The following is a 121,896-nucleotide window of genomic DNA, read 5'->3' as shown; positions in this document are numbered from 1 at the left end:
AAGCTATGGATAAGTAGCATCCAGAGTAAAGCTACTGATATGAGCTATGGCCCCAGGCTTCAGGGGTTCCTGAAGTCCGTCCTTGGAGCCTCTAGGGATCTGTGGAGTCTGGTTGGGAGCTGCAACTGGGGCACCTGACCACAAACACAGAAGGTTAGTGTGGCACAGGCCAGACACGACAAAAAGGGCAACAGGAGGAAGGAAAGGCAGTTCTGCTCAAAAAGGAAGAGAGAAGACTGAAGGGAAGGATATGGGGGCTCTGGGAGGTTTCTGGTAGAGTGACTCAGGTGACAGGAGGCCTCCTCAGAAAGACTTAGAAAGGACCTCAGGCTGTGGCTCTAAAAGGCCCCAGGTCCCAGTGACTGACTGCTGGTTTCTGCACGTGCTTTCTCCCCCTCACACGGGCTGAGGCTTTCCTTCTTAAATGTTTACTGGGAAATAGATTTCATTCATCTGCGACCAACAACTTAATATTTGTCATCAGGGAGTCCAAATACCATCCACAGTAATAGTGTTCTATTTTTCCCTTCTTTACCATGGTGGAAAGTGCAAGTTGCTTCTTTGCCTTACAGAGAGCCCTTTCATCCTCACCCTGAGCCTGAGGTCATTTATTTTCCACACCGCACAAGAGAGATGAGGCTCCAGGCAGAGCTGGGACTTCCTGATGCACTAAGCCTGGGGCAGGTAGAGGCATGACTCCAAGCTCAGTGCTCTGTCCATCATAACCTCTACTTGGTTCTTGGTCAGACAGGTCCTACTTTTCATGCTTAGGATTTCAGTGCATCACCAAGGCTCACTTTCATCTTTGTGACAAAGACTACCAGCTACTTCCTGCTCTCTGCCTCAACCAGTTGTTCAGTGATTTTGGTGACTGTGCAAGCAGTCAGAAGGCACTCGGGTATGTGAGTACCTGAGATACAGACACTAGAAATGTATCACTCCCCCCAAATGGAGCCCTCTACTCACTCCAGAGTGGGGAGCAGGAGCTCTGTTCTGCCCTGCCTTTTGTAAGGAAAGAAAACCAATCTATCCAATGCTAGGGAACCCTGGAAACAGGCCAAGCCACCCTGAACCAAGAATTGATGAGGTCTGGAGAATAAACTCAGTTCCAAAGGAAGAAGGTGTGCATGGAGACCTAGAAAGCTCTCCTGGGGAGCTGGGGGCACACAGAAAACCAGAAGCCATAGACGAGTGGGACAGCTTTACCTTCCTGGATGTAGGACCTGAGTCAGAATCCAAAGCCTGCTCTGGAGGGACCTCTTTGTTCACACTAGAGCATCCAGGGGGAACTGAGGATACCTGTTGATGGCTGAGAGAAGGTTCTGAGCTGAGGATACGTGACTCCCTCAGCAGAGGATGCCTCCAAAAAGGATTACTAGGTGCTCATGCCAGGGGCGTTGGGAAGCAGATAGCAGGAGAGGGACGGGATCATGGAAGATGTGGGGACTGCCGCATCCATGGAGGGTGATAAAGCTGATCTCCTGAGACTGCCAGAAGTTCACATACCGCAAGGGGAACCTCAGGGCAAAAGCATCCTTCCTGAACTGACTTAACTGAAACTGGGAATCAATTCCCATTCCAGATCACCAGGTCCTTGGACTACTGGGATTTGTCCATTGCTTATTTGTGGTGATGGCTTTCCTTTTCTTTTAATCAAACCTTGTGTTTGCAAGGTTAGAATCAGTTTACAGGGGTGTCTAGTGAAGAAACCTTCCCAAGTCTCTGCCCATGATTTCGATTGAAGCAGACTGCCCAGGCACATGCTCTGCCAGTTCCAGGGTTGTGCTGTATGGTTCTTCCAGGTGAAATGCTTGCCTTATAACCCTCCTGATAGATCCATAAGTAGGCAGGATTAGTGTGTGGGTCACCTGGTAGATTGCAAAAACCCCTTATGTTCCCCAAGTCTCTGCATTTGGGGGAACTTAGTAAAGGGATGAGCTTCTGGAATTTTTGTGTTTGGTGTTGATCTTCTGCCAATGATTTACTTCCCCGTTGTTGAATTGGTTGAGGAGGTGGTGATTTATCAGAAAGCATAGCAGGAAAAATTTGTTGTCATTGCTAAGACCTCAGGTGTTGCCTTATTGCAAGTTCCTGGATTAAAGGTAATAAAATAAAGGAAATTTTTAACTTTTAATGTTTGTAGGTCCTGCTCCTGGGCTCCTAGGGAAGCTATACTTTAACATTTACTAAGGTCAAAATGACTTGGCAAAATCTCAGGGTACGGGCTTCATTTCTGCCCTGAGCTCACATTGTACATCTGATTTGTTTAAAAATAATCAAAAAGGAGCATTCCAAACATAAAGATAAGGAAAAGAAAAAAACCCCTCCCTGGTTCCCATAAGATTAAAGTCATACAGCCCTGCATATGCTAGAAGGTTAGAATATGGTCTGCAATTTTCTGAAATGTCTTTTGTCTAATGATTTGTAACTTTTTAATGTAGAAGATGTACATGATCCTGTCCCAAATGTGCCTGTGCCAGAGCACTATCTTCTTTGTGAAGATTGTATATCCTGGGCAGCTGTCCTAACTTGGGCTCAAATAAAACTCTTTCTCTTCTTTTAGAAATTCTAAAAGGTTTGTTCAATTTGCATCAACATTTTTTGGCGTAGTCAGCAGGATATCAGAGCAACTCTTGTGAGATCACCTGGAGGTCCCCTGGAACTCGGCCCTCTACCAGCACGGGCCCTTTGTTCCTCTCCAAGTTCTCAGCACCTCGCATGTGTATTGGGTGAGTTATGGTATCCGGACCTCCGCAACTGGAGTTAATGGTCCTGAATTTTATCTGAGCTGTTTGTTTGAGATGTTGAGCTAATGTTGTCCAGGCAGGAGTAACCTAGAGGGGTCACAGTCGATGGGTTGGTTATTTTAATTTGGCAGTATGCTACTTGATGTTATTAATATAAGGCTTGAGTAAATTTTTCTGGCTAGAAATATGAGAGACTGAATCACTCAGCTCCAAAGAGAAGGGAACCCTTGCTTTTTCAGGCCAAACAGTGCTTTCAGGTGGTTGCAAGCCTAGCAGAAGTGTCTGATGATCCTTCTATGTACAACATGCATGGAGCCTCTACTGGCGAGTGCTTACTTAAAATATGGAAAATTTTAACTAAGGATAACCTGAGTCTCAGATGGCCCAAATGGGATTCTTTGGACATGTCTGAATTAGTTTTCTTGGGCACACAGTTAGAGAAAGCCGGTTGGAAGACTAAACAACCAGAAGCTAGAAAGCCATTTGGTTCAATCAGTGAAGCCCCCAATTTTGTGAGGAATCAATGATCATAGAGGTACTCTGGGCTTCATTTGGTTTAGTTATTGCTGCTGCTTTGGGTATATTTGGACAAAAATGGCTGTGTTCTAATTGGCAAATGGAAAATGACTAATTAATGCCACCTTGTGATTAGATTTGTTTTATAAAAGAGGACTAAGAGACTTAGTTTTCACTGGAGACTGAAGGTTTTAAGAATTAAAATTCTGATAAATGTGATTGAGACTTGAAAATGATACAAAAGTAACTCTGAATGTAGGAAAATGGGAGATTTATAAGAAAGATATAAGGAATGAGGATACATTTTTGTTGAGGGAAAAAAAGTAATTTTGCTCTGAAATGAGGCTGGTTATTTAGAGGGAAAACTTAGGACAAATCAAAATGAAAAAAAGAAAATTATAAAAGGTTTGTGAAGGAGAATCTTCGGAAAAGAATTTTACATGTGGTCAGGACCACATGGAATGAATGAATTTTAAAAGTACACTAGCATAAACAAATAAATACATAAATAAATAAATACATACTAGTACAAGATTGGAATTTGGTTTTTCTCTCTGTTAAAAAGACTAAGTTTTCTTGGATTGGTGGCCTGCTCTTGATAAGAAATTATCAGCAAAGTTTTTTCTCTTTATCTGCCCAGAAAAAACAAAGTTCTATGTTCTGTCTTCATTAGTTTTTTTTTTAATTTTTGACTAAGAAATTTAAAGCTTCTCAATATTAAAAGAGCTAAATTTTGATAACAACTATGTAATCTGTATTTGCTTTTAGAATCTCTTATGGCCACTTATGTTAAACGGATTAATTAAGGTTTAAGTTTTGTAATGATCTCTAATCCTGTTTAAGAAAATGCTTTAGAACCTTCTGAGGTTTTTAACAAACTTTCCCCCAAATACAAATTCTAAATGAAGTCTTTTTGACTAGTTAGGCTTATTTGGTTTGTTAAGTTACATGGGAAGTATTGTCAAATGATGATAAACCTTCTTAGGTTATATTGTGTGGGTAAATGCTGTTGCATTATATAAAATTCCTAAAGTTAAAAAAAATTTTTTTTTATGTTTTTATTTTATTTTTGAGAGAGAGACAGAGTGTGAGTTGGGGAGGGGCAGAGAGAGAGGGAAATGGAATCTGAAGCAGGCTCCAGGCTCTGAGCTGTCAGTGTAGAGCCGGATGCGGGGCTTGAACTCACAGACTGAGATCATGACCTGAGCTGAAGTTGGATGCCCAACCGACTAAGCCACCTAAAATTCCTAAAGTTTTACTATGTCCTGGTATAATGTCATCATTTGATATTTTACTGATTTAAATGTTGTGTGTCACAAAAATAACCACATTTCCTTGTCAACTACATTTTAGGGGACTGTTGTCAGGCTTTTAACCATGGCCATTTTTTGAGTCTTTTGTCATTGCAGTTATTATCCTGATGCTCTTGCAACTGTGTTTTAGCTTCAAGGAGATTCACAAAAAGGACTTTTGATGAGCACAGGATTCCGATATCTTTAAGATCATAAAACTAAACTGGGTAAGAATTTTCAGAACTAATGGAAAAACTGCATTCAGACAACAAGAATTAATAACATGAGACAAAGTGAATTGAAAAAGATGATTATAGTTCTTATGACTCTTGTTTAAAATACTCTCTAATGTTCTCTAATGTTTGCTCTTCCAGATTTAAGAAAACCTTTTCTCTTAAGATCTATGGCTTAACAGAATTTGATAAAATATTCCTTTGTAAGCAAATAGAAACATTTGTCTTTTCTCCCTATCTGAACCCTCCAGAATTCAGAAACTCTAAATGAGAATTCTTTCTCACTTGGCAATTATAGTCATTTACATACATCCAATGAGAATCTGTTTTCCTTGTAACAGGACACCACTGAAAACATTGGCTACATTACCAAGTCTTTAACTAGAATGTCATATTTGAGAGACACCTGCATAGATTCAGATATGACCAGACAGGTTTAAGGAACTAAGATTAACTTTATGAAGCCAGTAAGGTCCCTTGGAAATGTTAGCCTGATACCTTGCTTATAGAGTTTCCAAGAGCCTTACCAGGTAAGTAAAGAATATCACTTCAGGTGCAGGAACCTCAGGATATTTTGGGGACCGCAGGAGAAGAGAAATTCACCCAAATCTACAGGTATTGCAGGTGAGTCTGATGGCAAGTATTTGGCTGGGCTTCTGGCCTTGAGAGGCTATTAAAAGTTCAAAGTGCTGCAGCCGCTCTGGAAAACAGTGTGGAAGTTCCTCAAAAAATTAAAAATAGATCCACCCTGTGACCCAGCAGTAGCACTGCTAGGAATTTACCCAAGGGATACAGGAGTGCTGATGCATAGGGGCACTTGCACCCCAATTTTATGGCAGCACTTTCAACAATAGCCAAATTATGGGAAGAGTCTAAATGTCCATCAACTGATGAATGGATAAAGAAGATGTGGTTTACATACACAATGGAATACTACTGGGCAATGAGAAAGAATGAAATCTGGCCATTTGTAGCAACGTGGATGGAATTGGAGAGTGTTATGCTAAGTGAAATAAGTCATACAGAGAAAGACAGATGCCATTTGTCTTCACTCTTATGTGGATCCTGAGAAACTTAACAGAAGACCATGGGGGAGGGGAAGGGGGAAAAAGAAGTTACAGAGAGGGAGGGAGGCAAACCATAAGAGACTTAAATACTGAGAACAAACTGAGGGTGGATGGAGGGTGGGGGAGAGGGGAAAGTGGGTGATGGGCACTGAGGAGGCACCTGTTGGGATGAGCCCTGGGTGTCGTATGGAAACCAATCTGACAGTAAATTATATTTAATATAAAAAATAAAAGTTCAATGTGAAATTCCTTATAAAAACTTTGAGCAAAGCACATTTTTAAAAACAGATGGTCAATCACTATTCTTGCTATGTTTATGTAAATAAGTAGGACAAGTTTGTTAAAAAATGGACTTTTTTTACAAATGAATTAATTTTAATTTTGCTACCTTCAACAGAAACGAGGGTGCTTTTAGGGACAAAAATTAAGTTTCAACAACACACCCTTCGTAGATGTTAGATTCTAGTTCTGAATCTGAATGTTTGTTTGCCTATAAAATCAGGCTGGATCCTGAATTCTTCTGGTTTCCTCAAATGCCTGGCTATGACTCTCCAAATGAAGGTTTCCAGTTTTCTCCCATTCTCTTGACCTGGAATCACTGAGAACTAAAACTGCCCCTTTTTCTGAAGGCCTGCAAACTGAAACTAGACAACTTGAGGTAAACTTCAGAGAAATTTCTTTCTTTCCTTTTTATTTTATACATTTTTTATTGTTTATTTATATTTGAGAGAGAGAAGGGGTAGCGGGAGCAGTAGAGAGAGACAGAGACAGAATCTGAAGCAGGCTCCAGGCTCCCAGCTGTCAGCACAGAGCCTGATGCAGGGCTTGAACCCATGAGCCGTGATATCATGACCTGAGTTGAAGTTGGATGCTTAACCAACTGAGCCACCCAGGCGCCCCCAGAGAAATTTCTACAATAGCTCATGTATAGATGCTCTTCATGCCTGTTGATCTATGGGCCACTCAAAAGAATGAATTATTATTTTCCTGTTTCTTTTTTTTCCAATATATGAAATTTATTGTCAAATTGGTTTCCATACAACATCCAGTCCTCATCCCAACAGGTGCCCTCCTCAATACCCGTCACCCACCCTCCCCTCCCTCCCACCCCCCATCAACCCTCAATTTGTTCTCATTTTTTAAGAGTCTCTTATACTTTGGCTCTCTCCCACTCTAACCTCTTTTTTTTTTCCTTCCCCTCCCCCATGGGTTTCTGTTAAGTTTCTCAGGATCCACATAAGAGTGAAAACATATGGTATCTGTCTTTCTCTGTATGACTTATTTCACTTAGCATAACACTCTCCATTTCCATCCATATTGCTACAAAGGGCCATATTTCATTCTTTCCCATTGCCACGTAGTACTCCATTGTGTATATAAACCACAATTTCTTTATCCATTCATCAGTTGATGGACATTTAGGTAATTTGGCTATTGTTGAGAGTGCTGCTATAAACATTGGTGTACAAGTGCCCCTATGCATCAGTACTCCTGTATCCCTTGGGTAAATTCCTAGCAGTGCTACTGCTGGGTCTTAGGGTACATCTATTTTTAATTTTTTGAGGAACCTCCACACTGTTTTCCAGAGCGGCTGCACCAGTTTGCATTCCCACCAACAGTGTAAGAGGGTTCCCATTTCTCCACATCCTCTCCAGCATCTATAGTCTCCTGATTTGTTCATTTTGGCCACTCTGACTGGTGTGAGGTGATATCTGAGTGTGGTTTTGATTTGTATTTCCCTGATGAGTAGTGACGTTGAGCATCTTTTCATGTGCCTGTTGGCCATCCGGATGTCTTCTTTAGAGAAGTGTCTATTCATGTTTTCTGCCCATTTCTTCACTGGATTATTTGTTTTTTGGGTGTGGAGGTTAGTGAGCTCTTTATAGATTTTGGATACTAGCCCTTTGTCCGATATGTCATTTGCAAATATCTTTTCCCATTCCATTGGTTGCCTTTTAGTTTTGTTGATTGTGTCCTTTGCTGTGCAGAAGCTTTTTATCTTCATGAGGTCCCAGTAGTTCATTTTTGCTTTTAATTCCCTTGCCTTTGGGGATGCGTGAAGTAAGAAATTGCTACGGCTGAGGTCAGAGAGGTCTTTTCCTGCTTTCTCCTCTAGGGTTTTGATGGTTTCCTGTCTCACATTCAGGTTCTTTATCCATTTTGAGTTTATTTTTGTGAATGGTGTGAGAAAGTGGTCTAGTTTCAACCTTCTGCATGTTGCTGTCCAGTTCTCCCAGCACCATTTGTTAAAGAGACTGTCTTTTTTCCATTGGATATTCTTTCCTGCTTTGTCAAAGATTAGTTGGCCATGCTTTGTGAGTCTAGTTCTGGGGTTTCTATTCTATTCCATTGGTCTATATGTCTGTTTTTGTGCCAATACCATGCTGTCTTGATGATCACAGCTTTGTAGTGGAGGCTAAAGTCTGGGATTGTGATGCCTCCTGCTTTGGTCTTCTTCTTCAAAATTACTTTGGCTATTCGGGGCCTTTTGTGGTTCCATATGAATTTTAGGATTGCTTGTTCTAGCTTCGAGAAGAATGCTGGTGCAATTTTGATTGGGATTGCATTGAATGTGTAGATAGCTTTGGGTAGTATTGACATTTTGACAATATTTATTCTTCCAATCCATGAGCATAGAATGTTTTTCCATTTCTTTATATATTCTTCAATTTCCTTCATAAGCTTTCTATAGTTTTCAGCATACAGATCTTTTACATCTTTGGTTAGATTTATCCCTAGGTATTTAATGCTTCTTGGTGCAATTGTGAATGGGATCAGTTTCTTTATTTGTCTTTCTGTTGCTTCATTATTAGTGTATAAGAATGCAACTGATTTCTGTACATTGATTTTGTATCCTGCAACTTTGCTAAATTCATGTATCAGTTGTAGCAGACTTTTGGTGGAGTCTATCGGATTTTCCATGTATAATATCATCTGCAAAAGTGTCATCTGCAAAAAGTGAAAGCTTAACTTCATCTTTGCCGATTTTGATGCCTTTGATTTCCTTTTGTTGTCTGATTGTTGATGCTAGAACTTCCAACACTATGTTAAACAACAGCGGTGAGAGTGGACATCCCTGTCGTGTTCCTGATCTCAGGGAGAAAGCTCTCAGTTTTTCCCCATTGAGGATGATGTTAGCTGTGGGCTTTTCATAAATGGCTTTTATGGTGTTTAAGTATGTTCCTTCTATCCTGACTTTCTCGAGGGTTTTTATTAAGAAAGGATGCTGAATTTTGTCAAATGCTTTTTCTGCATCGATTGACAGGATCATATGGTTCTTATCTTTTCTTTTATTAATGTGATGTATCACATTGATGGATTTGTGAATGTTGAACCAGCCCTGCAGCCCAGGAATGAATCCCACTTGATCATGGTGAATCATTCTTTTTGTATGCTCTTGAATTCGATTTGCTAGTATCTTATTGAGAATTTTTGCATCCATATTCATCAGGGATATTGGCCTGTAGTTCTCTTTTTTTAATGGGTCTCTGTCTGGTTTAGGAATCAAAGTAATACTGGCTTCATAGAATGAGTCTGGAAGTTTTCCTTCCCTTTCTATTTTTTGGAATAGCTTGAGAAGGATAGGTATTATCTCTGCTTTAAACGTCTGGTAGAACTCCCCTGGGAAGCCATCTGGTCCTGGACTCTTATTTGTTGGGAGATTTTTGATAACTGACTCAATTTCTTCGCTGGTTATGGGTCTGTTCAAGCTTCCTATTTCCTCCTGATTGAGTTTTGGATGTGTGTGGGTGTTTAGGAATTTGTCCATTTCTTCCAGGTTGTCCAGTTTGTTGGCATATAATTTTTCATAGTATTCCCTGATAATTGCTTGTGTTTCTGAGGGATTGGTTGTAATAATTCCATTTTCATTCATGATTTTATTTATTTGGGTCATCTCCCTTTTCTTTTTGAGAAGCATGGCTAGAGGTTTATCAATTTTGTTTATTTTTTCAAAAAACCAACTCTTGGTTTCATTGATCTGCTCTACAGTTTTTTTAGATTCTATATTGTTTATTTCTGCTCTGATCTTTATTATTTCTCTTCTTCTGCTGGGTTTAGGCTGTCTTTGCTGTTCTGCTTCTATTTCCTTTAGGTGTGCTGTTAGATTTTGTATTTGGGATTTTTCTTGTTTCTTGAGATAGGCCTGGATTGCAATGTATTTTCCTCTCAGGACTGCCTTCGCTGCATCCCAAAGCATTTGGATTGTTGTATTTTCATTTTCGTTTGTTTCCATATATTTTTAAATTTCTTCTCTAATTGCCTGGTTGACCCATTCATTCTTTAGTAGGGTGTTCTTTAACCTCCATGCTTTTGGAGGTTTTCCAGACTTTTTCCTATGGTTGATTTCAAGCTTCATAGCACTGTGGTCTGAAAGTATGCATGGTATTATCTCAATTCTTGTATACTTATGAAGGGCTGTTTTGTGACCCAGTATGTGATCTATCTTGGAGAAGGTTCTATGTGCACTCGAGAAGAAAGAATATTCTGTTGCTTTGGGATGCAGAGTTCTAAATATATCTGTGAAGTCCATCTGATCCAATGTATCATTCAGGGCCCTTGTTTCTTTATTGACTGTGTGTCTAGATGATCTATCCATTTCTGTAAGTGGAGTGTTAAAGTTCCCTACAATTACCACATTCTTATCAATAAGGTTGCTTATGTTTGTAATTGTTTTATATATTTGGGTGCTCCCGTATTCAGCGCATAGACATTTATAATTGTTAGCTCTTCCTGATGGACAGACCCTGTAATTATTATATAATGCCCTTCTTCATCTCTTGTTGCAGCCTTTAATTTAAAGTCTAATTTGTCTGATATAAGTATGGCTACTCCAGCTTTCTTTTGGCTTCCAGTAGCATGATAAATAGTTCTCCATCCCCTCAATTTCAATCTGAAGGTGTCCTCAGGTCTAAAATGAGTCTCTTGTAGACAGCAAATAGATGGGTCTTGTGTTTTTATCCATTCTGATACCCCATGTCTTTTGGTATAATAACCAATAAACATTCAGTGTTATTATAGAAAGATACGGGTTTAGAGTCATTGTGATGTCCTTAGGTTTCATGCTTGTAGCAATGTCTCTGGTACTTTGTCTCACAGGATCCCCCTTAGGATCTCTTGTAGGGCTGGTTTAGTGGTGACGAATTCCCTCAGTTTTTGTTTGTTTGGGAAGACCTTTATCTCTCCTTCTATTCTAAATGACAGACTTGTTGGATAAAGGATTCTCGGTTGCATATTTTTTCTGTTCATCACATTGAAGATTTCCTGCCATTGCTTTCTGGCCTGCCAAGTTTCAGTACAGAGATTGGTCACGAGTCTTATCAGTCTCCCTTCATATGTTAGAGCACGTTTATCCCTAGCTGCTTGCAGAATTTTCTCTTTATCCGTGTATTTTTCCAGTTTCACTATGATATGTCATGCAGAAGATCGATTCAAGTTACGTCTGAAGGGAGTTCTCTGTGCCTCTTGGATTTCAATGCCTTTTTCCTTCCCCAGATCAGGGAATTTCTCAGCTATTATTTCTTCAAGTACACCTTCAGCACCTTTCCCTCTCTCTTCCTCCTCTGGAATACCAATTATGTGTAGATTATTTCTCTTTAGTGCATCACTTAGTTCTCTAATTTTCCCCTCATACTCCTGGATTTTTTTATCTCTCTTTTTCTCAGCTTCCTCTTTTTCCATAATTTTATCTTCTAGTTCACCTCTGTGTCTTCAATCCAAGCCATGGTTGTCTCCATTTTATTTTGCAGTTCATTTTTTTTTTTTAACTTTTAATGTTTATTTATTTTTGAGACAGAGAGAGACAGAGCATGAACGGGGGAGGGTCAGAGAGAGGGAGACACAGAATCTGAAACAGGCTCCAGGCTCTGAGCTGTCAGCACAGAGCCCGACGCGGGGCTTGAACTCACGGACCGTGAGATCATGACCTGAGCCGAAGTCAGACGCTCAACCGACTGAGCCACCCAGGCGCCCCTGCAGTTCATTTATAGCATTTTTTTTTAGCTCCTCCTGACTGTTCCTTAGTCCCTTGATCTCTGTAGCAATAGATTCTCTGCTGTCCTCTATACTGTTTTCAAGCCCAGCGATTAATTTTATGACTATTATTCTAAATTCACTTTCTGTTATATTGTTTAAATCCTTTTTGATCAGTTCGTTAGCTGTCATTATTTCCTGGAAGTTTTTTTGAGGGGAATTCTTCCGTTTCGTCATTTTGGATAGTCTCTGGAGTGGTGCGGAACTGCAAGGCACTTCCCCTGTGCTGTCTTGAATAACTTGCGTTGGTGGGCGGGGCTGCAGTCAGACCTCATGTCTGCCCCCAGCCTACCAATGGGGCCATAGTCAGACTGGTGTGTACCTTCTCTTCCCCTCTCCTAGGGGCGGGTTTCATTGTGGGGTGGCATGGCCCGTCTGGGCTACTTGCACACTGCCAGGCTCGTGGTGCTGGGATCTGGCATATTAGCTGGGGTGGATTGGCAAAGTGCACAGGGGCGGGAGGGGCAGGATCAGCTCGCTTTTCCTTCGGTGATCCACTTTGGGAGGGGCCCTGCAGCACCGGGAGGGAGTCAGACCCACCGAGGGAGGGATGGATCCGCAGAAGCACAGTGTTGGGTGTTTGCGTGGTGCAAGCAGTTCCTTGGCAGGAACTGGTTCCCTTTGGGATTTTGGCTGGGGGATGGGTGAGGAAGATGGCGCTGGTGAGCACCTTTGTTCCCTGCCAAGCTGAGCTCTGTCGTCTAGGCCTCAACAATTCTCTCTCCCGTTGCCCTCCAGCCTTCTGCTCTCCGAGCAGAGCTGTTAACTTATAACCTTCCAGATGTTAAGTCCTGCTTTCTGTCAGAACACACTCCGTCTGGCCCCTCTGCTTTTGCCAGCCAGACTCGGGGGCTCTGCTTGCCTGGCGGGCTGCCCCTCCCCCCGGCTCCCTCCCGCCGTCCGTGTAGCGCGCACCGCCTCTCCGCCCTTCCTACCCTCTTCCGTGGACCTCTCGTCTACGCTTGGCTCCAGAGAATCCGTTCTGCTAGTCTTCTGGCGGTTTTCTGGGTTATTTAGGCAGATGTAGGTGGAATGTAAGTGATCAGCAGGACGCGGTGAGCTCAGCGTCCTCCTACGCCGCCATCTTCCCACCTGTATCTACCTTATTCTCCTGTTTCGAATCGTCCTCAAATTCCTCCGATAAACTCTAGTGACTGCATTTTTCTCGTTAATATTATTGTACCTGATTTGATCATATTTCATTGAGGATTTAAACAATCAAATCTTAGAAGTGATATTCATGCATCATTTTCTTATGTGCTCTCTTGATCAGGTTTGGAGAATGTATTTTTGTAATTAGCCGTGTTGATTTAAAGGAGCAGGCGGGAGAGAGGAGTAGACATGCTGAAGGAGCTCCAGTTCTTCCTGTCGGCCATCCTGCTGCTTGCCTGTGTCTTCTTCTACCAGCTCAGCCTGAAGTCCAGCTGTCTCTTCTCTTGCCTTCCTCCCCAAAAGGCCCAGCAAGACCCGGAAGCCCTCCTGGGCCATGGGCATGGCATTGTGTTCATAGAGACCTCAGAGAGAATGGAGCCAACGCCTCTGGTCTCTTGTGCTGTGGAATCTGCTGCCAAGACTTACCCAGAGAAGCCCGTGGTGTTCTTCATGAAGGGTCTCAACACCACCACACGGCTGCCCTCAAACTCCACTTACCCAGCCTTTTCCCTCCTCTCAGCCATAGACAATGTTTTCCTCTTCCCTTTGGATATGAAAAGGCTGTTTGAAGACACACCATTGCGTTCATGGTACACTCACGTAAGTGTTCAGAGAATCTTAGAATGTCAGTGTTGGGAGGTACCACAAAAAATGAGTCCAATCTCCTCATATTTTGAATAGGTAAACTGAGCATAAGGACTCAGTGTCAGAGATGGGACCAGAACCCAGACCCTGGTCTTCTTTGTACAGGGTTGAGTCCTGATTCAAACAAACAGGAGAGACTTCAGTTAGGTTTATCTCTAGCCTGGTGTCTTTTGCTTCCAGCCTTATTTCTTAGGAACTATGCTTCTCTTGAGACCATTCTTTTTTTTTTTTTTTTTTTTTTAATTTTTTTTTTTTTCAACGTTTATTTATTTTTGGGACAGAGAGAGACAGAGCATGAACGGGGGAGGGGCAGAGAGAGAGGGAGACACAGAATCGGAAACAGGCTCCAGGCTCTGAGCCATCAGCCCAGAGCCCGACGCGGGGCTCGAACTCACGGACCGCGAGATCGTGACCTGGCTGAAGTCGGACGCTTAACCGACTGCGCCACCCAGGCGCCCCGAGACCATTCTTAATGAATGAGTTTCGGTAACTTTTATGGGGGTATAATCACTTATTTTTCACTTATTTAAACCCATCTGTGTTAAACTGTTTTTTTGCATTTGAATGGGAAATGAGGCAATATTTAACTTGAAGATGATGTAAATAGTGAACTCATGAAAAATCAGATGGGGTGCTGCTATATGAGATTGGGTTATATTGAGATACAACCAAGACATGCCAGGAGCTCTTGGGAATTTTGTAATCTTCATCTTAGCAACATAGTATAATAAGGAAATAACATTTCAATTAAATATTTCTCTCACAGAGGGCCCACAATCAGATAACGCTTAAGTAAATTATAGTACAACCACTCAATGATTCCACTATGCAGGCTTTAGCCATGACATCTTATGAAGACTACAACACAATATGGAATAAATACACTTGTATTAGAATGTAATTGTAATTATTTTACCTATGTACCACCCTTCCCCCCAACCACATGGAAGAAAAAATCCTGAAGAAAATACACAACACACAGTGATAATAGGTGTGTTAGTGTGGTTGGATTGGGAGTGCATTTAGTGATGAGAATAAGTTAATTTTATAAATAAAATTATTATTATTATTATTTTTTAATATATGAAATTTACTGTCAAATTGGTTTCCATACAACACCCAATGCTCATCCCAACAGGTGCCCTTCTCAATGCCCATCACCCACCCTCCCCTCCCTCCCACCCCCCCATCAGCCCTCAGTTTGTTCTCAGTTTTTAAGAGTCTCTTATGCTTTGGCTCTCTCCCGCTCTAACCTCTCTCTTTTTTTTTTTCTTCTCCTCCCCCATGGGTTCCTGTTAAGTTTCTCAGGATCCATGTAAGAGTGAACACATATGGTATCTGTCTTTCTCTGTATGGCTTTAATTATTTTAAAAACAAAAAAATAATTTAAAAATTGGCATCAAAATTATACCATTTGCTTATCCTGTAAAGTCCTTTCTAAGTTCTAATCATAGGCTAGACCAAATGTCAGATGGTAAATACTTTGTAAAGGGGCCAGACAGTGAATACTTAAGGCTTTGCAGGCCAAGAGGCAATATTGAGGCCATTATGGCGGTACTTGTGTTAGTTTCCTATGGCTGCTGTATCAAATGACCACAAACTTGGTGACCTAAACCAACAGAGATTTGTTCTTTTTTGGTGATGGAGGCCAAAAGTGCCAAATCCATTTCACCGAATGGAAATCAGGTGCTGGCAGGGCCCCAGTTCCCAAGGAAGCTCTTAGGAAAAACCCTTCCAGTGGAGATCTGCACATGTCCTTTTCCTCTGTGTGTGTGAACTTTCCCTCTACATCTTTTTTTCTTTCTTTCTTTCTTTCTTTCTTTCTTTCTTTCTTTCTTTCTTTCACCACTTTAGTGACGAATGACTGACATATGAAAAGCTGGACAACTTGGTGAGTTTAAGATGCGGCTGTTTTTTTGTTTTGTTTTGTTTTCTTAATTTTTTTTTTTTTTTTACATCTGTCTTTAAAGGATACTTGTGATAGCATTTAGGGCCCAAATCAGGACAACCCAGGATAATCTCCCCATCTCAAGATCCTTCATGTGATCACATCTGCAAAGACCCTTTTCTCAAATGCGGTAACATTTACAGGTTCTGGGATGTAGGACCTGGGGTCTTTGAGTGGCCATTATTCAGTCCACTACAGTATTTATATATAAAAAATGAAAACTCCTATCATGCCCTGCCTCATTCACCTGGGGACTGAGTGTGTGCTTTCCTGGGTGGAGGACACATTTGAGCCTACTTACTGTCATCTGGAGACATTTACTGGACTAAGCAACTGGTATGTGGGGGAAGTGGCCAGTTTTACTTTTGACTCTATGTGACTTCCATAACCAGGGTGCCCATCTCTTGTCCTGAAGAGCCTACAAGTCTCAAATTCAGACTCCTCAGGAGGCGATGAAGCAGCTCATCAGATTGAGATTTTACCGGCAGCTGCCAGCACAGGGGTCCCAACAAATAGTTGGTGACAAGCGCAGGCCCCTCGGAAGGAGCAGGACAGGCCACAGGCTGGGAAGGCAGGCCCTGGCAGCAGAGAGAGTCCCTGGAGGGGACATGCTGGCTAGGTCCCTGTCGCTCTCAGGGCTAGCCTGCTAGACGTTGTTCCAGGAGATCTAAACAAGAACAGCAGTCTGTTGGCCTACTTTCCCCACAGCTGGGCTAGACTAACGTTACCTAAACTGTGTTACGCTCCTTACACAAATAAATTTCTGCCCAAATTGTTTTGGAAGGTGAGATGTTGCATTCCACACCGTAAAAAAAATTTTCCCTCGTGGACTAATCATGTACATGAAGAGATTAAAGCCTCTGTACTTCTGAACTAAAGAAACAGTAATTTGATTCAACCAGAATCTTCCAAACTTATTTGAGCATGAACACCTCTTTCAGTAGGACATAAATGTTTTCTTAGAGCTGATGTCTCATAGAGCACAGCCTGGGTCTTCTGAGCTGTACCTCAATTTTACAAGGTTGAATTTTAGGAACAAGGTGGGCCCTGGGACACAGAACCCTTAAGTGTCTGCCCCATCTGAGCCCGCAGGGTACTGCACTAAGCTATGCATCTGCAGTGATCACACCATGATAATTTTGGGGTGCTGGTCTGTGGCATGTTCTGCTCCATTGGGGATGACCTAATGTGCCATCACTTGCTGGTTTGCTGCACTGATTTGGCAACTGTAGCCTTTAAAGATGTCTGGGGTTGCGTACTGTGGGGTAGGAAGGGGATGAGCAGTCAGAATCCTAATCCCCTTCCTGGAGCTCACCCCTGTGGGAGCTTTTGTGTTTTAGGTAGATTTAGTCCAATGCCCACAAAAAGGCAGGCTTCTTCCTCCTGTGATTTCGTGTGGCTTTTGATATCCTATGTATCTGTTCACTAACACTCACCAATTTACCAAATAATCAATTTTACTTATTTTTACCAAAACCTTATTTTTTTTTGAATGAGTGGATCTCTGGAGCCAGACTGGCTGGGTTCAAATTCAGCCTCTGCCTCTCTCACCTTGGACAAATTACTGAATTTCTTGTTTCTTTTATCTCTTAACTTGAAAAATGGGAATAATCATAATATCGGTCTTTGAGCATTTGTGTAGATTATAAAGAGGTTGGAACAGTTTTTGATAAATTTTGGCTGTTATTATTTATGAGGTTTTCAGCATTTGTATACAATTTTGTGATGTTAACAATTTGTGTAAAGATTCTTGCAAAGTATTAATTGTCTTGCCTTCATTTGGCTTTATAGCAATGATTTTTTTAATTAAAAAATTTTTTTGTTTAATGTTTATTTTTGAGAGAGAGAGAGAGAGGGAGACAGAGTGTGAGTGGGGAAGGGACAGAGAGAGAGAGGGAGACACAGAATCTGAAGTAGGCTCCAGGCTCTGAGCTGTCAGCACAGAGCTGGATGCGGGGCTCAAACTCATGAACTGTAAGATCATGACCTGAGCCAAAGTCAGATGCTTAACCAAATGAGCCACCCAGGCGCCCCTATAGCAGAGTTTTTTTTTAAGTGTTTTTTTTTTTAATGTTTATTTATTTTTGAGAGAGAGAGAGAGAGTATGAGTGGGGTGGGGCAGACACACACACACACACACACACACACACACACACACACACACAGAATCTGAAGCAGGCTCTAGGCTCTGAGCTGTCAGCACAGAGCCTGACTCGGGGCTCAAACTCACCAACTGTGAGATCATGACCTGAGTCGAAGTTGGATGCTTAACCGATGAGCAATCCAGGTGCCTCCCTTTAGCAGAGTTTTAAAGAATGTTCATTAAAAAATAAATAAGTAGATAAATAGATAAATAATAAATAAATAATGTTTATTTTGTCAGGGCACGTGGGTGACTCAGTTAAGCGTCTGACTCCTGTTTTCGGCTCAGGTCATAATCTCCTGGTTCATGCCCACGTTGGGCTCTGTCCTGACAGTGTAGTGCGAAGCCTGCTTGAGATTCTCTCTCTTTCCCTCTCTCTATGCCCCTTACCCAGGCACACTCTCTCCCTCTCTTTCTAAATAAATAAATAAACTTAAAAAAAAAATGCCAAATGTTTATGTTCAATCTTTCTTTACTTTTAATTCATTTATTGGGGTGCCTGGGTGGCTTAGTCAGTTGAGCGTCTGACTTCAGCTTAGGTCATGATCTGATGGTTCATTGGTTTGAGCCCCACATGGTCTCACTGCTGTCAGCGTGGAGCCCACTTTAGATCCTCTGTCCCCCCCCCCCGCCCTTCCCTTGCTAGTGTTTCTCTTTCTCTCTCAAAATTCATTAAAAAAAAAAATATTTATTTATTTATTTATTTATTTATTTATTTATTTATTTAAGTAGGCTCCATGCCCTGTGTGGAGCCCAGCATGGGGCTTGAACTCACAACCCTGAGATGAAGACTTGAGCTGAGATCAAGTGTTAGGGTCATCCAGTTGTCTCTATTTCAATCTTTTAATCAATATGTTTCAATCCAGAAAAATCTATTTTGTTTTCTCTATTCAAACTTTCAGCATTCCATTTGAGAAGGTTGCTGTCTATAGTGATTAGTTTTTATTGCCATTTATAAAGATTGTTTTTTATTCTTTTTAGAGTCACTTTCTGCTTTGCTCCCTTTTTTAGCATTTGCAGTCATCCTCGACTCCTCTCTCCCCCTCCACATCCAATCCATCCACACCCTGACCCTCTTCATCTTTACCGTGTGCCTAGGATCTGAACATTTCATCTGCCTTCCTAACTTGCCTCTGTGTTTCTGCCCTTGCTGCCTCCCAAGCCCTGCCCCTGTCTGTTTGCCACAGAGGACCCTTTCAAGACTGAGTCAGGTCACATCACTCCTTTCTTCTAAACCTTCAAGTAATTTCAGTCTTCAGATAACTCCAGTCTACGTGATCCATCCTCCCTCTCCACCCACCCCTCTCTGCTCTCATCTCCTACCCCTCCTTCACTGCCCTGCTTTGGCCACACTACTCTGTTCTCTGTTTCTGCACACAGTGATTGTATTCCTACCTCAGGGCCCTTGAGCTCGCTGAAACCCAAGGTAAGATAGTGTTCCACCCTGCCCCTTTCATATCCTCCTCACCCAGCTGTTTTTCCTTCATAGTCCTTGTGAACACCTGACATATTATATATTGATTTATTTATCGTCTATCTCCTCCAGGTAGGGATTTTTGTCTGTCTGTTTATTGCTCTCTCCCTAGCAGCTATAACAGAGCTTGGCACATTGAAAGTAGGCCCTCAATGGGGTGCCGGGGTGGCTCAATCGGTTAAGTGTCTGACTTCGGCCCAGGTCATGATCTCACACTTCGTGGGCCTGAGCCCCGCGTTGGGCTCTGTGCTGACAGCTCAGAGCCTGGAGCCTGCTTCCGATTTTGGCTCTCTCTCTCTCTCTCTCTGCCCCTCCCCCACTTGTGCTCTCTCTCTGGCTCTCAAAAATAACTAAATGTTAAAAAAAAATTTTTTTAAAGGAAATTAGGGCCTCAATGAATATCATTAAAGGAAATAATTAGTGAGAGAAGGCATGCATGCATTTTAAGATTCTTTTACCAATTTCTCAAGAAGCGTACATATTGATCTATTCTATAGTTTCCTAGTTTACTTTTTCTTTATTAGTTTTTAGCATTTCTAGGACTCAAAAAAATTCCTGCTTCACAGTTTCATATTTGTGGTTAAACTACACCCTGCTGAAAATGGCTCATATGGTTTATTGTGAAATCCCTTCAGGGTTTCTTCTTTACCATTCTAGTGCTTTAATTAAAAACAAACAAAAACCAAATTCATGAATTCTTTAAAAGCTTGCAAAGTCTGCCCATTGACACTGGTTGCTGTAAACTTTTCACTTACAGGCAAATTTTGGGGTGGAGGTAAGTTTGGTCAATTTGTAAAATTGGGTTTTTGTAAGCAGATTTTCGAGAAGCTGGCTTGCTTCCTTCTCCTCAGCTACCATGGGCTGGCCTCACGTTATGACACCCTTCCTTTTTCTCCTGCTGCTGTGGCTGATTTGCACGTGTTCCTGCAGATCAACGCCAGTGTGGAGAGCAACTGGCTCCACGTCAGCTCAGATGCGTCCCGCCTGGCCATCATCTGGAAATATGGCGGCATCTACATGGACACCGATGTCATCTCCATCCGGCCCATCCCTGAGGAGAACTTTCTGGCTGCACAGTCTTCTCAGTACTCTAGTAATGGGGTGTTTGGATTCCTGCCCCACCACCCCTTCCTGTGGGAGTGCATGGAAAACTTTGTAGAACACTACAATTCAGACATTTGGGGCAACCAGGGTCCCAGTTTGATGACAAGGATGTTGAGACTGTGGTGCAAACTTAGAGACTTCCAGGAGGTGAGTGATTTCAGGTGTTTGAACCTGTCCTTCCTACACCCTCAGAGATTTTACCCCATCTCCTATCCAGAGTGGAGGCGCTACTATGAAGTCTGGGACAAAGACCTGAGCTTCAATGACTCCTATGCCCTGCATCTGTGGAACTACATGAACAACGAAGGAAGGACTGTGGTTAGAGGGAGCAACACGCTGGTGGAAAATCTCTGCCGTAAGCACTGTCCCAGGACTTACAGGGACCTGATTCAAAGCCCAGAGGGGTCAGTGACTGGGGAGGTGGGTCCAGGTAACAAATAGAGCCCACACTGGCTCTATGTTATAGAACCGGTTCCTGGAGTGCCAGCGTGCAGCTCATGTCCACGTTCCCCAGGGGTGGGGGGGTTTACCCACGTATCGCTTAGGCTCAGCTTTCTCTGTCTATAATACAAAAATCCCAAAGATCATTGGTGTATAAAATATAGAAGCTTATTTCTCTCTCATGTAAAAGAAGTCTGAAGGCAGGCGATTTAGGGGAGGTGTGGTCACTGTGGTCGTTGGGGACTCAGGTTTCTTGCATTTTCTTGTTTGTTATCCTTAGCGTCCATAGCCCCTGGTCTATATGGCTGCTTGGTATCCAGCCCATTATGTCTGCATTTCAGGCAGCAGGATGAAGGAAGGAGGAACGTACCCCTCCTTTATTTTATGAAAACTTCCTATAAGTACTGTGTAACACTTGCCTTTACATCTCACTCACTCACTGCAAGAGATGCTGAAAAATTTAAGGAGGAAGAGAAGAAAATGGGTGTTAGGAGAGGCAGCTAACGGTTTCGCTACCTGTTAAATTTACTTCTGTAAGATTAATTTCAGCAGAATGGACTAGGGACAAAGAGTCTTAATTTCTGATCTTGGGACAAAGAGTCTTGATATCCTGACTTTGATATTCATTAGTGAATTCAGTCAATGAATATTAACCAAGCCCCTTCTGTGTGCCAAGCACTGATTTAGTTGCTGAAAATACTGCTGGATCAAGCAGACATGGTTCCGTCTTAGTCAGTTTGGGCTGCAGTAACAAAGTACCACGGACTGGGTGGTTTATAAGCAACAGAAATTTATTTTTCACAGTTCTGGAGGCTGGTAGTCCAAGATTAGGGTGCCAGCACGGTCAGGTTCTAGTAAGGATCCTCTTCTGGTGGCAGAGGGCACTTTTCTTGTAGAATTCTCGTAGAGGGGAAGGGGTCAAGGGAGCTCTCTGGGGTCCTTTTTATAGAGAAACTAATCCCACTCATGAGGGCTTCACCCTCATGACCTAATTACCTCCCAAAGGCCCCACTTTCTAATATCATCACATTGAGGGTTAGGATTTCAACATATGAATGTTTTTTAAACATTTATTCATTTTTGAGAGAGAGAGAGAGAGAGAGAGAGAGAAAGACAGAGAGAGAATGAGTGGGGGAGGGAGACACATAATCTGAAGCAGGCTCCAGGCGAGCTGTCAGCACGGAGCCCAACATGGGGCTCGAACCCATGAACCGTGGGATCATGACCTGAGCTGAAGTTGGATGGTTAGCCAACTGAGCCACCCAGGAACCCCAATATATTTATTTTTGAGAGAGAGAAAGGCAAGGGAGGAGCAGAGAGAGAGGGAGACACAGACTCTGAAGCAGACTCCAGGCTCTGAGCTGTCAGCCCAGAGTATGACCCAGGGCTCGAACCCACGAACTGTGAGATCATGATCTGAGCCAAAGTTGGACGCTTAACCTACTGAGCCACCCAGGCACCCCTTTCTATTTCTTATTGATTTATAACCACCCTTTGTATATTAAGGACACAAACATTTTTATTATTTTAGTGTAATTTTTTTCAGTTTCTCCCAGCTTGCCATGCCTTGGGTTTGTTTCTAGACGCACAGAGGGTCCTGGTTAGACTGATGCTGCATTTTTCATTTTGCAGGAAAGAACAATTTTTTTTCCTGAGAAAGGCGATCTCTTTTGTAAGTGCATCTATCACCTTTAAGGTGATTTTTTTCAGGGAATGTGCTAGAGTATAATTTGTGCCCAAGGAAAAGGTTTGAAGCCCAAGCTTCAGCCAGTTCTTGGCATGTCAGAGTGCAGGCCACTTATTGCAAGGTCCTCAGATTTTTCAAGAGAAATCAGCAAACCAGATTTTTATGTAAAATCTCATTTTGACTATATACCTGTCAATCCATCCATCACCACTGTGAAAACCCAACAACATACTTTTGACCTACGATTACCTCAGTCAGCATTTGCGGCCAGCATCCAGGCATTGGGAGATCTGTCCCATATACCTCAGATGCCCTTCTGGAAGCTAGAGCTGGCTCTGGAGCTGGCTTCTGAGGTGTGATGCCAACAGTTGACAGCAGAGAGCACTCCCATGGTGGGCTGCCTAGGGTCTAAAGTCCACCTTCAGTCAGCAGTCGGTCCCACTGCCTCCTGTCACATCCCTAAGTGTAGGAAGGAGACCAGTTGTGATGGTGTCTGTGCTGAGTCAGAGAGCGGGTGTCTGTCACTGGCCTGAGGAAGGGGTGAGAGGCTATGGGGCCAGATGAGAACCGCAGGTATTCAGGACCCACCCTCTTGGTATTCTTCGGAACCTAAAATAGAGCACATAGGAGGCACTCACTAACTCTTGGCTGTATCGAATGTTGAAATGTGGCCCAGTAGGGGAAGGATGTGAAGGTTCCATGCGTGGGAAGTCTTGGTCAGCCGAAGACAGAGTTTTAGCTTTTGGAATTACTGACAAGGTAGATGAGGCTGTATGTCAAGTTCACTTTCTCACAACAACCCTGCAAATGAGGGTACCCCAGTTACACAAAGGGGAATTGAGGCTGGTGTAAATGACACATACAAACACACACGGGTACCGCCAGAGCTCCTTTCTGCATACTTCAGGGATCCAGTGGGAAGAGAACTGAGAAACAAATTTTCCAAGCCCCCACAGATTTCACATTTGTATGAACTCTAGAGGGCACATCACTGACTGCAAGGCCCTGGGCTAAGCCTAGAGATGGCTTAGCTAATTTGGTTCTCATAATGACCCTGCTAGACAGAGTTTATTTTTCCCATTTTACAGAAGGGTTAAGTGACTTTTCCAGGGTTACATAGTTTGGGAATGTGGAAATGTAAATGCATCATTTAAAATGTTTAATTCCAGTATAGTTAACACACAATGTTATATTAGTTTCAGGTGTACAATATAGTGATCCAAAAATTCCATACATCACCCAGTGCTCATCACAAGTGCGTTCCCTAATCCCCATCACCTATTTCACCCATCCCCCATCCTCTCCTCTCTGGTAACCATCAGTTTGTTCTATATAGTTAACAGTCTGTTTCTTGGTTTGCCTTTCTCTCTCTCTCTCTTTTTTCCTTTGCTCATTTGTTTCTCATTTTTTACAGGGTGTCCTATGCTTATCTTTTTAATGTTTCTTTTTTTTGAGAGAGAGAGAGAGAGAGAGAGCAAGCATGAGCAGGGGGAGGGGCAGAGAGAGGGGGGGACAGAGGATCCAAAGCAGGCTCCATGCTGATAGCAGCGAGCCTGACATGGGGCTCGAACTCACGAACCATGAGATCATTACCTGAGCCGAAGTTAGAAGTATGATGCTTAACCAAGAGACACCCAGGTGCCCCAGTTTGTTTTGTTTCTTAAATTCCACATATGAGTGAAATCATATGGTATTTTTCTTTCTCTGACTTATTTTGCTTGTCATTATTCTCCCTAGCTCCATCCTTGTTGTTGTAAATGGCAAGATTTCATTCTTTTTTAATGGCTGAGTGATATTCCATTGCGTGTGTGTATTTGTGTGTATTTGCGTGTGTCCATCACCTCTTCTTTATCCATTCATCTGTTGATGGCATTTGGGCTGCTTCCATAATTTGGCTATTGTAAATAATGCTGCAATAAACACAGAGGTGCATATATCCCTTTGAATTAGTGTTTTTGTAATTTTTTTTGGGTAAATACCCAGTAGTGTGATTACTGGATCATAGGGTAGTTCTACTTTTAACTTTTTGAAGAAACTCCATACGGTTTTCCAGAGTGGCTGTACCAGTTTGCATTCCCACCAACAGTGCACAAGGGTTCCTTTTTTCTCCATATCCTCACCAACACTTGTTTCTTGTGTGTTTGATTTTAGCCATTTAGACAGGTGTGAAATGGTATCTCTTTGTAGTTTTGCTTTGCATTTCCCTGATGGTAAGTGACATTGAGCATCTTTTGATGTGTCTGTTGGCTATCTGTATGTCTTCTTTGGAGAAATGTCTGTTGATGTTTTCTGCCCATTTTTTAAAAGAATTGTTATGCCACCTGTTGGTTTTTATATTTTTATGATTTTTTAAAAATCTTTAAACGTTTATTTATTTTTGAGAGAGAGAGACAACGCGGGCAAGGGGCAGAGAGAGAGGGAGACAGAGGATCTAAAGTGGGCTGTGCACTGGCAGTGGAGAGCTGGATGCAGGGCTTGAACTCCCGAACCGTGAGATCATGACCTGAGCCAAAGCTGGACACTCAACAGACTGAGCCACCCAGTTTTCCCCTGCCCATTTTTTAATTGGTTGATTTATTTGTCTGTGTGTTGAGTTTTATCAGCTCTTTATATATTGTGGATACTAACTCTTTATTGAATACATCATTTGCAAATATCTTCTATTCGGTAGGTTGCCTTTTAGTTTTGTTGATTGTTTCTCTCACTGTGAAGATTTTTATTTTGACATAGTCCCAATAGTTTATTTTTTCTTTTGTTTCCCTTGCCACAGGAGACATACCTAGAAAATGCTGCTACAGCTGATGTCAGAGAAATTATTGCCTGTGCTTTCTTCTAGGATGTTGTTGTGTCTTTGACCCTAAAGCCTGTGTCTTTGTCTCCCCTCTAGTAGGTGGCAGGAACTCCTGGAGTGGAAAGTGTGCCCTGGCCAAGAGGAAGAGGAGGAACAAGATTCCCCATCAGAGTAGATGGCTTACAGACATCCCTACTGGATCCTGGTCCTGGCCGGCCAGTTCTTTTTTTCCATTTAAAAAATTGTGGTAAAATATATAGATGCCATAAAATCTACCCTTTTAACCATTTTCAAATGTACAATTCAGTGGCATTAAGTACATTCAACCCACCCCACCATCCATCTCTAGAACTTATCCATCATTCCAAATTGAAACTGTACCCGTTGAACAACAACTCCCTGTTCCCTACAACCCCCGCCCCAGCCCCTGGTAACCACTATTCTACTTTCTGGAATAGCTCTATGAATTTGACTCTTCTAGTTATCTTGCATAAGTGGAATTATATAACATTTCTCCTTTTGCATCTGGTTTATCTCACCTAGCGTAGTATTTCCAAGGTTTATTCATAGTGGGGCATGTATCAGTCCTTCATTATGTCTTAAGACTGAATAACAATTCATCGTATGTATGTACTACATTTTGTTCATCCATTTATATGTTAACAGACACGAGTTGTTTACACCTTTCGGCTGTTGTGAGTAATGCTGTTATGAACAGGAGCGTACAAGTATCTGTTTTAGTCCCTGTTTTAATTCTTTTGAGTATTTATTTATTTTTTTTAATTTTTTTTTCAACGTTTTATTTATTTTTGGGACAGAGAGAGACACAGCATGAACGGGGGAGGGGCAGAGAGAGAGGGAGACACAGAATCGGAAACAGGCTCCAGGCTCTGAGCCATCAGCCGAGAGCCTGACGCGGGGCTCGAACTCACGGACCGCGAGATCGTGACCTGGCTGAAGTCGGACGCTTAAACGACTGCGCCACCCAGGCGCCCCATAAAAATAAATTTTTTTCAACGTTTATTTATTTTTGGGACAGAGAGAGACAGAGCATGAACGGGGGAAGGGCAGAGAGAGAGGGAGACACAGAATCAGAAACAGGCTCCAGGCTCTGAGCCATCAGCCCAGAGCCCTACGCGGGGCTCGAACTCGCGGACCGCGAGATCGTAACCTGAGCTGAAGTCAGAGGCTTAACTGACTGAGCCACCCAGGTGCCCCTACAATGACCTTATTTTTTTTTTTAATTTTTTTTTTCAACGTTTATTTTTGGGACAGAGAGAGACAGAGCATGAACGGGGGAGGGGCAGAGAGAGAGGGAGACACAGAATCGGAAACAGGCTCGGGGCTCCGAGCCACCAGCCCAGAGCCTGATGCGGGGCTCGAACTCACGGACCGCGAGATCGTGACCTGGCTGAAGCCGGATGCTTAACCGACTGCGCCACCCAGGCGCCCCTCTTTTGAGTATTTACCCAGAAATGGAATCGTCAGATCCTATGCTAATTTTATTTTCAATTCTTTGAGGACTCACCGTTCTCTTTTTCACAGCAGCGGTACCATTTTATGTTCCCACCAGCAATAAAGGAGGGGGGGGGCTCCAATTTCTCACATCCTTGCCAACACTTGTTGCCATACACGTGTGCAGATTGAGACTGGAACGGGAGGAAGACCTTTAAAAAAAAAAAAAGCCAGAAATCTGAGTCTCAGTAAAGCGATGACTGGCTAGGGACCGGGGACCATATCAGGGGAGAAAGCGTTCTTGGGTCCTGGGTTTCAGAGGCAGAGCCACAGGACAAGCTAGAAGGTTGGGGGTTGTGGGTTGCTCGCCATATGGACTAGCTCTGCAACTGCTCTGGCTTTTCAGCAGAACAGCTTTTGTTGTTGTTGGGGGTGGTGGCGGTGGTGGTGGTGGGTGGGTGGCTGTGTGGACCGGAACACGTCCAGCCTCCCTGGGCTCCACGCGGCCGCCCTCTCAGTAGGGCCTGGGAGCCATTCTCTTGGATCCTGGATTTTCGCAACGGATTAAACGTGGCATTCCCTCCCCTTCTCCGTAACAACCTAAAAATAGCTCGTCCCGGGGGGGAGGGGGAAGGGAGAAGCTCCACCCCTGTCTGGGTGGGGTGGGGAGGCAGTCTCGAGAGCGCGAGGCGTCGGAGACCCGGGGGCCTCCGGCTGCTGGTGCGGAAGGCTCTGTCGCCCGCGGGCCCGCAGGTCGGCTGCACGGGGGTGGGCGGCCGGTTCGGTGCCCGCCGGGGAGGGCGTCCGGGCTCCACGACGCTGGGGGAGCATCCCCGGCCGCGCGGCGGCGAGCGTTCCGGGAACGGCCCCCGGGAGGTCGGGGCGGTGGAGCGAGCCGGGAGGCGGGGCCGGGGCCGAGCTGGGGAGCCCGCACCTCCGGACCTCTGCCCGCTCCGCCGGCTCCGGCGGCCCCCAGGAGAGCGGGGCTGCGTGGGAAAACTATGGCAGGAATTCGGCTCGGGAGGGGTGCGGATGGGGAGCGCCCTCGCCGTCCGAGCTGTGGATGCCGCGGGCTGCCGGAGGTTAAACATTAGCGACGCCCCGCAGGGGACCAGCCGGCGGAGCTGGGGCTGTGGACCGCCGCTTCCTGCGCCCCGCGTGGGCCCCCAAATCCAGCTCTCTCGGCCTACCCTAGACCGAGGTACCCCAGGAGGGAAGCAGGATTGGGCTTCCCTGGGTGGACAGACTTGGATGCTTACTTTTTGAAAAAAGTAAAATGGTTTGGGGGGCTTGATGCTCTGAGTTCTGCAGGTAAAAGGGGATCTTTTGATAATGAGGTGATTTAAAAACAAACACATTGGCATCTTGGTTTGTCCCTCTTGCGCTCTGGGGCTGGAGTTTAGCAGGAGGCAGCACAATGGTATTTTCCTTTTGAAGTCGATGCAGATGAAGTCCAGGGGAGACTTGCTTTGTACAGGATGGAATGAGGATCCAGAAGGGGGTCTGGAGGGCTTGGACAAGGGCTGGCCTTCAGCCAGCACCCTAAGGGCCCGGCCCCTACCTGCCCCTCCATTGTTCACGGAATTTGATTTCTAACAGCACAGCACTTGGAAGAGAAGCCTGGTGAGTGAGGTGCTTTCACTGTGGCCTCACACTTTTCATCTGCAGACAGAGTGGGTGGTCTCCCTCCTCTGTCAGGGTCCCTCATCACTTCCTTCTGTCTCCCTGGAGCTGAGGACTGGCCAGTGAGAACAACCCCACTTACAGAAGGCCAGTCCTACAGTCAAGTGGTTGATAAACAGTCTTTTTTTTTTCCTGTCTCTGTCAGCACCAGGGGTCTAGAGACATCTTCCTCATGTGGAGATACTTTTGGATACTGTCCAACTTGATAAAATGGTCCCACAGAGATATATGCTTCAGGTTGGGAACAGAAGCCTGAATTCCTTTGTGGAATATAACTGGCTTCTGACACAGAGCTGGGGTTTGGTCAAAAGGCCTGTGGCTCAGTGGACACTGACAGGAACAGGGAAGGGGGCAACTTGGTGGGCTGTTCCGAAACCCCTGGCAGGCCCCTTTCATAAACGGCCAGTCCTGGTTAGCAGGGTTGACTACCTGCAATGTCAGCTGTACCTAGGCCTTGCGCCTCTAGGGGGGTTTCTGTGGGGGTTCCATGGGAAAGAAAGCGTCAGTATATTCTACACTGGTATTCTTTTAGATGTGAAAAGCAGTAGTGAGTTTTGACAATTCTGTACCTAGGAAGATAGGTCATGTCGGTTTGTAGTCTTCCTCCCTAAAATACTCCTAAGCAAGGCCAGTCAAAGCCCTTCCCCCAATTTTTATCTTATTAAAATTTTTTTCATGTTTATTTATTTGAGAGAGAGAGAGAGAGAGAGAGCGGGGTAGAGGCAGAGAGAAAGGGAGACACGGAATCCAAAGCAGGCTCCAGGCTCTGAGCTGTCAGCAGAGAGCCTGATGCGGGTCTGGAACTCATGAACCTCGAGATCATGACCTGAGCCTAAGTCCGACAGTTAAGTGACTGAGCCACCCATATTTTTGACAAAACTATTGGTGCCGTTTTTTAAAAATGCCTCCTTAGAGGGAAATACAGGCTTCCAGTTATGGAGTAAGTCAACAGAATAAAAAGCAGAGCATAAGGGATACAGTCAGTGATACTGTAGTAGATGGAATGGGACAGGTAGTAGCTACTATGTTTGTATGTAGCTACTATGTATGCTATGTTTGTGAACATAGCATAATGGATAAACTTGTCAAATCACTAGGTTGTACACCTGAAACTAATGTAACATTGTATGTCAACTACACTAAAGAATAAAGATAGAAAACTACCTCCTTAAAGTTCCTGGGAATGGAAGCCAGCTGTAAGGGAGAGAGCGGTTCGCTACTTGTTGGTTCTGGGAGTGGGTGCAGACCCCAGGAAGGGCAAGAGGGAGTGGGAAAGGTACACCTTTCTTTAGAACACAACAGAATCAGGGAATAAGGCTAAGATCTGTAATGATAGTGTTCCAGAAGAGCTCTTGAGTCACTCTCATCTCCTTTGGGATCCCCAGGGCTCCCTTGTCTTTGGTGTGAGCATAGCTTGTTTGCAAACTGTGTGAGGGTTTCCTTGGCAGCCATAACAGTGAGCACTAATGACATGCCTGGGCTTCCCAGGGCGTGTACTGCTGAAGGTGGCTCAGGAGCCAGGGCACCTTGACTCTAACAGCTGCTCTTGGCTGCGTTCTTGAAGGAGCAGAAGAGACAGTAAGGTGGCAGAGGCAGTGGTATAGTCTAGCTGTCAATTTGTATTAGAATCAGCCATTTGATTGATTTTGTGCAAGTTATCTTTGACAGATTATAGGTGGGCAGGTTTCAGAAGAACCGTAAAGTCTTCAGGAGTTGTTCCTCCATGGGATGGCTGCCTCGTGAGGTGGTGAGCACCTCATCATGGTGGGTGTGCAAGGCAAGAAAGCTTTCTTTCTTGGCTGTCGGATTGCCCCAGGTAGAAACCATCTCTTCAGTAGTGAAACAACCTTGGAATGTTAGCATTAATAGCATTCTTTGGGGTCCACTAATGCATGGCATTGATCTAGGATTGGAAGTTTCTTGGGACCCCATCAAAACATCTAGAGACGGTTAACATGGCTTCAGATTTCATAATGACAGCAAGTCATTTCTGCCTTGTGTTTCTATTTCCAGATGTGGGGAAAGCTGTCTGCTGATAACTCAGTCTGGAGAAAGCACTGTGTTCCTGCCTGTGGGGGGTGTGTGGTTTCCAGGTAACCCGCAGCACTCTTATTTGGCTTTGTCTCCTGCTATCCCAATCTGGACGCAAGCTGTGGAGTTGAGTCGTGTTCAGCTACGCTCTGTGGAGATACAGAGAAAATTTCGAGTCTCCGGCACTGGTCCTCTTGTGATTTCCTGTAAAATCTTTCCGTTCTCGGAGATTGGACAAGAGATCTCAGGTACTGTCATTTCCATGATGGGAAGTAATCTATGTGCCATCATCATCATCGTCATTGGGAGGTAGTTTGGCATAACTCCAAAGCCTTGGAGTCAGAATCTGATTCGAATTTTGGCTTCAGATTTTAGCAGTTGAGTGAGTTGGGGCAGGTCTCTTAGCTTTTCTGAGCCTCAGTTTCTACATTTGTCAGATGAGGCAGATCAGAGCTACGTACAAGGTTGTATGATGGGTAGAAATAGCAAGGCTGGCACAGTGCCTGGTACACAGAAACTTTGACAGTTCTGTTCAGGTGAATAGCAAGCTGGAGTACAAGTAATATGCTAGGGGTTAGAATACAACAGATATGAATAAGCCCTGGGGGACCTTATAGCCGGGGGAGAAGGGGGGGGGAGAAGGGAGACAGGAATGTCCTGGTATGGCCTCTCCTTGGTACACCCACTGCACCCTGTCCTAGCTCCTACCCTGGCACTTACCAGTCTGTAGGGTAATTTTTGTGTATTTTTCTGTCATTCTAGAGAACTCTGGAGCCAGACACCGTCATTTACTAGTTGTATGAGTGTGGGAAAGTCGTTTGCCCTCTTGGGTCACCTCTGAGTTTCTTCATTTGTACCCTGGGTTGTAGTGAGAACTAAGTGGGATAGTGCATGGCGAGCCTTATAACTGTGTGGAGCACACACTTCCAGAACTGCTAACTGGTTTCATTAACAACGGAGGGACTGTTGCCTGGGTCGCCATCAATTCTGAATGCCAGTCATGGTGCCTGGCACTTAATAGGGGCTCAGGAGTCATTTGTTGATGACAGATTTGCACAGCCACACCAGTACAGACCGGAGCGTGGCCAGGTGCCCAAAGGAGTGTACACCCTGCTCTGGGAGCCCAGGGGAGGGGCAGGGAGTTCTGACTGTGAGCCTGGGAGGGATTTATGGTGGCTGTCAGGTGTGAAGAAAGCCTTGAAGCGTGCGTTCATTCACGGGCAGTGGGAGCAGGAGGATGTGGTGCAGGTCCATCTCTACCAATAGGCAGCATGATAGTGGCTAAGAGGTCAGACTCCATAACCAGGCTGTGTAGGTCTGGATCTTGCCTCTTGCGTCTGGGGCAAACTTCTTTACTTCTTTGTGGTTTGGATAATATTAGTACCCCCTTGAGGGCTTGTCCTGAGGATTACAAGGGTTATTCTTTTTTAAATGCTTGTTTATTTATTTTGAGAGAGAGAGAGAGAGTGCACATATGCAAGCACAGGCGGGGGAGAGGCAGGGAGAGAGGGAGAGAGAATCCCAAGCAGGCTCTGCGTTGTTAGCACAGAGCCTGTCATGGGGCTCGATCTCACGAACTGTGAAATCATGACCTGAGCCAAAATTAAGAGCCGGATGCTTAACCAACTGAGCCACCCAGGCACCCCTACATGAGTTATTCTTTATAAAGCACTTAAAAACAGGGCCTATAAATAGATATGCCAGAGATATGAATGTGTGGACAGTAAGTAATATTGTAAGTGGGAGATGCAGCTAGAAAGCTGGTTTGAAAACAGTTCATAAAGGTCTTTGAATATCTTTTTAGGTACTAGAATTTAGAATTAGCCAATGAGGGACACATAAATCCATTCCCATATGGCTGAAGCCCAGTGATGGCTGCCCATTTTAAGATTTTACTTTATTATTATTTTTTATTTTAGAGAGAGAGAGAGCACAAGTGGGGATGGGGGGTGGAGAGACAGAGACAGAGAGAGAGAGAGAGAGAGAGATAGAGAGAGAGAGAATCTCAAGCAGGCTCCATGCTCAGCATAGAGCTTGATGTGGGGCTCAATCTGATGACCTTGGGATCATGGCCTGAGCTGAAATCAAGAGTTGCTCACCCCACTGAACTGCTGCCCCTTTTAAACAGGGTGTGCACTCCCCACTTTGCCACAATCCCCAACACTTCCTAGTACAGTCGTTCTGAATCAATAAATCTGGGGGTTTGCATTTCTAACGAGTTCCCAGCTGCTGCTGCTGCTAGTAGGGACCAGTTTGAGAACCACTGCCTAATTGTATCTTGGACACTCGAGTAGGGAATCATTTGTCATATTTCCTGCATTTAATGCTACCTTCCTGGCCCTAGGGGAGTTTGGATTTGCAATTTCTGGTATATCAGTATTAGCAGGCTGGATCTAAAGGTCCCAAGAGAGAGATGGGCCAGCGAGAAAGAGATTTGGGAGTGGCTGAGGCTCAGCCTGAAGCAGGCCTTCGGTAGCTGATGCTGTGGGTATGTGTGAGCTCATCTTCTGGGAGAGTGTGCAAGGAGGGATGGGTTGTGAATGAACAACTGAGTATCACGAGGGCATTGCCCACCCACAACTCTTCCCCACGTTAAAGGAAGGGGAAAAAGATAGTAACTGTTTCAGGAAGAGGCTGGAAGAAACATTCGAAAAGGTGGGAGAAGTGAGAGAGTTGCTGGTGGAGCATTCTTGGCCTTAATCTTAGAGAGAGGACTGTGGGCAAACCTCTGAGGCTAAAGCTTAAATAGTTAAATGGTGAGCTCTAGGTGAGCTCCCAGTCTGGGGAAGGATAGGAAGCAGGTGTCCAGTTACCCCACGGCATGCCTGGTAACCTGCTGTTGCTCTGAGGCATAGCTTGTTGTGGCAATTGTCTCTGGGGCTGCAGTGACACAGCGGCAGCTTGGACTGAGCATGGTAAGTATCATGTCTCCTGTCTCCTTTTTTTTTTTTTTAATTTTAAGTAGTGCAACATGTTAAGTAGAAATGGGCTGATCTTCTTCTCATGGCCATGATGGGGGTGCACGTGGCTGGATAGTTTTGGTTTTGGAGTATATTTGGGGGAGGGGTATCTGAGAAAGGGAAGCATGGGAGTTAAAGTGGAAAAGGTGGGTGAGTGGCAGCCTGTGAGCAGTCTTCAAGGCTGGGCTGAGGGGTTTGGACATTGTACTGTGGCAACATGGGGCCACGCTGAGATCCTGTGTGGAGGGCGGATGTGTAGTTAATATACCTCGGTAACCCCAGTGCTGGGCACCAGGCCTGGCACCACTAGGCATGCTGTGAATGAGGGAGGGTGGTGAGTGAATGAATGAAGGAGTTTGAGGCATAAGGGGTCATGATCTGATCAAAGCAAAGTTTTAGGACAAACAGCTTTAAGAATCAGTGTTCAGAGTCCACTTTGGAGCCAGATGCACCTCCAACCGTACTTCAGCTCTGGCCCCCTAACCTGGGACAACACTCGTAACTTCTCCAGACATCAGTTTCCTGTCTGTAAAATGGGAACAGTGATACCTGTTTGTAAATTTGTATGTAGAGGTTGTGTGTGGCACAGAGGCTGGCACTCGATACTCCGGGGCCGGAACATTACTGAGTGCCTTCGCCTTGCACCTCCTCCAGTTCTCAAGGACCTTATGGGGAGGTAGGGCAGGCCATCACACCTGTCCCTGTCTTTCTCAGGTGAAGGCTCAGGAGGTCAGGGGTCTTTCCTGGAGGCCTTCCCCACCTTGCAAGCCTAGCCCCACCATTCCTTCAAGGCCTTTCTCCTTCGTGAGGTCAGTGACCTCCCTTCTGACTTTCTCTTGTGCTGAAAAGTCTCATCTAGAAAGAACTTGATTAAATAGGGTCACCTGTACTTCTTGTTGCCCCTGTCAGATTCAAAGTTCAAGGGCAGAAATTGTATTTTTTTTTTAAGTTTTTTTTTTTTAAGGTTTATTTATTTTTGAGGAAGAGAGAGAGAGACAAAATGTGAGCAGGGGAGGGGCAGAGAGAGAGGGAGACACAGAATCTGAAGCAGGCTCCGGGCTCTGAGCTGTCAGCACAGAGCCCGATGCGGGGCTTGAACTCACAAATGGTGAGATCCTGACCTGAGCCGAAGTCGGACGCCCAACCAACTGAGCCACCCAGGCGCCCCAGAAATTGTATTTTTTAAATAAAAATTATAAAAGTAATAGATGATGATAGTAAATAACTTTGAATAGTATGGAAAGGTGGAAAGTGGAAAATCAGTCTTCAGCTTCCATTCCCACTCCCAGAGGCAACCATTGCTCACAGATTGTTTATTTTTACAGAAATACCATAGTCTATGCTTACAAAATGTTGGAGATAATGAATCATATATAGGAATTATAAATTAGTATATTTTATTTAATTATTATTATATATGAGTAACAACTTTGAATCATTCATATATGTGTATGTACATGCATATATATTATTTATGTACCATTACCATTATTGGTCTGTATAAGGCTTCCCTGTCTATCCATTTCCTATTGATGCATTTTCCATCTATTTATTTATTTATCCCGGTTTCACACCCCATTTCCTTCCTCCTTTATAGGCAACCATTCTAATGTGGGATATATCTATACATCTGTATAGAATATACAGGTATAGATATATCGAATAGATATAGGTAGATACAGATGTGAGATATACATATATTTATTTTTGCATATTATTATTAGATATGATTATATTAATTATCATTCAAGCAGATAGGGATATATCTCTGTGTGTGTATATACATACACACTCATTCTGTATCAGTGCATGAATAGTAGCCTTATTCTTTTTTTTTAAATGTTTATTTATTTATTTTGAGAGAGAGAATGTGCATGTGAGCAGGGGAGGGGCAGAAAGAGAGGGAGGCAGAATTCCAAACAGGCTCTGCACTGTCAGTGCAGAGCCCAACATGGGCCTCGATTTTACGAGCTGTGAGATCACAATCTGAGCCGACATCAAGAGTCCGATGCTTAACCGACTGAGCCACCCAATAGTTGCCTTATTCTTATCAATACCTGCATAGTATTTCATTGTATAGAGATACCATTTGTATCCCCTCTTGTACTTTGTGCTTCACTTTCTTATATTTTTTCTTGTACTTTGCTGTTACAAACAACACAACAATGACGGTTTTTGCACAGGCACCATTGCACACTTGTATAAGTTTATCTTATACAAGTATAATTCTTAGTAGTGGAATTTTCCTTTTAAAACCCTATTGCTACTGTCAGTTTACTCTTTAAAGAGAGAGAACAGTTTCTGTGACTACCTAGAGAGTTCAGAGGAGAATCTGAGTCTTTTGACGACAAATTGGGCCTCTTTTCTCAACCAGTAGGTTTGAAAAAAAGACCATGGTGGATTGAGCACAGTCTGTGTGCAGAGACATGGCTGCCACATCAAGCGTCCCCATCATTTTGCTCATATCCCACCAGAGAGCATAGTTGTAGGGTCACCCTTTGCAGCTGGGGCCACTGGGAGACGTAGCCCACTCCTGTTCCGCTACAATCTTGCAGTTACAGGAGGGAGGATGGGATGTGGGGGAAGTTAGGCGGCTCTGTCGCCCACGGCAAGTTATTGGACTTTATCCTGAAATCACTTTGGGTTGCAGAAGGACCACTTAGACATTTGATGGCTCCCTTTGACGAAGACCTCCGGCAGGCACTCTTGCAGTGGACTTGGGTATGAGGCACGGTGGAGGGGGCACTCCATGCCTCATTCCTAACCACAAACCTGCAAAGTAGGCCCCCTGCTCTCCCCAGTGGACACAGAAGGCTTCAGGATGTGAACCTGCGATCTGAATCCACATCTGTGTGATTATAAGGCCCACACCCTGGCCTTACACCTCTCTCGCCATGCCCGAGCATGCAGGCATACTACAGCTGTTGCACATGTCCCTCACCTCACCCCACTTAGGCTCTTGCTGGCCACGTGTGTAGCACGCGCGGCCACATGCATCTTGCCTAACTTGGACTCTTTTCTCATTTTCCAGGCCCTCTCTCAGCTCCTCTGCCTGCTGCCGTGGCCTTGGTGGCACCCTCCCTCAGTGGTCAGCCCGGGGCTTCCTCAGCCCATGCAGTCCCCTGCTACCACTGCTGAGGGTCTCAGTGGCCCTCCCTTTGGGGCCTACCCACTCCCTACCTTCAAGTTCCAGCCTCGCTCTGAGAGTGTGGACTGGAGGCGCATCAGCGCCCTGGATGTGGACCGCGTGGCACGGGAGCTGGATGTGGCCACCCTGCAGGAGAACATCACGGGTGTCACCTTCTGCAATTTGGACCGGGAGGCGTGCAGCCGCTGCGGGCAGCCCGTGGACCCAGTGCTGCTCAAGGTGCTGCGCTTGGCTCAGCTCACCATTGAGTACCTGCTGCACTGCCAGGATTGCCTGAGCGCTGGCGTTGCCCAGCTCGAGGCCCGGCTGCAGGCCAGCCTGGGGCAGCAGCAGCGAGGCCAGCAGGAGCTGGGTCGCCAGGCCGACGAGCTCAAGGGCGTGCGGGAGGAGAGCCGCCGGCGTCGCAAGATGATCGGCACCTTGCAGCAGCTGCTCCTGCAGACGGGGGTCCATGGCTACCACACGGTGAGGAGTCTTTGCAGGGTGGGAGATAGGAGGTCGCCAGGCCACTTGGGCAGTACCGCCGCCCTGGGCCCCGGGGTTGCTGGGGGCCATGCTTACTGAGGTTAGAAGCAGATGTTAGAGATGTCTCATCAAGTTCTACACAGTGTGTGTGTGTGTGTGTGTGTGTGTGTGTGTGTGTGTGTGTGTAGATTGCATATGTGTGGCAGGTGTGTATATGAAGGATGTGTGTGCATATGTATGCTTGTGGAGAGGGTGCATGTGCAGGATGTGCATGTGTGAATGTATATGGAGGATGTGTGAGTGAATATGTGTGTCTTAACGTGTGAATGTTTGGAGCATACATCTGTGCATGAATATGTGTGTGTATGTATATAGAGTATGTGGTGTGTAACGTGCTTGTGTGTGAAAATGTGTATATAAAGATGTATTTATGGTGTGTGTGAATGAATGAAAGATGTATATGTGTGTAAAGGTGTATGTATTTATGGAGGGCAGGAGCGTATGTTTGAAGGGTTTGTGTGTGCATGTAGCAGTGTGATATGAAAAGGTGTGTGTAAGAGGTGCGTGTGTGTGTGTGTGTGTGTGTGTGTGTGTGTGTGTAGAATTGGTGTGTAGCAAGGGACTGGTATTGCCAGGCCCATTCCGACATGTTCAGCCAAGTGACAGTTCATTATCCAGAGTGGCATTTGAACATTTGCAGCTGAATGGAAAGTGTGGACTGGGGACAGTTGCAGTTTGGTGAATTGTCATGGTGGCCAGGCCCTGTGCCGAGTTCTGAGGGTGCAGGCACAAGTCATGTTCATTCAGGTTTTCAAGAAACTCATAGTTTAGGGGTGGGTGGTGGGACGGAAGGAATATATGGTACAATATTAATTGATTGAATAGTAATTGATATAACTGATATAATGTCAATTTTGATAAAGAGGGTCAGAATCTTTTAGTAGTAAGTGACAAAACAGCAGTCTAACTTGGCTTAGGCCAATAAGGAATTTATTGCTTAATTTAACTGAAAAATCCAGAGCCATAGTGGGATGGCTTGTCCTTGGAATCAGACAGTGGCACTAGAATTTAGTTTGTCTGCGGCTCTTGGCGACTCTTCCTCAGTGTGGGTTCCGTTCTTAGAAAGCTGCTGTCTGTGTGGTAGCAAGTTGGGCCACTGCAATGCTAGCATCTGATTTTCCCAGATTCAAGGCTGGCATGATAGAGGGCCTACTTTGGGCCCAGAAACCTGGCTAGTATTTCACTGTCTCCTGTATTTGGCTGTGTTTGGGTCTCCTACCCATCTCGGTTGGTGAGCTCAGGGTTGGGAATTCAGGGCTGTAACTGGCTTTGGTCTAAGTCACATGTCCCACCATGGAGCTGGGGATTGACCAAAGTCCATGGCTGGAGAGTGAAGGACAGGGTAATTTCCCAGAAGAAAACGGGGGTTCTGTTGTCAGAGGAAGAAGGAGTGGCTACTGTCCTATCATGACTCTTTGACGACACCTTCTAGAAGTTGCATCTGTCACTTCTGCTTACATGTCATTGGCCAGAATGTAGTCACATGGCCATACCTGGTTGCAAGGGAGGCTGGAACTTATAGTGTTTATTCTCATTAACCTCATGACCAGCTAAAAATCAGGGTTTCTAAAACTAAGAAAAAAGGGGCAATAGGTATCAGGGGACAGCTAACAGTTTCCGTCACATTTGTGTAAAGATAGACCCTCTTAGTCTGATTGAGTAGGATTGGCCGCCTGCAAAGTTGTGTTGGAAAAATTTTGAAGTTTTACAGTGAAAAGATGATGTGAAAGATTGGCAGGGTCTGAAATGCTTGAGGAGAGTGAAGCAGAATTAGAGATACTATTATTTGCTGTCCTTTGCTCTGGTGGTTCTCAGCCCTGGGGTGGGACCTGGATATTGTTTTTGTTTTTTCTTAACTTTTTACTGTGAAAAAATGTAAACATATACAAAAGAGGGAGTATGGTAATGAGCCTTTATTTGTGCACTACCCAGCCCACTCATTATCAACCCTGGCCAATGCTTTTTCGTATGTTCCCCTACCCACTTCCCCCAGTCCTGCATTACATTCGGCTGTATTAGGGCATATGGTGTTATCTCTAACCATTTCAGTATGGATCTCTAAAAGGTGATGGCTCCCCCTTTTAAACATAGACATAAGACCGTCATCACGCCTTTGAAAAACCAACAAAAACTCCTCAGTATCATCAAATACCTAGTCAGCACTCACAGCTCCCCAGGGTACTGGTCATGTTCAAATCGAATCCTTCATTTCTGAAGCAGCCCACGGGTCCCAAAGAGATGGGAATTTTGATCTCGGGAGAGCCCCAGGCTGAGCTAGGTGATCTGATACCACACTTCCCACTCTTTGCCTTCCGTGCAGTGCCACCTGTGTGACAAGACGTTCATGAACGCCACCTTTCTCCGGGGCCATATCCAGCGCAGGCATGCGGGCGTGGCAGAAGGTGGTGAGTCCAGGTGGCCCTCCTGGGACCATGGAAGGGCCTGGGCTGGTCTTCAGTGGGTGTGGGGCACATACACCACCACAGCTGCCCTCAGGCCTCATCATCCAGTAGAGGAGGAGGTGATCCCATCGTCCACACTGGGGAGATCCATCCCACATGGGCCTGGGAGGGTTTCTGACAATGTGTGTAGAGAAAAAGGGAGTCAGACGGTGGGTTCCAGTGTTAGCTTTATCCCTTTCTACCATGTGACCACGGTCATTGCCCCTCCCTCTGAGTCTCAGTGGCCTTTGCTGTGAATTGGGCAGTCAAATGGGGTGACTTGGAAGGGTCCTTACCTCCCAACCTTCTGTGAATCTGCTCTTCTCTGATGCTAACTGTGAATGAGCTTAAAAGGGGTTAATAAGCAGTTAGACTGGTTCTTTAACTCTGTATGTACATGAGCTTATTATGACTTAATCACTTTAATTTTATCATTTCAAATTCCAAAAGGAGTAGCAAGGCTGTATGTTTCTCCATAGAGAGATTTGCATACTTTATATCCATTTTTAATGGATGTTAATATGTTAATATGTGACATAACAAATAGCTGCTAACAAATAAAATAAATACAGATATGAAAATATAAATCATACAATATAAATCTAAAAATTCCATTAAGTAAAACCTTTTTCTTATTTTTCTTCATTTTAATTTCCTCTCCAAAAAGCAGACTTAGAGTTTTTATTTTATTTTTTTAACATTTATTTATTTTTTGAGAGACAGAGAGTGAGTGGGGGAGGGGCAGAAAGAGAGGGAGACACAGAATCCGAGCAGGCTCCAGCCTCTGAGCTGTCAGCACAGAGCCCGACACGGGGCTTGAACTCACAAACCATGAGATCATGACCTGTGCCGAAGTCGGACGCTTAACCAACTGAGCCGCCCAGGCGCCCCATAGAGTTTTAAAACAGTACCATTTATCTAGTTGTGATGCATTTATTAGATATCTAATTATTTTTGATTCTACTTTGGAGGCTGCTAAAGGAAAACAGATTTTCTACTTCTTAAATGAATTTTTCTGATGAAAAGATAGGTCTTTGAAGAGATATCTGTATACTGAGGTACATGGCAGCATTATTCACAGTAGCTAAGATGTGGAAGCACCTAACTGTCCACAGACAGATGAATAGAGAAGGAAAGTGTGGTCTATGCAAGCAAGGGAATATTATTCAGCCTTGAGAGGAAAGGAAATTCTGTAACATGTTACAACAGGAATGAACCTTGAGGATATTATGCTAAGTGAAGTAAGTCAGCCACAAAAGGACAAATACTGTATGATTCTACTTATGTGATATCTAGAGTAGTCAAATTTGTACAAACAGACAGTAGAATTGTGGTTGCCAGGGGCTGGGGGGAGGGGGACCATGGCAAGTTATTTAAAGCATACAGAGTTTTTGTTTTACAAGAAGAAAAGAGTTATGGAAGTGGATGGTCGTGATGGTTACACAACATTATGAATGTACTAATACCTCTGAGCTGTACCTTTAAAAAGGGTTAAGATGTGGGGCTCCTGGGTGGCTCAGCTGTTGAGTTTCCAACTCTTGATTTCAGCTCAGGTCGTGATCCCAGGGCCATGTGCTGAGCATGGAGCCTGCTTGAGATTCTGTCTCTCTGTCCTTCTGCCTCTCTCCCCTGCTCATGCACGTTCTCTCTCTCTCTCTCTCTCTCTAAATAAATTTTAAAAAATGGCTAAGATGCTACATTTTATGTTATGTGTATTTTACCACAATAAAAAAATTGGAAAAAATGCCTTTGACCTGGAAAATTTAAATACAGAAAAGTAGAAAAAATAAAAACCATCGACAATATCACCTACTTAATATTTTGGTGTGTTTTCTGTTATTATTTTCCTGTGTACATATGTAATCATACAGTATGTGGTTGTGACTATTGCTTTAAAAAAAAATTTTTTTTTAACGTTTATTTATTTTTGAGAAGAGAGAGAGCATGAGCGGGGGAGGAGAGAGAAAGAGAGAGACACAGAATCTGAAACAGGCTCCAGGCTCTGAGCTGTCAGCACAGAGCCTGACTCGGGGCTCGAACTCACAGACCACAAGATCATGACCTGAGATGAAGTCAGATGCTTAACCGACTGAGCCACCCCGGCTCCCCTATTGCTTATTTTTAATTAAAAATATATCACATTTTGCAGTGTCATTCAGGCATCTTGGAAAACATGATTTTTAATGGCTGAATAATATCCCATCATGCAGCTATCATAATTTATTTCACGATTAAATTATTACATACTTTATAGGGGTTACTCATAAATTTCTTTGTTATAAATCACTTGATCAACATTCTTATATGCAAGTCTTTGGGCATATTCCTTATTATTTTCTTAAGGTTAAGCGCTGAAGGAGAGGGAAAATATGTTCTTAAGGCAACTTTTGCTAAATTAATACTCATGACCTTTTTATTCTCAGGCAGATATGGCTCTTCAGATATCTCCACTCTCCTATTTCATATCATCCTAAATCATTTTGTTAACCGAAATTAATTTCTACTGTGTCTAAAATTGCTTCTTTCCAAAAAGTACAGTCTGAGAAAGACCATCTCTCTTTTCAAAGAAAGACTTAGAGTTTTAGTAACAGTACCATCTATCTAATAGTCACTAAAGGTACTTTGAAAAGTAACAAATGTGGGTGCCTGGGTGCCTCAGTCCCTTAGGCATCTGACTTCAGCTCAGGTCATGATCTCATGGTTGGTGAGCTCAAGCCCACATCCTGTGAACACGAGCCCTGCTTCTCTGTCTCCCTCTCTCTCTCTCTCTCTCTCTCTCTCTTTTTCCCCATCCTTGCTCACTTGTGCCCTCTCTCTGTCAAAAAAAAAATAAATAAATTATAACAATTGTGCAAGTACAATTGTCTTTTTCATTGGTTTATCTGTATGTGGTTTAGTTAGAATGTTCTTTTATAATTCATTCTTTTTAAAAAATTTTTTTTTAATGTTTATTTCTGAGACAGAGAGAGACAGAGCATGAGTGGGGGAGGGGCAAAGAGAGAGGGGGACACAGAATCCGAAGCAGGCTCCAGGCCCCGACATGGGGCTTGAACTCACAGACCGCAAGATCATGACTTGAGCCAAAGCCGGACGCTCAACCGACTGAGCCACCCAGGTGCCCCAATAATTCATTCTTTTATTGTTTAATCTTAGAAAGTTTGAAGTATATACTTAAAAAACTTTCGCTGAAAGTTTCCTTCATAATGCATGCTTTTTTTTTTTTCACTTGAAACTTACTACTATACGTATTTCTGAAAAAAAGGGAACTTAAAACTACAATTATTTTCACTACTTTAAACTCCTCTCTGATGGCTGTGAGGATGCATAGATATGTTCTTTGTATTGATAATCACCGTGTACATGCTATTTGGTATTCTGCTTCTGTTACTCTCTCAATTTTGCTTTTACATTTGCATGTGTTAGTACTGTCAAAATAGTTATTTTAAATGACAGTAATAGTTCACATTTATTGAGCGGTCATGCCAAGCACTATGCTAAGCACTTTGCACCGTCACATTTCATCCTCATGACAACCCTCTGAGTTAGGTGCTGTTACTATCTCCTCTTTCCAATTTGGGGAAACTGAGGGTCAGGGAGGTTATGTCATTTGCCTGTGGTCAGTATCCAATGGGAGTGGCAAACTGGTCTCAGACTGAGGTGTGACTGATTGCATAGGCGACGAACTGCACTCCACTAACTTTTTGACTTAACCCGGTCACCCTGTCTTTGCATGGAGCCCACAGGGAAGCAGAAGCAGCAGGAACAGCCAGTGGAGGAGATACTGGAGGAGCTTCGGGCCAAACTAAAATGGACCCAAGGGGAGCTGGAAGCCCAGAGGGAGGCCGAGAGGCACCGGCAGCTCCAGGTGGGCACGGAGTGGAAACACCAGGGAGACTTGCTCGAGTCTCATGCAGGAGACCCATGATGCACGGGTGTCTCACAGGACCAGAAGTCTCGCTGATTTCCTGGAGCTGGGAGTCAGAGCTAGGATGGCATCTTCTTGGTTGTGGCAAATGATCTTAGGTTATCTGCAAAGGAAAATCCAGTTGTTTTCCCAGATCTGTATGGCCAAAAGTAGGAGAGAGAATTGCTGTTTTCTGCCCTATTCAGCATCCTCTGAAGGCATTTGAACCTGAATGTTAACTTCTTACACTACAATGCTACTTGGCTTTTTGAAAGCCAAGACTGGATAAACTCCAAAGTCCAGTCTCGAGGACTTACTTAGTAGATAATTGTAGAATGAAAATATGTATTCTTGTCTTACTCATTCCTTCATTTCTTTATTCTTCATTCATTTCTTCAGCATCCATTTATTGAGCACCAACTATGCCAGGAACATAAAGAGAGAGAAAAAGATCTCTATTGTCAAGGGACTTTACAGTTCAGAGAAGACTTGTCTCACTCCATGTCCAAACAATAGGAACAGTAGGACGAATCTTCTTTGGTCTCTAGAGTGACTTGCACAGACAAGGGGCCCTAGCAGTTTCTCAGTAAATATTTGCCATGATGTAGAATTAGTGATTCTATTGTTCCTGTTTTTCTTTCCAGGAAGCAGAGATTGCTCGTCAGAAGGAGATAGAAGCTAAGAAAGAATTTGATGAATGGAAAGAAAAAGAGCGGGCCACGCTATATGAGGAAATAGACAAGCTAAAAAAACTATTTTGGGATGAATTTAAAAGTGTTGCCAACCATAACTCAACTCTAGAAGAGGTACCCAACACAAAGTCTTTCAGTGTTCTTTTGCCGAAAATATGTTAATTTGTTCTCAAAATTCATTTCTTCGTTTTTACTCGTTTTATTTCATCTGCCATTGGGAGCTAATATACTGTGAGGCTGGATATCAGAGGCCAGTGCCAGGGATTGAATCCCTGCTCTATCACATATTGGCTGTGTGACCTTAGGCGAGTTACTTAACTTTCCTGTGCCTCAGTTTCTCTTCTGTACGACAGGTTGCTGAGATGGTTAAATTAACACGTAGACAGCACTTAACATTGTCTGGTATATAGTAGAAACTCCCTAGACATTATCTTTATTTTTGCAAAGGGCTTTCTTTTGTCACTGGATGAGCTATGAGGCAAAGTTTGAATGAATGCATTTTTCTCTTAACGGGTATTTGCTGAGCACTGGCTATGTGCTAGGCACCCTGTTGGGGTCTGTGGAGATCATGCATAATAGTAAGATTTACTGAGTGTATTAACTGGTTTCTAGCCCCTGTGCAGAACACTTTATATATATTAACTTTTAATTCTCACAACAACAAAACAACCATAACATTCTCAAAATAGGCACATGATTAGTTTATAATTTCTTTTCTATTTTCTTTTAATGTTTATTTCTTTTTGAGAGACAGAGACAGAGTGCGAGTGGTGGAGGGGCAGGGAGAGAGGGAGACGCAGAATCCGAAGCAGGCTCCAGGCTCTGAGCTGTCCGCACAGAGCCCGACGTGGGGCTCGAACCCACGAAGCGTGAGATCATGATCTGAGCCAAAGTTGGATGATCAACCGACTGAGCCACCCGGGTGCCCCTGGTTTATAATTTATTTTTAAAAGTTTTTTTTTTTTTTAAAACAACACTATTATCATTCCTCCTTTACAGGTGAAGACACTGGGGTTCACATAACGTGCTCAAGGTCACACAGCTACTAAGAGGTAGACCTGGGATTTGAACTTAACTTTTTAAACTTGTAAGCCTCTGCTCTTCTAATGGATATACTGTTAAGTTCATTCAGGAAAACATTATTAAAGATTATCCCTAGACTGTATCTTCCTATATAAACCCGTATGACTAAAACCATATCAGGGAAAAAATTTTGAGGAGAAATATTTTCAGAACGTATCGAGCTCTTATTGGTCCTTCTAACATCAAGGAGAATCATTTCTTGTTTTTGAAAATTAACTGTCTGCATTTCTCACAGTCATTCCACGTTTTGCTAAAGGAATACCTTGACAACTTTTCCAGAATGGGCTTGTCATAGGATATGCTTGGAGTCTTGGGTGGTCCATCATCTCAATCTGAGATGGGAAGCCAAGGATAGGGATGGCTGTGGGGTTGAGATGAGAGCTGTGTGTGTGTGTGTCTGTAGTGACTTAAGCCCTCCCTGCAGTGTGGTCAGGAAAGATTTGTGGGAGATAAGATGCTCCCCCACCATATGGACCTCACGGTCCTACCCCCCCAGCTCCACACCCATCTTCCCTGAGCTGGCGTGCGCCCTGCTGACTCTCATCCCCTGACACGGCACTAGCTGACTGGATGTTTGATAGATAGGTATTGATTTGAATTTGGAGTTACTGTTCAGAAACCACCCCATCAAAGGTCAGAGGGTTACTTTTGGCTAGGAAATTCTAAGTTTTGGTGAGTGAGAACATAATTACCATCCATGGTTTCTTTTTAACTTGGATCACCTTTCCCTAAACTGGAACATCATTTTTCTGTTTTTTATTTTTGATTTGTCTTTTCTCTGTAGGATTGCATATGCTGTGTTTTTGTGTTTGTGTGTCTCTCCCTGTCCCCTCTCATGTGACATTTCATTATTTTACTTTTATTATGGGAACCAAACTGGAGACCCAAATTCTCAGTGTATTTGGATAATTACTTTGTTATTTTTTTTTTCTAATTCTGGGGAGAAAAAGAGAAGATTTCGGTTAGAGTGAGTGTGAATAACACTGTAAGACAGTCTACCTCATAAAACAACAAAAGATTTCCCTTGCTGTCAGGAGGGCCAATGAGAGGGAAATACTTAAAAAAAAATTTTTTTTTTAATCTTTATTTATTTTTGAGAGTGAGACAGAGTGTGAGCAGGGGAGGAGCAGAGAGAGAGGGAGACACAGAATCCGAAGCAGGCTCCAGGCCCTGAGCTGTCAGCACAGAGCCTGATGTGGGGCTCGAACCCACGAACCGTGAGATAATGACCTGAGCTGAAGTCGGACGCTCAGCTGACTGAGCCACCCAGGAGCCCCATTGGGTAGAGGGAAATACTTTTTGAAGATGTTTCTCCTCAAAATTTACCCCCTGGTACAGAAGTCTATGAGCTTACTTTGGCTGAGTTACCTGACTGAAGAGAGATAAGATGTAGGGTAAATCCAGTGGCCAAAGGAGTACCCATTTGAATGGAAATCACCATGCCGGTTTGTCATATGCCGAGAGAGCCAGCTCTCTGGGCATCATAAATATTGGGGTGAAGGCAGAAATGACACATGAGAAGCCGAGGGTTGTGCATACACTTGATAAAGCATTTGACTCTATGAAAATACTCAAGGGGTTTAGAAATGGTTAACATTTGGACCGGATATTGCTTTAGCAATAGAGAAGAGTTAAAGATTAGCAAGAATGGTATCAGGTTAAACTCAGGGACTTGCAGTTCTTGAAAGCTTTAATGGGTCTTATGAGTTTTGTATATAATAATAGAGATGGAGATAATTTAATTTTGTGAATACAGCAGTGATATATTTAAAAATATAGCCTATCATAGGTGGAAAGGCCTCTTCTCTCGGATCCACTTTCCTGTGTCTTTTCCTTCAGATTACACGCAGCTAGCTGAGGAATCATTAGGTATGGGTGATACCACTCCAAGCCACACAAAGCCAGGTCTGGTTGGTGACAACCAGAATTTTTTTGTGGGAGGAGGGACAGGAGTCCTCAGGGAATGGTCCAGAGTACCTGAGACCCTCCCAAAGGCCATAGGAGTCTGATTCTCTTCAGCCTATTTGAGACTGAAGAGGAAAGGGGAAGCTGTCTAGTGAGCTCCGGATTTTGAATGCAGCAGAATGTTAGTGCTATTGAAATTATGTTCTCAAATTCTGTTCTTCCACGGGAACTTGCTTCTCCTGTGTAAGCACTGAGCTCTCAACCCTGGGGAAGGGGTGGGCAAACACACTTGTGGGTGTGTTTGCAGGCATGTAGATATCTGGTGAGGACAGCTTGGACTTTGTGGTTGGGTAAGGTGTGCCTTTTTGACATTGCTCAAGGTGTAAAAGACAACATCAAGACTAGATCTTCATCTAAATAAAACTGTGTCCCGGCCTTTTCAGAAACTGCAGGCATTGCAGTCCTACAGTATGATGGAGTCTAACCTCGGGTCACTACGGGACGAGGAGTCTGAGGAGCGACTCAGGCAGACTCAGGAACTCCGGGCCCTGAAGGAGATGATGGAAATGCAGGTGAGCTAACGTCTCATGCTTTTCCTCCGCCGCCAGCCAGGTTGTCTTCCAACAAAGTTTCTTAGTTTCGCCCTATGGTGTTACGGAAGCTGAAAGACATCAAATTCTACATTTTCAGACCTTCTACCAATACATGGAATCATGGAATAGGATTCTTAGGCTTGGGGCTGGGGCTTGAGGTGGGGCTGGTGATACATATGGTACAGTATCAGGTTTGCTTGGGATCTTTCCAGAACACATACAGTTATGTCTCTTATTGGGTGCCTTTACTCTCATTTTGATTCCAACCCAGTTGGAAACAAATCTTCTGGATTTGAAGGTATTTGGGATGGATCTATGATGTGATGGTAAATATTTAACAACGGCTCTCTGCTTTGATAGGTAGCAGTTGACATTTTCCTTGGTGTAGAATTTCCCGCCATCTCTGATTTCGTGCTACCACCGTGAGGTCCCTGGGTGTGGCATTGGACAGGCTGGTGCACAGTCTGCTCTCATGAGCCGGCAGGAGGCGGCTCTGGCCACCCCTGGATGAATCGTGCAATGATGCAGCGAGATAGGGTCTAAATCACTGATAATCCCACGGCAAGGAAGGGCAATGGGGATCGTTACTAAATCAGGTTGTGCTTCTGTTTCTGCTTCTCTAAGATTGTGAAGAAAGAGCTTAAAGTCTAACTAACAGCAGTAAAATATTTCTACTGCTTGATGTTTCCTTTCACAAGTTTCCCGGTAAGGGAAGCTAATTTTTTTCTATGACCTCTGTTCACATCCTTTTGCCTAATTTTCCTTCCCGGTTTGCGAGTTTGTATAACATATGGAAGTGAACCCAGCCCTCTGTTATTCTTATACTTATTTTTCCCATAACACTGGTCTTTCAATTTTCTTTATCGTGGTTCGGGTCATACAAAATTAATAATGTTTATGTGGTCAAAATGATCAAATCATCAATTTGTTTATGGCCACTCTGACGTTTAAAAAGAAAATATTTTTGTGTTTTCTTGTAGTGCTTTTATGGCCTTATTTATTCATTCATACATACCACTTTACTGAGATATGATTGGCATGTGAAAAGTTGTACATGCTTGATATATACAACTCAGTGAGTTTGGGGTTAAGAACTCACCCTTGAAACCCTCACCACCATTAGGCCACAGTCATATCCATCACCTCCCAAAGTTTCCTTCCACTCTTTATTTTATTTTCTTTGTGTGTATGGCAGTAACCCTTAACATCAGATCTACTTTCTTAGCAAAGTATACAATACCATTGAGTAGATATTTATGATATGATATTAGAAATTTGCTTTAAAACAACCTAGTCTTGGGGGTGGGAGTAGATGGGATATAAATAAGACAAGATTTGCCATAACTGCTAATCACTGAAGCTGGGTGGTGGTATATGGGACTCCATTATTCTATATTCTCTATACTTTTGTTTATATGAGAAATCTCCGTAATAAACACTTTTCGAAAAAGATTATCCCAGCGTTTCTCACACACAGAGATATTCTTAGGAAATTGAAAACTGCTCTTTAGGGCTTTTAAAAATTTTCCTACAACTTAAAAGTTATATATACTCAAAAAAAAAAAAAAAAAAAACCAACCACACATTACACATACTCATAAAAATCTAAAGAAAGAACAAAAAGAGGCCAAAAGAGAAAAATTTATCCACAGTCCTGACATTCAAAAATATATTCAATTTTAACATTTTGGTGTCTTTCCAAGTATAAGTTTTAGTGATACATTGTGGTGATACTGTATATGAATGAGCAATTTTTTAGCATGCATGTTTAGGTTATAAGGTTTTTAATTCTACACACGCATACATTCAACAGATACCATGCATGTATTATGTACCAGGCATATATATCTTGCATAACGAACTTTGTACTCTTTGACCATAACTTCCCCATTTTCTCCCTGTTTTAACTTCTAGTGATCACCATTCTCTCTCTGTTTCTGTAAGTTTGACTATTTTGGATTCCACACGTAACTGAGATCATACAGTATTTGTCTTTCTTGCCTGACTTATTTCACTTAGCATGATACCTTCTAGGTTCATTCATGTTGATGCAGGATTTCCTTCTTTTTTAAGGATGAATAGTATTCCACTGTATGTATGTTCCACGTTTGCTTTATCCATTCATCTACCAATGGATTATTAGGTTTCCCTATTTTGGCTACTGTTCATAATGCTGCAGTGAACATGGGAGTGTATCTCTTTGAGATCCTGATTTCAGTTTTTTTGGATCAATATCAAGAAGTGGGATTGTTGGATTATATGGTAGTCCTATTTTTAATTTTTTTCTTTTAACAACAGGAAAAGCAATCAAGTTTATTAACAAGTATACCTCATGTACACCTGGAGATACCCCGGGGGAAATGAGTAACTCTATTTTTATTTTTTTGAGGCACTTCCAATCTGTTTTTCATAATAACTGTGTCAATATACATTCCCACCAACAGTGTATGAGGGTTCCCTTTTCTTCACATCCTCACCAACGCTTATCTTTTTTTTTTTTTTTTAATAACAGCCATCTTGACAGGTGTGAGGTGATATCTCATTGTGGTTTTATTTATATTTCTCTGCTGATTAATGATGTTAGAGGCCTTTTGGGGGGAAATGTCTATTCGGGTCTTTTGTCCATTTAATTTTTTTCCCTGCTGTCGAGTTAAGTTCCTTGTATTTTGGATATTAACCCCTTATCAGATAATATGGTTTGCAAAATATTTTATCCCATTCCATAGGTTGTTCTCCTTTTGGGTAGAATGTTCTGTATATGTCTGTTTGGTCCATTTGGTCTGGCGTGCAGTTCAAGTCTAGTGTTCCCTTATTGATTTTCTGTCTGGGTCTCTCCATCGTTGAAAGTGGGCTATTGAGGCCCAGTGCTCTTGCTGTACTGCCATTTTTCCCTTTGGTTGTATTAACATTCACTTTATATATTTAGGTGCTCTGACGTTGGATGCATATATGTTTACATTGTTATAGTCTGTTGATGAATGGACCCCTTTATCATTATGTGGTGATCTTCTTTGTCTCTTGTAACCGTTTTTTACTTAAAGTCTTTTTTGCCTGACAGCAGTGAAGCTACCCCTATTCTCTTGGTTACCATTTGTGTGAAATATCTTTTTCCATCCATTCAGTTGCAAGTGTGCCCTTAACGTAAGTCTCTTGTAGGCAGCACACAGCTGGATCTTATTTTTTTAGTCCATTCAGTCACTCTTTGTCTTTTGACTGGTGAATTTAATCCATTTAAATTTAAAGTAATTATTCATAAGTAAGGACTAACTATTGCCATTTTATTAATTGTTTTCAGATTTTTGTAGTTACTTTGTTCCTTTCCTCCTCTCTTGCTGCCATTCTTTTTTTTTTTTTTTTTTTGAATTTTTTTTAACACTTATTTTTGAGACAGAGAGAGACAGAGCACGAAGAGGCAGAGAGAGAGGGGAAGAGGCAGAGAGAGAGGGAGACACAGAATCTGAAGCAGGCTTCAGGCTCTGAACTGGCAGCACAGAGCTCGACGTGGGGCTCGAACTCACGAACTGCGAGATTGGGACCTGAGCCAAAGTCGGACACTCAACCCACTGAACCACCCAGAGGCCCCAGCTGCCATCCTTTTTGATTTGATGGTTTTATTTTGTAGTGGTATGCTCTGATTGCTTTATCTTTTGCATATCTGCTGTAGGTTTTTTGTGATTAGTGTGAAACTTACATAAAACATCTTCTAGGACAGCGGTCTGTTTTAAGCTGATAACAACTTAATATCAATTGCATATAACTACTCTGTACATTTACTTCTTACTTACACCAGCTGGTGTCCAGTTGGATCTGTGGCTGGTTGTTGAGCTCTGTGTGCCAGCGCCACAAGCTGAGTCAGCTGTGCTCTTTCCCTCAGTTCTGAGAGGGGTGGGACAGAAGCGGGCCTCCCGGGCAGCATCCTTCAAGGCTGAGGCAGTGGGTGCTCACTCTCTGTCCCCTTCCCCCGTGGGAAAAATTGTGGGCTGAGGAGGTCTCCCTTGGCACTGAGCTGTGCCACCTTGAGGGAGAGCTGATGCAGGAAAAGTGAAACTTCTCTGGAATGCATCTATTCTCAGGTGTTTTTGCTCCATTGAGGTGCTGGAAGCTCTCAGCCGGGTTCGTGGGCTCCCATAAAGGAATTCTCATCTGTGGAGGGTTTGAGAGCTGGAACTTCTTATTGTACGGTCTTGCTGATGTAACTTCCATTTTTTAAGTTTAAATCTTTGACCCACCTAAAATTTATTTTGGTTTAAGATATGAAATAGAGATTCAAGTTCATTTTTTTTTTTCTAGGCAGTTTAACTACCTCTTGAACTCCATTTGTCAATAATCTATCTTTCTCCAGACTAAGCTTCCATTTTTCTCCCCCATCTTTGTCTGGGCTTTCTTTCTTCTCACTACTCTGCCTAATTATGGGCCAGTACTTTTTAATTCCTGTTGCTTTATACTATATTTTATTTAATTAATTTATTTTTTAAAGTTTATTTATTTGAGAGAGAGTGAGCACGAGCAGGATAGGGGCAGAGACAGAGGGAGAGAGAGAATCCCAAGCAGGCTCAGCACTGTCAGCATGGAGCCCGATGCAGGGCTCGAACCCACGAACCGTGAGATCATGACCTGAGCTGAAGTCAGATGCTTAACTAACTGAGCCACCCAGGTGCCCCCCGTACTATATTTTAACATCTAGGGGTAGTTTTGACAAAAGTTTTGACAAACTTTTATCTTTTCCAGAAAACAGAATGGAAGAGAAAAATGAAGGAACTGCAGGGAGAGCACGCAGCTCAGAAGCGAGAGGTAGCCCTCGTTGGGTGGTCTGGGGGAGCTTGGTTTCCTGTGACCTCCTCTCATCCTATGGCACCCCCATCCTTCACCCCTACTCCTCTTGAACTGGTTGGCAGGTATTTTGTTGCTGACACAGTTCCTGGCGGCTGACTCCCCTCCATACAGAGAAGGCCTTGGTCCGTTGCTTAGACAGCAGCCTCCCAGGCCAGGAGGAGGGCCCCCTGGCCTTTTCTTCTGAACCCAACACCTGCTTTACACTGCGGTCCTCTCTGCAGGGACCCCTTCAGGCTCTGCGAGGAGGGTTGTGCTGATAACCTCTGATGAATTGCCTGGTCCTTTCATGTTTAGGCCCTTCTTTGAAACCCCACCCAGGAGAGAAGCAGGTGGCTGTGGACCTCAGCTGTAGTTCAGAGGGAGCCCAAATGGAAGGGCTCAGATACTGAGACCAGGGAACAGAGAGCAGCAGGCCTTAGGCCGAGAAAACAGCTTCTATGAAAATGCCCCTGAGAAGAAAGCAAATTGAGGAGGAAGCCAATTAACAAGAGCCCTATGTTCTGCTTGTAGAAAGCTCAGAAGTTAAAAGTCTCAGATCAGAGGCTGGCACGTGATAGACACCCCCAATTCCTGTAATTTCCATCTTGGTGGTTTTATTTTATTTAAGATGTTTTAAAATGGGCAATACACTTAAATTTATTCAAAAAGCAGAAGAAATATGTTAAGGTACCCTCAGTAAAGCGTGCTGAGATATATTAAGGTTCACTTCCTCCCCATCTCCATCTACCTGCCCCCAAAACCCACCCCACAGCTGACTTTTATTGCTTTCTAGTGTAGTTTTCTAAAGTTTCTTTATGCAAACATAAGTAATATCATCTTCTCTCTGCTCTTACAACAGCATGTGACCATATTTCCTTCACCTTTTGTTTTTACCTAAAAACACAATTTGAGGACTTTTGAATGGCCTCAGGTTATCTGACTGTGCTTCAGTGGGCAGTCACACTGGACGGAGAGCCTTTTTGCCCTGATCTTAGGGGTCTGAGTTCAATTCTTATTTTCCCTTGAGTGAAGCATGGACAGTAGTCAATCTTGTTAGAAAGCCACCTGTCCAGGTCTGGCAGCCCCCTCCCTTGCTTCAGGTGAAACTCGGGCCAGTGTTTGCCTACAGGTGCAGGCCCTGCAGATCCTGGGCAGCCATAGGTCCCTGCGGACATGTGACTGACTCTCCTGTGCCCACCAGCTGCAGGAGCAGAATGAGAGGCTCCAGGCCTCCCTGTCTCAGGATCAGAGGAAAGCAGCCGCCCAGGCCCAGCGCCAGATCAGTGCTCTCCGTGCCCAGCTCCAGGAACAAGCCAGGCTCATCACCTCCCAGGAAGAGATGGTAGGTCTGTCCCTCTTCCCAGCCAGGCCTCGGTGCCCCTCGACCTCTGTGAGGATCTCCTTCCCTTCTCTGGGACTCACTACTGGCACTGGTCTCATTAGTCAGGCTCATTAAGGAGAGAGAAAGGTCCTCAGGCTTCAGGGGCACAGAATGGTGAGGATGCAGCCTGTCTTTTTCCAGGCCGAAGACGTGCCTGCTGTCCTTAGGGGCTGTGTTACTGGGTTCACACTAACATCAGAGACCATCTAAGGACAGGCACCTGGTGGATACTCGGCTTAGTACTGCATTTAAACCTCACTCTTCAAGGCAGATATTGCTGCCTCCTCATCGTCACTTGACAGATGATGCAACCGGCTGGAGAAGTCAAGTGCCTGTCTTGCATCCACATTGGACACCGTGTAAGAGCCAGGGGAGGATTCAGCCCTGGCCAGGCAGTGGAATACACAGCCTATGTTCTTTTCACTGTGTCCACAGACATAATTTCCTACCCAATACCCTTTTGATAAGTGAACACCCTCTGGTGAGATCGTCAGATAAACTGGTATGATGAGAAGTCACTTACTCACGAATGCCTCTCTCTTAAAACTGTCCCCAAGACTCTGCACCTGTTGCTCAGGCTCAGCTCCCCCTTCTGAGTTCCAGGTCAGCAGAGAAGTGTATCTGTCCTCAGAGGGGCCCCTCTGTGGCCTCAGGTCCTTGCCATGGTTCTGATACCACCCTCCACACAGATTCTCTAGGCACAGCACTTCCTGTCACTGTCTAGTTCAGTCTTCTTGTTCCTGCACGCTGGCTATTTGTGCTCTTCTGTTTTCCCAGCCATATTTCAGCCAGGTGTCTAACCCCGTCCCTTGCTGCTTTTCTTTTTACTGCACAGCCCCTCCTCCCACCTCTGCAAACACTTAGCTTCACTGCTGTGGCCACCTCAGGACCAGTCTGGACATCTCTTCCTTCTGTTATCCAGAACTCTTGTTTGCAAACATTTCACTTAGGAGCTCATTGGTTAAACATGGATTTAGAATAGGTTAATAGGGGGTTATTTTTATTGTAAAAGAGGTGACAGTTGATGGCCTTGGTTTAGCAGCAAAATTATGCCATTGGAAATCCAGGCTGTTTTTCTTTTTACCATCTTCAGTGTGTTGACCTCTGTTCTCATGCTTGACTCTCACAGTTGCAAGATGGCTGCCGTAGCTCCAACCATCACAACCATATTCAATAGAAGAAGTGGATGAAAAGGCCCCTTTATAAGACTTTTGCTTATGTTTTATCAATCAAAGCTGTATTACATGGGCAACTACAGCTGCAAAGAAGGTTAGAAAGCAAGTAATTAGTTTTACAGTCTCTAGAATAGAGGTAGACAAGGGAGGAAACATTTGGAAATGGACATTGGATGTGTCATTCATTGGTAGATAATAAAAAACAACTCAAGCTTAAGCAGAAGAGGGAATTTGTCATCAGGGTAGACAGGGTGTCTCACAGAGTTCATGGCAGGAGAGCAGCTGAGTCTGGGAATAAACTGGAACCAGATACATGAATGTGGTCAGGGGTTTTCCTTTGCTGTGTACCTCTGTTCTGTATATCTGCTGCAATTTTTTTCTTTTATTCTGAAGATCACCTTTCACTTCATATCTGTCCCATGTGGCAAAACAAACAAGCGAACAAGTAAACAAAACCCAAACCAAAACCAGTTGGCTGCCACTGGCTCTTGACTTCACATGTTATCAGTTCAGAGTTCTCCTCCCAAACCTAGACAGTCAGCTCTGTGGGGGGTGGGGGGGGTCACATACTCACAAGCAGCTGTCCCATGTGCAGCTATGTGGAAGGAGGATGAAGAGGAGGGGGGCCGTGCAGACAGTTTAGTGACCGTCCACATCACTCCTCCTTCCTCCCAGGGGGCACTCAGCTCAGATGCCCCCGTCGTGCGAGGGAGCCTACCTTGCCCTGGTTGTCCACCAATTGTACCAAAAGTATTGATTGTGTCCCTGTCCCCCTCAGCTTGCATGGGGCTCCTGCCCTTCAAATCACAGTCCCTCTCTGAAGGGGGGGGGCATTCCCACCAGGGGAAAAGGCAGCACGATGCCATGCTGGTTGCTGCCATCCAGCCTTGGTGCCACCCCCCTCCCCCCACTTATGGAGATGCTGTTGGGCAGTGTACTTTGAGCTCCTCGCTCCCAGGGGAAGGCACGGAAACAGTGGCTGTCCCTTCTTTATGGTGCTAGGCAGAGGCACTGCTCAGAGTAGAGTCCCCTGCTGGCTATAACCTGCTCTCTTCCACATCTTTGTAGATCCAGACCATGTCTCTGAGGAAGGAGGAGGGTAAGCCTGCACGGGGTGTTTTGTCCTCTTCTCTCTCCTGTTCCCCACCAGTCAATTTGGAGAATGAGGGTGGTGGTGGTGGTGACAGCAGCTCAGGGGACATGTGCTGTCAGGCTCTTCGGCTGGGTGAGGGAGGGCAAGAAGATATTTTCTTCTGGGACATATAGGGCTCCAGCCTGTGGTGGATTCTTACCTGGCCTGCTCTTCTCTGTAGGGTGGTGGAGACATGGGGAAGGGTGAGGATCCTGGGGGCAGTGATGGATGGAGCAGGGTTTGGGAAAAGGTTCTTTCTAACTCATCACGTCTGCGGTTTGGACCATCAACTTTTACCTTGCTCCCAGGGGGTAGCACGTTGTCCCCAAATCAGTGTGAATGCGGCCGGTTTAGGGAGTATGCTGTCTTCCTCTGCTGTGCTGTGTGCGGGAGTGCACGTGCTGGCCTCTAAAGGGAGACAGTAACCAGCAGGGCACTGCCCCTACCTGGACGGCCCTGGCCAGCCCCTTATGAAACCTGGCCCTTCCTGCTCCATCCCACTTCTTCTGTCCTACCTCTTCAGCCTCCCTTCTGCCTTTTCTTGCAAATCCACACGTCTCTTCCCATCCCCTGCCTCTAGGTCAGACGTTTCTTTCCCAGCTTTGCAAGCAGTTCAGAGAAGCACTGTCCCTGCAGCCCCAACCTTCCCAAGGGCTTCGCCGAGCACTTTAGATTCATGGTCTCATTACACTGTCCCCACAATTTAATGTGGGCTGGGCATTATCATCCTCATTTTCTAGATGAGGAGACTGAGGCTTGGCGAGGTTCCAGGACTCCCCGTGTTGTGCACAGCTGGTTGGGCAGGGCTGGACTGTGTGAATTCTGGTCTTTCTGGCTCCCCGTGTCAGTGTTTGTGACCATGGCTCCATCCCGGGTAAAGAAACAACTGGAGGGCTTACCCCTTCTTGCTGACACTCATGTGGTGTCCCATGCTTTCCTCTGGGTCAGGGATAGGGTCCAGGGCATTGAGGCCACACTAACTGTTCCTGCTCTTCTCAGGGATCCACAAGGGCCCGAAGGCTATGGACACAGAGGAGGACTCTTCCGAGGAAGGTGAGGTCTTAGTTTCTTTCCCTGGTGTCTAATGCAGGACACAGAATTGTCCTCTTCATTGTTTAGTTTGTGTCTACTTCACCGTGTCTGGCTACTGAAGCTGGGGGGGAGGAGAAGTAGGGACAAGGAAATAAGTATTTCTGAAGCCCTTGTGTGTGCCGGGCACGTTACACACAGGCACTAACATGCGATCTAAATGGTCCACCGATGGGTCAGCGACTTGCCCAGAGTCACAGAGCTGGCAGGTGTGTGGAGGCAGGATTTGGAATGGCATCTGACGCGTAGCCTGTCCCGTGTGCCTGTCTCACCTCCTCTCACCTTGGTCATTGTCTTGTGCTGCAGAGTTAGAGGACTCCGGAGACGGACAGCAGAAGGTGCTGGCAGCGCTGAGGCGAAACCCCACCCTGCTGATGCAGTTTAGGCCAATCCTGGAGGACACCTTGGAAGAAAAGCTGGAAAGCATGGGGATAAAGAGAGTAAGATCCCGGGCTACTGTTGTGAGGGCTGCTGTCTATCGTTTAGACACACGATGTTCTTAACCTGACAGATGCTTGATTGCTCTTTACAGTGTAGGCTTATTCGTCTTATTTGTTCCAACTGGGGTGCCTTTCATACCCAGGAACATGAGCCCACACAGCTTCCCCTCACCGCACGGCAGCAATGTGGTCTCTCTTCTCTGTTTCCAGTGGTTTCTTGGGGTGTCGCCCTGCATCCTGACCTTTCTGTGCTCTCCACTCATCTGTGTCTATTTCTGACAAAGGGAATTTAATTGGTTCAGTCTGCCTTCTGAAAGGGTCCCTTGGGTGAAGGGTCCATCATCAGTGGCACACGTGGCCACAGCACTCAGCAAGTGGCTGTGGGTGAGGCAGGCAGTGAAAGCTATGTCTGGGACCCTCATGCCCGTGTTTAACCAGAGCATGCGTTTTATCATTAAAGGCATCGATGACATATTTTATTAAATAAAAACACTAACCTTTGAATGTTTTCAGCTACTGTTCCATCTAACTTTGGCCCTATGATCAGATTTGATTAAAACATTTCTTTCTGGGGCGACTGGGTGGCTCAGTCGGTTAAGCGCCCGACTGCGGCTCAGGTCATGATCTCACGGTTCATGGGTTTGAGCCCCGCGTTGGACTCTGTGCTGACAGCTCAGAGCCTGGAGCCTGTTTCAGATTCTGTGTCTCCTTCTCTTTCTGCCCCTCCCTGCTTGCACTCTGTCTCCCTCTGTCTCAAAAATAAACAAACATTTAAAAAAATTTTTTAAAAACCCATTTATTTCTTTTTTTAAACTTTTTTTAAATGTTTACTTTTGAGAGAGAGAGAGAGTACAAGCAGGGGAAAGAGAGAGAAAGACATGGAATCCAAAGCAGGCTCTAGGCTCTGAGCTGTCAGCACAGAGCCCGATGTGGCTCTCGAACTCACGAACTGTGAGATCATGACCTGAACCGAAGTCAGATTCTTAACTGACTGAGCCACCCAGGTGCCCCCTAAAACATTTCTTTCTAACCTTGAATGAATCCTTATGGGCTCTGGGTGGATGTCAAAAGCCCAAGCAACTTCCAGTAGGTCTTGGAAGAAAAATGTTTTTTCATTTTTAAGAGAGAGAGAGAGAGAGAGAGAGAGAGAGAGAGAGAGAGAGAGAGAGAATGAGCGGGGGAGGGGCAGACAGAGAGGGAGACACAGAATCTGAAGCAGGCTCTGGGCTCTAACCTATCAACACAGAGCTTGATGCAGGGCTTGAACCCACGAACCATGAGATCCTGACCTGAGCCGAAGTCAGATGCTTAACTGACTGAGCCACCAGGCATCCCTGCAGTTCATTTTTCACACATTGTTAGGCACAGAGGACAACCCGTCTGGCATGATGGTTATGAGGTACAAATGAGGTACAAAAGGAGCAAGCTCTGGTCTCTGTCCTCACATGAGTGGGGTGGCGGAAGGGCATGTCCCACCTGAGCCCCAGAAGCTGTGATGTCGATGGAGTTGTGCGTAGCCCCATTGCGTCGTCTTGCCATGCACATTTTGATGCAGCTCCCAGACCCTAAACCATTACACTTCCTGCAGCATGTGCAACCACTGCCCACCCTGCTCTGACGCTCACCCCATCCTCTTCCAGAAAGCACTGGGTGCTGAGCACAGTGACTCCCAGGCCAGCAGCAGGTGCGAGAGGCTTAGGGGAACTTCTGTCTCCAACGGGGGAACTTCTGTCTCTTCTAGGATGCAAAGGGAATCCCCTTTCAAACTCTCAGACACCTCAAGTCCCTCCTGAGAGCCCACCGGGAGCAGAAGGCACGGAGGTTTTCTGAATTTCTGAGTCTGAGGGAAAAGCTTGTCAAGGAAGCCACCAGTAGAATGAAGCAGAGACAGAGACACATGGCCCCGGCATCCCAGTTGGACAGCGGGGCTCCAGGTGAGCTGGTCAGAGGGCTTGCTTGGGGGCTGGGGCTGAGAGGGTCCAGGCTTGTTTGCACACGAGGAGGGTGTACTTTCTGCCTCCAGCAGGGCATTGCTTGAAAGAGCGAGATGACAGCGTCTTTGCAGGTGACTGAGTCCAAAAGTCCTCTTTTGGGGGAAACAGGGTCAAGGAGTGGGCCCCAGGGTCACCCAGGGAAGCTGGAGGAGAGCTGGCGTTAGAGCCTGTGGTTAGCCCTGAGCTTGCTGCCCCTACTTTGCAGGTTTACTTGCTTTGACCGCAAGTTGAACTTTGCTCCAACAGAGAGGAACACAGTTTCTGGCCCTGAAGCCAGGGATGTCAGTGCTGGGAGAGGGCCCAAGGCCTGAGAGCACTGGGGCTGCAGGCAGGGGCAAAAGGGATCAAATGCAGTCTGCTCCAGAGCTGTGGGAGGCTGGGCGACCTCTGCCTACTGACACACCCTCAGAGCTCAGACTTGGTTCCCTGGGCCGGGTCACAGCCACTGCTTTGCCCCTGGGGGTTGTGACAAGGAAAGGCCGGGGCGGGTAGGGGGGGTGGGTTCTTGGGGAGGATTCAAGTGTGTGAGTGGTGGCCCTCCAGTCTCTGTCCTCGGGGAACTGAGGAAGCAAGGTAACTTGTGTTCCTAGGTTTGAGAGCCCCCTGTTTCTAGAGGATTTCCAGATCCACCGAGCTGCTGAAATTAGGGGCCCGGGGGAGGGCTTCAGGGGGTCTGAGGCTGTTTGTGCAGTGTGGTGCTGCAGCTCCTTTTCCTCATGAGTATATTCCAGGGAGCTATTGATTCTCTTATCGCCTTGTGTCCAGGCAGACCCAGCCTGAACTCGTCATCCTAACGAATTTCCCAGTGTGGACCACATTCTCTGGGGATGTGAGAGATGATTTTAGTTGGTACGTGGACCAATAATTCTAGAATTTACTAAGGCCGATCCGTGCCAAGCACAAATCCTCTGCTGGGAAACCGGCCCAGACTTGGTGATGATGGGGCCAAGCACAGGGGTGGTGGGTGCGCGGCAGAGAGAGGGGACCGGGAGGCACGGCAGAAGAAGGAAAGCATCCTTTGAGGACAGGCTTCCAGAAGAGGAAAGGTATCTTGCTCCTCCAGGCACCCCCTCCCCTCCAGCCCTTGCTCCTGTGGTCAGAAAACCGGAGTGAGAACCACCCCCTTGCCTGTCTCCCCTTCCCTGGTCCTGGGGCCCTGCCGTCTCCAGGGTATGTCACAGAGGTGTGACGTGAGCACTGTGTTTCCACAGCATTTTGCAGACCTCTCTTTCCAGCTGGATGCCCACGTGCTCGTTTTCTAGGTCCCACGAGTGCTGCATGAATGCTCACCTCTGATCTCCACTTAGATTGTGCCTCTTTTGTTTTGGGGCAGAGCTGTGGGATGTAGCAAGGCTGTGAGTGGCAAGAGCCCTGGATTTGGGGTGGCTGATGACCTGGGTTTGCAGGTACCACTGACTTGCATGGAGCTCTGGGCCCTGAGTCCCTGGATGTCTTGCAGCCCCGGTAAAGTAGGGAAAACGACACTCTCCTAAGGCATCTGGGGCCAGGTGGGTGCTGTGGGTAAAGTGCTTAGCTTGGTGTCTGTGTGCAGTAACTGTAGCTATTCTTGTTACTTTCCGTCAGCGAGTCTGTCTGCTTTCCCCTTCTCTCCAGTCTGTTCTTAGAAGGTCCACTTCTGTGTAAGTGCATTCTCTGAGAGTGGTGTATTTCCAGTGTTTTTGATCTTGAACTGCAGTAAGAAACAGTTTACCTGTGACAGTCCACACACGTAAGAGTTTTGTGGGAAAGTACTCTGACACTCTGTGATGCCCTTCTCTTACCTTTCCATAAAAAAAAAAAAAAAAAAAAATTGCTGATCCTGGATACCCCGCTGGGGAATTCAGAAAAGGGAGGGGCTGGGTCTGAGTGCTTACCTTTATTTTTTTTATTATTTATTTATTTTTTTTTATATTTATATTTATATTTTTAATTTTTATTTATTTTTTCAATATATGAAATTTATTGTCAAATTGGTTTCCATACAACACCCAGTGCTCATCCCAAAAGGTGCCCTCCTCAACACCCATCACTCACCCTCCCCTCCCTCCCTCCCCCCATCGACCCTCAGTTTGTTCTCAGTTTTTAAGAGTCTCTTATGCTTTGTCTCTCTCCCACTCTAACCTCTTTTTTTTTTTTCCTTCCCCTTCCCCATGGGTTTCTGTTAAGTTTCTCAGGATCCACATAAGAGTGAAAACGTATGGTATCTGTCTTTCTCTGTATGGCTTATTTCATTTAGCATCACACTCTCCAGTTCCATCCATGTTGCTACAAAGGGCCATATTTCATTCTTTCTCATTGCCACGTAGTACTCCATTGTGTATATAAACCCAGTTCATGGACATTTAGGCTCTTTCCATAATTTGGCTATTGTTGAGACTGCTGCTATAAACATTGGGGTACAAGTGCCCCTGTGCATCAGTACTCCTGTATCCCTTGGGTAAATTCCTAGCAGTGCTATTGCTGGGTCATAGGGTAGGTCTATTCTTAATTTTCTGAGGAACCTGAGTGCTTGCCTTTAAAGGACTGAGTTCCGGGAGGATTTAGTGGGTCTGGGTGGCCCATGTGGTCCTGTTGCGACCTCTGGTGGCAGCAGGGTCTCCCTGCAATGTTGTCTGCACTCCAGCGGCTGCAGCCTGGGTGGGTAGAGAGGATGGGTGCTCTTGGCGAGGTCAGCCCCTAGCACTACACGGGGAGGGTTAAGCTGCTGACAAGCTGGGCCCCTCTTCATTTTTTTGGTTAAGTTTCTTTATTTGTTTTGAGACAGAGAAAGAGAGTGCGAGAGCAGGGGAGGGGCAGAGAGAGAGAGGAGAGAGTGAGAATCCCAAGCAGGCTCTGCACTGCCAGCACTGAGCCCCATGTGGGGCTTGAACCCACGAACCATTAGATCATGACCTGACCAAAGTTGGATGCTCAACTCACTGAGCCACCCAGGTGCCCCACGGGCCCCACTTCAGACCTGCCGACTCCTGTGGGACTCCTGGAATGATGGCATGACCCTGGAAGACCAGCTGCTCTCCTGGTCTGTGCTCGAACTGTGGGTCCCAGCCCTGAGTCTGGCCAGCAGCAGGACTCCTGCGGTGGGGGCGGTGGTCATATTTGCGCTGGTTATCATAGTACGCTGCGACAGACTGACTTGTCCATTTGTAGTGTGCTGGAGCCTGTCTCTACGTCCTCTTCGGGCTTGAAGCTCCAGATGCTCATGCCTTGGAACTTATTCCCATCTGTGTTTCTAGTCAAAAGCCAGCAGAACCCACTGGCCATCAAAGAGGCCCAGCCAAAGTCCAGGACGCTGCATGTGGCATTGCCATCTAAGCCAGCAGAGCCACCCACGACAACTCTTCAGAGCCGCAGCAGCCACGGTCCTGGCCTGGCTCCCGTGCCCACCCCTACTCCGCGCCCCAGAGCACGTGGACCCTCCGGCACCTCTGCTTCCTCAGGGCCCGGGCCGAGGTGAGCCCCGGACTCCGCACTCCCCCTGGGTCTTGGCAGTGGCTCCCAGCCTCAGGCAGCCCTGATCTGGGCTTCCCGCAGGCTTCTGCAGACAGGTGAGGGGCAGAGACAGAAGTGAACAGGAGAAGCCTCAGTTGGGGTCCATCCCGAGACCTCACGAAGAGACTGGGGTCCTTTGCTCCTGGCCAGGACAAACCCACCCCTACCTTCCCCATCTCTTCCTTAAAAGCCTTAGTTGCCACGCCGGAAAGGCTGGGTCCTCATCTTCTCACAGAGTTGCTGGTGTGGCTGCTATGCTCCAGAGTGACTCCTGGCTATCATCTGGGCCCAAGGAAGGAGCAGGGCTGACTTGGGGCAAATCAGACACGTTTGCAAGTGGTGAGGTTTGGCTTCCAAAGCTTTTCTGGCCCACGTAGCCCTCATTTCTTCTTGTCCATGACAGTACACCCCCATTCAGTTCTGAAGAGGACTCAGAGGGAAATTCCGTGCAGCGGACATCTCTCCAGCCCCCACGAGGTCCTTCCAGGATGGGGCCCCGGCCAGAGGACAACTGGGACTGGTCTGACACAGAGACGTCGGAGGGGAGTGCCCAGCCCCCTGAAAAAGGCTCAGGTGGGCTGGCTTCCTCAGGTGAGTGATCTGGGACCACTGAGGTAGCCCTTCTCCAGCCCAGATTTCTCTAGTCCTGGAAACACTCTTTTTCTTTGGGTTCTCTGATTTGGCAACTCATTGTGACTTGGAGAGAATGACTGTCCCTCCCATCAGGTATTTTCCTGTGGTCGCAGAGACAGTAGAAGAAGGATAGAATCTGAGTGAGGTTTATTTTGCCCCTTGTTTTGTCATTGAATTGCCTAACTGGTGGAGTTGGAGGAGCTCACTCCTTTTGTCCTCCACATCCTTACCGTTAGAGAATGAACATGGTGGCCAGACAAATGGAGATTAAAGTGTTGTTCTATTACTGGAGATAGTGCCTAGTAATGCTAAGGCATAGGCTTCCTCTCAGAGCCTGATTGGCTCCTGAGGCCAATGTGGGGACCCCCTCCAGCCTCCCCAACCCAGATTCTCACCGTACTTGTGGCTATATGGGGTGGGGTCAGCAAAACCGCAGAGAGGGCTGAAGTATGCCGCTGTGGGGACAGTCCAGCTGGCCTCCAGACGCAGTCACAGGTGCAGGGAGCATATCAGAAAAAGAAACATGGCCCAGGGGATGTTGCAGTCCCTCTGCTTGGCTACTCCAGTGGATAGGAGAGGTAAGAAAGTGTGGGGGGCGCTGAGAGGGTGTCCATGCTCTGCTTGCCCAACCTGGTAGAGGAGGAATGCCTTCATACCACGCATGAGGTGACGTGTGCCACACACATTGTCACTGATGTCCAAACTAAGTCTCTGACACCTTATGTTACTTGTTCAAGGTCGCAGAACTAATAACGTGAAAAACAGATTCTGTATTATGTTTTTGAAGTTAATGTGTTGGTGGCATTTTTTTTTTACTTGAAAAATAAATTTTTCCCAGAAAGAACTGCCTTCAGCCATTTTCCTAATTTTGAGAATATCCACACAGTCTTTTATGCTTCTTGAGTTCATTAGTACCAGATCAAGGGGTTGTGGTTACCCAGTCAACTATCACTGCAGTAAAAGTAGCCTCCAGGGCAAACCTAGGTTACAATGAACATTTTGAGAGATATAGTTGGTTGTAACACATGCAGTCTCACACAAAGAAAGTTTTTGTAACAAAAGAGTAATGAAAAGTGTGGTTTTTCCAGCTAACCTTAAGATGGAGGGTGACAGCTTCAGAAGGTCACAGTGAACCTTCACAGCAGGCTGACTCATTGCCACCAATGGTCTTAGGGACATAGTGGCATTTTTACAGGAAAGTTCTTTGCCCTTTTCAGCAAAGAGATTTAGCAATTTCACTTGATGAAAAGACATCATAGAAATTTGAGTTAAATGTTATGATTAACTGGAATGAATATATCCATTAAACTTGTCACTTTCTTTAAGATTTTTAAAAAATATTTATTTATTTTTGAGAGAGAGAGAGAGAGAGAGACAGAGTGTGAGCAGGGGAGGGGCAGAGAGAGAGGGAGACACAGAATCTGAAGCAGACTCCAGGCTCTGAGCTGTCAGCACAGAGCCCGACATGGGGCTTGAACTCACGAACCGTGAGATCATGACCTGAGCCGAAGTCCATTGCTTTAACTGACTGAGCCACCCGGGCGTCCCTAAACCTGTCACTTTCTATCTAACAGTGTACTACAATAACTAATTGAGCATTTTTCTTCTGAAACAACTAAGTCAACTCCCATTCTTTCAAGATTTTCTTTTATTTTTTTCTTTTTATGTTTTTTAAATTTATTTTTGAGAGAGAGAGAGAGAGAGAGACAGAGGATCCGAAGTGGGCTTTGCATTGACAGCAACGAGCCCAATGTGGGGTTTGAACTCATGAATCGTGAGATCATGACCTGATCCAAAGTCGGATGTTCAACTGACTGAGCCACCAGGCACCCCTCTTTTAAGATTTTCTTATAAAACTGTTAATGGATAGGCCTGCAGCTTCTGGCTTCAGTTGAATTTTCTTTTTCTTAATTTTTTTTTAATGTTTATTCATTTTTGGGAGAGAGAGAGAGAGAGAGAGAGAGAGAGAGAGAGAGAGAGAGCAGGTGAGGGGCAGAGAGAGGGAGACACAGAATCCCGGAGCAGGCTCCAGGTTCTGAGCTGTCGGCACAGACCGTGATGTGGGGCTCGAACTTGTGAACCACGAGATCATGACCTGAGCCAAAGTCGGATGTTTAACTGACTGAGCCACCCAGGCACCCCTTCAGGTGCATTTTCTAGCCAAGGCTTAAAGAACATGGAAATGAAGAGTTTTGTCTTTTCAAAGTCATCAAGTGGAAACTTTGGAATATAAACCCATATCTGAACAACCTGTAAATTCCATGCTCTTAATGGATTCTGCAGAACTTTATCTTGTCCATAGCATATTCCAAGCCTGCCAGTCCATCAGAATCCACCAGAAGTAAATCTTTGGAGAAGTACCGATGGCCACCAGGTGGGGCAATAAGATGGAAAGGTGTTAGAAGTGGGAGTCAGGAGTCCTCTGATAGTTTGGGTGCTGTCACTTGTTACCCGCTTGTGTGAGGGGTTTTGGTTTCTTTTCTATAAAATGAGGTATCAAGACAAGACAATGAGAAGTGAGGAACACAGTGCCTGGTACATAGTGGCCCTTAACAAACATTTCTTGAGGGGCCCCTGGGTGGCTCAGTCTGTTAAGCGTCCAGCTTCAGCTCAGGTCATGATCTCACCACTTGTGGATTCGAGCCCCGCATTGGTCTCTGTCCTGATGACAGCTCAGAACCTGGAGTCTGCTTTGGATTTTGTGTCTCTCTGTCTCTGCCCCTCCCCTGCTTTTGTTCCATCTCTTTTTCTCTCTCTCAAACATAAATAAACATAAAAGAATTTAGAAAACAAACATTTCTCCAATGAGTCATTGAACCAAGGGCTGTTGGAGCCCCAGACGGCTGCTCAGAGCCTCAGACGGTTGAATCCTACAAGGCCATGGTTAGCTCCCTGCTTCCTGGCCATTCTTGAGATCTGGCCATCCGCCATGGTTTACCATGTCACCAGGAGTCTGTTGATAGTCTTTGTGCCTTGCTTAGCCCCCCTTCCTGCATGGAGTTTGCAGAAAGCCTGTCGGCCCTCAGTCCTTCTGTGATGATTTATTTTTATGATATTTCTTCTCATCTCAGTGCAGATGTTGAAGGAGGCTGTGTCTGCACGTTAGTCTTGCTTTTCATGTACCAAGTGAGCAGAGGTTCTGCCTCTGCCTCCCATTTGGAGAGAAGAACAGCTTTCTAAGCCTCTGTCTGCAGCCATGTTGTTAAGTGCAGTTATATTATTAGGATGGTCAAAGCCTTCTTTTTCTGGCACCCATTGGCCTGGGCCTTCTCTCTATCTTTGCCACTCTTCTTTGTGGTTACCCTTTCTTCTTCCTCCTGACCCTTCTCTACACTCCCTCTGTCCACTCCAGACCCTGGTCATGACCTACCAGGATGAGGCATTCATTCTCTGGAATTCTCCCTCTGGTTGCCTTCCAGGAACCCTGGTGCAGTCGCTGGTCAAAAACCTTGAGAAACAGCTGGAGGCTCCAGTGAAGAAGCCTGCTGGAGGGGTCAATCTGTTCTTAATGCCCAGCGCCGGCCCGCAGAAGGCTGCCGTGCCAGGAAGGAAGCCCCAGGTAGGGTGCAGGACTCTTGGAGGTTGCCCTGCCATTTCCCACAGAGCCAGCTCTGAGTTTGGGGGCCTGGGGTGGGGTCTAGTGTCAGCCTTGGCCCTAGTGGGACATCACAGGTGACCTCACTGTCTCCTCTGCCCCTGCCCAGGTGGAGGGGTGGACACTTTCAAATGCTTTTTTTTTTTTTTTTTTTTGTATCTCTGTTGACATTGAAAAGCCTTTTGGTCCATTATACAAGCAACTGCTTGTATAGGTCGCTTCTCCTGGTCACTCACGCTCCCATTTCCTGCCTCTGACACAGCCTGGACCTGACTCTGTGCCCAGCTGCTGGTAGTAGCTGCTCTCCTGGCTCTGGTTCACCCCACCACGGGCTTCGGCCCCTTCCTTCACTCAGCCGAGGCCCCCAACACCAGGCTGAGCGTGGAGCAGACTTCTCCTCAAGGGCAGGCATTGGAGTGGGCGACAACATATAATGGGAATCTTTAGATATTTCATTCTCAATATTCCAGGCCATTCCTCATCACTAAGAATGCCTTGGTGGCCTTGCCTCTCTGAGGCTCTAGCTGCTGTCAGACTTAGAGCTCAGATGCTCAGACTCCCCAACATTACCGTTCAGACGCCCTCCTCATTGCTTCCGGTCAGGGAGTAACTCCCATGTGCCTGTTACTTTCTGGGGCAGAAACATTTAGAGCTCTCGCTACTTCACATTCCTGTATCACCTTTTTCAGTCAAAAAGGTGCCTCCTGGGATGACCAGAGCTATTGCCCTAACGGTCTGAAGTAGTGGGCAATCACTTTCTCAGGAGACCATGTTCTTATTACATAATGTGCTTGGTTTATTATGCAGCCCATGTGCATTGGTGAGTATCTAGTCCAGGTGATTAAAATAAATTTGCCCCTTTTCCCCTGGGGAAAGAGGGTCACTATCCAACAGCAGGCTTAGCCTGCTGCCCTGGGCCCGGGGTGGTTCTGATTGCTTGGCTTTACGTTCTGGGAGAAAATGCACAGGATGTTCCTATCAAAACCCAGGTAGCCCTCAGTGCCAGGGGGTGGGGCACTGAGAGCTCTGAGGGGTGACTGTGGCTCAGGGGTACCCCCGGGCTCTTGCGTTGGCTGCAGCCCAGACCCTTTCCAGGCTGACGGTTCCTGGTCCCCAAGAGCTATCCTCCTGCTCCTTTGGTCAGGGTATTAACCAGCCCCGCAGAAGCCATCTGAGGGCAGGTGGGGAGGGACTTTAGCCCCTGCTGCATTCAGGAAAGTCAAGGCTCTGGGCGTTCAGCTCCATCTATGTGGGGGATTGAAAAATCTAGACAACGTTTAAATAAGAGCAGCCTGATTTGCTGTAAGCCTTTCCAAGGAGCTTGCCTTGGTTTGGCCAGTGGAACTTCAGGAGCGTTTGAAATCACTCTGACCCCAGGTCTCTGAAGCAGGTTTTCAGACAGGGAAACATGAAAAAGCAGGAGAAGGAATGTCTCCCAACTGCTTCTTCCAAACCTGCATTTTGTCCCTGTGTCTGTCCAGCATTTTCATCCTCCCTTGTCAGAATGCATTTTCTTCTCCCCCCTTACTTCCCTGCAGCTTTCAGATGATGAGACTGACTTGGAGATCTCTTCCTTGGAAGATCTCCCCCAGGACCTGGGCCAGAGAGAAGAACTGAAGCCCCTGTCTCGCTCAAAGCCGCCGGAGAAGTTTGGCACCAGCCCTTGGAGCCCTGGCCGACCCAGGGTCCCTGGCTGGTGATCCCACCCCAGAACCTGGCTGGGGCCAGCTCAGGGTGCCCTCCGCCCTCCCCCCCCCACCACCCAACACAAGAGGCTACTAGGCCACTCTTGTCTTCACCAGTAACTGAGAGGTCTTCTCTGGAAGAGAAGGTCTTTCTGGAGATAAACAGAGCAGAAGGGGGATATAATTTCTCCTCTCTTGCCTGTGAGGAGGGGTCCTGTTTCAGAGCTCCAGGGGCACCTGGCTGGGTGCTCCCAGTCCTATGGTTTGAGAAAGGGTTATAATGAGCCCTTTCCTCCCCCCACCTCCATGTTCACTCCAGACTGAAGGAGCCACTTGATCTTTGTGACGTATTGTCAGTCTGTGGGAATGCTGTGGAGAGGAGCCTTACTTGGTGTCCTTCTAGGGACACATATGTCTCAGTCAGTCATTCAGTGATTGATCCAAAGTCATTTACTGAGTGGTTGCTCTGGGCCAGGTCCTCCAGGCTCTCCCTACCTTGCTGGGGTGTTGGCAGAGGTGAGTGGGGCAGAAGTACTGGGTAGTAGTCTAGTGACAGAGATTAGGGTGTCATGGGAGCATAGTGAGGGCCACCCAGTGCAGGCTTGGGAGATCTTGGAGAGACTCCCAGAGCTGAAGTCTGGCTGTGCTTGTTTATGGGTGGGAGACAGGGAGGGAGAGCCGGCCGCCTGGCTGGGGCCTCATGCCCAAAGGACCACAAATTTAATCTTGGACATTGTTTCTAAAATTAGGTTATATATGTAACCACTGTTTTTTTTTTTTTATGTAAAAGGTGTTAATTTATCATATGGAAACATTTAAATATAGCACAATGGTTATAACTTGCTTGCGTTCATTATTTTTGGAGCTTCAGCAGGGGCACAGGGGGGCGAAGGCACCTGCACCTGTGTTGTGGCAGGTGAGGTCCATTGGGATGTGGTTGCCAACGTGGGGTAAGGAGGGCCAGAGCTTTGCTGGGCTGAAGTGGGAGGAAGCAGGATCGGCAGGGAGAGCCCTCCGAAAGCAATGCAGGTCCCATCACCGTGAGAGCAGAGGGAGCAGGAGGCAGGAGCAGGTGGGGAGTGGGGGGGGCCCAGACTGCCGCTTGGGGCTGACATCTCCACCAACCCATTGGGAGCTGCCGAGCAGGGAGTCCCTGTTGGGCAGAAACGGCCAGGCCCTGGAGTCCGCACCCTCTCGGCCTACTTCATTGCTCGTAGTTGAACAGCAGTGTTTTTGCCTGAAGGGAGACCCATACCTGTACCTCGCTGATAGAGGACTCCAAGTTCATCCGCCCACCTAGCAGAGACGATGATCAAGACTTCGAGCATGCAGCAAAGGAAGGGTTTAGCGAGCGGCAGCCAAACAGGGAGACGGGAGGACAAGCCAGAAACTGCTCTCTGAAGGAGGAGACTCAGGGCAATTTAAAGACAGACTATAATGGGGCGCCTGGGTGGCTCAGTCGGTTAAGCATCCGACTTCGGCTCAGGTCATGATCTTGCGGTTTGTGGGTTCGAGCCCCGTGTCGGGCTCCATGCTGACAGCTTGGAGCCTGGAACCTGCTTCGAATTCTGTGTCTGCCTCTCCCCTGCTCATGCTCTCTGTCTCTCAGTAATAAATAAGTGTTAAAAAAATAAAGACAAACTACAAGAGGGCTGGGTAAAAAGTTGCAGCTGTACTTACTAGTCTACAGCTGCGATGGGTCGCCTAGAGTTACAGGTTTCAGGAATAGTGTCCCCAAAGTTCACGTCCCCAACACCCAGCCTCGACCGCTATCAGCTCAACTCGCGGGCAGTCTTGTTCCATCCATCTCTTCCCCTGCCTTGGGTCCCTTGCCCTTCCCTGCCCTCCATCCGGTCTATGTTTAGCCTCTGGGTACAGGTGCTGCTACCTGGCCAGGCCTGAAGTTCTGGTGGGAGGAACCAGGGGAAACGAAGGAGGAAAGGCTTTGCAGAGGGCAAAGGGCATCTGGGGGCGGGGTGGGCTTGGGGGCTTGTGGTACCAGGCTGCTCAGCGAGGCCAGAGCACAGCTTGTGAAGGGCCTTATGTGGGACTTGGGGCCAGTGCAGCCCTGGCCAGCTGGAGGGTGAACTCCCTTTGTGTAACTCACACCTTTGAGCAGCTGAGGACGTGTGCAGTGGATGATCCAGTGAGTGCGTGAGGGGGAAAGGGGCAGTGATTGTGAAGTGCGGTGGGTTCACCCCCTCCCAGGATTCTCCCAACAAAGTCATGTTTTCCTAGTCACTGGGTTTGGGCAAGGGACATGTAAAATTATGGTGCTCCCCACCACCTCCTGGTTTCCCCCCACCACCTCCTGGTCTCCCCCCAACCAAGTCTTGGTCTCCTGTAGCCCCGACATATGTCTGATGCCAGCCCCTATATCACACACGCACCTTGGGGGTCTCTGCTTTTTGGCCTCAGGGTGGTCTCTGATGCTGTGGGAGGTCGCATAGTCTTTGCAGGTGCAACCCTGAAGTGAGGGAAAGCTGACACCAGGGCAGCCCACGACCAAGGTGGAAGGGTAGTTGTTGAGTAATCGTTCCAGCCTTCCCATGCAGGGGTGGGACAATTCCAAGGTTTCTTCCATGGTTTCTCAGCCCCGATGGGACTGAATCCCAGTTGCTTGTAGCCGTTACTACTTATTAGTGCACCTTTTATTGGCCTTTCTCCCTGCCGTCTCATTTTTTTCACTCTCACTTCTGCGTCTTCAGAGCACCTCTAAAGTAAATTAACCTGTTCCCAAGTCCTTGCCTCAGGCTCTGCTTTCAGGGGCAAGCCCAAGTGAAATAGATGTATGTGCATATGTGTTTGCATGTGCACATGCGCACTAGTGATAATTACCAGTGGGAATGACTCTGTTCCTGAATGTTCACTATTAAGTTCTCTGTTTCCAAATGTGTTTTTCTATCTACTTTGGAGGGTAACATATTGGTTTTGTATTTCTATGCTGTTTATTCCTCCCCACTTGCAGATACATTTTAGAATGTTTGGCAAGATTTATAAGAACTTTGGAACATATGTGTATTAACCAGTGTTCTCCAGAGAAACAGAGGCAATAGGGTATGGGTATAGATACAGATATAAAAGGGGGATTTGTGATAGTAATTGGCTCCTGTGGTTATGGAGCCCGAGGAGTCCCATGGTCTGCCATCTCAGGCTGGAGAACAACGAAAGCTGCTGGTGTCAGTCCTGGAGTCCGAAGGCCCCCAAACCAGAAGCTCTGATGTTCAAGGGCAGGAGAAGATAGATGTTCCAGCTCAAGAAGAGAGAGCTAACTCATCCTTCCTCTGCCATTTTGTTCTCTTTGAGTCCTTAGTGGTTTGGAAGATGCCCACCCATATTGGTGAGGATGGGTGCTCTTTACCCAGTCTATTGATTCAAATGCTAATCTTTTCCAGAAACATCCTGAGAGACACGCCCAGAAAGACTATTTTATCAGCTATTCGAGCATCCCTTAGCTCAGTCAAATTGACTGAGATTAACCATCACGATATGTAACATATTAAATTATTTTAAAATTATGCAAACAATAAGATTGATCTAGAAAAATTGGAAGACACAGATAATCAAAAAAAGAAAAATAAATTTGAATAACCCCCAAATCCAGAGGCAACCACCGTTGACATCTAGATATACATGCACTGATTAAAAAAATACATGTCTGCTTCCTAGGATTCCACTATATTTATTCTTCTTTAGCTTGATTTCCCTTCTCGAAAATAGATTATAAATGTCCTCACATCAGTACATACGTATCAACATAATTATAATAATGGTCACATAGTATTACAAGGTAAAGATGGCAAAAATTTATTTAACCAGCCATTTCCACTTTTGGCCTTTGATAAATCATGAAGTGATAAGCAAATGTGTATATACATCTTTGTGCACTTAATTAAGATTTTCTTAGGATAAATACTTTGAAGTGAGGTTGCTGGACCAACATAATAATGAAAGCTGTGTTATATACCAGGCACTGGTCCAAGGTGCTTATGAATATTCACTGGTCGAGCCTCACAGCAGTCAGGTGCAACTATTACAGTCATTGTACGATGAGTACATTGTAGAGCAGGTCTTCACAGAACTTTAAGTCCGGTTGCCAGCAAGGGTACGTACGCTAGGGATCTGACCCAGGCCAGCTAGCCCTGGACCCCGGCTTCTGACTGTGTGCTTTTGGGGATTTTTGTTACCAATGGTCAAATGCTCTCCAGAAAACCTGAGCCAGTGTAGCTTAATGTTTGCAGTGTTTGCTCATTTGCACATTCCCTTGCCACCAGGGGGAATCGTTCCTCTTTAAATGTTGTGGACAATGGAATGAGTGAGAAATGAAAGCTCACTTCAAAGAAATTGACATTTCTTAGTGTCCTATTAAGATTCTTTTTCATTTTCACATCAGTTATTTCTATTTCTGTTTTTACAAATTGCCTGATCCTGGGACAACTGGGTGGCTCAGTCTGTTAAACATCCTACTTCGGCTCAGGTCATGATCTCACGGTTCATGGATTCTGTGCTGACAGCTCAGAGTCTGGAGGCTGCTTCAGATTCTGTGTCTCCCTCTCTCTCCCCCTCTTCTACTTGCACTCTGTCTCTCTCTTGCTCAAAAATAAAATAAACTTAAAAAAAAAACTCCAACCCCCCCCCCCCAATTTTCTGATCCTATTCTTAGCCCTCCCCCCACTCCAGGTGATGTGATTAACTTGTTGATGTATAACCACAGAAACTACTTGGACCTTAATTGGGGTATGTTATGAATACTTCTAAGCAGAATGTCTCATTCCTCACAATTCTTCCTGTTCTGGATTCTCATCAGGCTTTTTTTTTATTTAAATAAAGTGGGAGTATAAACCCCTGGTAGTGATCCAAGGTTCCCAACTTATATTTTGCCAAGTAAGAACATGAAAGAAAGTATGCAACAGTTGGCACACACTAACACACTATTATTTTATAAAAGACATCTTAAATACTACAAGAGTCAGATTTGAGTTAATCTTAGAGTAAAAAGACAGAACTTCCCAAGAACAGATCATTGGCCTCTCACAAGGACACACCCCCCCTCATTTTTCTCATTGGACAAACGAAAACCTGGTTGTGGACTGAAACTGGTCCACAGCCTGGCACTTGGGAATCCCTGCACTGATTTGTATCTGCGGACTACACCAGCTCTTACATTCTATGATTGCATGATTCAATATGAAAAAATTAAATTTAATTACTCGTATCTTCTAAAGTAACTTCAAAAATGAGTTTAACTTAGGGGCGCCTCGCTGGCTCAGTTGGAAGAGCATGTGACTCTTGATCTCGAGGTCATGATGTGGCACCCCATGTTGGGCGTAGAGCTTACTTAAAAAAAATGAGTCCACTTAAACATATAGGGATGACATTGATGGGAAGTTAGTAATAAGTTTATGGTTACAACATGAAACCAATAAAAATATAAACCCACAGTTTAGGGAGTAGAAGACGCTTTGGTGTCATGGCTGGAACCTGGTAGTAGTATATAGCTGAGATGAAAATTAAGACCATTTTTCAGCTTTGGAAAATCTAATATGAAATAACATATCATAAGTTGATCTACAAACTATAATCAAACTCTAAGTTGTTAAGGAATTCAAATAAACCAACCTCTAAAGCCAACAGAACCTCCAGTGGGGTCCTAGCCTTCCTCCCAACCCCCACCCCTGCCCCGCCCCGCTTCTCAGCCAGTTTCTGAGGGGTATTACAAAGACGCATCAAGTGTGCTCTAGATTTAGGAGGAAAGAATATGGAAGGAATCCTCCTGCACCCACATGGCCTGCTCTCCATCTGTTTTCATGCCTGTGGCTGTTACAAATGGCTACCAGTCTGCCTTCCTGCAGGAGACAATGCTGCAGGCTCTACCTTTAGAAGAACAGGCAGAAAAGGGAGCTGCCAGGCACTAACATTGGGAGGAGGGTGCATTGCTGACCCTTGTATCACTCGAATGTGCACAGAGCAGACACTTGCCATCCCATACGCTGAACTGGGCCGGTTCCAAGTCAGTTTCTGTGCCAGGAGTGTCTTCATACATTGTTCTACCTAATGACAAGACAGTAGAGCTAACCTAAGCAAGGAACCAGAAAGAAAAATATTTCCAAGGGGTAGAGGGGACTTAAAATAAAGATGAAAGCGTGGCGAGTAGAAAGACCTGATCCAGAGCGAGGTAATGATCTGAACTGTCCTGCCACTTCCAATAGCTGGTCATCGCTAGGCTCTTGTGAAAGCTGAAGGTGCATTTCATTCTCATCAGCGGACTGGATAAAATGGGTGATCTGAAGGAGCAGAGAGCCACCGCCCACTGCTCATTGATTCCACGATTCTGATCAGTCACACCTTACAGAGGAGATGGGTGAGAACTTGAGCCCGAGAGCTGGTCACTTAGTTCTTTTGCACCCTAAGACTCAACAGCTTGTTTTCGGCATTGGTTCAGCTCAGCAGCCATACAGAGGAAAGTGCTTAGGGTTCCCTGATCAGAAGTGACAAGCTGGGTAAGGCTGCTACTCCTTTGGTTAGATTTTATGCAGGATCAGCCAACCAGCGCCCACCACACGGTGGCGCTGTGGGCCACAAAGCGGATGGCCACGCACAGACTAAGGATGTGTGGATTTTGCAAGAGATACCCAGGGTTCTTCTAGCCTGTACCACCTCTCCAGGACAGGTGGGCAGGACTTGGCAAACTGTCTCATTCAGCTAGGCAACTCCCCTGTGATTGAAACACAAAAACCAAAAAGCAAAACCTTTAAAGATAGGGTATAGAGCAGGGACTTTTCTTGCTTTCCTGCTTACCGTTATGTTGGCAAAGCTACCCGAGAGATTTGCGTGGAAAGAATAGTCAACAGATAATTAATGGGTTTCCACACTGTGTGCTCTCAAGGAGTCTCACTGTTAGGAGGCGTTGCTCGTCCTGGGAATAGCCAACGCGCATGGCGATCCCACGCTGCAAAACCCTCATGACCTTGTTGCTTCCTCAGTGGCTGTACTATTTCTCTCATTTTGTTTGTGGATACATCGAATTGATTTGTCTATACCTGCTTCATCCTGTTCCTCAGTCCATCAATTTCTTAGGTGCACCCCATTGTGACTGGATCTCAGCTTTGGCCCACATGCCCTTGGGTTGCCCTTGAACTGTCCCCTACTCCTCAGCACATATACGTACTACGAGCACCATTGGCTCCTCCACCACCATCACCTCCACTCCCACTCACAAGCAACACCACCATGTATTTGTTCATATAATTCTGGGGATTGCTGCCCCTTTGTGAACATACCTTCTACCATACACTTGAGGGGAAAGAACCTGAAGAAGGGAGTCAGGAGCCCCGATTAGAATCCCAACAGCCACAAACATGTTTGGGGGCCTTGGGAAAGTCACGTCACCTTTTGTTTTCTCACCTGTGAAGTCAGGAGGTTGGCAGAGGCGATCTCCCACACTTACAGTGTTGTAGAATTCCATGAACGCCTTAGGCTTTAGAAATTCACTTTTACCTTTAAAAAGGTTAGTCAATTTACTAATTATAACCTGAAAGTCTTTTTGATATTTAAAAAATCCTCTTGCTTTCTCTTTGTTCTTTGAAAATTTAGAGCTGCCTCATTTCATAATGCCTAAAGCCTATATTTATAATCAGCATCTATTTCATGGTTCTGAGCCGTTTTTCACATAATTGTCTTTTTTTTTTTTTTTTTGCTTTAGAATTAGTTCTCTTGTGGTTAATGTATAGCAGAAACAAAATGACTTTTGAAAAAGCCCTTTAGGAATTATGGGTTCAGGGCTGCATCACTAGGGGCCCACACAGCTCTGGGAAAGAACTGGGTCTCAGGAGGGAAGACAGCCCCGTTCTGGGGAGAAAAAGGCTGCCCAGGTCAGAGGCAGTGCTGCAGTGGTGAGACAGTTTCAGGGTAGCCTGGAGGAAGCCAGAAAATGGTAGTCTGGGCTCCATAGGGAAGGGGATGAGGCTCACCTGTGAGACTGGCAGGGATGGCAGGGCACAGGGAGGGTATGAGCTGAGGGAGGGTACAGGTAGAAGTGCTGTTTTCATGTGGGGCCTTCTGGCCACCCCAGGAAGGAGCATGACCTTACTTAGGACCCACAGGTGAGCAGATCTAGGTGCATTTGCATTTTGCATATAAATTCTGAGAGATCTGAAAAGGTTAGGGAGGGTACTGTGGCAAAAGATGGAATTTTTATTAAATTAGAAATTTTATTTATTTATTTTGAGAAAGAGAGCACAAGCAGGGGAAGAGCAGAGAGAGAGGGAGAGAGAGAACCCCAAGCAGACTCTGCACTGTCAGTGCAGAGCCCGATGTGGGGCTTGAACTCACAAACCGTGAGATCATGACCTGAGCCAAAACCAGAAGTCGGGCACTTAACTGAATGAGCCACCCAGGAGTCCCCAAAGATGGAACTTTCTATTACTCAAAGTTATAGGGGCTTGGAGCCTCAATAGTTGGAATGTGACTGTATATGAATGATCACATAATTTCTACTCATCAGCCACTACAGCCTAGGTGGCAAATATACTTGGGTTTAATACCCCATTAACTTGTATATTTTCCTCTTTCTCGAGTGTGGATTCAGGCATTCTCAATACATTCTTTACTCACATAGGTGGTTGCCTGTTTCCATATTGAAGGGGTTTCCCGGTGACAGTCTGACTAGAGGATAAGGCACGTGAAAACCTGTCTTATAGTTGCACACATTTAGGGATGCTGTATGCTTTTGCTTGAATTGCGTGCCATTAGACTAAGTGAAAATAGAAAATAAGACGATTTCACTCTCATTTTTTAAAAGATAGACTATTTAGGTATGGAATACTAGGATGATAATTGCTTTCCATCTTTACATTAAGACATGATTCCTCTGTGTTCTGGAAACGTCTGTCATTACTCCAAATGCTGTTGCTTTGTAGTCAATCTTTACCTTGATTAAGTTTAAGGTATTCTTTTTATCTCTGTAGTTCTACAAAAAACACAGTGTTTGTAGGTATGAATTGATTTTTGTCTATCCTTACTAGGATAGAGTGTGATTTTAAAATGGAGAATTCATATCCTTTTAAAAACACGTTTAAAAAATTGAAGTGTGCTAAATATAAAGATAAATGGGATAATTATCTGGATTTTATAGAAGCAGATCTGGGATATTTTTTTTTCTGTATACAGTTGACGTGTTCCCTCTACAAACAAATAATTGTAGTTTACACTGATTGAGCATTTATTGTATGAATAGTATATAACTGAGAGGTACTTATTATACAAATGGCATGTCAGTGACAGTTACTATTATTCCCCCATTTTGGAGAGCAGAGTACTGAGGCTCAGACAGGCTCAAGGTCACATGACTATAAATGATAGAGGTGGGGTTTGAATCCAGGGAAATTGGCTTTGGAAGCAACTGCTTGTTTGTTTGTTTGTTTACTAATTTTTATTTTTTTAAACTTACATCCAAATTAGCGTAGAGTGCAACAATGATTTCAAGGGTAGATTCCTTAATGCTCCTTACCCATTTAGCCCATCCCCCCTCCCACAACCCCTCAAGTAACCCTCTGTTTGTTCTCCATACTTAAGAGTTCCTTATGTTTTGTCCCCCTCCCTGTTTTTATATTATTTTTGTTTCCCTTCCCTTGTGTTCATCTGTTCTGTGTCTTAAAGTCATCCTATGAGTGAAGTCGTATGATATTTGTCTTTCTCTCACTGACTAATTTCACTTAGCATAATACCTTCCAGTTCCATCCATGTAGTTGCAAATGGCAGGATTTCATTCTTTTTGATTGCCGAGTAATACTCCATTGTGTGTATATATATATATATATATATATATATATATATATATATATATACCACATCTTTACCCATTCATCCATTGATGGACATTTGGGCTCTATTCATACTTTGGCTATTGTTGATAGTGCTGCTATAAACATGGGGGTGCATGTGTCCCTTCGAAACAGCACACCTGTATCCCTTGGATAAATGCCTAGTACTGCAATTGCTGGGTCATAGGGTAGTTCTATTTAAAATTTTTGAGGAACCTCTATACTGTTTTCCAAAGTGCCTATACCATTTTGCATTCCCACCAGCAGTGCAAAAGGGATCCTCTTTCTCCTCATCCTCACCAACATCTGTTGTTGCCTGAGTTGTTAATGTTGGCCATTCTGACAGGTGTAAGGTGGTATCTCGTGATGGTTTTGATTTGTATTTCCCTGATGATGAGTGATGTGGAGCATTTTTTCATGTGTTGATTGGCCATCTGGATGTCTTCTTTTGAGAAGTGTCTATTCATGTCTTTTGCCCATTTCTTCACTGGATTATTTGTTTTTTGGGTGTTGAGTTTGATAAGTTCTATACAGATTTTGGATACTAACCTTTTATCTGAGATGTCATTTGCAAATATCTTCTCCCATTCTGTTGGTTGCCTTTTAGTTTTGCTGACTGTTTCCTTTGCTGTGCAGAAATTTTTATTTTGATGAGGTCCCAATAGTTAATTTTTGCTTTTGTTTCCCTTGCCTCCAGAGACGTGCTGAGTAAGAAGTTGCTGTGGCCAAGATCAAAGAGGTTTTTGCCTGCTTTCTCCTGGAGGATTTTGATGGCTTCCTGTCTTACATTTAGGTCTTTCATCCATTTTGAGTTTGTTTTTGTGTGTGGTGTAAGAAAGTGGTCCAGATGCATTCTTCTGCATGTCACCGTCCAGTTTTCCCAGCGCCACTTGCTGAAGAGACTGTCTATTCCATTGGATATTCCTTTCCTGCTTTGTCAAAGATTAGTTGGCCATAGGTTTGTGGGTCCATTCCTGGGTTCTCTATTCTGTGCCATTGGTCTGAGTGTGTGTTCTTGTGCCAGTACCATAAGTCTTGATGATTACAGCTTTGTAGTATAACTTGAAGTCCGAGATTGTGATGCCTCCTGCTTTGGTTTTCTTTTTCAAGATTGCTTTGGCTATTCGGGATCTTTTCTTGTTCCATACAAATTTTAGGATTATTTGTTCTAGCTCTGTGCAGAATGCTGGTGTTATTTTGATAGGGATTGTGTTGAATATGTAGATTGCTTTGGGTAGTATCAACATTTTAACAATATTTGTTCTTCCTATCCAGGAGCATGGAATCTTTTTCCATTTTTTTTTGCGTCTTCTTCAATTTCTTTCATAAGCTTTCTATACTTTTCAGTGTATAGATTTTTCACCTCTTTGGTTAGATTTATTCCTAGGTATTTTATCGTTTTTGTGCAACCCTAAATGGGATCAATTCCTTGATTTGTCTTTCTGCTGCTTTATTGTTGGTGTATAGGAACGCAACCGATTTCTGTGCGTTGGTTTTATATCCTGCAACTTTGCTGAATTCATGAATCAGTTTTAGCAGTTTTTTGGTGGAATCTTTAGGGTTTTCCATATAGTGTATCATGTCATCTGTGAAGAGTGAAAGTTTGACCTCCTCCTGGCTGATTTGGATGCCTTTTATTCCTTTGTGTTGTCTGATTGCAGAGGCTATGACTTCCAATACTGTGTTGAATAACAGTGACGAGAGTGGACATCCCTGTCTTGTTCCTGACCTTAGGGGGAAAGCTCTCAGTTTTTCCCCATTGAGGATGATATTAGCGCTGGGTCATTCATATATGGCTTTTATGATCTCGAGGTATGATTCCTTCTATCCCTACTTTCTTGAGGTTTTTTTTTTTTTTTATCAAGAAAGGATACTGTATTTTGTCACATGCTTTCTCTGCATCTATTGAGAGGATATATGTTCTTGTCCTTTCTTTTATTGATGTGATGAATCGCACTGATTGTTTTGCGGGTATTGAACCATCCCTGCATCCCAGGTATAAATTCCACTTGGTTGTGGTGAATAATTTTTTTAATGTATTGTTGGATCTGGTTGGCTAACATCTTGTTGAGGATTTTGCATCCATGTTCATCAGGGAAATTGGTCTATAGTTCTCCTTTTTAGTGGGGTCTCTGTCTGGTTTTGGAATCAAGGTAATGTTAACTTCATAGAATGAGTTTGGAAGTTTTCCTCCATTTCTATTTTTTGGAACAGCTTCAAGAGAATAGGTATTAAGTCTTCCTTAAATGTTTGGTAGAATTCCCTTGGAAAGCCATCTGGCCCTGGACTCTTGTTCTTTGGCAGATTTTTGATTACTAATTCGATTTCCTTACTGGTTATGGGTGTGTTCAAAATTTCTGTTTCTTCCTGTTTCAGTTTTGGTAGTGTATGTATTTCTAGGAATTTGTCCATATCTTCCAGATTGTCCATTTTATTGGCATATAATTGCTCATAATATTCTCTTATTATTGTTTGTATTTCTGCTGTGTTGGTTTTGATCTCTCCTCTTTCATTCTTGATTTTATTTATTTGGGTCCTTTTCTTTTTCTTCTTGATCAAACTGCCTAGTGGTTTACCAATTTTGTTAATTCTTTCAAAGAACCAGCTTCTGGTTTCATTGATCTGTTCTACTGTTTTTTTGGTTTTGATAGCATTAATTTCTGAATTTCTGCTCTAATCTTTATTATTTCCTGTCTTCTGCTGGTGTTGGGTTTTATTTGCTGTTCTTTTTCCAGCTCCTTAAGGCATAAGGTTAGGTTGTGTATCTGAGATCTTTCTTTCCTGTTTAGGAAGGCCTGGATTGCTATATACTTTCCTCTTATGACCACCTTTGCTGCATCCCAGAGGTTTTGGGTTGTGGTGTTATCATTTTCATTGGCTTCCATATACTTTTTAATTTCCTCTTTAACTGCTTGGTTAGCTCATTCATTCTTTAGTAGGATGTTCTTCAGTCTCCAAGTATTTGTTACCTTTCCAAATTTTTTCTTGTGGTTGATTTCAAGTTTCATAGCGTTGTGGTCTGAAAATATGCACGGTAGGATCTCGATCTTTTTGTACTTGCTGAGGGCTGCTTTGTGTCCCAGTATGTGGTCTATTCTGGAGAACATTCCATGTGCACTAGAGAATGTATATTCTGCTGCTTTAGAATGAAATGTTTTGAATATATCCGTTAAGTCCATCTGGTCCAGTGTGTCATTCAAAGCCATTGTTTCCTTGTTGAGATTTTGATTAGATGACCTGTCCATTGCTGTGCGTGGGGTGTTGAAGTCTCCTACTATTATGGTATTACTATCAATGAGTTTCTTTATGTTTGTGATTAATTGATTTATATATTTGGGTGGTACCACTTTGGAGCATAAATGTTTACAATTGTTAGGTCCTCTTGGTGGATAGACCCCTTAATTATGATATAATGCCCTTCTTCATCTCTTGATACAGTCTTTATTTTAAAGTCTAGATTGTCTGACATAAGTATGGCTACTCCGGCTTTCTTTTGTTGACCATTAGCATGATAGATGGTTCTCCATCCCCTTACTTTCAATCTGAAGGTGCCTTTAGGTCTAAAGTGGGTCTCTTGGAAACAGCATATAGATGGATCTTGTTTTCTTATCCATTCTGTTACCCTAGGTCATTTGATTGGAGCATTGAGTCCATTGATGTTTAGAGTGAGTAGTGAAAGGTATGAATTTATTGCCATTATTTTGCTTGTAGAGTTGGAGATTCTGATGGTGTTCTCTGGTCCTTTCTAATCTTTGTTGATTTTGGTATTTATTTATTTATTTATTTATTCATCTTTTCTCCCCTGAGAGAGTCCTCCTTAAAATTTCTTGCAGGGCGGGTTTAATGGTCACAAACTCCTTTAAGTTTTGTTTGTCTGGAAACTTTTTATCTCTTCTTCTATTTTGAATGACAGCCTTGCTGGATAGAGAATTCTTGGCTGCATATTTTTCTGATTCAGCACACTGAATATATCCTGCCACTCTTTTCTGGCCTGCCAAGTGTCTGTGCATAGGTCTGCTGCAAACCTGATCTGTCTTTCCTTGTAGGTTAAGGACTTTTTTTTCCTTGCTACTTTCATGATTCTTTCCTTGCCTGAGTATTTTGTGAATTTGACTATGATATGCCTTGTTGATGGTTGGTTTTTATTGAATCTAATGGGAGTCCTCTGTGCTTGTTGGATTTTTTTCTTTTTTTGTATTTAATAAAGGTCTTTTTTTTCCTTTTTTTTAAATATGAAATTTATTGTCAAATTGGTTTCCATACAACACGAGTGCTCATCCCAACAGGTGCCCTCCTCAATACCCATCACCTCTCCTCCCCTCCCTCCCACCCACCATCAACCCTCAGTTTGTTATCAGTTTTTAAGAGTCTCTTATGTTTTGGCTCCCTCCTTTTCTAACCTCTTTGGTTCCCCCCCCTCCCTCCCCCATGGTCTTCTGTTAAGTTTCTCAGGATCCATATAGGAGTGAAAGCATATGGTATCTGTCTTTCTCTGAAGCCAACAGAAAGACAAATAAAGAAACTGATCCCATTCACAATGTGCTTCCTGGATTTTGATGTCTGTGTCTTTTCCCAGGTTAGGAAAGTTTTGCGCTATGATTCGCTGACATAACCCTTCTACCCCTATTTCTCTCTCTTCCTCTTCTGGGACCCCTATGATTCTGATGTTGTTCTTTTTTTCTTTTTTCTTTTTTTAGATTTTTTTAATGTTCAGTCATTTTTGAGAGAGAGAGACAGAGTGTGAGTGGGACGGAGGCAGAGAGAGATATAGACACAGAACCCGAAGCAGGCTTCAGGCTCTGAGCTGTTAGCACAGAGCCTGACGCAGGGCTCAAACTCAGGAATCATGAGATCATGACCTGAGCTGAAGTCAGAGGCTTAACTGACTGAGCCACCCAGGCACCCCTGATGTTGTTCCTTTTTAATGAGTCACTGATTTCTCTAATTCTTTTTTTTTTTTTTTCAACGTTTATTTATTTTTGGGACAGAGAGAGACAGAGCATGAACGGGGGAGGGGCAGAGAGAGAGGGAGACACAGAATCAGAAACAGGCTCCAGGCTCTGAGCCATCAGCCCAGAGCCCGACGCGGGGCTCGAACTCACGGACCGCGAGATCGTGACCTGGCTGAAGTCAGACGCTTAACCGACTGCGCCACCCAGGCGCCCCTGATTTCTCTAATTCTTAAATCATGCTCTTTTGCCTTAATCTCCCTCTTTTATTCTGCTTCATTATTCTCCATAAGTTTGTCTTCTATATCACTGATTCTCTGTTCTGCCTTATCCATCCTTACCGCCACAGCATCCATCCGTGATTGTAGCTCAGTTATAGCAATTTTTTATTTCATCCTGACTAGTTTTTACTTCTTTTATCTCCACAGAAAGGGATTCTAATCTATTTTCAACTCCAGCTAGTATTCTTATTATCATGATTCTAAGTTTTGGTTCAGACATTTTGCTTGTATCTGTGTTGGTTAAGTCCCTGGCTGTTGTTTCTTCTTGCTCTTTCTTTGGGGTGAATTCCTTCATTTCATCATTTTGAAGGGAGAAAGGAATTAATGAGGTAGAAAAAATTAAAATAAAAAATATTAAAAATAAAAAAATATTAAAATTAAAAACACACACAAACAAAATCGAATAGATGATGCTAGATCCTAGGTGAGTTTTGGTCTGGGTGTTGAAAGTGGCTTGAGAGGCGCCTGGGTAGCTTGGTCAGTTAAGCGTCTGACTTCAGCTCAGGTCATGATCTCACAGTCCATGAGTTCGAGCCCAGCGTTGGGCTCTGTGCTGACAGCTCAGAGCCTGGAGCCCGTTTCAGATTCTGTGTCTCCCTCTCTCTCTGCCCCTCCCCTGTTCATGCTCTGTCTCTCTCTGTCTCAAAAATAAATAAACGTTAAAAAAAAAAAAGAAAGTGACTTGATACATTAGAGAAAAAAAGGGAAAGAAGAAAAAAAGGGAAATCATTTGAAAATTTTAAAAAATGAAGTGAACTAAAGTACACTGAAGTAGACTGAAATGAAATGATGGAAATAAATTAGAATTTGAAAAAATTTACACAAAAGTAAAAAATATGGTAAAAAAATTAAAGAAAAATATTTTAATGGAAATTAAAAATAAATTTTTTCTCTTTCTGTATTCAAGAAAAAGAAATGAAAGAGAAAAAAAGAAGAAAGAAAGAAAGAAAGAAAGAAAGAAAGAAAATCGAATAGATGGACCTGCTAACAGACTGAAATATGACTGAAATTACTTCGTTTTCCCCTAGAAGTCAGACTATGAAGGGCTTTATAGTACATAAACTAAACAGGCTGTGAGACTTCTGTGCTTGAAGAGCAAGGTTGGCCCAGTTGGGCAGGGCTTAGTGTAATGGCTCCACTCTCCATTAGATGGCACTGCTAGCCTACTGGTGTGGGTTGTTTGGACGCTCATTGGTGCATATGCGCATGTGCAGGAGTGGTGAAAATGGCGCCACCCAGATACCCAGTCTCTAGTATGGGAACTCTGTTCTCCCCAATCAGCAGTTGCACACCCATCCTTGTCTTCAGGTTTCATCCACTCCCCACTTTTACACTGTCCGTGACCAAGCCCCAGGTAGTACCTCTCTCCCGAGTTTTGTCTCAGATGCAGATGTTTTCCCTGGCCACTTACTTCTGAGGGACTGTGGATTTGACCTGTTCTGCCCCTCTGCGGAGGGTCTACCTGAGCAATGGCTGAATGTTGGCCCTACCCAGGAATGTTCTCGGGATCATGATGTTGCCAAAGCCCAGAGACTGTGGTCAGGTGCCAGCCTGTCCCAGAAAAAGTTGAGAGATAGTGTAGCAGTAGGATTTCAGGGATTGTGGAAAATCACAACACACATCTGGCACCAAGCTCCACCCTTAACGACCTTGTTCCAGCACCAGTGAATGTGGCCATTCTCTGGGGTCTGCTGGGCCCGGGCTGCCTCACAGTCTCTACCAAATGTCCTTCCAACAGTGGAACTGCTTTTCCTCGTGTAGCCTGAGAACCTCCCGGACCCCACTCTGCTCCTGGGGATTTGCCCTTCCCACCAGAGCACCACCAGGCATTAGCTGCAGAGTTGCAGACTTTGCACTCCCCTTGTTTACCGTCTTAATGGAATTTAAACCCTCTCCTTTCTACTTTCTCCCTTTTTAGTTTACTCCCTGCGGCTGTTTCCAATTTTCCACTTTTTCTCCAGATGCTTTTGGGGAGGGGTGCTTTTCCCATATCCCCTCCCCCTTGTCTCCATCCTCTCCACCCACAAAAGCAGCTCCCTGCCCACTGCAGCTTCTTGCTTCTCAAGTTCACCTTTCTGTGCCGTGTGCCTGCTGAATTCTGTGTTTCAGGTTGTGCAGATTGTTTTGTAATCCTCAAATCAGTTTTCTAGGTGTGCAGGATGGTTTAGTGTTGATCTGCTGTTGATCTGCGTGTGTTTCATGGATGTGAGACACAAAAAACTTCCATGCTGTACCGCCATCTTGGCTCCCCTGGAAGCTACTGTTCTTTTTTTTTTTTTTTTTTTAAATTTTTTTTTTTCAACATTTATTTATTTTGGGGACAGAGAGAGACAGAGCATGAACGGGGGAGGGGCAGAGAGAGAGGGAGACACAGAATCGGAAACAGGCTCCAGGCTCTGAGCCATCAGCCCAGAGCCTGACGTGGGGCTCGAACTCACGGACCGCGAGATCGTGACCTGGCTGAAGTCGGACGCTTAACCGACTGCGCCACCCAGGCGCCCCTGGAAGCTACTGTTCTTAACCACTCTGCTATACTTCCTTCTGACATTAACCTCAAGTGTTCAAACCTTCATTTTTGCCCAATTTTATTTTTTACAATTTATTTTTTTTATATTGGGGGAGGCTTTGGGGAGGCTAATAAAGATTATTTGAAAGATACAAAACCCTCCACTCATAACCAAGTTCTCCTGTCCTCATATTTTTTCTTAAAAAAATTTTAAATGTTTTTATTTATTTTTGAGAGAGAGAGAGATACAGAGTGTGAGCGGGGGAGGGGCAGAGAGAGAGGGAGACACAGAATCCCAAATGGGCTCCAGGCTCTGAGCTGTCAGCACAGAGACTGACGTGGGGTTTGAACTCGTGGACCATGAGATCATGAGCTGAAGTTGGACACTTATCGGATTGAGCTACCCAGGTGCCCAGGTTTGAGTGCAGTTTCCCAAGCAAGCTTCTGCCCAGCTCTTCACTACAAATCCCATTCCCTTGCCTCAGAAAGACACCCCTTCCCAGGGAAACTCCAGGGTGTGCAGGGCCTTGGGCAAGTATTTTTCATGGGGCTCTCTACATAAGCAATTTTATTAAAACAAAGAATTACAAAACTCATGGGCTCATGTGTGATATAGTGATTTATCCAGGGCAACACAGACAAATCGGTGGAGAAGAGGGACTTTTGGATTTATTTATTGTTTAGTCAGTGCATGTGAAGACCCTTGGTAGTGTCCTGGCACTATCTTGTCCTGTTCAGGTCCAGGAACCATCTCTTCATGTTCTTTATTGTCAAATGCCCCATTCCCCGCTAATTTCATCTCCCTCATCATGAGGAAAAGGTAGCAACACTGTTATTACTCCCAAAGCTGTTGGCTGTGTGTATTGAAGCAATATAGATCTACTTGTCTCTGCAATTCCCTGATATCTGTTATTCAATGCTGGTTATGTCATTGCTTACAATGCCACATTTGCATCTTGCAACCTGTGAATACCTCTTCCAATGACTCTTTCAAATATTGTTGTAGTGCTTTGTTGTTGATAAGCATAAATATAAATCTTTCCCAGAGTATATGGGAAAATGAGGGTGGTAATTTTTTTGTCTTGTTAAATCTAGAATTTAACAAATTATATACTTTATAGATCATATAAATATATATGATATATTAACATATATCATATATATTGTATATATATATACATATACAAATTATATATATTGTATGTTATAACAAATTTATAAAATTTAGAATTTTATAACATATAGAATAACACATCTTCTGTTCATGTCTTCTCTTGAAATTTTTATTTAAAAATTTTCTTTCAACGTTTATTTATTTTTAAGAGACAGAGACAGACAGAGCATCAGCAGGGGAGGGGCAGAGAGAGAGGGAGACACAGAACCTCCAGCAGGCTCCAGGCTCTGAGCTGTCAGCACAGAGTCTGATGCGGGGCTTGAACCCACAGAACACGAGTCCATGACCCGAGCTGAAGCCAGATGCCCAACTGACCCACCCAGGCCCCCTTCTCTTGAAATTTTTAGACTTTAATTGCTGCATTTCTAGAATGTGATCCCTTTCCATGTTGACCATACTCTTGCTTTCCACAGAGAGATTCCTGTAGTGAGGATGGTTGGAGGGGCTGTGGGTGGGGAAGAACAAGGTATGTCCATTGAGTAAAGTATGTCCATATGTTCTTGACCATGGCTTAAGACTGACTCAGGAGAGCAAGATGCCACCACATCAATTGGAGGCAAGAGAGGACATCAGTTGGAAGAACTCATTTGTGTTGCATAATGATAGTCTCAAAACACCTCAGGGGGTATAGAAGGGACCACCCCCAGAGGACTGCTGGACACGTGGCATGGAGGGCTTGGAGGACTGCCCTGGGTGCCAGCCATGAGGGACATACAGGATAAATGATACCTGCTGCTATCCAACGGTGTCATTCTGAGGTGGCACTGAGGATGGAAGGGTGAGAGTTAATGCATGGCCCATACATGTGGCAGTGGACTTTGGGTAGCTCAGAACCCCAAACTTATTCTTAAGAAATGTGTCACTCCAAATCAGCTTGTTAATACCATTTTAGGGGCCAGCATGATCCCTCAGAGAAACAACGCACCAACTAGTAAGAGTGAAATGCTTGCCTGGCTGCCACAAGTCCCAGAATCCCTTTGGGCATCTGATTGATCACTCATTTAGGGTAGAGAATCATAGAGCACTGAGAAGGAGAGAAACAGGGGCTGAGTTCTCTGTGCCCTTCTCTGGGCTTAAGGAGCCCTATCAGATGGTACTGCTGCCCTGGCTAGTCTAGGCCCTGGAGGGGACTTTGAAAATCCCAATGGGGGCATGTGAAAGAGCAGAGGCCCTTGAGGCCTGGGCCCCTTGCCTGCCTGTGTCAAAGTGTTATATTGCTCCTGCCCTTCTCCTCATTAAGATGACCATAACACCATTAGCAGAGGCAGAGGAGAGTCCTAGGCCTGTGCACACTGGGCACAGGAGGTGAGGCTGTGGTGAGTTTCGGCTTGATGGGTGTGAGAAATAAGCCCACTGACCCAATCAAAGGAGGGATGCAGAGACTTGGAGCACAGTGAAGCAAGGCTTTAATCAATGTTCTTGCAAGAGTGGGTGTCTGATGGACAGGCACACTTGGGGCAGTTACAGCAGACAATTTATCTTCTAGAAGCAGGAAGTCCCTCCCCTGATTCCTCATTGGTTGAGTACCACAGAGGTTACAGCCTTACCCGGAAGTCACCTATGCCCACGTAAGGCAAAAAGTAGTCTGATTGGAACAAATGTACCTTCCTTGAGGTGACACAGAGACTTCACTTCTTTGGGGCATGCTCATTGCAAAGCCCGTGAAAAATAAGCTCTTGCAAAATAAGCTCAAGAAAAGGAGAGGGGAAGAAGAACCAGGAAGTGAAGTGTCTAACCGTTTGGGACTCCATTGTTGCCTGGGATGGGAGGAGGGGGGCGGTGCTGTACATATTTCTAATAGTTTGTAAACCTATTGTTAACTAGACACCACAGCTTTTATTTGGTGTTTCTGGAAATGAATCATCTCACTTCTTACAATGGGCGATGATGTATGTGAGTCCTCCAAGTTTAGTCTCCTGTTTGATACTCTTTTACCAATTGATCTCTTAAAGTGAGTACTGTCCTGAAGACATTCATTTTGTTCTTAACCATACAGTCAGAACCCATAATGAGGAAAAGACATTTCTTCCATCTGCAGAAGTCTGTCCTAACCTTGGCCTTAAGGAATCTCTATGACTGGGGGGAGGAGCTTTTCTTTCTGGCTTCATCTGGAAACCTTTCATGAAATGTTTGTGGGTTTTTGTTTATTTTCTTGTTTGCTTGTTTGTTCTTTGCTTCCCTCAGGTCTTCAGCCTTGGACAAGCTCTTTCACATCGGGAAATAACCCCTAGTGAGTAAGAATGTCTGTGTATGTGGTGTTTGGGAACTGCTGTAGTTATTGTTTTGTGTTTTTGCCAATTATTCCTGTGAAATAAAGCACATTTTTGTTTGAGTATGCCTCATATTGCAGTAGGTACTGGATTCCTGATTTAACAGAGGACGAAGTGGATTCTCTTAGTGGTCTGAGCGTACCACGGTCTCACAGCAAGGGTCCGTACCCTGGCACTCACACCCTGGGGTTCACACGCTGGGATCACCCTATTGAATCTTCACCCTGTCACTCACACCCTGGGATACCATACTGAGACCACACCTTGGGACTCATACCTTGAGATTACACTGAAGAGGTGCAGGATGAGACACCCCAAAATGTGCCACTTTGGCATAAAGATTATTTAGAGTTAGAAGTAATAAAAACCCAGCAGATGCATGAAAGATGCTCTGCCTCCCCCATAACCGCCTAAATTTACATTGGAAAGGAGAGCCTGCAACAGGAAAAGTATTCACAGAAGCCCCCTTTACAGAAGGAACTCATCTGCATAATAGAACAACCTTGTTTTTCCAAACATCCTCTTTCACCTTCTTGCTAATGAGTTTTCTCCCCTTTTTGTCTTCAGGCCTTACCCTTCTCCTTAGCTCACGTAAACTTCTTGTTGCTTCATTGTCTTGAGATTTTATGTCTGTGTGGATTCTCCCTCTGTACACTATTAAAGTTGATTTTCTCCTGTTAATTAGTCTCATGTCAATTTGATTCTAAGTCCAGCTAGGAATATAGGGCAGAGGAAGGTCTTCATCCCTGACAATACTATGGTATCACACCAAGGGATCCACACCTTCGGATCATACCTTGGGATCACATCCTGGGACCCATGCCTTGGGATCATACCCTGGGATCACACCCCGGTAAGCCTGGTTCTCCTTTCATGCTTCTCCAGCCCACAAGTGAGTGGTGCTGCCACGAGGTTCTGAAACCTCCAGGAAATTAAGGCGCATCTTCCTGGGGTTTCAATTTTATTTGAAAATGAGGGGATGAAAGGTAAACATTTTATTTGGCAAATAACTTTAAAAGAAGCCCAAATTGCAGTCGTTTGCCCCCCACAACAGCAAACCAAGACTTAATTACAGTTTCAACCTATCCCAGGAATGTGATCTTTTAAAAGTCAATCTGAAATATCCTGATTAGCACTAGTGAGATAACCTATATGATAAAAACCCTGCAGCCCCGCCTTCCCCACCAAAAAAAGAAAAAGTCCTGGCCCAAAACAATCCTTTCTTTTCTTTTGTTTATTACTTTTGCCCCATCCCCCTTCCGTTTTGTATAGCTCTTAGGGAGCATTTCTCTACTTTCAACTCATGAATCGCTTAATAAAACCAATTAGGTTTTCACATTTACTTGCTTGAATTTTGTTTTTTAACACCCTTCAAATACCAAAGCACGCAGAGGTATTCTATGGTGCAGAATGCAACAAGCACAAGAGAGTCCCTACTTGAGTCCAGGCCCTTCAGGCCTCACAAGGACAAGTTTCCCAAGGCTATTTCCCTTGCTTTTGTTTTGTTTTAATGTGTTTTTTTAATTCATGTAGTATAAATGTTACCACTTTAAAATGCACAATTCAGTAGTTTATAGTATGTTCACAATGTTGTACAGCCACCCCCACCCTTACTCTGTTTTTAAGGGTTTTTTTGGTGAAAAAGTTTGGGAAGTGCTCTCTGCCACTTCTCCAAAGTAGAATTTGCAGCATGAGTGACAGGAGGTAGGAAAACAATTTTATTCGGTGGTGGTTGGGGGGTGCTTTGGGTATCATGGGGATGCATCTTCAGTTCCTCTCAAGTCCTTCCGCTCAGGCAACTGCCTTCTCTATTTGGGAGGCAGCCTGTTCCTTGAGTGTTCATGCTGCATTATGGATGGATTATCTCTAGAAGAAACAAGGATGAATTCTTCCTGCCGTAGAAATTACTGAATCACAAAGGACTAAGCAGCTTAGAACCTGTGGAGACTCCTGAGAGAATCGAAGAGGTTGGATTTGCTTCCGATCAGGTTTCAATGCAGAGACAGGTGTCCTGTCAATTCCCTCATTCAAGGACACATTTGTCGTGGCATTAACAAACAAAGTCAGCCTCCCCCGACAGACTATCAAAAGCCTGATGCAGTGTGAATTTGTGCCTTTCTATAATGATTTGCCTGGGATTCCAGACAGTTTAGATAATGGCCTTCCTCTTGCTGTGGATGCCTTAGCTATTCCAGGGGGCCACACTTGGTGGTTATGTTGCTTATCACTTGTCATGCAAATTCACAGGCAGACTCAACAATGGTGAGTCCCCTTGTCATTCCTGGCTGGTAGTTCAGCTGAAGGAGGACTTGGGAGTAGGAAAGCAGTCTTTGAACTTGCCTCTGATTTGGGATTTTCTCTTCTTGCCGACTCTCCTGAGATTCTTGAGTCAACTATATACTTTCTAAAAGTCATATAACAAAATCTTGTTAACTTTGATCCTAGATTTCATGATTTGTACCCACTGCAAACTCTGAGAATTCAGTGTGTAGGAAAATGGCTCCTGCCTCTTTGAGAAATGGTAATTTACAAGGATAGGAATAACAGTAGCTATTCTTTATAGACTGCCATGTGGTAGGTGTTTTACACATGTCATCTTTATTCCTTGCAACTACCTTGCAAGGTAGGAATTACCCCATGTTGACTGGGCTGCTGAGGCTAGGGGTGGTTAGTAACTGGCCCACTTTCACACATTTCGCTAGGAAGTGCTCTGACTCCAAATTTCCCAGGATCCCTCCTTCCACTTTCCCATGAACCATACTTCTAATTTGGTCTTTGTCATTGTGCAGTGAAACACCATGGACTTTGAGTTAGACAGACAGGATTCAAATCTCAGCTCCAGTAATCACTCAATGCATGAGTCTGCAAGTCAGGTAACCTCCATGAGCCTCAGTTTCCTCAGCTGTGTTTGTGATAATGATGCTTTAGGAGGTTGTTATGGAAATGAAATGAGCTGGAACACTTCAACCTCCCCAACGTGGTATTGGTACATTGCGTAGCACAGCAGGGTCTCAACAAATGATACTTTATCTTTCTTCTTTATTCATCTGTGTACCTGCCATGGCCCCTGGTACAGAGTAGGTACTCAAGACATATTTATGAAAGTAAATTCAAAGGATTTTGCATGGCCTTGCTTCACAGGGACATTATGAAGTTGGACCCTCTCCAAAAGCTCCCTGAAAGAACAAAAGAAGTTTTGAAGCATGTCAAATGTACGCATGTTTAAAATCTTTAGCACGAAGCAGGAAGACAAGAATAATCCTAAAAATAACAATAGTACTACGATTCTGAAGTGAAATTCACTAGGTGGAGTGCTGTTGCTTTTTAAGAAATAGCAATAGTTGAGGATTGTTAAGTGCTCTGAAGCATAAGGGACAATAAATGTGATGAGAATGGCTCTTGGGTTTGTCGGATTGTTCAACAATGACTAGATTGGTTGGAGACAGTGCACTTTTATAAGTATATCCTTGCTTAAGAGTAGATAAAAAATAAATACAAGATTTTTGAACGCATAACATGGGATGTTGAAAGAAGCACATCCTCAGTGTGATACGGGGAATGGTTGGGTGACTTCCATCTTGGAGGGATTCAGGGGGGTGAGTGTGTGGCAAGTGTACTACCATTCCCCAGCCGGTTCCATGACAGACATTGCTCATTGATCACGACATTCTCTCATACCTGAGTCCTAACAACAGTTAATTGGAATCTGTCCGAGTTGGCATTTAAGATCCAGCCATTTGTTGTCCCTGGCTCCAAACAAGGAGACTTTATGTCAGTTTAGTACCCAAGATTCGAAGACCACTCCTCCTCCCCGGGAAATGTCAGTCGCATCTGCTCATCAGCCGGGTTGTGGTACTAAAGCTACTAGTACCTCTCAAAGTACGTCATGGAGATCTTAGTGAAGTAGTTGTTAATATTTTTCACTTCTTTTTGTAGTGAGCTTGCCCTAGAATTCAGATACAAGTCAATCTGCAGTAGATTAGAGGACAATCAAAATGAAACCATGACTCTGTATCCAGAATCATCCCTGCTCATCCTTGAAGTAAACTTGTTCTTTCCCACTTTTCTTCTCTTGGGATGGGATGTCCCAGGACATTCAGTTTTCATGTTTATCATGTTCACCAAACCCATGTAGCACAGTGGAAATTTCTGGAAGAGCTGTATTCATCCATGGTCCTTGATGAAAACCTGGTATGGTTGTCCAAGTTTGTTTTGATTAGCTATTCTCATGCATTGGTTTTAACTAACAGTAAAATTGAGAGAGAGAGAGAGAAAGAGAGAGAGAGAGAGAGAGAGAGAGAGAGAGAGAGACTCCCAAGCAGGCTCCATGTTGTCAGCACAGATCCCAGTGCAGAGATATATCTCACAAACTGTGAGATTGTGACCTTAGCTGAAATTAACAGTTGGACACTCAAACGACTGAGCCACCCAGGCACCCCAAATGTTGTATTTTAATAGCAAATTATCTTTACGTTGCTGTAAAATAGACATTAAAAACATACTTATTCAGTAAGTGAATGCAGTGAGTCTTGAAAATATATTATGTGCATGAAACTCAATTTGGAAAACAGTGAAGTAAGTGCCAATCTTCGTGTTCAGAAAAAGGAAAGCCAGCCTCCATGTAAGAAAGAGGATGTGAAAGGATTGCACATAAGTGGAGGAGCCTCACATTCAGCCTCTTTTTAGGGTTTCCACTCTATTGCAGCATGAATCGGAGCAGAGGAAGGGAACTGGAGGGAAGGCAGCTGTGGGGTTCACAGTTGCATCTTTACTCCTTGTTGGTGCTGCCCTACTCTGCAAACCACACTCCTCAGCAGCTCTCTGAAGTTAAGCTGTCCATTGCAGAAGCCATGATCATTCCCTTGAGAGTCTGGCCCAAAGACTGCTGCTTTGGAAAGGCTTTTCCTCCACATCCAGGAGGGGAAATATGCTTAAAGAGAGGGGAGAGTTGAACTATTTGCCATTAACAATAATGACTAATTGACACTATGTAATCCTTCTGTGAATAGTTTCCAGCACTATTGATTAAAAAGCAGAGTGGACTTAGTTTTATTTCTTTTAAAACCGTATCTTCCCTACAGCTTTCATACATACACACAATCCCCCCACTATCACCCTAATGTGGAGAAGTTATTTTAGCAAGTAGTTTCAATCAATTCAGTGTGCTAGGCATAAATTCCCTTTGTTTGTTTGTTTGTTTTTCTGCTGTTATTCTTTCAGAAGCTGAGAAATCTTCCTTTCTAGAGAGGTCTAACAAATTGATAGCTTGGTGAGAAATATGAAATGAAAAAAGATTTTTTTTTAAAGCTGACACTACTTCCTACTGTGAGCCAAGGCACGCAGAGAATGACCATTGATTCTTTTGTTGTCTTTTGTACTGGCTTTGCTGATCATATTAAGACCTATTAGGAGATGCCTTTGAGATATGAGGCTCATGAGGAAATTTGCCTCCTGGAAACTTCACTTCTATATCAAGTGTCTGCAGAGTAACATTTGCACAATTGTTCTTTCAGTTCAGTTGGTTCCCAAAGTTAAGAATTTCCTGGTTTAGTATTGTGTTTAGAGACTGCCAAGATTTGCCCATTACTATTATTCACAAACAGTTATTTGCTTCTTAATGTGGCTCAGTTGATACTCCCAGTTATGTGGGGGAGTGTGGAATATTGACAGCTGCCCAGAATTGCTGTGGTGGTTGTGGTGGAAGGCTAGATACTGTGACTGACTCTCAGATTCTCAGGCTTTGAACCTTGCATTGTACCTAGTGACATACAATGTTCTATTTAATAAGATCTTCATTTCTCCTTGAAGATCCTTGTTTCCATGCAGCATCATTTCCCTTCAGTTTGAAGAACTTTCTTTAGCATTTTTTTTTTTTTTTGTAGTCAGATCTGCTGGAAATAAATACATGGTTTCCTTTTCTTGGAAAACTATATTTTGCCTTCATTTTTGAAGGGTATTTGAGCTGGGTATAGACTTTTAGGTTGAGAGTTTTTCTTTCAGACCTTAACAGTATCATACCAATGTCTTCTGGTCTCCCTTGTTTCTTTTCTTTTTTTTTTAATTTTTTAAAAAAATGTTTATTATAATTTTTTTTTGAGAGAGAGAGAGAGACAGACAGACAGACAGAGTGTGAGTGGGGGAAGGGCAGAGAGAGAGAGGGACACACAGAATCTGAAGCAGGCTCCAGGCTCTGAGCTGTCAGCACAGAGCCCAATGCAGGGCTTGAACTCATGAACTGAGAGATCATAACCCGAGCCTAAGTCGGACACTTAACCGACTGAGCCACCCAGGTGCCACCCAGGTTTCCCTTGCTTCTTTTTGATATTATACTATAAGTCTCTGAGGTTTTGTTTTTGCTCAAACTTCTTTTTCTCTGTTCTTGGATAATTTCTATTGATCTGTCTTCAAGTTAACTGAGGATTTCCTGTCCTCTCCATTTTGCTTTTAAGTTCATATAATACATTTTTATAAATTTCAGAAATCATATTTTCAGTTCTAGAGTTTCTGTTCTAAAAAAATAGTTTCTACTTCTCTGCTGAGATTTCTTATCTTTTCATTTATTATAAGCACATTTTCTTTTGTGTGTTTGACCATAGTTACAATAGCTGCTTTAAAATCCTTATCTGTGGCACAAAAACAGACACATAGACCAATGGAATAGAATAGAAACCCCAGAACTAGACCCACAAACGTATGGCCAACTAATCTTTGACAAAGCAGGAAAGAACATCCAATGGAAAAAAGACAGTCTCTTTAACAAATGGTGCTGGGAGAACTGGACAGCAACATGCAGAAGGTTGAAACTAGACCACTTTCTCACACCATTCACAAAAATAAACTCAAAATGGATAAAGGACCTGAATGTGAGACAGGAAACCATCAAAACCTTAGAGGAGAAAGCAGGAAAAGACCTCTCTGACCTCAGCCGTAGCAATCTCTTACTCGACACATCCCCAAAGGCAAGGGAATTAAAAGCAAAAGTGAATTACTGGGACCTTATGAAGATAAAAAGCTTCTGCACAGCAAAGGAAACAACCAACAAAACTAAAAGGCAACCAACGGAATGGGAAAAGATATTTGCAAATGACATATCGGACAAAGGGCTAGTATCCAAAATCTATAAAGAGCTCACCAAACTCCACACCCGAAAAGCAAATAACCCAGTGAAGAAATGGGCAGAAAACATGAATAGACACTTCTCTAAAGAAGACATCCGGATGGCCAACAGGCACATGAAAAGATGTTCAGCGTCGCTCCTTATCAGGGAAATACAAATCAAAACCACACTCAGATATCACCTCACGCCAGTCAGAGTGGCCAAAATGAACAAATCAGGAGACTATAGATGCTGGAGAGGATGTGGAGAAACGGGAACCCTCTTGCACTGTTGGTGGGAATGCAAATTGGTGCAACCGCTCTGGAAAACAGTGTGGAGGTTCCTCAGAAAATTAAAAATAGACCTACCCTATGACCCAGCAAGAGCACTGCTAGGAATTTATCCAAGGGACACAGGAGTACTGATGCATAGGGGCACTTGTACCCCAATGTTCATAGCAGCACTCTCAACAATAGCCAAATTATGGAAAGAGCCTAAATGTCCATCAACTGATGAATGGATAAAGAAATTGTGGTTTATATACACAATGGAATACTACGTGGCAATGAGAAAAAATGAAATATGGCCTTTTGTAGCAACGTGGATGGAACTGAAGAGTGTGATGCTAAGTGAAATAAGCCATACAGAGAAAGACAGATACCATATGGTTTCACTCTTATGTGGATCCTGAGAAACTTAACAGGAACCCATGGGGGAGGGGAAGAAAAAAAAAAAAAAAGAGGTTAGAGTGGGAGAGAGCCAAAGCCTAAGAGACTGTTGAGAACTGAGAACAAACTAAGGGTTGATGGGGGGTGGGAGGGAGGAGAGGGTGGGTGATGGGTATTGAGGAGGCACCTTTTGGGATGAGCACTGGGTGTTGTATGGAAACCAATTTGACAATAAATTTCATATATAAATAAAAAAAATAAAAAAAAATAAATAAATAAAATCCTTATCTGCTATTCTATTGCTGGAGTTATTTTGAAGTTAGTCTCCCTGATTACCTTCTCTATGAATAATGGGTCATGTCCTCTACATGTTAAATAATTTTTATTCTATCCTGTGTGTTGTGAATGTTATATTTTAGAGACGGGATTCTATTATGTTCTTCCAAATAGTGTTGATTTTGTTTGTTTGTGTAAACAATTAACTTGCTTGTACTCTTACCACAAACTCTGTGTCTTGAGGGCATCTCAAATCTCCATTTACTTTTTTATCCTAAGCCAGATGTTTACAAGTCAGTCCTGTACTTGTATAGTTCAGGGTTGAATCAGAGAGTTAAGGAAAAGTTTACATACAAAATTTGGACATTACTCCTCTCAGTCTGTTTATTCCAAGATTCCCTTCTCATTTTATGGTGGCTCTGGTTTCCCTAAACTCTGTTCTTTCATTCTTCAGGCCATAAAGAATGCAGTTTTCTCACTGAGTTTTAGCTGCTCCATGCTGCTTGACTTTGACCTTCATTTGGGCCAGAAGCCACTAGAATGGCTTTATGCCTTTCCTTTCTTCCAAGTGTCATCTATCCTCAGAATATCCCTCTCTTTTTTTGCTCTCCAGTGGCTTCAGGTGGCTGTTTTTTATAGTTTTTTAGAGTTTATATTTGTTATCTGTGGGAGGGTTAGTCTGGCAGGAACTTTCTAAGTCATACTAGAAGTTGAGTTCCTCCAGACTAGTTTTGGTAATAATTTCTGTGCTATGCAAGAGCTCCAAGCCAGAAAAAACTGGTAGAAGCACTGCTTGTAGACCATGAAGTCTTATATACAGCATGGAACGTGGGTTCATTTTCCTCACAAGTGATTTCTTTCCCATCCCTGGTGCACAATCAGTAGCACATTTCTGTTCAATGTTTGTCGGCTAGTGAAGGCAGTGTTTCCATTTTTCTTTATGTAGTGAGCTCAGTTCAAATATCTACATGCATGGGGTCTGATGCTTCTCAAAGGGGGTTAAAATATAAACCCATGATGCATGTCTAGTGGAAATCCCCTGTGGGCCATGGCATCAACTTCCACTCATTGCTCTGGCTTTAAGTTCTTTCTTCATTTCCAGCACTTGTGGTTGCCATGCTCTAGTTTGGCTAAAGATTTTTTTTTTTAAAGTTTATTCAGCTTTATCCAGCATTCCTATGTGTTTGAACTGACCATGGGGTGGGGGTAGGGTTCCCGTGTCAGCTCATCCTGCTGCCTTGATTGGGAGGCAACTCTTAAGCTCCTGATGATTCAGGGTCCCATTTGCCTAGCTGTCTTCTCTCTGAGGCTGAGAGGAGGGGAGGCTCTCATCCAAGAGGAATACCACCCATCCAGTTCCAGACTCTGCCCCAAATCTTGTCATATGCTTCCAGGGGCTGAGACGGGGTAGCTGAGAAATGCCACCCTGTGTTTGATTTTAAAATGTTCTAGGGGCACCTGGGTGGCTCAGTCGGTTGAGCGTCCGACTTCGGCTCAGGTCACGATCTCACAGTTCGTGAGTTCGAGCCCCGTGTCAGGCTCTGGGCTGATGGCTCGGAGCCTGGAGACTGCTTCCGATTCTGTGTCTCCCTCTCTCTCTGCCCCTCCCCCATTCATGCTCTGTCTCTCTCTGTCTCAAAAATAAAAATGAACATTAAAAAAAAAAAATGTTCTATGGGGCGCCTGGGTGGCGCAGTCGGTTAAGCGTCCGACTTCAGCCAGGTCACGATCTCGCGGTCCGTGAGTTTGAGCCCCGCGTCGGGCTCTGGGCTGATGGCTCAGAGCCTGGAGCCTGTTTCCGATTCTGTGTCTCCCTCTCTCTCTGCCCCTCCCCCGTTCATGCTCTGTCTTTCTCTGTCCCAAAAATAAATAAACGTTGAAAAAAAAAATTAAAAAAAAAAAATGTTCTATACCAGTTCTGCCGAACCAGTGTCCTAGGACCACACTGGGGCACCTTGCTTCTCTCCTGCTTCAGAGTGACTTTCTTCTCTCCAAGTATAGACCTCCCCCTTCTAATTTTGGAAGCAGACTTTGTTCTCTCTTATTGCTAAAGCCTTAATCTGTGTGTCATGATCCAAGCGTCAGTTGCACAGACATCTGCAATCTTTCTTCCAGATCTTCCTGCAAACAGATCTCCCTCATGGTGGTGTGCTCTGCTGTGTGACAATTCCCAAGGAGGGCATACAGTCTCCACTTCTCCCACCCTCTCCTCCCCGCTCCCTGTTCCTTCATTTCCCCCAAGGTCCTATTTTTTTCTCTATACACACAAAATGTGGTAATTAATTTTTTCCCTTCAAAGCTGTCTGAAATTTTCTTCCCTAAAGAGATTGCTGTGGGATCGGCACATTTGCTGTAGCAAGAAGGTTAACAGAAGGAATTTAATTTGCTCCTTTTCCCATGTCTTCTGGCTGGTGGGTGGAGTCATCACCTGGGATAGGCGTGCCAATGAGAAGAGAGCTGAGAGCGGTCCCAGCCCTGGCCTGGGAAGAGTAGAGGTGGGGAGAAAAAGCCAGCTGGTTACATAGCCAGGGCATCCTGCTGGCTGTTCACCACAGCCTTAGTACAACCTTGCCTCTCTGCTCTGTCTTCCTCAACAGTCCCACTTTTTTTTTTTTTAAATATAATTTATTGTCAAGTTAGCTAACATACAGTGAATACAGTGTGCTCTTGGTTTTGGGGGTAGATTCCCATAATTCATTGCTTACATACAACCCCCAGTGTTCATCCCAACAAGTGCCACTTGTTTTTTTTGTTTTTTGTTTTTTATTGTTTTTTGTTTTTTGACCAGCAAAAGAGAAACCAAAAGAGTGAGAGAGAGAGAGAGAACTGCTTTAAACACTTAACTCCAGCTATTTCTTGCAGACAGGGCTTCTCAAATTTCAATGAGCACACAAATTACTTGAGGATCTTGTTAAAATTCAGATTCTGGGGGCGCCTGGGTGGCGCAGTCGGTTAGGCGTCCGACTTCAGCCAGGTCACGATCTCGCGGTCCGTGAGTTCGAGCCCCGCGTCAGGCTCTGGGCTGATGGCTCAGAGCCTGGAGCCTGTTTCCGATTCTGTGTCTCCCTCTCTCTCTGCCCCTCCCCCGTTCATGCTCTGTCTCTCTCTGTCCCAAAAATAAATAAACGTTGAAAAAAAAAATTAAAAAAAAAAATTCAGATTCTGATTCAATAGGTCTGGGATGGCATTTCTAAAAAGCTCCCTGGTAATACCAAACATGCTGGTCCTTCCTTTGTCCCCGTCTGTCAGTACCAAAGTCCTACAGTTTAGAGGTATAGCCAGGAACTAACATCAAGGGGAGGGAGTCTGGGCCCTGGGGCAGAATGCCATCTGAGATTTTTCCAATACTTCATGGTCTCTGCCACAGTGGGACAATACCAGTGGAGGCAAAGAAGGAATGAGAGGGCATGACATCTTAAATTTGGGGTCTCTATCTTGGCAACAAAACTGTACTTTTATATACTTCATAAATCTGGTTTTTGCTCGGGTCTGATTTCAAAAGGGGGAGAAGTCCACACTGAGAAACAGAAATCTCTATGTGACCAGCATGTGCTATGGAACTTTACCAGTTTTAAACTCCTGTATGTACACACTTAGGCCAGTCTTAAGAAACAATTGCATCAGTTGGGAATACATCCAACTTCCAGTTACAGAAAATCCAGTGACAGTGGGGTTGACTGGTTCCACATAATGGGAAGTCTGAATCATTGGGGATTGGGGTGTCATCTCTGACCTCTTTTTCTGTATGCCTCCAGAAGTTGGTTCTCAACCCCGGCCAGACCACTTGGGGAGCTTTTAAAAATCCCCATGTCCAGGTGACCGCCTAGACCAATTAAGTCAGAATTTCCAGGATTAGCACCTGGGCATCAATATTTACAAAACCTGCCCACGTGATTGTAATGGTTGAGAACCTCTTCTCTTGGCCTTACTGCCACACAGCTTCCTCCAATGCTTTTCATCAGGATCTTAACAACCTCAACTGCTACCATTGGCTCAGTGCCTGACGGTGTTACCATCAGCATCTCCGTGATTCTCTTGGCCTTTTCAGCTTTGGTTCCCAGATGGCTGCCACGGCCTCACTCGCTCACTGCGTCTGCGTTCTAGGCAGGAAGAGGGAGAAAGGGCAGAGACAGGGCTCAGACTTCCACTCACATCTCACAGCTGGAACTGTGCCATGTGGCTTCTGCTAGGACAAATGTGGCTGGATAAGTGACTATTCCAGCCTCTACAGCAGAAACAGGCAAGAGCAAAGAGAGCTGGGAATGCTACGAGGTAAGAGAACATGTGTAGGTCTTTAAAAATGAGTGCTGTTATTGCAAACATAAAAACTACATGCTCCATACAGAAAATTTAGAAAAACAGAATAGAAGAAAATAAACTTACCCAAGTCTCGGTACTTAAACTTGAGAACTGTTAAATAGTGTGATGCATTTCCTTTCAGATTGTCTGTTTTCCCCCATGATTCGGGTCATAGTATATTTACAATGATGAATTTTTCCCTTTCTTATAACATGAAAGGATGAGAATTTCTCCACTGGTGTGATGATTTTCTTTTTTTTTTTTTTTTAATTTTTAAATGTTTATTGTTGAGAGAGAGACAGAGCATGAGCAGGGGAGGGGCAGAGAGAGGAGGAGACACAGAATCTGAAGCAGGCTCCAGGCTCTGAGCTGTCAGCACAGAGTTTGATGCGGGGCTTGAACTCACAAACCATGAGATCATGACCTGAATCGAAGTCGGCCGCTTAACCGCTTAACCGACAGAGCCACCCAGGTGCCCCTGCTGTGACGATTTCTTAAACACAATTTTATCTTCTGCATTGTATTTCATTATGCTACTGTGCTATAGTTTAACTTCTTTCCTGTTGTTAGGATTAAGAAGGGTTTTTCCCCCCTTTTTCTGATTTTACAGAATTAAAAACAACCCTGCATGGAACTTCTTTGTGCCTTCCGTCTTTTGCGCCTTTGTTCTATGTATTTCTTTTCTTTCTTGGGGAGGAGGGAGGGGAGAAGGTAAAAAAAAAAAAAGTTTGGTGTTTGCTTCAAAGAGCTTTTCCAAAGAGTGGTGATCCATTTGTATTACATATCATCATGGATGACCACTGTGCTCTGGGCTTTCATGACAGTTTGAATTCAAGGTAACGTGTGTAATATGTTTTTCTGAAATCTGTGTTCATTTGCACCTATGCGGGGTGTTCTGCGTGCTCTTGTTCTCAGATGAAAGGTATTGGCGTTTTGGTTCCAAGAAATACAGTCTGTTCGATTTGGGTCCAGACTAATTACTAAGGACCCATTCAGCAATAATAGTCTCAAGTATTTAAATACTTAGTGAAACTGCAATGAATTGAGGGACTATTGGTTCTAAGAGCTAGGCAACCAACAGGGACTGAGAGAAGAATTTTAAGTTGGACACCAAGTTCAGAGCCAAATGTCAATAATCTCACTTGTGCAATACTTATAAAGTAGAGGATAATAAGAATGATCTGAATAAGTTTAAGTAAGAAGTACATACAGAACAGGGACATGTTATTTTCCATTAAATTTGCCACCTATTCCACTTCAATAAAATGCTTGTAAGGAAAATAACAATTCAAGGCAGAAGACTGTATTGCTGTTGTTCAGAAACTTCCTGAGAGTGAAAGAATGAACACTGATCAACTTCCCTGGTTTAAACTTAACTATTTGTTTTACAACATGCTATTTTGTAACTTGAACATCTATGTTATGCCTTCAAAAGTCCAAGAAGAAAGTAAAAACTTATAGAAAGACAGAAACTTCACCAGTATATCTAGACAGACGTTTTCTGGTAGTTTTTGGTGTCTAAAACCTATTTTCCCCACATCATACGGATGCCCTTTTTGTAGGCACAGCCCTGCCAGGAATGGGAACCTGGGTAGTGCAGAGAACTTTTACAAATTCTCCAAGTGGAGAACTCATTCTTTCTATGTGACTGATTTCTTGCTTTTTTGAAGTCAAGGCTTTATTTTTGTTCAGCTTCTTTTTACCACTTTCTGTAGTATGTGGATGTGCTTGTGTATTTGGATGTGCAAAGACACGTGTCTGGAGTGATAGCAGTATCAAGTTTCTTTTCACATTTTCTGTACACCATTCTTCTGTCGAGGACTCCCTTAGCTGCAGGACCGTGGTCAGGACAATTTCCTTTGAGCAGATTCCCAGGAATGGAACTACTGGGTCTCAGAGAACGAGCCAGGTAGAGTCTTGCTGTATGTTGCCAGGGAGGCTGTCAGGGTCATTGTGATGCCAACTCTCTATGAACCTTTATCGGGTTCTCTGTGTTCTGTCAGCTGTGCCTCTCTGCAGGTGGATGGGATGGTCTGTCTGCAGGAAAGCCACTGGAGGGAGGGCTCTGCCAGTCCTTGTGGCAAGACAGTCACATGCACTCACTGCTGCTGTTCAAAATATCTCCATCCATATTCTGACCTCCCACCCCTCAAAATGTTTGTTTACAACTGGACGTTGTTGTTTCTCTCTCTCTCTCTCTCTGTCTCTCTCTCTCTGTCTCAATTATGACTTAACTCCTAAGACTTGGGCAAACACTCCCAGTATCATAAGAGGCTGGCTGGCTGGGCAGCCTGTGCCCCATGATGGTATTTTATTCACCCTCCAGTCTCACTCCATCATTCTTATCAGAGCCATTGCTATGGCAACTGTCCTCCTTCGACCATTAAGTATAGGTAGCAAAGTCCTACGTGCCTAATATGTTTGATATTTCACCTTTCAAAAAATACTTTGGGGAAATTCAAGTTGGCTTGTCAAGTAAAACAAATAACCTTTTTTATCGTCAACAAGGACTAAGGGTGGCAGCTTTGATAAGAGGGGAAGACTGGACTGGTCACAAACCTAAGACCAGTCATATCCAGCTCCACTTGAGACAAGAAAGGAATGGGAAGCCTCTCAAAGGTTGGTGGAGACTGACTCAGACCCCAGTGTTGGGGGCCCCAACCTAAGATTAGTGCTAAGTTGACATGGGCCTTGGCCCAAACCCAATCTTGGGGACCTTCAGCTGCTACCACTGGAGGATTTTTACCTGCAGACAGCACTTTGGGGGCCCTGGGGTTTTCCCTGCCTTTCAGGTGGCATCACACCACAGTCCTCTCTGGCCCTAGAACCCTTAAAATTTTGTGCACACATGTTGCCTAGCACCCTGAGAGCTTAGCTGAGGTGAATGCGACAGCTCAGAAGGGACCTAATGTTCTCTTCCATTCCTACCATCTGTCCACCATTTACAATAGATTTGCTCTTGTTTGACATTTTTTTTAACTTGAGAATTAAAAATTGAATTTGCAGGAGTGCCTTGGGTGGCTCAGTTGGTTAAGTGTCCAATTCATGATTTCAGCTCAGGTCATGATCTCACAGTTGGTGAGATTTTGCCCCCGTGTCAGGCTCTGTGCTGACAGCACAGAACCTGCTTGGGATTCTCTCTTTCTCTCTTTCTGCCTCTCTCTCATGCTCACTCTTTCTCAAATAAATAAATTAATTAATTAAAAAATAGAATTTGCTATGTGCTGTTTTAAGCATTATGCTTGTTGGATTCATAGGCAAATATTTTTTTCTTTAAAGTTGATTTGCTCTTCCCTCCTGCCCCTTCCTTCCTTCCTTCCTTCCTTCCTTCCTTCCTTCCTTCCTTCCTTCCTTCCTTCCTTTTTTCTTTCTTTCCTTTGTATGTATTTTACCTGTTTAGTGAGATTCACTCCAGCATAGAAAGAGAGTGAGGTGTGGAGCCATGCTTTTCTGTTAGCTATGTAGCCTTGACATAGGGTGACCAGCTGTACTGGTTTGCTGGGAGCTGAGGTGTTCCTGGAAATGCAGGACTTTCAGTCTAAACCGAGGACAATCTTGGACAAACCAGGACAGCTGATCATCACTTGGGCAAGATTCAGCCTCACTGAGCTTTGATTTCTTTATCTGTGAAACAAGCATAATAATACTTGTCTCATGGATTATTTTGAGGATTGGAGCCAGTGTACAGAAAGTGCCTGAACCTATCTCTGAGATCTGCTAGATCTAAACAGATGATAATGATAGTAATATTAACATTTATAATTATCTGTATTTTTTTTAAAGGTTCAAAATGGTGTTTCTCTAGCAGTCATTTCTGCCATCAATGCTTTCTTCTTCATTCTTAATGTCTGCTCAGGAAATGGTAGTTTATTCTGGGTATAAAATGAAAATATTGTTGAAAAATTTTGAAAAGTCTGAAAAATATAAAGAAAAAGTATTATTATATCCCTAACCAGAAGCAACCACTTTAAAAAAATTCTTTGGATCCAGGTTTACTATTCTAAACAAATGATACATATTTTTAGGCATAAATATTTATGATCATTTCCTTAGGGGAAATTTGAGAAAGGGAGATTGCTGGATTAAAGGACAAATACTTTTAGCCTTATTTTATATTAGGTATAACATTATCTTTATATTCCTCCAAAAATATAGGTTGACAGAACAAAATATGTTATTTTCTATGGAAGGGACCTGTATGTTCCTTGTTTCCACACAGGACCCAGTTTTCCTTGCAAGGCTCTCTAAGGAAGAAGTCTGGTTTCTTTTAGCAACCCCTATGGTAGGGGTGGCTAAGAGATTTCATTTTATTTGGTCATTAGATAGTAGTTGCTTTTACTATGGAGTATTGTGGTGGTATGCACACTAAGCGATCACTGTTAGAACTTTTTTTTTTTGGTATCTAAATTAAATACTTTAGTGACATTTTGTCCCCATGATATAGTATCTGGCACTCAATATTAAACAAAAGGTTTATCTTCAACTCCTAATGCTTATTTTAATGCTTATTTCATATTAATTTGAGCTATTATAAATTTTTTTTTAACGTTTATTTATTTTTGAGACAGGGAGAGACAGCATGAATGGGGGAGGGTCACAGAGAGAGGGAGACACAGAATCTGAAACAGGCTCCAGGCTCTGAGCTGTCAGCACAGAGCCCGACGCGGGGCTCAAACTCACAGACCGCGATATCATGACCTGAGCTGAGGTCGGACGCCTAACTGACTGAGCCACCCAGGCACCTCATAATTTGAGCTATTATAAAGAGAATAATCTCTTTCCATTCTAACTGTGGATTGGTAATTAGGAAAAATCAGCCAGGCTTCAGCTCAAGGAATGGAATAGTTCAAAAGCAGTTCTGAGGCACCTGTAAATGCCTAAGAGTTGAAAAAAATCAGATAAATTAGGGACCCTGCCGAGGATCCAGAAACATAACCAGGCATTTGAGTTTGTGTGAGTATCTGTGAGTGTTCATTTGTGTGTGTGTGTGTGTGTGTGGTTGCTGACCCGTGTCTGGGAGCTTTGGGCCCCTCACTCAGACTGGTCACAGGTTGGAGGCTAGTGAGATCAAGACTGTTGGAGGGGTAGAGATGAAGCATGTAAAAGTATTAAATGCAGTAGTGATGATCACAAAGAATCAATGCAAAATTAATGAAAGCATGTTGTGAATTCTTGTCGTCGATCCTTCAAGTTCACACCGCTGTTTGGCCTTGGAGTCAGGACAAGTTCGGGTTTCTGATTCCAAACTCAGTGTTCTGTCCAGTGGAAAGTGTTGGCTCTGAAATGCCAGGTGCTTTGGCAAAAACCGCGGTCATTGCAATGGTTGACCCTGTGTAATGTTCTGTGGAGGCGGGATGGGGCTGAGTATTACCCTAGAAAAAGGTGAAAGAATTGGCCATCCCATGGAGACATTGATTATACCTCCTTCCTTTTGGGCCTCAAGGTGATGACAGAGGAATACTCAGTAGTCCATAGCTTGGGATTCGCCAGGGAATTTTATGGATAATGATAGTGAGTCACATTTTGAACATGTATGTTATGATTTGATTCCTTCATTTATGTCTTTGCATGAGAGTCTTCAAAATGTCCCTAATCTTAGGAAATCTAAACTCGAATAGCTCAAAATTATATAACCGAGGACAGTTTTCTCCTAACCAGTTTTGTAATCCCATTGGTTTAAAGTTGAATGTTACATTTTTGCCATTTTTCGGTTTTAATTATCCATTTTCTGTGAGAACCAGAGTAATCTCTCAGATCCTCCCTCTGTGCTATAAATATGCTGTTTGGTAACTGGTCAGAAAGTTTCAGACGCTGTGCCTCTGAAACTTTTCTTGGAGTTCAGATTCAACCAAAGGTGTAAAAAAATGAGGCAAAGCAATGAATTTGCCTGATTTCTAAGGACCTTCGGTCCTTAATGGCATATAACAAGTCTCTACATTTTGACTGTGGGGCCCAGGCTAGGCTAAGCTAAATACCACTGCTCTGGTTATATGAAGATATTTAGGGGTGGCTACATGACTCAAATAGTCCAATAAGTTTTATCAGGATTTTTTTTCTCCTACAGATATCAGAGAGGAGATACATCCTTTTGGCAAGGCACCCTAGCTGAAAGATGGCATAGGCTGAGAAATATGAGCAGCCATCACTACTATCCTGTGGGGACAACCTGTTCCAGAAGCAAACCAACAGAGAGGAAAGCAGAATTGAAGTATGGGCAGGAAAAAGTAGAATCTTGGTCATATTCCTTGATCCAGCTGTGCCTGAAGTCAACGCTGGCCTCAGGTATCCTAGTTACCTTAGTCAATACCCAGCTTGTCTTAAAGTTATGCAAGTTGAGTGTTTATACCTGCCTTATTCCATTATGCTTATCATCCCCATTCCATAGAAACCCACCCTCAGAGAGATTAAGTCCTTTGCTCAACCTAATACAAGTGGTGTGGCCTGGATTTGAGGTTGGGCTGTTCTGACTCTATAGCTCATGTTGCTTGCAAAGCTTGATTCAGCCTCAGTGAGTACAGCTAACTGAGCTGGTGAACCCAGCCCTTGACAGCATTAAGAGGACAGGCATTGGCTCTCTTGTTTTACTAGCTCATGGGGAGGCCAATGACATTAGACGCTTCAGGCTGGTGCACTAAGGGTCAGACAGGCTAAATGTGGTTCTTGGATCCCATGCCACATGCCTGGCTGCTCAGGAAATCCCTTTTTATTCAGGCTTCTCAACTTTCAGAAACCACTAACTGGGCTGGATCAGATCTAGCTGGCCTCCAGGCAGCCAGGCTACAGCTGAGCAGACAGATTCTGCAATGAGAAACACTCCAGGAAGATACCCTCAGCTTTGAGGTGCTGAGACTTCCATCTCCACTTCCTGAAGCTCAGGACAAAAGAGCAGCAGTTGTTCAAATGTGAGATCATAGTATTTTTAATAGTTAACAAAACATGCAGGTCAATAGTCAATGCATATACAATAGGACAGAGCAACAACAACAACAAAATTACAAGGCACAGTCTAACTCCATAGAGGCTTTCAAATGACGTGTTGGATAGAGAATGTGCTAATTAAAAACCCACCTGAGACACACCTCAGTGCCTCAGACCTGACCACGGCTTTCTGGTGGTAGGAAGGAGAGCTCATCGTGCCCATGGCTTTCAAGTCAAATACTGAGAACTCTTTACAATCTCCATGCTCTAGGTTGTTCAGTTTTGTCTTCCCCATCCCTGTTTTTTTTTTTTTTTTTGGTTTGTTTCTTGATTTATCTATTCATCCTTTATCCCGTCTCAGACAATGAGTTCCATGAATACTCTATCTGAGATAGCCTCAAACCATTGCTGTCTCAGTGAGCAGGGTCTCTGAGTTTGTTTTGGCCGTTGGTGAACAAAATTCCTTTCTGTTGAATGGGCTGTGATCTGCATTTCCCCAGACAGAATCCGTCCCACCTGAAGCCCCCTATGAATATTCACCATCTCCTTAGAGGCCACTTTTGTATGCACTGTTGATGTGAGGACTTTTTCCCCCAAATAATAACCCAGTGGTGAGATTCCCCCATTGCCTGCTGCTCCCTGATTAGGTAATTTGAGAGATTCCCACCCCCCCCCCCACCTTAATTCCCAGGGTGACTATTCTGGCTCTGGTGTCGGGATAGAATTCTGGTAACCTGGAAGGAGTGTAGGCTTCCTACAGCAGTGATGTGAACACCAGGAAGGTGTGCGGCTGCAAAGAGCTTTTGGTTCTTGAACATCCAATGTGGCAACGATTGTAGGTAAATTTAGTGAAGGGAAGAGCTCTCACAGTAACAAAAGTAACCACAATGCCAAGTATGTGACCTCTGGCCATGCAAGTGTGGGCATGTGTCATTTGGAAATGTAGCATTACATTCAGGGTCATCACTGTTTTCTTGTTTTTCAAAAGAACTTGTTTCAACTCACTCCCTAGGTTTCATCCTTTGGTTTTTACAGGGTTACACTGTATTTATCATGTATCGTCACAGTCCTGGAGAGCTCAAAGGGAAACAATTCGGATGAGTGAGCATTTCATGGAATTCAAACTTAAGTGCGATTTTACAAAGTCCTTATTGACAATATCAAAAGCCATTATTTTTTCTTTTTCTTCTATTCAAGTGCAGGGGTGAGGCTAATTCACAGAGACAGTGTATCATTTCACTAATATATTATTTATTCTAATTATATTTAGAATACCAAATATACTCAGATTACCCACAAATATCCTTTCCTCATTCTTCTAGGGACACTTTCTGGCCTGCGACAGAAAGATGCCCTGCAGTGGAGAGGTCAGGAGACCCCTGGGGGGTGTCTTGCTGGAATTAGCAGATGCCAACAAAAGCAGAAAGCTTTCTTCAAACTGAAATCACTTTGGTCCAGGTAATGTTCAAGATCACAGTGTAAGAAAACTCAGATAATGAGCTGGAGACATTACATATCTCTTTCCCCATCACTTCTTCTTCAATCAGTGTTTATTAGTAGCCAGGTTGGTGGGGGAGGTTAAAATCAAATAGCAGAAAATGATGTCTTTTGATCAACTCTCCTTTTTTCCTTTCAGAATTGTTCTGGGGGATGAGTTGGGAAATAGATCATTGATGGGCTATTGTCTGATAGGAATTCAAACCACATTCTATCATCAGATGAGGAAGGTTAAATTAAAAAAAAAAATAGAGGATTGGAAACTGTGAACTATAGCCTCTAATTCATATCTGATAACTCGGCTGTTTTTGTGATGGAGCATTAGAGACAGAGACATGTGGCCCAGACCATCTAGCCTCTTCATGGATGAAATCAAGGTTTTTCTAACTTCCAACTGTGAGTCAAAAGCAATCAGGAGTCAAGGTAAAATCTCCTTGTTTTTCGAGTGCACTCTAATTGGTGGGGGGGGTTCTTCTGCCCATGCCGAGGTGTCTTGGAGTTATACATAGTCGTACTTGGAAGGATGAGACTGTACCTCGTCCTCTGTGCGGGCACCCCCATCGTATATCTTCTTGTTTTTGCTGTTGGGCCCAAAGCCAGTGCTGGCCTTGAAGCCTCCTGGCTTGTAGCCGACATTGTGGCCCGAGGCATGATAAGACACCGCTTTGTAGCTGAGAGAAAAAGAAACATTCCGTGACCACAGATGTATTTGATAAGAGGGAAAGCCACTCCATTTCCCCTGGAATGTCTCTGTTTTAGCCCTGAAAGTGTCCCAGGACACCCTTAGCCCTGGGCAAACTGAGACAGGTGGTCACCCCCAGGCTTTGAGACACCAGCTTTTCTGCCTCTGCATTGGAGCAGCATTTCTTGCCTTGTATTAAGCCAGTCATTAGTGACCAGTGAGTTCCCGCTGTTAATCAATTAAAATGAAGCTGAACCAGAAACAATGTCCAGGGGAACATGGTTAGGCCAAAAAAAAAAAAAAATCCAAGAATTTGTGAGTGCAAAGGTGCATACACGGAGCCCATCTCTTCTAATCTGCACAGTTTATGGGTAAGCTGACAGAGGCCCAGAGAAGGCAAATGACTTGTTAGAACTCACAGGACTAGTTAGCACAGAACTGGACTAGGATTGAGGTCTCCCAGCTCCGAGCCCCTTTATGGGGTTACAGTGGGGTTTCTCTGCAGCAGTACTTTGGCATTTTGGAACAGATGCCTCTTTGTTGTGAGCGCCTGACCTGTGCATCGGGCAAGGGTTAGCAACATCCCTGGGCCCCACCCACTAGATGCCAGGATCACCCCCACCCCACCCCAAAGCTGCAACAATCAAGAGTGTTCAGTTGTTGCCAAATACCCCCTGGAGGGCAGAATTGTTTTCAGCTGAGAACCACAGAGTTACAGAATACTGGAGTCTGAGGGAACCTGGAGGGATATTTTTCTCTCTCAAACAGGATTATTCCTAAATCTGCTCAGCTGAAATGTTCCTATTCTGTTCTTTAGGTCCCCCATAAAAGAGAAGGCTCAGGATCCTTCAGTTAATAAAGTTCTTCAAAAACCCAGACTGATCCTTCTGGTTGCAAATTATACTTTAAAATGGACTCGGATGAAATGTCTGATTGCACTGGGATGGGGAGACTCACGTGGTTTCCTCAGGCACCAGGCCCCGGCAGGCAATGCACATCATTACACCCCCAATTAGCGTCAGGCCTCCAGCGACCCAGCCCACGAACAGGGCCGAACCAAAGGTGTACCTGAGGGGGGAAGTGAGGCCGTGAGTATGGGTGACTCCACTCTCAGACCCTACCCGCTGTGCCTGGCCATGCCCATCCTCTCTGTCAGCCCTCCTGGGGGTTCCACACCTATCCCTGACCATGCCGCTGAACGCTTCTTTGGGTCATAGCCGACTGAACAAGGGACCCTGGAGAACAGAAGTGGGACTGAAGCTAGTCAGTAAAACGGCTGTGGGATTTTCAGGCCCCTGGCATCACTCAGGCATGGAATTAATTATAAGTCTCTACTCTCAGAGAAACATCATTGGAAATCCCCCTCCCTCCCTATTGGCATTGGGTGGGGGGTGTCTTCAAGGTTTGGCAAGAGAAATTTGAGAGATATGGAAGCAGTCTGAAGTTATTATTTCTGAAGGAATTTTGGCCCCTCGAGTTCTTTCTGTGGGCCAGTAAGCTCTCATCTTACCTAACTCAAGTAGCCCTGGCAGCCGTCCACGCAGGTAGGAGCATTATCATCAGGAAGAACTAATGTGAAGTGACCATTCATTCTTTCATTTGTTTACTCATTTGTTCAGCAAGCATTTATTGAGCTCCCGCCGTGTGCCTGGCACTGCCCTGGCACACTGGGATGCAGGGGTGACCAAGCCCTCACTTTCATGGTGCTTCTACTCCAGCTCACACTGGAACTCAAACCTGTGGTGGTCTGACTCCAGTGCTGGTGCCCTTCCCTCCCAGGGGAACTCAGTCCCTCCATGGGACTCAGTTAGATCTGACTGGGATTGTCCGAGAACCAAGTCTCCTGAGAATAGAATAATTCTGATTCCACACGGACCTCTGTGGACAGTGGGGAGAGTGGCCAAAAACTTTTAGGATGTCACTGGGTATTTCCGTTGGTTAGAAAGTTACCAACTTTCCCTTCATCTCCAAGAGCCCCACAGAAAAGGACAGCTCAGCATGGCGGATACCTGCCCTTGGAGGTTTTCCCCTCATGTCCACCAAAGAGCATGGGGCTGTCTGTGGAACACCATGAATCACTAGTATGTTTAAAAGTCACCAACTAAGAACATTATACCAGTAGCTGGAAGACAGCAATGTGTGTGCAGACCTCCACAACCTAAGAAAATAAGATCCTTTAGATGTGCTTTAAAAGTACACACATTTTAGCAGGATCAAAGCAATATAAGCCTGATGACCAAACATAATGTAAAGGGCAAAGCTGGCAGACTGAGCTCAGGGCTTGAAAAAGTTCTGGAAGAACATTTATCTGCAGGCAGTTTTTACTTCCTTTGGACTTGGAAGTGACAGACATTTGTTTTGAAAGCTGTTGGCTTGGAATGAAGAACCCCATCCCACCCTGTTGGCCCTCCCCAGCATGGCTAGGGGCTTAACACCTAACCTTTTCCTGGGCGTCCTCCCGAGAGGCCCCTGCGTAAATCTCCTGGGGGCAGTCTTGGTCCCTCAGCCCTGGCGCAGACAGAACCCCTGTCCTTGATACTTCTAAAGATGGTCGAGTGACCACATAATGTTAATGATGACAACCATCACTAGCATTTATTGAGCTCTTACTGACACTGTGCTGGGCACCTTTATCACAATCTCATTTAATTCTTCCAACAGCCTCATTTTGCAGGATTTCTCACTCCCATTTTACAGAGGAGGGGATTGAGGTTTAGAGAGGCTAAGTAACTTTTCCAAAGACCCAGGAAGGACACAGGAGCTACTGAAATTCAAATGCAGATCCTTCTGCCTCCAAAGCCTTCATTGTTCATCATTAAGCTAATACTATCTTCTGGGCAAGGGGAACATGAGGACTGAGGTCTCCTTCTTTCACTTAGATCCTCTTGGTCAAGGTTAGCAAACTTAAATACCTAACTAGGACAGCTAAGAAATTTAAATGAGTGAAGTGGGGAAAACCCCCACAAGCATAATGATAAATGGCCTCAGCGTTGGGACATTTGAGAGTTGTGGGGATAAACTGGAGAGTGTGAGCTCTTGCTAAGAGGGCAACTATTTTGCAGCTGCAGAGATTGTTGCCATAGAGAGTGAGGGCCCAGTACTGCTGGATCTGATGTTTTTCTTTTACAAGGAGCTGGAAAAAAGGATTGCATACGTGTGTGTGTGTGCATGTATGTGTGTGTGGTGTGAAATATCCTTGTAGTAAACACTAATGGTGCTTTGCCCATGTCCCTTATGTCCCTTTCACCATTTCTGTGTTTCTTCTTCAGCTCCTGTGGTCTTTGCCTTTGCCTGCTGGCCCCCATGCTTTCCTTTGGAGGTCAGGTTTTGATTTAGCCACTGGAGCCATTTTGCCCATGTGCACAGAGGCTGATTGGTGCTGAAGTATGAAAGTTTGGGAGTCAAGACAACTCTGAGGTATGTTTCATGCCCCACAGCTCCCCAGGATTGGGCTGAGTCCCAGAATTCATTGCAATTACCCTCTTCTCTGTCCTGGGTGCCTCACTCCCTACCCGGTCTCCCCTTCCTTAATATATTACTTGCACATGAAACCTCAGAATCTGTTTTTCAGGCTCTGTGTCTGAGTAACCCAACATATGACACTTCTAATTTTTAAAAAGTAGTGAATAATTCAAGTTATAAAATGAAGTGTTTAGGCTAATACAAAACACCTCACAAGCTCTGAATAGCATGAAAGCAGGCACTTTGTAGCTTGGGTACCCTTAACACGGTATTGGCAGAGGATGGGATGCTGGGACCAAAATGGGGTACCAGAAAGCCCATCAGTTCACTGTCAAGACCTTTCTTGGCAGCTGTGTTGTCTTGTGTGACTTCTGGGTAGAGAGCATGAGAAAACAGAAAGAAGGGAAAAACTGCTGCCCGTCTATAGAGGAAGGCACTCAGTGAACATTCTAGAATCCTATAGTCTCAATCTCAGGACTGAAGTTGCCTGACTGAAGGATGGTGCGGGTTCTAGGGAGATGGTGTGAGAGGATGATGTGGGTATTAGCACTGTGTGCCAGTGGGGTGGGTGACTCCTCTTGGCAGGGGCAGTGACACAGGTGCCCAGATACTCTGGGTAGGGTAGGCTCTTCTAAGTAGGTTGACCAACCATCCTGACTTGCCCATGAGGGAGGAGTTTCCCAGGATGTGGGACTTTTAGTGCTAAAACTGGTAAAGTCCCAGGAAAACACGGTCAGCGTACTTCTAAGTTGCCCTTATAACCAAGAGACCGTGGGAAGATCACAGAGAGGATGAGGGGAGCTTATGGGGATCACTTCCTTCTCATTCTTGAAACAAAGCAGGAACATGGATGGGGACTGGAGTTCCTGGGAGCCAGAAAGTAATGGATTTATACAACCTCACCCCCTGTCTGTATCCCACGATGGTGTGGCTGGAGAAATACCAAGTGTATCCACTCCAGAGATGATGGGTCACTTAGATATGATATTTACATCACTGTCTCAGAAGAGGTTTTTTTCTCCATCAAGAATTTACTGCTGCTTCTTGCTTTGAAATATGTCCCTTTGAAGTGGCTAAATGAATATAGGTGTTAGAGTTACTCTACCAGCGTTTAAAAGTTCTACCCTCCTTCAGACACCAAATTATAGTGGGGTTTCGTCTCCCTCAGCTAGACTGTAACGTCCGTGAGGATGGGGAACTTGTCTTATTCCCAGCTTTCAGAACAGCTCCTGGCTCACATCAGGTGCTCTATACATTTGTAGAATGAATGAATGAATGAATGAATGAATGAATGAATGAATGAATGAGAAGAAGAGGCAGCTGTACAAGGAAAAAACATAACATTACTCTTCTCACCTATACTGCACCTTTCTCAGTTCTACTCAAGCTTTCACCTGTCCCTAGTCAGGTTCCCGTCATGGTCTGGGGATGTGGGTTGATGCTCATTTACATGCCTGGGCTAATAGTGCCTGTTTCATTGCCACCACAATGGGGCCTGTGCAAGCATGTTAGATAAATACTGTGAACTGTCGCTGTATTTCAATGCAAATGTCAGCTCAGCCTCAAGTCATAGCACCAAGGATATTTCACTGAAATGAAGTTTATGAATTTACAGATCATTGTTGATTTACGATATGGCATGGTTGCCTCTGATAAATTTTTGCTATTTCAGGCACTGACAGTCACATTAGGCATATGTGTTTAATAGGATTTTTATAACAATATTCACCACAGGGTACTAAGACTAGATTGGAAGCTTACCTGGTCTGAACAGTCTGCACCATCCCACCCATCCCAGTGTACATGTTCGCTGTAGACATCCAGAAGTTAGTAACCAGCATGTTGGCAAACACAGATACTCCAGCGATTGCACAGAGACCTGCGGGCAAAATACAAGAAAGCTCCAGAGTCAGCTTTAAAGGGATCACAACGTTTCTGAGGCAATGTATGCTGAAATGAGTTTAGATGAGCAGGCTGCGAACATTCCATTCATATAACAGAATAGCTAATCCAAGCATTGATTACTGAATTCCCACTATGTGCTAGACGTTATGTTAGACTCTCTTAGAGTGCTTAGATTCTCTTATCTCTCTAATTGTGGAGGGATTTGTATGTGTGCAGAAAGAGATTTTTCCATGCATCTTGGGACAAAGGATTAGTAATACAAATATTTTGGGTCTTGTCCTTCGATGGTGTCAAGTGCTCTTTCCTTAAAATCATTTTTAAGAATCTTGCCAAAATAATGTCTTTAGGGACTGAGTCACATGGCTACCTTAGGACTGAGAATTTCTTATAATAATCAGATGGCAGCTAAGGGGGACCTTAACATTCATGATCATTCTGTAGAGCATAATTGGGCTCTAGCCTCAGATCTTGAATCCCAGTGTGTAAAATTCTGATCCATGTTCAAACCATGTTCAATAGGGAGAAACCATGTTTCCTCTGCCAGAATAATTTTACTTTGACATTCCCAGAAAAGCATTTGAGAGAGGGAACCCTGGCTGCTTGTTTACCTGAGATGATGAACATGATCCCAGAGGTCAGTGTCATGTTGGCTTTGGCAGAGTCCTCCATGTTGCCTATGCGGATGCACTTCAGGGCGAAGATGGACACCAGCAGGCCGATGGCACCCAGGACAATGCCCACGATCATCAGGGCTCGCACTGCCTGCAGCATGGCTGTGGGGCAAGAGGCAAGACACAGCAGACAGATGAGACCACCTCTGCATGACCACCAGGCTTTAGTTTAATAAAATAAAGCAACCACAACCAGCCAGCATCCAATTCCTGAGAAATAACAAGTCCATAAAATGTGAACCTTGTCATTGCCAGGGGATGTGGAATTGTGAGAAATGCAAAACCACCACATACAATCCTCTGATTGTTGAAGGACCTGCATGTACACAATTGTCTGTAGAATGACAAAAATCATGAACTGTTGGGAGTAGGGACAACCAATGGATAGCTATTTCATTTCCTCATTTTAAAGCCTGATAAGCTGGGGTCTAGGAAGAGGAAATAGCTTGATTAAGGTGACATGAAAAATTACTCATAGAGCTTATAGTAAAACTGCGTGACTTTGGCTTCTATCCCAAACATCGTTCTCCTCTAATCTTTTCATATGGGCTCATTGCTTCATATTGTTGCGTCCGCTTTAGAAAAACCCGATATTCATTCATAGCGTGTGATGAAGCAAGGTTACTAGGTGATATACTAAGGGCACCACGTTTTTGCTTGTTTCCAAAGGGACTACTATAGTCAGGGTAAGCTGTAGGTTTTGGGTATATATAACAGACTGCTATATCACTCACAGGCCTTTCAACATGACCAGTTTATCAGCAGTTCCCTTCTCAGGAAGCAATGGGAGCTGTAGATCCTGCTGGGACTCTCCCCCCGTGCCTCCCCTCCAGATAAATCCAAAGTGCTTTCTAGTGTGTCCTTAATGTGCACTGACTCATCTCAACAGTTTGTTTCTGGGCCCCTATGACTAGGCACAGGGATGACAGTAATTAATAGGTCAGCCATGGTCTCTCCGCTCACGGATCTTATGTCGAAGTGGGGAAAGACAGTCATTAAACATGCCCGCTACAAGCATAATGCATTTACAAAAGAAAGACAAATGAGTCTTGGTGTTTTCCAGAGGGAAAGGCCCCAAGTGTGGGTATTTCTGGTGGAGCAGAACTGAAGAATTGTGTGAAGCAAAGCAGAAAGCTCTGTCTTACCCTAGTTGTCATAGCCAATTGCTACTTTTGATTGAAAGCTATAAGTCGCTTTTCAGACATGAACAAATCCAGTCCACATTAAAAAACCCCTGCAATGTCGGTGATATGATTACCTTCATTTTATAATTGAAGACATTGAGACAGAGAGGTTCAGGAACTTGCCCGAGGACATATTTGGAGGGACAAGCAAGAGCTGGGCGTCAAACCCAGAACTATCTCCAAATTGTTTTTCCCATCACAGTACATTCCTTTGAGGTACCTAATCCTGGAAAAACAGGCTGCCATCAGGGTACAGGGATCTGTAAGCACCTAAGAGAATGTATCCTCCAAACTCGGAGACTCAGCCATGAAATATCAACCTCTAAAATGGACGCTAAAAATGTATAAAGAAATATTATCTAAAAATCATCTCAGGGAATAACATGTCCTAGGAGATTTCATTTGTGAATGTGGCTCTCAAGACAAGGACGTCCTGGGAGGAATTTCTCTCTAATCTCTCCAGGAAGATTTTCATCTCAAATATGGCCAATATCAATGGAGCTGCCAGCTTATTCACTCTAAGGTGTGTATCACAAAGCAACTTGTCATGATGGAAGAATTGGGAATCAATGAAGTATACTGAAAAAGGAGAGGCAGATCATTCAGAATTCGTTAAAGAGGCTTTGGCATTGTCTGAGGAATGGAGGCCCTGTCAGCTTTCTCTCTGTGGAGATGATGGTATCCAGCCACTCTAGTTCTATGCCGCTTGATTCTGATTCTCTTCCCCTGAAGCAACTTCTGATTTTAACTTTGCTTCTCTGCTGAGAAGAGAATTCTACAAGCAGCTAAATAATCAGTTGTGGTCCTATTAGCAACTATATTTGCAGGATAAATATATTGGTTTATGGTGTGGATCAATCCTCCAGGATCTGACCATTCATCCCTGGAAGAATTGAATCGATTAACATTGGCATCTTGAGATTACAGCTGAGTTCTGATGCTAGAGCTGTGGTGACCCCAGTTGGGCAAAGAGAACCAATGAGGGCCTTGGAGTTGCCCTTGGATCCACTCTTAATGTAGGAGGGCTCTAGAGGGCCACCTTTGTTCTCTAAAGCCTTGCTCAGTGGTTTTGCTGGCCCCACAGGATACTGGGAACAAACCTTCTGTTCATTCCCTTATTAACAAATGCAAGCGTGTGTCATGTACTTGTGTATTCATTTATATTTTTGTGTTTTCACTCAGCACATGTTGGTATGTGCTCATAGTCATATGTTACATAATAATATAACTCATCCATGAATTCATTCATTCATCAAGTATTTTTAAGCTCAAATTCTCTACAAAACCCTATGTCAGATGTTGTAGAAGATATAAAGTTTCATGAAAAATAGTCACTGCCTTCAAGCGGTTTACAATCTGGGAAGATCATATTTTTATTGGAAATCTTGAACCTCAAATTTCTTTTCACTTTGGGAGTATCTATTCTCATAGTTGCTTATGATGTGGTTCTAGTTCTCTTTAACACATACAATTATACTACTACAAGCCTGGTTCAGGACAGGTATGGACAGGACATTTGCTGGGCAGCCCCAGGCTTCAGGAAATATCCTCCAGGCTATACTGATGTGTATGTTACTACCAGAAAACTGGACATATGGAAAGAGGAAGGGGCTTGACTTTCTCTTCATCTTGTCTTCATGGGCCTCTTGTGAACTTCAAATCCACCCAGAAACTTGCTGGAGATTTTAAAATCTGCTCTTGTTCTGACATTTTAAGCCTTAAGCTATTCAGAAAACAAAATCATTTATCCCTTTTGAGAAACACCTGGCAAGGCATCTGGTTAAAACAACCAAAACCAACCAACTAACCAACCAACCAAAACCAACCAACCAACCAACCGACCAACCAAACAAAAACCAAATAAACGATATTAACTAAGTAGGATAAAGGATGTCCTTTCCTCATTCTATAACAAATTAACATTTCTCCTGGACTCTCAGCAAGGGTGGGGTCATTAACTCTTTAGACTGAGTAGTTGTTTTTTTTTTTTTTAATTTTTTTTTTCAACGTTTTTTATTTTTATTTTTGGGACAGAGAGAGACAGAGCATGAACGGGGGAGGGGCAGAGAGAGAGGGAGACACAGAATCGGAAACAGGCTCCAGGCTCCGAGCCATCAGCCCAGAGCCCGACGCGGGGCTCGAACTCACGGACGGTGAGATCGTGACCTGGCTGAAGTCGGACGCTTAACCGACTGCGCCACCCAGGCGCCCCAAAGACTGAGTAGTTTTAATGTTTGTTCTTGAAAACACATCATGAGGTGGCCGTGGCTGAGGCACATGGTCTTGCCTGTCAACTTTCTCTCTGTGGAGATGATGGTATCCAGCCACTCTAGTTCTATGCCGCTTGATTCTGATTCTCTTCCCCTGAAGCAACTTCTGATTTTAACTTTGCTTCTCTGCTGAGAAGAGAATTCTACAAGCAGCTAAATAATCAGTCCATTCATCCCATCCATTCAGCCCATCCATTAGAAGGGCTGTGAGATTGGCAAGTGGGAGGTGAAATCACTGTGGACTTGCCTCGTATGGAGAGTTGCTGTTGCTGTGCCACAGGAACCCTTGGGCACTGGAGCCTGGGCCAGCCTGTCCTGCTCAGCCTTTGCCTCAGGCTGTCAGATGCCCTCTTGTCTTTGCTGAGTCAGGTATGCATGGCAAGGCCTCATTTCCTTCCTGCTATCTCTTGACCTCTGGATTTCTGATGAACACTGGCACCTGCTTTGAATCAGGGGTCCACCCTCACCCTGAGCACATTTCTCTTAGCCCGTGGTTGGAAAAGACACAACATTGTTTTATAACTTGTGGGACCACTGTCAGAGTCACAATCCTGGGCCTGGATGCATAGACCAAGTTCTTCCTTGCTTCGGAGATCCCTTGAGGGGTGCTTCTGAGAGTGGGAGCTGTGATGGGGGCAGGTTCCAGGAAGTAGGAAGAAATGTTCTCTACCACTCATTGCTAGAACCCCCCCCCCCCATGTCTAGTAATGACAATGGAGATGCATGGGGGTGACCTGAACTTCCTTTCCAGCTGAAAGAATCTACCATCTGGGATTCTAATCTTCCACAGATAGGTACCCAGAGAAACTGCTCCCAAAGGGGGTAGGTTTCTCTTTTAGCCACACTGTCTCT

General features: G+C 44.3%; 3 protein-coding genes, 1 long non-coding RNA gene and 1 pseudogene across 8 annotated transcripts in view; 2 read left to right on the top strand and 3 right to left on the bottom strand.

Moving 5' to 3' along the window:
• Positions 1–5,192: 5,192 nt before the first annotated feature.
• Positions 5,193–21,376, top strand: A4GNT (alpha-1,4-N-acetylglucosaminyltransferase). The gene is made up of 3 exons (XM_025914056.2): positions 5,193–5,318; positions 13,159–13,637; positions 20,178–21,376. The coding sequence occupies exons 2-3, from the start codon at positions 13,227–13,229 to the stop codon at positions 20,790–20,792; spliced, it is 1,026 nt and encodes a 341-aa protein (XP_025769841.1). The 5' UTR covers positions 5,193–5,318; positions 13,159–13,226; the 3' UTR covers positions 20,793–21,376.
• A 917-nt stretch (positions 21,377–22,293) lies between these two features.
• Positions 22,294–27,704, bottom strand: LOC147577180 (uncharacterized). The gene is made up of 3 exons (XR_015239997.1): positions 27,095–27,704; positions 26,799–26,937; positions 22,294–23,088 (listed from the first exon to the last, which is right to left on the bottom strand). It is a non-coding gene; the product is annotated as an uncharacterized LOC147577180 (long non-coding RNA).
• On the top strand, positions 27,390–69,661 carry DZIP1L (DAZ interacting zinc finger protein 1 like). Of its 5 annotated transcripts, none has more exons than XM_086674362.1 (17): positions 27,390–27,478; positions 30,422–30,501; positions 36,431–37,012; positions 39,393–39,477; positions 43,257–43,378; positions 44,062–44,223; positions 47,541–47,669; positions 52,419–52,481; positions 53,704–53,844; positions 56,127–56,157; positions 57,190–57,243; positions 57,586–57,719; positions 59,461–59,653; positions 62,947–63,163; positions 63,606–63,793; positions 67,255–67,394; positions 68,969–69,661. In XM_086674362.1, the coding sequence occupies exons 3-17, from the start codon at positions 36,512–36,514 to the stop codon at positions 69,128–69,130; spliced, it is 2,322 nt and encodes a 773-aa protein (XP_086530488.1). In that variant the 5' UTR covers positions 27,390–27,478; positions 30,422–30,501; positions 36,431–36,511; the 3' UTR covers positions 69,131–69,661. The 5 variants fall into 5 exon arrangements, with proteins under 5 accessions (XP_086530488.1, XP_086530486.1, XP_086530490.1 ...); XM_086674360.1 differs by having other exon boundaries at positions 30,422–30,687; XM_086674363.1 differs by lacking the exon at positions 27,390–27,478 and adding an exon at positions 27,548–27,926.
• Positions 69,662–103,941: 34,280 nt separating this feature from the next.
• LOC112850424 (cysteine-rich PDZ-binding protein pseudogene) lies at positions 103,942–104,636 on the bottom strand (annotated as a pseudogene).
• A 4,722-nt stretch (positions 104,637–109,358) lies between these two features.
• The window catches only part of CLDN18 (claudin 18), a 19,502-nt gene continuing 6,964 nt past the window's right edge, over positions 109,359–121,896 (bottom strand). Inside the window, exons 2-5 of the mRNA XM_025913861.2 lie at positions 117,528–117,692; positions 116,776–116,893; positions 112,510–112,620; positions 109,359–111,541 (exon numbers count right to left, since the gene is read on the bottom strand). Of these exons, the coding sequence (XP_025769646.1) occupies positions 111,370–111,541; positions 112,510–112,620; positions 116,776–116,893; positions 117,528–117,692 (566 nt within the window). The 3' untranslated portion in view covers positions 109,359–111,369. The remainder of the gene's footprint in view (positions 111,542–112,509; positions 112,621–116,775; positions 116,894–117,527; positions 117,693–121,896) is intronic.

The sequence above is a fragment of the Puma concolor genome, chromosome C2 (genome assembly GCF_028749965.1).
Source record: "Puma concolor isolate L17-30 chromosome C2, mPumCon1.1.hap2, whole genome shotgun sequence".
Lineage (NCBI taxonomy): Eukaryota > Metazoa > Chordata > Mammalia > Carnivora > Felidae > Puma > Puma concolor.
This window is presented reverse-complemented; position numbering and strand designations above follow the sequence as displayed.

Excerpts from the sequence above, each read along its gene's own strand:
- A4GNT (XM_025914056.2), top strand. The coding sequence starts at position 13,227 with ATGCTGAAGGAGCTCCAGTTCTTCCTGTCGGCCATCCTGCTGCTTGCC. Across the intron at positions 13,638-20,177 it reads TGCGTTCATGGTACACTCAC|ATCAACGCCAGTGTGGAGAG; the intron begins GTAAGTGTTCAG and ends GTGTTCCTGCAG.
- DZIP1L (XM_086674362.1), top strand. The coding sequence starts at position 36,512 with ATGCAGTCCCCTGCTACCACTGCTGAGGGTCTCAGTGGCCCTCCCTTT. Across the intron at positions 52,482-53,703 it reads ACGCAGCTCAGAAGCGAGAG|CTGCAGGAGCAGAATGAGAG; the intron begins GTAGCCCTCGTT and ends TGTGCCCACCAG. Across the intron at positions 56,158-57,189 it reads GTCTCTGAGGAAGGAGGAGG|GGATCCACAAGGGCCCGAAG; the intron begins GTAAGCCTGCAC and ends TGCTCTTCTCAG.